A 124,671-nucleotide genomic window follows, 5' to 3' on the forward strand; every position below is an offset into this window, starting at 1 on the left:
GTTCGTTAACGAAAACTTAACGAGCTGCCAAACAGCTCAGGAGGCCGGGGCTGGTCGGGGGACGAGGCGGGGTGGGGGGGGGGGAGGGGGGGCGGGGGGACGGGGGGTGTCGGGGTCCCCCAGTGCAGAGCAGTGCGTGCGTCCCTCGGTACCCCGGCCTCGGCCGGCACCGCTGCGTGCCGCCTGTGCCGGAGGCAGGATGCTCTGTGTTGCAAGGCCCCGATTGATTTACCCGAGGAAGAAAGTGGAGAAAAATAAAAAAAAAAAAAAAAAAAAGCAGTTCCCAAAATAAAAAGGCAGCCAGGTGGCTTTTTATCTCCCTCCGGCCTTAATTTAGAAAAACGAGCTGCAGAGGAGAGAAGGGAGCGTGCCGCGGCCAAAACCCGGCGCCTCTCGGCGGGACCGGGCAGGGCTGGAGGGGGGGGAGCTGGGTCGGGCCGGGGCCGGGGCAGCGCTTCATAATTTTGATTAAGCTAAATGCAGCCCGATGGTGACGGAAAGGCAGTGGAGCTGAAGGAGCAGGAACCGCCGTGGCCTTGCCCGTGGCTCCGGCACGTATCGGTGCCGGCAGCGCGGCGAGGGGGGGCCGGTGTCAGTGTGCACCCCCCCCCCCTCCCCGTTTTAATCCCCTCGGGGATGAAAAGCTCACCCGCGCGACCCGAAGCCGAGGGGAAGCTGCAGGCACCCACCCCGTCCAGCCACAGAGGGGTCCCAGGCAACCCCCCCCCCAAATCAGACAAAAGACCAGCCCCCCCCCCCAAATCCCCCCCCACGCTCGGTGCCGGATCGCCCGCTGCCACGTGCGCTCGGTGCACAAAACGCGCCCGGGGAGGGTTTTTTTAGCAGATGTGCAGTCAAGAAGTTAATACAACACATGTAAGTGCAATCTGCACGCAAAGAAAAAAAAAAAAAAAAAAAAAACCACATTACCCGACGTTAACCACTTAGGTCTAACATATGCAAATCTAAAATGGGAGCCGCTAATGAAGGCTACTAATTAGCGGTAATCACTAAACAGTCACGATTTGATTAGCTCAAAGGCAAAAAAAAAAAAAAAAAAAAAAAGAGCTGCAAGAAGAAGCCCACCATGGGGTGGGCTTCTCCGCTCCGGCCCGAAAGTGGGTGATGAGGGAACCCCCCCCAAACCCCCGGCTGCCCCGAGCCGGGGGGGGGGGGGGATGGAGGCAGCGAGGAAGAGCTCGGCGCCGAAGACCGACCCCACGAAGCCGGCTGCTGTCGCCCGCGAAAGGAGGCGGCGGCGGAGAATGACCCTTAAAAATCCACGGGGATTTGAGCAAAAAAAAAACCAAAGCAGCTCTTCCCCAAGAGGAGCAGGGACGTGCCGGCGCCCGGCGCTACCGGGGGGGTGATAAGAAGCGGAGCGCGGCGATTCGGGCACGGCTGCCCGGCACCGGGGGGGACACGGATCGCTCGGCCCCCGGCGTCCCGGTCGGGGCAGGGAAAAGGGGGGCTTTGGGCTTTGGGGTGCCGGGAGGATGCTCCGGGTTGCTCCGTGCCTTTTCTTGCCGCCTCGGCGGTCGAAGAGGCTCCCGGGGGTGGGGGACGCCAGGCACCGCGGGCGCCGGGCGGGACGCTGGAGGGGGGGTGTGGGGGGGGGGGGGGATGTGGGGTGTTGACCTCTTCCTCCTCGGTTCCCCTCCCCAAAACGGGGCTGCCCAACGGCTTCCCTAGGTGTTGGGCGGCCGGCGAGGGGACGGTGCGGGGAGAGGTCGGGCTCAGACGCCGGCCTGCATCCTTCCCCCCCCCCCCCCCTCCCCACCCCGGTCCCGAGGCGTCTCCCCCTCCCGCCGGTCCCGTCCCCGTCCCCACGCAACCCCCCGCATCTCCTCCCGTCCCGAGCGCGGCCGGTTGGGATGGCACCGCCGACGCCGGGAGCGGTTTCTCAGAATTTGGGGAGAGCTTTGGGGAGGGCTCCGGCTCCCCGGCACAGGTCGGAGCGGCCGCGCCAGCCCGGCACGGGGGTGCGTGGCCACCCCGGCACGGGGGTGCGTGGCCAGCCCGGCACGGGGGTGCGTGGCCACCCCGGGGGGTCGGGCGGCCGTCGGTGCGGGGGGGCTGGCGCCGCGTCCGGGTTTGGCTCCGCGCTCAAGGACACGTGTGGATGCGCCCAACCCGCCCGGCGTGTCCCATCGAGGGGACCTCATCGGATGCGCCGGCGCGGGGACACGGGGACAGAGACTCTTGGATCTGCCAAGACACGAGGGGGGCGTCGCCGGATAAATCCCGACGGGGAAGAGAAGCGGGGGGGGGGGGTCTCCGCCGTGCCGGCGTCTCCCCCCTCCCCGCCCTGGCTGCGCCGAGCCAACGCCGGCAGGATTTGTCCCTTGTCACCTGGAGACGGCATCTCCGGCTCCTGTCACCGTCCCCGGGGAGAAAAAGGGGCTTCCCGGGCACGACCCACCCGCCCTCCTTCGTCCACCGGCCTCGGGGGGTGCAACCCCCCTGGCACCCCCACCCTGCGCCTCTTTGGGGCTCCCCAATTCACGACGGAGCGGGGCCGCCGGCTTCGCCTGCTCCGCTCCCTGCCCGCACCTCCTGCCCAGGTGGTATCACCCCCATTACTATTATTTTAACACTTCCAGCGTTTAATTAGCTGGGAATTGAAGGAAAATTATGCATAAATACAGCGAGGGAAAAAAAAAAAAAAATGTCATCCTAACTCCACTTTTATGTGAAGCTCTGCCAATTATGCAAAATTATTCAAGGACTTTTCACAAGGACAGGAGGCTTTTTGGCGGCCAGGCTAGCTGGGAGAAGCGAGCTAGAGTGGATTTCTACTGCTGCTGCGCTTCCCTCTGCTTTTTCTCGATTTTGAGGGGGGGGATTTGTCTTGCCTGCAGCACCGCGGGTCCGTGAGAAGGGAGGCTGCTCGGCTCTGCAGCAGCGGAATGCCTGCCCGCGGGCAGGGCGAGGATGAGGATGGGTCTGGGGAGGGCTTGGGGGGGGGTGGGGAGGAGCAGGGTGCTCCAGGGACACCGGGACAGGAGCCACCGGTTGGCCCGAAACCACGGGAAAGGGGAATTTCCCAGCTTGAGCCAGGGTGGGAGAACAGGAGGCTGCGCCGGAAAACTGGGTCGAATCCTGCGTTTGAGCTAAATCGTTGACTTTTGCATCCCGGTCGCCACGCCAGCCGGGACGCGCGGGAACGGGGAGGGAGGGTGAGGCAGAGCTGGGGGGCTGGCAGCTGGGCTGGGTGGGGACAGCGATGACGACCCCGGGACAAGGACACAGCGACGGTGCCGTGGCGGTGGACAGCGCGGGTTGAGATCCACGGGTGAGGGATGCGCCGAAGCCACCCCACGGGATGCCCCGACACGGGGCAGGGTTGGGGACCGGGGCGCGGGGTGGCACCGAGGGTCCTGCGACCGCCCTGTCACCACGCCCTGCGAGGCAAAACAGCCCCAAAATCCGTGTTTTCCCAACGCCGCTTCCCCACGGAGCGCCGCGGCAAGGGGTGGTGCTGCGCCGGGGAAGGGCAGCGGGCACGGCCGGGCAAAACCGCAGGAGCTTTGGGTGCAAGAAGAGCCCAGGGACATCCCCAGCGGCCGAGGGACACGGCGGGGGGCGATGCCACACCAGCCACTCCACCGCTGCAGGGGTCCCATGCGATGGCACAGCACCGGGCCCGGCCGCCCCCGGTGCAGCACCCAGGGCTGAGTGCCCCCCGCCAGGCACCCACGTTTCCCCGGGGAGAGGGAAGGGGGTGCCGGGGCTGAGCGCTGCTGCTGCACCCGCTGCACCAAGGGGGTTCGGCGGCGGCACGGGGGCTGCGGGGCCACGGCTGGGAGGGGGACGGACGGACGCCGTGCCACCCACAGCACAGACACCTCCGCCCCTGCGTCGCTGGCAAGTCCTGCTGTTGGGGGCCACCGGCACCCCAATATATCACCTTCCCCCCAGCCTGGCTCCTGCCTCCTGTCGCGGGCATGGCGCCGGGGAGAGGCTCCGCTTCGGTGCCGGGGAGCCGGGAGGGATGGCAGAACCCTCCCGTCACCCCGACCCCCCGCGGGACCTGGGGGTCCCTGATCCCGGGGCGGGGAGGGGGCGTGGGGGGGCCAGCGGGAGGAGCGCGCCGAGGCTGGATTCGCAGGGAATTGTTTGGGCAGGGGATTATTTTGGCAGCGGCGAAGCACCCGCTGTCAGCGCGGCGCGCGCCCGCATCCATCACGCCGCGCAACTGCTGACACGCGGCTAACGAAGGCCTGGCTCGATTCGCAGAGAACTATTAAAGATTAAAAAAGATTAACAAATCTTCATAAAAGCCGTGATGTATGAGCCTAATTTGGTTTGCGGGGGCCCTCCCTCTCTCATCCGGCTCCAAGCTTTTTGCTCGAGGCCCTGATTGAGTTACGGGGGCTCCTAACGATCCCGGCGGCAGCACGGCCCCGGCGCAGGGACCCTGCTGGGAGCGGGGCTGGGGGGGGGGTCGGGGCAGGGAGATCCCACCAGCTCCGATTTGTCTCAGTTCTTGCTGGCAACCTCACCAGCATGTGGGTTTTTAAAAGCCTAAAAGGCAGCCGAGCCCCAGGGAGCCGGCGGCTCTGCCAGGGGGGGTTCCCCCAGGAGCGGGAGCCGGCACGGGCAGCACCCTTCGCCGTGCCCCGTCCGGTGGGGACCCCACAGGGACGATAAATCTCTATTTTCTCCGAGCAGCGGACACCGCTGCAGACCCCAAGGGCCTGTGAAGGCAGGAATTGGGGTGCCCAGGACAGAGCCCCGTCCCCCCGAGGACACGAAGGACCCTCTCGACAGCCAGGGCATCCGCCACGGACACATCCCCTTTCTGCTGCTTTATGAACGAATCCGGCACGGCCGCGGCAAAACCCCGCGGGGTCACCTTCGTCGCCGATGCTCGGGGTGATGCCAGCACGAGGCAGGCGGTGAGACCCTCCCCGCTGCCCCCGCCCCGAGAGGAGAAACCCCCGGGAGAAATCTCAGTTCACCCTTTTGGGGTGCGCCGGGGGTGACAAACTGCTTCTGCAGTGGCACTTGGGGAGCCCCAGAGGAGGAGGAGGAGGAGGATGGGTGCCCTAACTCTGGCTGGGTGTCCCGGCTCCTCTGGCGCCCCGTCCCGGCAAACAACGTCCCCCGCGGCACCGCCGCTGCCCCGCCGCGCGCCGGGGGGGGGGGGGGCCCTTACCCCGGAGATGTCGGCCACCCGGTGAATCGGCACCTCCTTCTTGCTGTGCAGCCCTTTGCCGTTCTTGATAGCCCTGCAAAAAGAGAGGTGGCACGAGACATCAGCGCCCGCCGCGGCTGGAAGGGCCGGCGTTGCCCCCCCCCCCCCCCCCCCCCCCCCGGCTCGTTTAGCCCGCTTGTCCCAATTAGCGGCCTCCGGCGGCTCACCGGAGCTCAGCTCGCACCCGAGCAGAGGGACCACTCGTCCCCGTTACCAAATTAAATTGCTTTGCTCCCCGCACAAAGGGAGGGATCGACAGGAAGGCGAGTTGCCCCGGCACGACGCAAAATTAACACACCCGTTTCTTTCAGCGCTTAATCGCACGAAGCATTTTTTAAGTGCAAAATACGCGGCGAACGCTCCAATTCTAATGGAAATAAGTTCCCTTCCAGGTTAAAACGATAAAGAGACGAGAAGGAGCCTGGATGAAGCAGCGCCGCGCGTGGAAGGCGCTTCGTGGCTGGAAAATGGGGCTGCCCCGGTTGTGCGGCGCGGTGCGGAGCCAGCTCGGCTGTGCCCGGGGAGGAGGGTGCAGCACCAGGATGGGACCCACCTCTGGTCCTCACCCCCCCCCCCCCCCCAGCCCCTCCCCGGCACCCGGGGTGCCCCCGCGGCCACGCGGCGCTGGGAGAATCGGGGTGCGGGCTGCCCCGGCGTCGGGCCTGCCGCCCCCGGCAGCGGATTTATTCGGTTTTCCTGGCGTTCCCAGCCGGGCTGGCTCATGGCCGGGGGCGGGAGGGCCGGCAGCGGCGGGCGAAAGGGCAGCGCACACATTCATCAGAGCTCCTTCCCCTGGCAGGTTTGTCCTTTTCCAGCTTCCAAAGGCCAAGCTGATTTTCCAGGAGTCGCCGGCGCAGAGCGGAGGGTGAGCCCGCTTGGCACAGCCGGGGCGAACCCCCCAGGGATTCTGCAACTCTCAAGCTGGCTCAGTGGGTTTTTGGGGGGGGTTGGGGCTTTTTTTTTTTTTTTTTTTTTTGGAGCTCCTCAGCACCGGGGTGGTGAATCCAGCAGCCCGTGTGGGGCTGGAAACCAGGGCCCTGCCCCACATCTTGCCAGCACCCGCAGCCGGGCCAGGCGTGGAGACTCCAAAGGATGCCCGGAGCTGGGGACCCCCCCCCCCCCCGGCAAAGCCAGCTCTGCTTTATCGGCGCTGGTCCCCTGTCCCCAAGCACCACAGGATGTCCCTTTGCAACTGGGGGGGGGGAGGGGGTGGCGGGGGGGTGGCTGGCAGCAGCTCAAGCTCCCCTCACCACCTCCCGTCCCCCCGCTACGAGATGCTCCCGGCAGTCAAGCGACAAGCCGCTGCGCCCCACGGTCCCCCAAATTCCCCCCCTTCCCCCCCGGCGCAGCCCGGGCTGCCGGGCCCCAGGCTCCTGCAGCAGGCTGGAAACGAGAGCTCCTAATAGCCGCTCCCAGGCAAGAGGCAAGAATTTGTTCGGAGTGGACCGTGATGATAATAAAAATACAAGGGGAAAATTTCAAAGCCCCTGCCGAGGCTTTGTACAGCAATCAATGTGCTGAGCTGGATCATTCGAGGAGCTGTCTGGAAGAAGCCAACCTGTTAAATCAGCAAAAGGATTTCTTCTTTCTCCCTCGCCCTCCTTTGAGATGCCCCTCCCCGCTCAACACTGCACCCCGGGACAAGTGGCTTGGGCCAGAAATAGCTTTTTTTTTTTTTGGGGGGGGGGGGAAAAACAGCTCCTTCCCCAGGTTAAGAAGGACGACAAAGTTAAACAAGGGCCGTAACACCCGCCAGGCTGGAAAGCGCTCCAAGGGCAGCTGGGGATGCTCGTCCTCGGTGCAGGGATGTGGGCGGTGTGACGTTCCCCCCCCCCCCCCCCGGGATGTGTCCCCGCTGTCACACCCCCCCCCCCCCCCGTCGGGCTCCAGAGCTGCTTCTCCTCCTTGCCGCAGGGTTTGCCGCGGGGGAGTAGGAACAGGCAGGGCTGGGGCAGGCAGGGATGCCGGCCGAGCCCGGGGCATCGGCGCGCGGTTCCGAAGCGGCTCCGTGCCGGAAAATGAGGCTGGGGGAGGCGGGGGGGGGGTGGGGGGGATACAGACACGACACACGCACCCGCTCCAGGAAAACCCCGTGGGCTGGGGAAACTCCTCACTCCTCACCCCCTTTCTGAAGCACCCCACGGAGCAGGCACCGGCACCCCAGTGCGAGGAGATCCGACTCCAGCTTTTGCTAATGAGCTGGGGGGGGGGCGGTGTTAAAAGGATTTTGCAACCCCCCAAACTGCTCCAAGCCTCCCCCCCCCCCCCCCCCCACCAAGAACTCCAGGCCCTGCACCCCAATCTCACCCCAAATCCCCCGTTCCCCTTGGGAGCTTGTTTCTTCCCCCCCCAGCAGGAGGGCGGCAGGACGAGCCGCCCCCACCCCCCAGCACGACCCCCTCCGCCACGCTCAGGGACACCCCAGCGCCCCGATATCGGGGGCAGCTGAGCCGCCACATCCGAGCCCGGGTCATCCCGGTGCCCGAGCGCCCCGAGATGCTGATTTAATGCCAGGCACGTTCCCCGTGCACATCTGGATTGTGTGCGGCTCGCCCGTGCGTGGCTGGCCCGTGCACAGCTGGATTGTGCCACAGCTGGACCGTGCACAGCTGGACCGTTCCTTCCTAGGCTGTGCACAGCTGGCTTGTGCACGGCTGGACCGTGCACGCCTGGACTGTGCAGAGCTGGACTGTGCATCCCCAGGCAATGCACAGCTGGACTGTGCACAGCTGGATTGTGTACAGCGGGACCGTGCACAGCTGGACAGTTCATTCCTAGGCTGTGCACACCTGGACTGTGCACGGCTGGACCGTGCGCACCTGGATTGTGCACAGCCGGATTGTGCACATCTGGACTGTGCAGAACTGGACCATGCATGCCTGGACTGTGCACAGCTGGATCACATATTCCTGGGTCATGCACCCTGGACTGTGCACAGCTGGACCATGCACAGCTGGACCATTCATTCCTAGGTTGTGCACAGCTGGATTGTGCACAGCTGGATTGTGCACAGCTGGATAGTGCACAGCTGGACCATGCACACTTGAACTGTGCAGAGCTGGACTGTGCATCCCCTGGCAATGCACAGCTGGACTGTGCACAGCTGGACCGCGCATGCCAGGACGGTGCACAGCTGGATCACATGTTCCTGCATCATGCACCCCAGACTGTGCACAGCTGGACCGTGCACAGCTGGACCGCTCTTGCCTGGACTGTGCACAGCTGGACCGCGCGTGCCTGCACCCTGCACGCCTGGACCGTGCATCTTCAACTGCGCACATCTGGACTGTGCAACTGCAGCCGTGCACACCTGGAGCACCCACCCCTGGAGCACCCGCTCCTGGAGCACCCGCTCCTGGAGCACCCACTCCTGAAGCACCCACACCTGGAGCACCCGCTCCTGGAGCACCCACTCCTGGAGCACCCACACCTGGAGCACCCACTCCTGGAGCACCCACTCCTGGAGCATCCACACCTGGAGCACCCACTCCTGGAGAACCCACACCTGGAGTACCCACCCCTGGAGCACCCACTCTTGGAGCACCCACTCCTGGAGCACCCACTCTTGGAGCACCCACTCCTGGAGCACCCACACCTGGAGCACCCACACCTGGAGCACCCACACCTGGAGTACCCACCCCTGGAGCACCCACTCTTGGAGCACCCACTCCTGGAGCACCCACTCTTGGAGCACCCACTCCTGGAGCACCCACACCTGGAGCACCCACACCTGGAGCACCCGCACCTGGAGCACCCACTCCTGGAGCACCCACTCTTGGAGCATCCACACCTGGAGCACCCACTCCTGGAGAACCCACACCTGGAGTACCCACCCCTGGAGCACCCACTCTTGGAGCACCCACTCCTGGAGCACCCACTCTTGGAGCACCCACACCTGGACCACCCACACCTGGAGCACCCACACTTGGAGCACCCGCTCCTGGAGCACCCGCACCTGGAGCACCCGCACCTGGAGCACCCACTCCTGGAGCACCCACTCCTGGACCACCCACACCTGGAGCACCCACACCTGGAGCACCCGCTCCTGGAGCACCCACACCTGGAGCACCCACTCCTGGAGCACCCACACCTGGAGCACCCACCCCTGAAGCACCCACACCTGGAGCACCCACTCCTGGAGCACCCACACCTGGAGCACCCGCCCCTGAAGCACCCACACCTGGAGCACCCACTCCTGGAGCACCCACTCCTGGACCACCCACACCTGGAGCACCCGCCCCTGAAGCACCCACACCTGGAGCACCCACTCCTGGAGCACCCACTCCTGGACCACCCACACCTGGAGCACCCACACCTGGAGCACCCGCTCCTGGAGCACCCGCACCTGGAGCACCCACTCCTGGAGCACCCACTCTTGGAGCATCCACACCTGGAGCACCCACTCCTGGAGAACCCACACCTGGAGCACCCACCCCTGGAGCACCCACTCTTGGAGCACCCGCACCTGGAGCACCCACTCTTGGAGCACCCACTCCTGGAGCACCCACACCTGGAGCACCCACACCTGGAGCACCCAGTCCTGCAGCACCCACTCCTGCAGCACCCACTCTTGGAGCACCCACCCCTGGAGCACCCACTCTTGGACCGTGCAGCCCAGGGCGCGGGGGAAGCACCCACGGGCGTTTTTCTCACCTCACCCTAATTACGGGGGGGGCCGGGACGCGCCTGGAGCCCTTCGGCACACGATGATTTTGGCGGCAGCTCACGCCGAGCCAGGAGTGCTCGCGGCAGGGAAAGGACGCTCGCCCCGGGACAGACGGACGGACAGGGAGGCGGCGGGGCTGGGACAGGGGGGACGCGGCGCCACCGGCACTCACCGGGCCTCGGCGGCCAAGAGCTCGTCGTAGTGTGAGGATCTTTGGTCGTCGTCTTGCCGGTAGCGGATGACGGTGGCCAGGCCCTTGCTCACCAGCGCTTCGGCGATGTTGCTGCGAGGGAAGAAAGCAGGGGAGGGGGTCAGCACGCATTTTGGGGGGGGGGGGGGGAGCGGAGGGGCCCGTCTGCCTCAGCACCCATCACGGCCAGACCCCGCCACCCAAAGGGGTCAGACTCGCCGGGGGGAGAGGAGACCCCCCCCGTTTCACGCCGCTGGCCAAGGGAAGGTGCTCGGAGCAACATTTCCCAATTAACGGGGATTTCTGCGCCCAGGCGAGGGGTCCCTGCGTCAGCGTGCAGGAGCCGGGCCGCCACGGGGGGGGGACCCCACGGCAGCACCCCAAACCACACACACACCCCCCCCCCACAACAGCGGGGTCAGCGCCCCCCCCCCGGGGGGCCGCGGGAACCTCCTCCTCGATTTTTACCCTTTTTCCCTCCCCGCCACCCGCCTCGTCGGAGCGGGGAGCGCGGGCTCGGGGCCGGCTGCCAGCGGGCGCCGCGTGCCGAGGCGGCGCGGGAAATTGGCTGCCATTACACTCTGCCGCTTTAAACAAATTCATAAATTCTCCTTCGCTGAGCGCATCTGTAATTCTCCGCCAATTACACAGGCAAGACATGGACTGCTAATTCACTACTTGAAAAAAAAAAAAGGCGTGTATATATATATAGAGAGAGAGAGATACAGATATATCTATGTGCAGGGGGGCCTGATCCACTCGCAAGCCCCGGGAGCGTCCCCTCTGCCCTGGAGAGGGGGAAGGGCAGAGCCATCACCGGGAGCTGAAAATAGGTCTCGCCTCGGAGCAGAGGTGAAAAAAAAAAAAAAAAAAAAAAGAAAAATAAAGCTTTGTAAACGAGGAAATAAGCTGCAGCAGGAGGCAGCTGCAGAGGTAGCGCTCGAAATGCCAAGCAACCAGGAATAAGCACCTACAGCTATTTTGGGCACGAACAGGAGGCTGTGCCGGGGGGGGGGAGGTGAGCGCAGGGCTGGTGGCCCCCGCGGTGGCCCAGCGGCCCCCCGACACCACCGTCTGCCCCCACCTCGGGGTCTGGGGAAGAGCCGGGTGCCAGGCTGCGTCCCCGGGAGCAGCGGGGCGCAGCCTGAGGGCAGCGGGCAGGATGCGACCCTGTGAGGGACGCGCTGTGGTTCCCCGGGACGCTGAGGGGGTGACTCGGTGGCGGGAAGCAGCAGCACCCCAAAGATCTGTAAATCTCCAGGAGGTGCCCGGTCGAGCTCCTGCCCGCCCAAGGCTGCTGGAACATCCCGCCCTCCCCAGCAGCTCGGTGCCAGGCTGGCAGAACCCCAGGCCAGAGACTCCGGTGATGGGCACGCCGCCTCCATCCTGCCCCCCCCCCGCCTCCCCGTGTCGGGGTGCTGCAGCTGCACCCCCAGGGCAGCACAGCCCCGGTGTCCCCCACCACGGGGACAAGCCCCCAAGAGCAATCACAGGCAGGATGGCTCCTTCCCGCGTGCTCACGTCCCCCCCCAGACCCCCCCCCCCCCCCCGTGTCCCATGTCCCCACCCGGGGGCTCAGGACCGTGCCGCTCTCCCGTCCTGACGGGATTTCCATGCTCATGCAAAGCCTGGCTGGATCCAGGCTGGGGGGGGGGGGGTTCCTATGATCCCCCCCCCAGTTTGCAACTCCACCAGCCTTGTACCCTGCACCCCATCCCCACCCATCACCCCATCCCCATTTTGGGGACGAAAAGCAAAGGCTGGGGGGGGGGGCAGGATCGGGGAAGGGCGGAGGAGATTAAAACCCAGCACGGAAAGCATCAGGAAACAACTGTGCCAGCACGCGCTCGGGCTGCTCGCTAAACGGACAATTTTCTTCTGCCCCCAGCACTGGCGGAGCGCTGTAATCTTGCTGCCACCTCTGTTTGATGGCTTCATTTATTCCGCAATATCACGGTTATGGCTTTTTTAGCAGACAAGCAAAATTGCCAGCGTTTGCTCCCACCGCGCTGCCGGGTCCTAAAGGGAGCTGGGATGGGCTGGGGATGCCCCCCCCCCCCCCCACTACCCACCCCCCCCCCCTCGGCTTTTTGGTCCCCAACGGGCTCTGCAAGAGGGGACGGGGGGACCCGGCACAACCTCTGCTTTAGACCCAAAAGGTGCCAGTCCCAGCTGCTGCGCCCCCCAACCCCGAGCATCAGCCACGGTGCAGGAGGTGCCCGAGGGGGGGGACCCCTCCTCAGTGCCAGCATAAACCACCCCCCCCCCACCCCAGAGCCTCCCCTCCCGCTCTGCCGCAGCCCAGCTCCCATTAAGGTTTCAGAGACGACATTCCCGTGGCTGCCGGGGACCGGGAGCCGGCGGGAGGTGCCGGGTGGCCGCAGGGCTTGCGGGGATGCTGCAGGACCCGGCTGCCTCAGTTTCCCTTCCCCAAGCAGCCGTGCTGGGATCCTGCTGAGCTCCAGCACCGGGCACCAGCTGCTCCCCCCAGCAAACGCTTCTGCTCCGCCGCAGAGCCCTGCGCCACCTGCCAAGGAGAATTAACCCCTGCATCCCACTCCTCATTCCATCTGCATCCCGCTCCCCATCACAGGCTCATCCTGCTCCCCATCCCATCCCCACCCTGCTCCCCATCCCAGCTGCATCCCACTCCCCATCCCAGCTGTATCCTGCTCCCATCCCAGCCTCAAGCCGCTTGCCATCCCATCTGCATCCCGCTCCCCATCCCAGCTGCATCCCAATCCCATCCCATCCCATCTCTATTCCACTCCCCATCCCAGTCTCATCCCGCTCCCATCCCATCCACATCTCACTCCCCATCCCAGTCTCATCCCACTCCCATCCCAATCCCAGCCTCATCCTGCTCCCATCCCAGTCTCATCCCGCTCCCCATCCCAGCTGCATCCCACTCCCCATCCCAGCCTCATCCTGCTCCCCATCCCATCCCCATCCTGCTCCCCATCCCAGCCTCATCCCACTCCCCATCCCAGCCTCATCCCGCTCCCCATCCCAGCTGTATCCTGCTCCCACCCCATCCCCATCCTGCTCTCCATCCCATCTGCATCCCACTCCCCATCCCAGCCTCATCCTGCTCCCCATCCCATCCCCATCCTGCTCCCCATCCCAGCCTCATCCCACTCCCCATCCCAGCCTCATCCCACTCCCCATCCCAGCTGTATCCTGCTCCCATCCCAGCCTCAAGCCGCTTGCCATCCCATCTGCATCCTGCTCCCCATCCCAGCTGCATCCCGCTCCCATCCCATCTCCATTCCACTCCCCATCCCAGTCTCATCCCGCTCCCATCCCAGCCTCATCCAGTTCCCCATCCCATCCACATCCCACTCCCCATCCCAGTCTCATCCCACTCCCATCCCAATCCCAGCCTCATCCTGCTCCCCATCCCATCCTGCTCCCCATCCCATCCCCATCCTGCTCCCATCCCAGTCTCATCCTGCTCCCCATCCCAGCCTCATGCCGCTTGCCATCCCATCTGCATCCTGCTCCCCATCCCAGTCTCATCCCACTCCCATCCCAATCCCAGCCTCATCCCGCTCCCCATCCCAGCTGCATCCCACTCCCCATCCCCATCCTGCTCTCCATCCCAGCCTCATCCCGCTCCCCATCCCAGCTGCATCCCACTCCCATCCCATCTCCATTCCACTCCCCACCCCAGTCTCATCCTGCTCCCCATCCCAGCCCCATCCTGCTCTCCATCCCAGACATCCATGCCCACCCCTGCCCCATCTCCCCACACTTTAATCCCCTCCGCTCCAAGCGGATCAGCGGCTATCCCCGGCACCAGACTCCAGAAGCATCCAATAGGCGTGAAATCAAAGTTTTCATAATTTCCAGCGGTCATAGGGCAGCAAGCGTTAAAATCCCAGAATATGGGAATTAACGGGGGCTCATTCAAAATCGAATGTCAAACCCCCTCTGCCACCAGAGCGCCGGGTGAGCCCGCCACGTATCGCAGCCTGGTTAGAAGGAAAGAAATCCCGATTTCGGAGCGGGTTATCCAAGCTCCCAAACAGGGAGTTATCCGAGCCTCCGAACACCCGCCGTGGGGAGGGCGGTGAGACCGCCAGGCTCTCCCCCTTCATCCACCCCTCATCCTCCTCGCCAGGGCACGTGGGAGCGTAACGGGGCGACGCCGATGGGCCTTCACTTGGGAAGTTTGGCGAATTTCAGCCAGGACGAGGGGATTAAACCCACTGTCCCACAGTGAAGGGGCTGCCGGGGGCTCGCCTGCTGGAGGGGGGGGGGTGTTTCTCCTGCATCCGCTGCGTCCGCTCCCCGGCAGCACGGCAGCTCTTCCCCGGGGGACCGGAGGCGGGTGGAACCGGTGCCCCCACATCCCTCCGAACCCTCGGCTGGTGCTCACCAAGCCTCTCCTGGCACGGGAGCCGGCTGGCACGGCGCTCGTGTGTGTCCCCCCCCCCTCCGACACGCCGAGCCCTGCTCCTCCAAGGATGCCAGGTCCTCCTCGGAGCTCAGCTCCAGCGCACGCCGGTGAGATAAGAGAGGCAGCTTCTCCTCCGCCCCGGCTTCGCCGGGCCACTGGCGCCTGCAGCCTGCAACGGCCCCTGGTGCTTTGGGGAGAGCCCCGGGAGGACGGGGAGCTCCCCCCAGCAGCGCTTCGGCCCCATCCACGGAGGCCGTGCCGCCCTCAACGACAACCAAACGGCGGGACGGTGCTTGGCCAGCGCTGAGCACGACGCCCTTCACCCTCCCGGTGCAACCGGGAGAGCCGGCTCCGGCGCTGGTTCACCCTGGCAGCACCGCTGCCCGCAGAAGGCACTTCAGGCCCAAGGGACCCCCGATGTGTCCAGGAGAAAACACCCCCCCCCCCCCCATCTCCTGCCCTGGCAGCACCGGCGAGAAACCTCCTCCCCGGGACTCGCACCGAAGCCGGGGCAGGGACGGCAGCGCCCGGTTGCACCATTAAAGGGTGCGAGTGGCTTAATTCCAAGTCCCCGAGCTTGCAGCCGCCCCGCTCCCCACCCTGCCAGCACCCTGCCAGCACCCTGCCAGCACCCTGCCAGCCCCGGGGCGGGCACTGAGCTCTGCCAGCCCTCAGCCGGCTCACCGGCAGCCTCGCAAAGCTCATCCTGGCCGGCCGAGCTCCCCGGGGCCGAGGCTGGCGGCAGACATCTCCTCCCCCGTAGGAGGGAGCAGCTCGCGAAGCGGCGGCGAAATCTGGGCCCTTTCCAGAGGCTCGGGCTGCGAAAACCCACACGGCTCCTGGGCGCGAGCCCAGCTTTACCCTGGCACCGCGGCCCACGCGGGCAGCTCGCTGCGCGCACGGCTCCGCTGCAAACAGCAAAGTGCTGCCAACCCCAGCCCTGCGGGACCCCGGCCGGGTGGGGGGGGGGGGGGAAATACCCTGCGCCGTGCCACCGGCTCCCCCGGCACGTCTGGCGGTGAAGCTGCTCCGGGCTTGCAGCTCCGGGAAGCCAGGATAGGGGTTTTTTTGTTTTTTTTTTTTTTTTTTTTTGGTGGAGGGGAGAGCATTCGTGCTGCGGGTTTCGGCTGCCAGCCCGCCCCGGGGACCCAGCACCGACCGGCGGGTCCCCCCACTTCCCACCGGCCCTTCTGCAAAGGGTGTTCACGTCCCCGCCGCCCGCACACCAGCCTCGGGCTGGGTCCCCCATCGCTCCCCGAGTTCCGTGCGGGTGCACGGGGGCAGTTTGCAGGGGGTCGGGATCATCGCCCAGCTTTTTGGGGCGAGGGGTACAGAGCCACGGGGATCGGTGCCACAGATTGCGCTGGAAAACCCCCAAACCCACCCGCCGGGGCTTTGATCCCAACTCTGAGCGGCTTCCTTGGAGGCTGCTGCTTCATTCCGGGAAAGGGGAGTGACGAAGGGTCCCCTTGTCACCCTCCCCGGGCCACTGGGCGCTCTGGGAGCAGCTGCTGGAGCTTGCAGAGCCGCGCCAGCATCCGAGCATCGCCAACCACCCCAGCCACGAAATCCTGAGCCGCTGACACCCCCAGCCACGAAATCCTGAGCTGTGTCAGCATCCCAGCATCACCAACACCCCCAACCACGAAATCCTGAGCCGTGTCAGCCTCCCAGCATCACCAACCACCCCAGCCACGAAATCCCGATCCAGTAACACCCCCGGCCATGAAATCCTGATCCATGCCAGCATCCCAGCATCGCCCACCACGAAATCCTGATCTGCTAACAAACCCAGCCACGAAACCCCGATCCACTAACGCCCCCAGCCATGAAATCCCGATCCGTATCGGCATCACCAACCACCCCAGCCACGAAATCCTGACCCGTACTAGCATCTGAGCATCACTAACACCCCCAGCCACGAAATCCTGATCCACTAACAACCCCAGAAACAAAATCCTGAGCCACGTCAGCACCCCAGGATCGGCAACACCCCCAGACACAAAATCCTGATCCATTGACACCCCCAGCCATAAAATCCTGATCCACTGACACCCCCAGCCACAAAATCCCGATCCACTGACACCCCCAAACACAAAATTCTGATCCACTGACACCCCCAGCCACAAAATCCCAATCCACTGACAGCCCTGGCCACAAAATCCCAATCCACTGACAATCCCGGCCACAAAATCCTGATCCACTGACACCCCCAAACACAAAATCCTGATCCACCGACACCCCCAAACACAAAATCCTGATCCACTGACACCCCCAGCCACAAAATCCCGATCCACTAACGCCCCCAGCCATGAAATCCTGATCCACTGACACCCCCAGCCACAAAATCCCGATCCACTGACAATCACGGCCACAAAATCCCGATCCACTGACACCCCCGGCCACAAAATCCCGATCTACTGACAATCACGGCCAAAAAATCCTGATCCACTGACACCCCCAGCCACAAAATCCCGATCCACTGACACCCCCGGCCACGAAATCCTGATCCACTGACACCCCCAGCCACAAAATCCCGATCCACTGACACCCCCAAACACAAAATCCCAATCCACTGACACCCCCGGCCACGAAATCCTGCTGCTTGATTGCCCCGCCGTGCCCCCAGCTCCCAGGGCTGCAAATCCTGGGACAATCCCCCATTTTTTTTCCAGGTTTAGAACTTTCCAGGCTGAGAAATCCCAGCGCTGCCCGCGGGGGGGGCCGATCCCGGCACGCGGCTGGGTGCTGAGCACCCAGGGATGGGTGCGCTGCAGCCGAATCAACCCCCCTCCCTGCTGCTGGAGGGGGGAGCGGGGAGAATAACCTCCCCCCCCCACCAAATAAAAGCATCTGGGGAGAGGAGCGGGAGCTGCCGCGTGGGGGGAAAATGTCCCCCCCCCAAGTTAAATCCAGATTAAACAGGAATATGGAAAGGCAGACGAAAAGCTCTTTGCTCTGGGAAAAAAATCTGATTAGGCCGTGAAATAGTTTTTGCCACTTAAAGAACGGTGAAGCAAAAAAGAGCTATTTGTGAGCTCGGTCCCCCCCGCACCCCCCAAACTCATTTCAGTTCCCCCCCTCCTCACAAATCCCCGCCCCCAGGAGGTTTTTGATCGGTGTTTTCAGGCAGCAGCGCCCGGCCGGCTCTCGCCGAAACCAAAACCAAAGCGCCAAAACCAGCCCGGGCGGCGGCACCGCCGAGACTCACCGTTTGTGCCAAATCAGCCCCAAAACGCAGCGTGGGGGCCGGGAGGGAGCGGGACACGCTGATCGGCCCCACAGCTACCGGGAGCCACCGGCCCGGCGGCCACACCACAACCACAACCCCCCCGCCCCGGCCCCGGCCCCCGCAGCCTGAGCTGGGTGATTACGGGGTGCCCCTGCACCCCACTGACCCCCCCGCACCCCGGCGCGTCCCCCGGGAGGGAGCCGGGCTCTCGGCGGTGCCCTGGGGAGCACCCACCCCCCAGCCGGGCACCCCGGGGGTCCCCCCAGTCATACAGCAGCACCCACCCCCCAGCCGGGCACCCCGGGGGTCCCCCCCCATCCCACAGCAGCACCCACCCCCCAGCCGGGCACCCCGGGGGTCCCCCCTGTCCCACAGCAGCACCCACCCCCCAGCCGGGCACCCCGGGGGTCCCCCCCGTCCCACAGCAGCACCCACCCCCAAGCTGGGCACCCTGGGGGTCCCCCCCCCGTCCCACAGCAGCACCCACCCCCCAGCCGGGCACCCCGGGGGTCGCCCCTGTCCCACAGCAGCACCCACCCCCCAGCCGGGCACCCCGGGGGTCCCCCCCGTCCCACAGCATCACCCACCCCCCAGCCGGGCACCCCGGGGGTCCCCCCCCGTCCCACAGCAGCACCCACCCCCCAGCCGGGCACCCCGGGGGTCGCCCCTGTCCCACAGCAGCACCCACCCCCCAGCCGGGCACCCCGGGGGTCCCCCCCGTCCCACAGCATCACCCACCCCCCAGCCGGGCACCCCGGGGGTCCCCCCTGTCCCACAGCAGCACCCACCCCCCAGCCGGGCACCCCGGGGGTCCCCCCTGTCCCACAGCAGCACCCACCCCCCAGCCGGGCACCCCGGGGGTCCCCCCTGTCCCACAGCAGCACCCACCCCCCAGCCGGGCACCCCGGGGGTCCCCCCCGTCCCACAGCAGCACCCACCCCCCAGCTGGGCACCCCGGGGGTCCTCCCCGTCCCACAGCAGCACCCACCCCCCAGCCGGGCACCCCGGGGGTCCCTGTCCCACAGCAGCACCCACCCCCCAGCTGGGCACCCCGGGGGTCCCCCCTGTCCCACAGCAGCACCCAAGCCCAGCCGGGCACCCCGGGGGTCCCCCCCCCCGTCCCACACCATCACCCACCCCCCAGCCGGGCACCCCGGGGGTCCCCCCTGTCCCACAGCAGCACCCACTGTGCCGGCTGCCCGTGAGCTGCCGGGTGCTGCTGGGTGCCCTGGGACACGCGGCGATGGGCTGGGATGGGCTGGGAGGCTGCGGGATGCTGCCGGGTACCCTGGGATGCTGTGGGATGTGCTGGGATACTGTGGGATGTGCTGGGATGCTGCTGGATATGATGGGATGCTGCTGGATATGATGGGATACCGTGGGATGCTGCTGGGTGCCCTGAGGTGCTGTGGGATGCTGTGGGCTACTGTAGGATGGTGTGGGATGTGCTGGGATGCTGCTGGATGTGATGGGATACTGTGGGATGCTGCTGGGATGTTGCTGGACACTGTGGGATGCTGCAGGATGGTGCTGGGATACCGCCAGATGCTGTGGAATAGTGCGGGATGTGATGGGATACCACAGGATACCGTGGGATGCCGCGGGGTGCCAGGGGACACTGTGGGGCACACTGGGATGCTGCGGGATGCTGTGGGACATTGCGGGATGCTGTGGGATGCCACGGGATGCTGTGGGGAGGTGACGGGATGCTGTGGGACATTGCGGGATGCTGTGGGATGCCACGGGATGCTGTGGGATGCCACGGGATGCTGTGGGATGCCACGGGAGGGCCGTGTGATGCCGTGGGATATTGTGGGATGCTCCCGCGGGCTGCCACGGGCTTCCCAAAGAGCAAAAGCTGGTGTGAACCCAGAGCCCTCCCGCCGCATCCCCCGCTCCCGCTGCTCCCAGCGGACCTGCCCCATCGTCCCCGGGGCCCTTTGGCACCACTTTGGTGGGTGCCTCCGCGTTAACGGTGCCCCGGGGTGCTGGGGCAACCCTCCCGACAGCGCCGGCGGCCCGGCCCGGCGCAGGGGGTGCCCGTGGGGCTCCCGACGTCCCGGCAGCCGCCTCCTCCGCCAGCCCATTCGCCGTGCCGGCGCGGCTTTGCTGCGACCGCCGAGCCCAAACCTCCGACCTCGCCCGTGGCTCGGCAGGGAAACACCGGGCGGGAGCGGCAGCGCCGGTCACCGCTGACAGAAGCACAGGGGCGCGCCGCGCTGCTGGGAGCAAACCGGGAAACCCCGGGGAGCTGGGAGAAGCGCCGAGGGACGCAGCGAGGGCACAGCCAGCCCGGAGCCCCCTCAGCGGGTCAGGCAGGAGAAGCTCAGTTTGTGCTCCAGCTCCTCACGCTCCCATGGGGGGGGGGTTTGAGGTGGGAGAGGGGGCTGAGCTGCGCGCCGGGCAGGGTCCCCGAGCAGCATCGCTCTGCTGCCCTCCACGACCCCCCCACCTCGAGGAGAGCGGATGCTGGGGGTGGGTAACTGTCCCCCCCCACCCCCCCCCCCCCCGGCTCCCCATCGCTGAGGGTGGATGTTATCCTCCTGCCACGCTCGGGGAGGGAGAGGTGCCACCCCAGGGGTGCAGCGGATGGCTTAGCCCGGCTCCCCCCGCCGCTGCCAGCACGGGCAGGGGGCTGCCAGCTGCCTGCACCAAGAGCACCCCGAGCTCGGCACGACCTGAAAGCTCCAGAAGCCAGGCGGGGAGGGGGGGGAAGGGAAGGGGGGGGGGGGGGGGGGTAGCACCCAGCGAGCTGGCAGCGTGCTCGGCCTGCCAAGCAGGGCTCAGCCCAGCCCAGATGCCAGGCACACAAGCCAGGCTTTCTTCCCGGCTCCGTCCCTGGCGCGGCACCCACGGCACAGACCCTGCTCTGTTGCTCAGGCCTAAACTCTAAAGGACCGAACCGCAGCGCCGGGAGCAAGGAGGTGTGGGGAGGTGGGGGGCTGCCCCACGCCGCGGCCCGGAGGCTCGCACGCCGCAGAGGCACCGGGGCGAGCTCCAGGCGCTCGCCCGGCCCCCTCCGCTGACGCCCGATTCCGGCGGCGAAGCCGACGCGAATTCCCCTGCAAATTCACGTCAGGTTTTTCTCCCGAAAAGGGGGCTGCGGCCGGGGAGGTGATCTGAAAGCAATTCGCAGGCGGAGACGCTATAAAGCAGGCGGCAGCGCTCGGGCGAGACGCTCCCGAGATGGGAAATCCTGCCCCGCCGCCGCGCGGTTTTTGCACCGCGCGCTCTTCCTCCTTGCGCGTCGCCGGTGACCCAGGACCTCACCTTCCGACAAGGAGCCCCAAAAACTCAACGGCCGGGCTGTCCCTCCCGAAAACCCGGTGAGACGCACTCGGCTGGAGAATCAGCTCCCTGGGGATGCGGTTAAAGCGCCACGGAATAAAACGGGTGGGTTTAAAGGTGGGGCAGGCAGCGCGGGGCTGCTCCGCCGGGCTCCGCCGCGCCTGGAATCTCCTTCCAGAAAAGCCCTTCGGGCTCCTGCTGCTGCCGTTTCACCCCGGGAGCAGCGTCCCGGCAGCAAGCACGGAGCAGCCCCAGCCCGGGCACGGGTAGGGCTGGATCCCTCCTTTGCCGCTGGCGTGGAAATTAAACCCACTCGTGAGCTAAACGTCACCAAAGGTCACTCCACGAGTGCCTTGATTAGACCGGAGCGGGGTGACGGGGAGCTTTCAAGCGGCACGGTGCCACGTCCCCTCGTGCAACGCGATGCTCCGCAGCTTCCCCAGGCCTTGGATTAAGGGAAAGAAAAGCGCAGCGCTGCAGCACTTTGGTCGCTTTCCAAAATAGCTGCTACGGGGGAAAAAAAAAAAAAAAAATCAAGGAAGCAAACGGCCTATGAGAAATCATCCCTACGCAGCTCCCGGAGCCGCTGCCACCCGGACGCGCGCCTCGCAGGCAGGATCTCACCGTAGGACCCGGGGAGGAAGGTCACTGAACCTGCCCCGGGTGTGGAAACTGGGGGGGGGGGGGGGGGGGGCAAGGGGGGGCTGCCCTGGCAGAGCCCACCCCGCGTCCTGGGGAGGCGATGTCCCTTGGGAGAGGACAGCCGTCCTGGGGACGCACCCGAGCAAGACGGTTCCTCCACAGCAACTCCCCGGGCTCGGGGGCCAAACTGCTGGAGGTGGGGCGGCGAGCACAGAGGGGCTGCAGGTCTGTGGGGTCTCGGTGTGTGTGTCCCCCCCCCCCGCCAGGCCCCGTTCCCCGGGGCCACACTTACATTCCTCCGATGGAGACGGTGGCACACGTGCGCTCGGAGAAGGCGGGCACGGTCTCGGTGGCACTGCTGGCCGGGCGGATGTAGTCCACCGTCACGTTCACCTGGGCAAGACAAGATGGGTGTGGGGGTCAGCTCCGTCCAGCCCGGGGGGTCCCCGCACACCCCCATCCTCCCCCTGCCCCCCCCCCCCCCCCCCCCCCCGACGGTGCTGCCAGCGACGCAACACCAGCGGGTGAGCCGGGGCCGGGCACGTTAAACCAGGAGCTTTCCGTGGCGAAGGAGATGCCACGGGGATCCCCGGCTCCTGCCAGGCACGCCGGCGAGCTCCCCGTGTGCCGGGGAGCCGTGGCAGGGATCCGGGGCGCGTGGCCAGCCCCGACGCCACCGGCTTTACGGGTAATTGCATTTTGGTAGGAGCCCGCAGGTGGAGGAGAGCGCGGCTCCCTGCTCAGCCGCGGCTGGCAGCAGCGTGGCCGGCACCGGGACGCCGAGGCCAGTTTGCAAAAAAGGCTTTGGCAAGGCAGGGAGCAGCGCCGGGCGCCCCAGAGAACCGGCCGTGCCCCCCATCCCGGCGTGGAGCGGGGCCCCGGCTGCGCCGTCCCCGTGGGGCCACGGCTGCCGGCTCGCCCCGTGGCACCCGGCTGGTGCTCAGCTTCCTCCTGCCGTGGACGGGCGCAACTTCCGCATCCCCCACCGCACCAGGGCTCGGGACACGCTGGGGGGTGCAGGGATGCTCACGGGTGAGAGCGTGGATCAGGTTCCCAGTTTGCTTTGGGGGGGAGGTCGCACGGGGGGGGGAGGGGGGGGAGCTGCGACACGGAGCAGGCCCCCCCCCGGTGATGCTGGCACCCCGATTTTGGCACCTCGAGGACCCGCCAGCGAGGACGCAGGCGCCCAGGTTGTGCCCCCCGGCGTTCCCGTCTCCGCACCCTCCCCGGGGTGCTCCCACAGCGGCGTCACCCCTGCTCGCAGGTCTGTGTGTGTCCCCCCCCCCAGCCCCCCCCCCCAGCCCCCGGCTCAGGTCCCGGGTGCGTTTTGCAGCACCTGGTGCGTGCAAAGGCGCTCCCGTGCCCCCGGGGCTCGCGCTCGGAGAGGCAACGCTCACCAGTGGAAAATCAACTCCCGAGAGCATCCACAGCCCCGGCTCAGGCACCCCCTGCACCCCCAGACCCAGATCAGGCACCTCCTGCACCCCCAGCCCCAGCTCAGGCACCCCCTGCACCCCCAGCCCCGGCTCAGGCACCCCCTGCACCCCCAGCCCTGGCTCAGGTACCTCCTGCACCCCCAGACCCAGCTCAGGCACCCCCTGCACCCCCAGCCCCAGCTCAGGCACCCCCTGCACCCCCAGCCCCGGCTCAGGTACCTCCTGCACCCCCAGCCCCAGCTCAGCCACCCCCTGCACCTCCAGACCCAGCTCAGGCACCTCCTGCACCCCCAGACCCAGCTCAGGCACCTCCTGCACCCCCAATCCCAGCTCAGGCACCTCCTGCACCTCCAGCTCAGGCACCTTCTGCACCCCCAACCCCAGCTCAGGCACCTCCTGCACCCCCAGACCCAGATCAGGCACCACCTGCACCCCCAGACCCAGCTCAGGCACCCCCTGCACCCCCAGCCCCAGCTCAGGCACCCCCTGCACCCCCAGCCCCGGCTCAGGTACCTCCTGCACCCCCAGCCCCAGCTCAGCCACCCCCTGCACCTCCAGACCCAGCTCAGGCACCTCCTGCACCCCCAGACCCAGCTCAGGCACCTCCTGCACCCCCAATCCCAGCTCAGGCACCTCCTGCACCTCCAGCTCAGGCACCTTCTGCACCCCCAACCCCAGCTCAGGCACCTCCTGCACCCCCAGACCCAGATCAGGCACCACCTGCACCCCCAGACCCAGCTCAGGCACCCCCTGCACCCCCAGCCCCGGCTCAGGCACCCCCTGCACCCCCAGCTCCAGCTCAGGCACCTCCTGCACCCCCAATCCCAGCTCAGGCACCTCCTGCACCTCCAGCCCCAGCTCAGGCACCTCCTGCACCCCCAGATCCAGCTCAGGCACCTCCTGCACCTCCAGCCCCAGCTCAGGCACCTCCTGCACCCCCAGACCCAGCTCAGGCACCTCCTGCACCCCCAACTCCACCTCCTGCACCCCCAGACCCAGCTCAGGCACCTCCTGCACCCCCAACCCCACCTCCTGCACCCCCAGCCCCGCCTGTGGCCCCTCCTGCACTCCCCCCGCAGCCGTACACCCACTCTTGGGGAGCTGCTCAGCCCAGGCCCCGCGCCCCACCCCCCCCCCCCCCCAACCCACTTTTACCCGTGGCAGACCCGGACCCCCCAGCCCAGGAGCACCAGGGGACACTTGCGAGCAGCAGCACCCAGCCCCGGGGCTCCGCTCCGCACCCACGCCGAGCCCAGCTGCACCCACGTGCCACCCGCAGGCACCCAAAGCCGGAGGGGAAGCACCCCGGCTCCGTGGGGCACCGGGCGCAGCTCAGAGGGGCGGGGGGGGGGGGTGGGTTCCAAAACCAAAACGCTTCCCGGGCGCAGAGAGAGCGACGTGCCGAGCTGCCAGCACCCACTGCGGCGCAGCGGGGGGTGGATCTGGTGGTGTCCCCCCCCTCCCTCCTGCACCCATGGGTCCCACAGCAGGCTCTCGCTCCCTCCCAAGGCCGGCCAGCGTGGACGGCGGGCGGCTAGCGGCTCATTTCCAAGGTCAGCTGCAGTCAGTGCGAATTAAATCACTCCGCCAGCCCTGCTCCCCGGAGGAAATCCAGCCCGGAGAAGCGCGGCACTAGCGGAGCCTCTGCGTGGCCGACACGTTCAATGTCACCGGCCCGGCACGGCGAGGTGCTGGCCGAGCCAGCGTCCCCGTCCCCATCGCCACGTGCCCTGTGCCCAGCCACCGGCGCTGGCGTCAGGACAGCGGCCCCCGGGAAATGCAGGGCCATCGCCGCCAAAAACCTTCCTCACACCCACGGCTGGAGGAGGAGGAGGAGGAGGAGGAGGAGGAGGAGGAGGGAACCAAGCACTGCAGCCCCGGCACGTGGTGACTGGTAGATGCTCCCCAGCGTGTGGTCACTGCCACGTGGTCCCCAGGATGTGGCCCCTGGCATATTGTCCCCAGCATCACAGACCATATTGTCCCCAACATCATAGTCCAAACGATGTGGTCCTCAGGATGTGGCCCGTGCCACATTGTCCCCAGCACCATGGTCCCAATGCCGTGGTCCCCAGCACGTGGTCTCCAGGATGTGGCCTGTGCCATACTGTCCCCCCAGCATCACAGTCCCAACGATGTGGTCACCAGGATATGGTCCCTGGCATATTGTCCCCAGCATCATGGTCCATATTGTCCCCAACATCATGGTCCCAACGATGTGGTCACCAGGATGTGGGCCGTGCCACATTGTCCCCAGCACCATGGTCCCATTGCCGTGGTCCCCAGCATGTGGTCCCCGGCCGGCTGGCCAGGCTGGCTCTGGCAGGCAGCTTTTTGGGAGCATCCTCCCGGCCTCGGAGGCAGGAGGGGGGGGCCCCCGGCTCCACTTCACGGCCCCGACACGTGGCACGAGCTTGCAGGGGAGGCGAAAATAATCCCTGCGAGTTTGTGACGAAGAAGAGCCGGGAGATCCGTGGGCGTTTCCGACAGTAATTATAGCAGAGCGAGTCTGGTCTGCCACCCACCCCTGCCATATGCGCCCACCCTGCGCCCACCCGGTGCAGCCCCCCTCCTCCCTGCTGCACCCCGTGTCCCCGTGGCAGGGGACAGTCCCCTCCCACCCCCCCCGGCCAGGCTGGAGCCACGGCACGGAGCCCACCCCGGCCCTCTCCGAGCCGCAGGCACCAAAACGGGGGTGCTGCCCACGCACCCCTCCTTGTCCCCACCTCTGCCCGTCCCTCCCTGCAGGGATGAGCCCCCCCCCCCCGCCCCGGCCTCTGCAGGGACAGGGAGCACCTCCAGGCAGGTCCTACAGACCCTGGGGCGGGGAGCGCGCCCCCCCAGTTTGGGGAGGGCACCCATGGGTGCAGGCAGATGCCGCGCCGGGGGATGCTCTGCTGTGGTTGGTGCCCAGCCACACCGAAACACGCCGCCGCTCCCCGCACCAGTAAGGGAGCTGGGGCAGTCCCACAGCCCTGATTATTCCCTATTTTTATTCCTCTCCCCTCCCTGGGGATGAGACCGGGAACAGCAGGGACGTGGCTGATGCCACCCACGACCCAAACCCACGTGCTCCCATTTGCTCCCTGAGCTCCTCCAGCCTGGCTGCTGGGGGGGACGGGGGAGAGCCCGGGCATGGGGGGGGGGGGCTCGCCACTGTCGGAGCTGCACCGCTGGCCCCAGGGCTGCCAGCCCATCCCAGGCCAGCCGGGCCATGCCGTGCCGTGCCGTGCCGTGCCAGGAGGGCACAACCCCATCGCTCACACGAGCCCAAGCCCTTCCTTGCCGACACCGCTCGGCGATCCCGGAGCAGCCGGCCCAAGGCTCGCCCCAGCCCAAACAGAATTAGGGCTGGGGGGGATTCAGGAGGCACCGCGGGGGCAGCCGGACCCTCGGGGGAAAGATCCAGCGTCACATTTTCCCCCCGGGCAGGCAGTTTCCTTCCTGAGGGCCCGTGCGTGCCGGCTCAGCCCAGCCTCCCCACCCGTGCCGCTGCAGGAAGGGTGCTTTGCTGGGACCGGCAAGCAGGAGCTGGGCCAGTTTGCCAAGCCCTTCGCTAGCCACCCTCCACCTTTCCACCCCATCTGGATCCTCCCGTCCCTCCTCGAAAGGCGAGGGAAGAGCCCGGGACGTGGTACGGGGGACGCTCCATGCCGCCGCGCCACGGAGAGCCCCCGCGGAGCCCGCAGAGCCTCGACCGCTGCCGAAAGCGGAGCCTGCCGCCGCTCTGCGCCCCAATTCCCCACCGGCTCCGGCAGCAGCGGGGCTAGCGAGCCCCCCAGGGTTGTAGCCCCGGGTGGGCGAGCCCAGCCAGCAGCCCCGGGGCTAGGACCGACCTTGCCAGAGCCTCAAATAACTCAGGGCTGCAGCCTGGCAATGGAAGGGCCCGGCAGAGCCGCGTGGGGAAGCGTCGGAAGGAGGAAAATCAACTCACAAAGAGGAAACGGCCCCAAATTTCTGGTTATTACGCCAAGAACAGCCACATTTGCTCTTTTCACCCTCCCCTGCTGCTGGGGAGGCACCGCAGCCCGCTGCAGCGCCCGGAGCCGAGCGTGCCGGCAGCCTCCTCCTCCCCTCCTGCTCGCCTGCGCCTGCATGCGCCGTTCATTCCAAGCAGAACGCCGGCGGGAGCAGATCTCTCCCCAGTTGGGCGCTGGGGAGCAGCCAGCTCTCCAGAAGGCTTTGAACAGCAAAATCCTCCCCGGTTTCACACGCCGGGATGACGCAGCGCATTCCCGGGAAGCTCGGCAGCCAGCGCCCCGCAAAGCTCCCACCTCCCGGCTGCGCCGCTTTGCAGAAAGTGGGACCTTCCCCAAAAACGCCCCAGCTGCACCCCGACTGCCGTGCCGTGCCGTGCCGTGCCGTGCCGCCAGCTCTCCCCAACGCTGCAGGCTGCCCGTAACACACAGCGAAAATTGCCCAGCAGTGCAAAAATCTGCAAAAGTCTGACAAAATCTGCGAAAAGTCTGCAAGAGTCTTCTCTCCTCTGGGGAGAGGGAGGATGCTCCAGGGGGGAAATGTTTCCCCCAGCCAAACCCTGGTTTTCCCGGGTTTAATCTCCGGTCCGCCGGCGGTGCTGGCACCGGGAATGCTGCTTTGGGTATATCCCCGAAAGGAGCGCCCCGGGAAGCATCCCAGTGCCTCTGAGCTACAGGACCTGACCAGACACAGGCAGAGGCACTGGAAAACTGCAGGGAAAACCCCGGCTGCTGCTTTCCAGGTACGCCGGGGCCTCGGATTCGCGCTCACAGGCTCCCGCGGGCAGCTGAGAGGTTTTATCAGTTCGCTGTCAGCCTTCCCTTTGACGAGACTCCAGCCCTGAGCTGCATCGCTAACAAATCCCCAGGCATTAGAAATAAGCCGGAGCTTTGGAGATCAATTGGCGCCGGCGTCGGGATGGAGGGCGAGGGCCACCCACGTGCCCCTCCGCCCGGGAAGGGAGGGAGGTGGGGGGGGAAAGGCGAAGCACGGCTGCGGTTTGGCCACGCTGCTCTTCCTCCCGTCCCTCGGCATTGGCCACGCACAACCCGCCGGCCTCCCCCCTTCTCGCCCCCTCCCCGTCGATCCGGGAACGGCACGTGCGTGATTGCGCCCTGGTGTGCTGGGGGGGGGGGGGTTTGGGCAGCAGGCGAGGGGGCCGCGGTGGTGCCCCCGCTGGGAGAAGCGTCTCGAAAGCTCCCCCGGCTCCAAGGGCGAGGCAATCGGCGACGGCGGCTGCGCCTCTGCGATAACGTGTTGGAGCAGGGGAATCGCAGAGGGGGGCTGGGACTTGCGAGGAGGAGTTGGGAAAAGGACGGGCACCCGGGGGAGTGGAAGGAAGGAGGGTGAAGAGGGGAGGTGCGCCGGAGCAGAGAGCCCCATATCCCGTGGGGAGGCGGCAGGGCCACCCCCCTGCCACCCGTGGAGGTCACTGGTGGAGCAGAGGCCGACCCGCGGCCTTGGAGGAGCCCACGCCAGGGACAGGCGGCTGCGCCCAAAGGAGGCCGGGACTCTGAGGGAAGAAGCAGCCCCCGCTGTTGGGGCTCGGCGCTGGGAGGGCTGCAACACGCGGGGGGGGGGGGACCCACGCTGGAGCATCTGCAGTCCGGGGGGAGGACTCGCGCCGGGGAAGGCTCGTGGAGGACGGTCTGCAGTGAGAAGGGAGCTCTGGGGAGCAGGGGAGGGATGCAAAGTGTTCCCTCCCACCCTCTCGAGAAGGAAGGAGCGACAGGACTGACCACATCCCCCACTCCCTGCCCCCTGCGCTGCTGGGGGAGGAGGGAGAGATGGGGAGCAGAGCTGAGCCCGGGGAGAAGGTGGTGGGGGGGGGAAAGGTGGTTTTGGATGTGGTGGCGCTTCTCACCGTCCCACCCTGCCTGTTAAGCGTTGGCTTTGTTAGTGTTTGAATTAAAGTGGTGGGTTTTTGTCTTCCCCTAACGAGTCTGTCTTTTGCCCGTGACCATAACGGGTGAGCCACCCCTCCCTGTCCAGAGCTGGATTCCTGATCCACTTTGCTTCATTTTCCTCCTTCCCATTCCTGATGGGGGGAAGGGAGGAGTGAGCGGCTGCGTGGTGCTCAGTTGCCCCCTGGGCTCAAACCAGGACACATCCCTCTGCACCGGCCTGGACTCAAGGGACCTTCTGCTGAGGCAGGAGCAGGATGCTCGCCCCCGCGGCGCCGGAGTTCGAGGCTGGGGCACAGGCAGCGCCGCCAGGTACGGACATCTCCCCGGTGACGGGGGAACGGGTGAAATTATCCCCAGGGCCGGAGCCATAAAGCACGAGGAGCACGTCGCGGCTTTGGGGGTTCACCCTGGCCCCACACGAGCCTCCGCTCACAGTTGCGTGGTTGCTGGGGTGCAGGGGGGGTGAGAAATGCTCGCCTTTGCTTGTTGAAGCTGCACCCCCCACCCGGGGCCCGCTGCCGGGCAGGTAAGGGGGCTCACCCCAGCGCCACCACCCCTCGGTGTCCCCAGGGACCTTCCCGGGTCCCCACCAAACTCACGGCCCCCAGCACCGAGGCCGGAGGCACCGAAAACCCTGCGGAGTGGGGTGGGTGAGGGGCATCCTGCGGAGCCCCCAGAGCCCCACGTCCTTAGGGGAGCAGCCCCTTGGGCACCCTGGGGTGCTTGGGCACCCCGGGGAGAGCCGCCCCTCCGCCCGCCGGCCGCAGAGCTGCTCTTAAGGCAAGGACTGAATCGCTTCCATGCACAAGGTCTATTTTTCCATGAATTATTATCTCGTGTCGTCTCCCTCCGTCCGAACGATTAATCCCCGCCCCCCCCCCCAGCTAATTAGAGGAAAGGGCCAAGAGCACCCATTTAGACTCGATTCAATTGCCTGCGCGATGGCGTAATTAAAAAAAACTGCTTAAGGGCCGTGCACGCCCAGCGCCGCAATCGATGGGCAGTGCCTGTGCCGGGGCGGGGGGGGAGCCGTCCCCCACCCCGCCACGCACCAGAGATTTATTCCACCGCGGGAGATAAATCCATAGCAGGGGCGGCGGCAGCCGGTTCATCCCGCACCGCCGGGCAAATTCCAGCGTGCCGGGTCACTCCCGCGGCTGCCGGGAGCAGCTCTTGCGCCGGGGCACGTGCCGTGGCGGTGCAGGGTGCCGGCATCGGCGCAGCGAGAGCTGGCAGGCCAGCCGAGAAAAAAAATTAAAAAAAAAAACCAAAACACAAACCCACCCCCCCCACCCCCCCCCCGATAAAGGGAAAAACAACGCGCCGCGAAGATTCCCGGCTTCGGAAACTTCACGCTGCTTTGAGGGAAGGGGGAGGGAGAGAAAAGAAATTCTGCTCCGTCTGCCCCCCAAGGCCCTGGGAATTCAGACGTGGTTTCCCACAGCCCCACTCGTCTCCCAGCGCGAGGAGCGAAAGCGAAGGGGCGGCCGTGGGGGGATCTCTTCCCCTTCTCCCTTCGGTGCTTTCTCCAGAGGGAGGGGGGGAACAGGGGGAATTCTTGCTGGAAGCAGTCACAGCGGTTTATTTTTGCTGTGGGGGCGGGGGGGGGGCCCAGGGGAAGCTGTCGCGCTGCGTTTCGGCAGGACGGGGAGCAGCGGTGCGCCGGGGCTGGGGGGGGGACGTGGGGGATCTTGTCACCGGGAGGGCGGGGGGGGGGGGGGGTTGTTCAGAAAAGGTGGTGGAAAATGGGTGGTGGGAGGCAAGGCTTCAACCTGCTGCGCCAGGCCGGCGGCATCCGGCAGCCCGGGGGGAGCGCGGCCGCCCCCGGCCAGGCGCTGGGGCTCGTGCTGGAAGCAGCCGGAGCTGGCAGTGTCCCTGCAGGACGGACGGACGGACGGACGGACAGGCAGCAGGGTGCCGGGGAAGCTGGGAGGGCTGGCTGCTCGCCTGCCCTGGCAAGCCCGCCTCGAGGCTGCCGTGGGGCCAGCGCAGGCGGCCACTGGTGGGAGTGGGGCACGGCCCCAGGGTGGGAGAGACGGGCTGCTGCCTCCTGCCTGCCCTCCTGCCTGCATCCATCCCTGCCTGCATCCCTGCCTGCCCTCCTGCCTGCATCCATCCCTGCCTGCATCCCTGCCTGCCCTCCTGCCTGCATCCATGCCTGCCTGCATCCCTGCCTGCCCTCCTGCCTGCATCCATCCCTGCCTGCATCCCTGCCTGCCCTCCTGCCTGCATCCATCCCTACCTGCATCCCTGCCTGCATCCCTGCCTGCCCTCCTGCCTGCATCCATCCCTGCCTGCATCCCTGCCTGCCCTCCTGCCTGCCTGCATCCCTGCCTGCATCCATCCCTACCTGCATCCCTGCCTGCATCCCTGCCTGCCTGCATCCCTGCCTGCCCTCCTGCCTGCATCCCTGCCTGCATTCCTGCCTGCCCTCCTGCCTGCCTGCATCCATCCCTACCTGCATCCCTGCCTGCCTGCATCCCTGCCTGCATTCCTGTCTGCATCCTTGCCTGCATCCCCACCTGCATCCCTGCCTGCCTGCATCCTTACCTGCCTGCATCCCTGCCTGCATCCCTACCTGCATCCCTGCCTGCCTGCATCCCTGCCTGCATTCCTGTCTGCATCCTTGCCTGCATCCCCACCTGCATCCCTGCCTGCCTGCATCCTTACCTGCCTGCATCCCTGCCTGCATCCCTACCTGCATCCCTGCCTGCCTGCATCCTTACCTGCCTGCATCCATCCCTGCTTGCATTCCTGTCTGCATCCTTGCCTGCCTGCATCCCTGCCTGCATCCTTGCATTCATCCCTGCCTGCATTCATCCCTGCCTGCATCCTTGCATTCATCTCTGCCTGCATCCTTGCATTCAACCCTGCCTGCATCCATCCCTGCCTGCATCCCTGCCTGCCCTCCTGCCTGCATCCATCCCTGCCTGCATCCCTACCTGCATCCCTGCCTGCATCCATCCCTGCCCACATCCCTGCCTGCATCCCTGCCTGCCTGCATCCCTGCCTGCATCCCTGCCTGCCCTCCTGCCCGCTGCCTCCCTGCCTGCTCCCCACATCCCTTCCCCTGCCCACCGCCGCGCTCACCGCCCGGCACCGCGGCCAATCCCCCCCGCCAAGCCGCACCCGCCTCCGCATCCCAGAAGCACCGGCAGCGAGGCCAACAACTCACCCTGGCCTAATTATTCCGAATATTCAATTCCTCGATCTCGAAGGGGGCTGATGGCGCTCCGCCGGCGGTGAGCCCTCCCGCGACCCCCTCGAGCCGTGTCAGCCCTTCCCAAGGCAGCAAAAGGCGGCGGGACGGCATCCCCGGGGGCCAGGCTGGGGTAGGTGCCGGGGGTGCACAGGGCAGACCCCGAACCTCGAGTCCCCTGCAGTGGAGGGGGACCCCACACCCACGGCAGCGCGGCCGCGGTCGCTCGGCACCCGTCGCCCACCACAGCCCCCGGGGACCCGCGGCCGGGGATGCCGGGAGCACGGCCGGAGCGGGCCCGGAGATCCCGATCTCCAGAGGATCCTGGACATCAGTCGATCCCGGGGCTCTGCGGGAAGGGAGCCCCTCCGGAGAGGGCAGGGGTCCCCGGGGCAGGCAGGGCTCCCCAGAGCAGGCAGGGCTCCCCAAAATGGGCAGGCAGGGCTCCCCAGAAGGGGCAGGGCTTCCCAAAATCAGCAGGCAGAGCTCTACAGAAAAGGCAGTGCTCCCCAAAATGGGCAGGCAGGGCTCCCCAAAGTGGGCAGGGCTCCCCAAAATGGGCAGGCAGGGCTCCCCAGAACAGGCAGGGCTCCCTAAAATGGGCAGGGCTCCCCAAAATGGGCAGGCAGGGCTCCCCAGAGCAGGCAGGGCTCCCCAAAATGGGCAGGCAGGGCTCCCCGGAATGGGCAAGGCTCCCCAAAATGGGCAGGCAGGGCTCCCTGAAACGGGCAGGGCTCCCCAAAATGGGCAGGCAGGGCTCCCCAGAGCAGGCAGGGCTCCCCAAAATGGGCAGGCAGGGCTCCCCGGAACGGGCAGGGCTCCCCAAAATGGGCAGGCAGGGCTCCCCGGAACGGGCAGGGCTCCCCAGGGCACCCCTGCAAACGCGCACGGTGCTGGAGCCGTGCTGACGCCGCAGGCAGCGCTGCGTATCGGTGCCAGCCCACCCTGTTTGATCTCCCCGCGAGCAGAAAACTGTCAGGAGCTGCCCGCCGGGGTGGGCTTTAAAAGTCTATAAAAAAAGGGGGTGGGAAAAGAGGGATTTTGCCGCAAAGATTGATGCCGACAGCGAGCCGCGAGAAGGCAAGGGCGAGCGACCCCGTGCAGGGCTGTCATTTCAAATCAGAACGCGCCGCCAACCCCGAGGGACTGTTTTGATCATTAAGGGAAAGGATTTTTTTTTCATCGCTTTCCTCAATCAAATTAATCTGAAGTGAAAAACGTGGAGCTGACAAAGGAAATATTTATAAAGCAAACGAGGCAACATCAAAGGCGAGCGGGCGCCTGGCTCCCAGGGCTACCAGCCCAGCGAAGGCAGGAGCCCGGCGCGCGCCGCCGCAGCTCGCTCCAAGGTTATGGGGAGCTTTAAAAATGGAGATTGGAGGCACTCGGAGGCAAATGGCTTTTTGCTTCTATTTCTTGGGGTCACCGGCTCCCCACTTTGGGCACGGGGGACAGCGGAGGCTGGCTGCTGTGCCGCTCCCCGCCTCCTGCTGCCAGGGGGACTGCCAACAGGTTTGGGGAGAAAAAGGGTGGTTTTGAGCAACAGCCAAGCATGGCGGGGTGGGAGACAGCAAAGCGACGGCAGCCGGAGGAAAACCAGCACCGGTGATCCCCGGGGTGGCCGGCAGCGCTCAGCCCGCGACGCTGCCGAGGTTTCCAGTTCAGAGACCGCAGCTCTCCCCACAAGTCCCAGCAACAACCTCGCAGCCACATTTGACTATGACAAGTGGCAGACTTCCCATTAGAAAAGTCTCACAAGCTGCTATTTTTTTCTTTTTTTTTTAAATATAAACAGGGCTCTGAAATGGAAAGATGCAATTAGGCATGGAAATAGTCCTCAATGAGCAGCAGCGAGCAGCCTCGCTATGAAGGAAATTGATTTTATTTGACCATTTTATGAGCATTTGAAAATTGCATCCTGAGCATGTGCTTCAGTAGTTAAGTGCACATTATATTCTTCATTCCCCTGAATTGCTCTAAACCGGCCTAGAAAAATATGCCGGGGAAACAAAGGGAAAATACAAAGCGACGGAGGCCCTCAGCATTCCTGGGCAACGGACGCAGCTGAAAGCGGGACCGCAGCCCCTCGCAGGGGCTGGCACAGAGGGTGCTCCAGCTTTGGGTGCACCCCGCGGCCCCCCCGGGGAGCCCCCGGGTCACTCGTAAGGCCCCCCCGCGGCACCCGCCGCCGGCTCCCGGCCCCTCGTCCGCACCCGCCCGCGCCGGGGACGCGCAGGGACCCCGCCGCCGTCCCCGTCCCCTCCGTACCTTCTTCCCGATGAGCTTCTTGCGCAGGAACTCCCGGGCCTCGAACATGTAGGGAATGTCGTAGAGGGGCCTCAGCTTCCTGTTCTTGTCCTGCAGCGGGGGCAGAGAGAGGGGCACAGGTCAGGGGGAGCCCCCCCCCCCAAAAACCACCCTGCGATGAGCGGCCCTGCGGGCAGGCTCTCCGCTCCGCAGCAGGCACCCCGAAGCTGGTGCAGCTAGCACCCCCCCCCCCCCCGCCCGCTCCCATGGGTGCCCTCTCGCTCCTGCCCCCCCGGGGTGGGCTCCCCAAGCATCGCCGCAGCCCCGGCTCCGCCGAAACCCCGAGGGGAGCCCCTGGATGACACGAGCATCCTCCCAGGAGGACGCGCCAGCGGTCACCTCGCGGTGCCAGGCTGAGAATCTCCGAGTTCACGTGGCGGCTTCTAGAAGGGGAAGGGATAGAGGGGAATTTTGGGGAGGGGGGAGGATGGCCAGGGTCTCTCTGGCCACCTCCACCGAGCACCCTATCCCCTCTCGCCAGCCCCCCCAGGTCCCACACACCCCGTGGCAGGTGCTGCCCGGGGCTCTCCGCTCGCAGGGGGAAGCATCAAAGGTCTCGCCACCCCAAAACGCCGCGGCACAGCACCCACCGCCCGCGGGAGGGGAAAATCAAGCTCAAAAGAGCTCTGTCATGAAGCGAGCTGGGCAAGCCGGGTCCACGGCCCCTGCTCACGCCGGTTCCTGCACTAAAGCTGCTCGTTAGACAAGCTCGTTAGCCGCCAGTGATTAACAGCACTTGCAGGATGAGATGCTCAGTAAAGGGAACCGGAGGACAGCTCCCTGCTCGCTGCCCATCAGCTGCTCGGGGCCTCTCGCAGCGATAAAACCCCTTCAAAGACTGAGCAAAAAGGGGAGTTTTCCAGCAGAAACGGCAGCGGGGGGGTTTGGGAATGAGGTGGAAGCGGGAAGGGGCCGGGAAGGGCTCAAGCTGCACCCGCACGAGCAGGTCTCCTGGAGCAGCAGCAAGCCTGGTGAGCTGTGTAAGTTCACGTACAAAATGGACAGAATATAGGACGTGGGTGCTGCTCGCCCTCCCCCCAGCGCCCCGCAGCATCACGACGGGCCAGAAAAGAGCCAGGGTGGGGACAAAGCTGTCACCCAGGCTGGCAATGCCTCCGCTCCCCACCCCGAGTGCCAGGAACAGTGTCCCCCGACCCCTGGCTTTGCCCGGGGAGGGCTGCAGGCAGGGCTGCAGGCAGGGGTCCCTCCTGCCCAGTCACCGTCCCCAAGAGCAGCCGAAGCACGGGGCAGCGTCCCTGGTCACCGTCCCCGTGGCAAGGCTTTGGAGACGGCAACCCCCAGGCCAGAGATGGTGTCTTCAGAGCCACCGCCCCCCAAGGGGTTTGTCCCCCACAAACCGTGCCACCACCAGCCCCGGGCGCAGCATGCGGTGCGGCGGCACGACGGAGCCGGCTCCGAGAGCGATGCCAAGGGGCTGCTGCTGCTCGGCACCGCTCCCAGAGGGAAGGACGTAGCTTTCCGTGGCAGATCCCGCTCCCTCACCAGCAGTGTGCTGGACTTTGGACATGCTTTTGCAGTTGGCCGCATCGGCACCGTTAAGGTTATGGCACCTTTGGGCCCTGCCAGCATGTGGGGGAAGGAAGGAGGGAGGAGAAGCCAAGCCAACCCCATCCAACCCAATCCAAGTCAACCCAACCCAACCCAACCCAATCCAATCCAACTCAACCCAACCCAACCCAATCTAAGTCAACTCAACCCAACCCAACCCAATCCAACTCAACTCAACCCAACCCAATCCCACTCAATTCAACCCAACCTAGCCCAACCCAATCCCACTCAACCCAACCCAACCCAATCCAACTCAACCCAACTGAATCCAGCTCAACCCAATCCAACCCCACTCAACTCAACCCAACCCAACCCAACCCAACCCAACCCAACCCAACCCAACCTAGTCCAACCCAACCCCAGGAGCTCCCCAGCCCACGCTGGTGGAGGATGGCCCTCGGCACATCACTCTGCTCACTGGCGTGGTGCCGTGGGGAATGGCCCCCTGCACGCCCCACCGAGCTGGGGAGGAATCCACTGAAAAAGGGGAGATAAGGCAAAAGCAGCAGGAAATGAAGGAGAGGAGTCAGATGGGAGAGGGAGCGAGCGGACAAAAACATGCCAGCACTCGCACTCCGTGTTCTTCTATAATGAATGAGGCTTTGATAGAGTTTATTGTCCTCGACGCCGTTCCCAGGCTGCTCCTCAGAGCCGTTCCCTCCTCCACCCATGTCGCTGCTCGCCCCACGCCGCAGCCCCGGGGATGGGAACGGGCCAGATCCCACGAGGGACCTCGCAAGGTGCTGCACCCAGTGCCCAACCCATCCCTGGGGGAGGCTCCTGCTGCCCGCTGCGGCTGAAAACCCCTGCGCAAGGTTCCGAGCCTGGCAGGGTGCAGGACCCGCGGAGACGGGGTTTCTTCTGGAAAGGAGCTGGGGATCCACCCGACATCACTCGTGGCACAGAAAAGCTTCCTGGCACCTAATGAGATGGGTTTGACGAGGCTGGCACGGAGCTGTGGCGGGCAGCACGGGATGCAGTGCCAGCTCGCTGGCCCCGAAGCCAGTTTTCCGGCAGGGAGAGAGCTTTTTACCTCGCCCCACATGAAATAAAGCCCCGGCTGAGCACGTGGGGACGGCACGGCTGGCGGGTGGCCAGAGGGAAGCCCCGGCACAGGCGTGGGAGCGTGCTGCTGCCGGGGGGAAGCCGGAGCTGCTGCTGGCCCTGTCTCAGCCCCATGGTCAGGCCGGCTCCCCGGCTGCGCCTCGGCTCGCCGCAGGACGGTTCACACCATCCCCATCCCCGGCGAGGGCCTCCTCGGTGTCTCCATTATTTAGCCGGTGCCAGAAAAAAATTCCCGGCCCTGTGCCACGGCTGGAGTCGAGCGGCGTGATAAATCCTGCGGGTCCGAGATGCTGGGGAGGAGGGGGCTGCCCGCTCCTCCTGGGGCATCCCCCCATGGATGTGGGGGCATCGTCCCCTGGGGCATCCCCCCCAGGGCCCCTCATTTCACAGCCCGGTGCTGCACCGCGGTGCCAGGGCCGTCGCTGCGCTGAAAAACCACCGCGCGGAGATGGCGAATTGAGCCGAGGGGCTGAGAGGCGGGGCGGGCTCAGCCCTCCCGCTCCAACACTCCCTGCCTCGCCACCTCCCGTCCCTGCACCCCAAAACGGAGCCCAGGCTCCGCTCCAGCCTCCCCGGGGGGGGGGGGGTGGGGGGGCAGAGACAGAGCCCGCAGGAGCTGCCACCGGCCGTGCCACCCCCCTCCACCCCTTCCCAACCCCAGCCGAAGCGATGGGGAGCGCAACGCCAGCCTCCCTTCCCCAGCTGCCAGCCCCTGCTCCCCACGGGGCTGGGAGAGCCCCTAAAATCCCAGGAGAGCCCCCCCCCAAGAAGTGCCTGCACTCAAACACTGCCTTCCCCCCGCAGCCGAACGCCGGATTGCTGCTCCCCAGCCCCGGGCCCAGCAGCTCTGCAACGCGAGGACGCCCGCTCCGGGGTCACGCAGCAGGTCGCTGCCTGCCGAGCTCCCAGAGGACCCCCTGGGCCTGAATTCTGGGAGGGGGGGGGGGTGTGGGGGTGTGGATCCCAACCCCCAGGGACCACGCCGGGCGCAGCCACGGTGGAACCCGATGGGACCCAGGCGACGAGTCTCTCCCGACCTCGACAAGGTCATGGCAAAGCTTCAAGATAAATAACGCCGCTCGGGCTCCTGTCTGCTGCTCGGCACAGGCAAAGCCCTGCGCAAACACTAATTAATCCTCACTAACGAACTCCAAATTTATTGCTTATTTAAGTGTCTATCTGGCACAGGCTGTTAAATCCTTAATCCCGTCCCGCACAGCGCCGGAGCACGGGAAGGGGGGATGGTGGGAGCGAGCCCCGGGTGGCCCCGGCAGCACCCGGGCCGGGGGGGACTCGGGTGCCGACAGCGCTCGCCTCGGTGGAGAAACGACCGGAGAGCAGCTCAGCAGCCTTTGCACGAGGAGGGCACGGGAGCTGCTCACAAAGATGCTCCAGCTTTGCTTCCAAAGCTCCCACGGGATGCACGCTCCATCCCACCCGGCACGGGGCTGGCGTGGTGCGGCCGTGGGTCCCGGCACGTGGGTCCCGGCACGTGGGTCCCTTCTGCTGCCGTTTAAGCAGGGATTTACCCGCCTCGTGTAAAACCCTGCAGCTGCATTAAGGAGAAGAGGGGAAGCGCCTGCCCTGGAAGCAGCACTCGAGTGCTCAAAAGCCTCTTCTCCACGCACGGCAGCGGCAGCAGCGGCGGCGGTTCTCCCCGGCATCGCGCAAAAGCAAACATTTGACTTAAAAAAAAACAAAAAAACCAAAAAAACAAACACCCCAGCCAGCCACCTTGGGGCGGCTCACAGGTCTGCAGCCGAGGGCCACCCCAAAAAAGGGGACCCCCGGCTCAGGCACCGTCCCCACGGCTGGAGCAGCCACCCGTGCCGTGACCACAGCCTCGGAGGAGCCGGAGAGGCGGGGGCCGAGTCCTCACCGAGGCCGCGGCGTCGTGACGCTGATGGAAAATGCAAAGCCTTCTGCAATTCCCAGCACAAGTAAAACGCAATGGGCTGTGCCAGGAGCGGGGTAATAGAAGCGTTTAAGTGTCCAATACATATCGCCCTTAACCACGGCCCTGTCAGCCACCATTAAATACCGTTTTGCCAGCCTGTAAAAATGATATTTCATATCGGAGGGGAAGTGGCCTAGCAGATCAGTCTGGGAAGCTGTTCAAAACCTTGGACACACGTTTGAGGTTTTGCAAATAAACATTAAAAATCAATATAACAGCAAGGATGTTAACTAAATTCTACGACCGTCAAACATCCAGCAATTACAGCCACATAAAAAGATATGGCTTTTTTTCAGCTACTTGTCAAGCCAAGCGCTCGAACCGCGGCAACATCCCTGGGAGCCGCCTCCCTCGCCGCCTTCCCGGCCGCGGCGCTTGACGGGGCCCCGGGAGGCGACGTCCTGGGCCGCATCCTGCCAGGGGAGCGGGGCGGGCGAGAGGGACGGCGCAGCTCTCCCAGCACCAAACGCCGAAACGCCAGCCCCGGCTTTCCCCGGCTGCCAGGGAGAGTCATCAGCCATCCAAGAAATAATTAAAAAAAAAAAAAAAAAGGCAGCATATTAGCGTCATTCAATTAAAGGCGTGCGATGAGGAAGTCATTTTATTAGTGGGAAAGTCAACGCGTGGAGCTTCATTTTTGGAGAGTTGCTGGAGGAGGTGGGGGGGGGGGGGTAAGCCGCTCGCCCTCCCCCCGGCACGCGGAGACAGGGATTTTAATCCCCGGATCGATGGGAACGCGCTGCTTCCTCGCAGGCTGCCCCCAGACAGGCGCCGAGGAGCCCGGGGAAAGAAGCCGGCTTTTTGTTTAAAATGCAAGACGGAGCTTCTCGAGGGCGGGTGCTGCCTCCGGGGCCGGTGAGCACCAGGGGCCAGCAGCCCCCCCGCAACCTCCCTCCTCCTTCTGTAACCCCTGTGAGTCTTTAAATACCTAACGGGCCGAGGGAATTAGAGCTCTCCTGTCAAATTAACATCATTACGCCGTACAGTAGCCAATTAAAGTCTCTTTTCAGGAAAGCAGCAGCCGCGAAGGATTGCACCCTGCCATGGGGGGGGTGAAACACCGAGCGCCCTCGGCTCCCCGCCCCCTCGGGGGGCCCGCTCCCAGCCCCTGGCCCCCTTCCCAAGGGCAGAAGATGGGGACAACGATGGATGCAGGAACATTTGGAGCAGCTTGGAAATGCTCCGAGCCCCCGGCCCGGCACCTCCCGACACCCCAGGGCGCTCCCCGTGCGTAAGATTTTGGGGTTTCTTACAAGAATCCCAGCGCGGGACCCCAGAAGAGCCGAGGGGCCGGGACCCGCAGCCCGGCGGTGCCGCAGGTGGGGAGAGCTCTCCTCTTCCCCCTCCAGCGCAATTAGGGAAGCTTATTACTTGTGAAGCAATTAGCATAGCAAATCAACTCCAAGCGACACGCCGTTGGAAACGACGAGGCGAGGCGGAGATTACCAGCTGCCACCGAAAGCGGCTGGGAGCGGTGCCGGCAGCGTGCCCGGCGTCCCCGGGGGCTGCTCGGGGATGAGGCATCCCCCGAGGGAGCCCGGGGAGGGGGAAACTTGTCCCGTTCAGAGGCTGCTTGGCTTGTGCTGGGGGAAGGATCCGACCTGGAGCAAGCGAGGCAGGGAAATCCTCGGGGCAGCGGTTGGAGGGCAGCGGGCGGGCTGGTGAATGAACCCGGCACGCTCGGCTTGCCCGGGGCTGCGCCGAAGGGGGTGGAAATCCACCCCGGCGAGGTGGTGACAAGCCGAGACGGCGGCAGAACACGAGCGCCCGGCTCGGAGAGGAGCTCGCGGGTGGCGAGCAGAAGCGTGCCGGCTGCCGAGCGCCCTGGGGGGGACGGGTTTCTTGCCCGCGGGCAAGCAGCCTCCGTAGCGCCTCGAGGCTCTGCTCCCGCCAAGGCGGCGCGGTGCGGCGTTCCTGCAAACGGCACCAGCCCCGGCACCGCACGGGCCGGTCCCAGGAACCCCGGGCTGCGCCTCTGCGAGGGAGGGGGATGAGCCCAGGGGCACAACCGGCTACAGGAAAGCGAGAGCCCGCGGGACTGCAGGCGCTGCGAGGAAAACGAGGGTGAGGGGCTTCCAGCGCGGCCGAGAGATGTGCGGCGGCTCCTGGGAGGCCCCAGCTCGCACGAGCGGGTGCCAGTTCCTGGATGCAAAGCCTGGAGCGTGCGTTCAGCTTCTCCAGCGCTCGGCAGAGGTGTCCTGCGGTCCCTGTGATACAGGGCCTAGATAGGAACAGGGGATGTAAGGGTTAATATGGGAATAGCAAGAAGGGGATGACGAGAGAAATAGTCGAGATAAGGGTTTGCCTAGCTTGTACGAGGTGTTTGTGTTGCTCGACCACTATCTCCTGTTTAAGTAAAAAACCTCCTCCACCCCTGAGTAAGTGAAGATGTTTGTGTTGCTGACCACTATCTCCTGTTTAAGTAAAAAGCCTCCTCCACCCCTGAGTAAGTGAAGATTACCCCACAACCGGCACAAACCTGCTCTGCGGGTCCAGGGGGGTGACAGAGACTGCGCAGGAATTCGGGGTGAAAAGTTCAGCACTGAGGAAGAGGAGATACTTCCTCCCACGACCACCGCCCAGCCCTTCACGACCCCTGCCCAGGACCAAAGGAACTCACTGCGCAGACTCAACTGGGAGGAGACCATGGAAATGCTAATTTTAATACGAAGCGGGGATAGGTGATGCATATGTATAGGCGTATTGCGAAATATTATGAATATGTAATCATTTGCTCTATAAATCTAAGGCAATGGTGCCACATGGTAGCACATATTTGGAGGAGTGATCCCCTATGTGCCCAGCGCTGAATAAACATACCTACTTTACAATCTATCAGATTGTGGAGTCTGTTTTCCGCACGTCACCTGGCTGCCTGCAGAGCCCACCCCGGCAGCGGGCGCGCCACACCCAGGCATCGCGCGGCCCTCAGCTCCAGGGAAAAATGCCGGCTGGCCACGGCGGAGCTGGAGAGGGGTTTTAAAACGGCTTAAAAAGGGAGCGAGTGCGTGCCCAGAGCGGCCGAGCGCTGGCGGGGAGCGGGGGGGGGGGGGGTCGCATGGGTTACCAGCCCCTCAAAGCTCAGCCATGACGGCGGTGGCACCACGCAGCGACCGGCACCGGGATGTGCCACAACCCGGCCACAGCCAGGAGCGGGGTCGTTTGTGGCAGCAGATTAACGAGGGGGGTTTGAGGGGCAGCCCCCCCCCCCCCGGCCGGGCTGGGAGAGCGGCTCTTTCCCAACTGAGGGATGATCAGAGCGTCTCGGCGGCGGCTCCTGCAGCCAACGACGCCGGCTGGATTTTCAGCCCTAAAAGGATTAACGCCAGCTCTGGGAGCACCCCGACGCTCACACAAAGGGTCGCCTCTCAATTAAAGGGGCTGGGGAAGCTCTGGGATCCCGTTCTCCCGCGGCTGCTGCTCCGGGATGGCTCCCACCTTCTAAACCAGCTTCCAAAGCCCCAGCCAGTCGCTCCCATCATCCGAGCTCCGCCATACGGGTGCTGCCGCACGCCGTGCTGGGCGCTCGCCCCGTCGCCAGCCCCACGTCTCACCCTGCACCCCTCCGAGGCGTCGGGTGCTGCAACACGGGGCCAGGCAGGGCAGCGGGGGGACTGGGTGGCGATGGGGTGGCACGGCGGGTGCCGAGCCCTGCGGGGAGGGCGCAGCTCCCCCCCCGGCCACGACGGGCACCCACCGGGATTTTAACGCTCCCCACGAGGCGGGAGGGCAGCAACCAACCGCGGCACCAACCGCGCCGGAGCTGGGGGGAGATGCCCCGGGGAGCCAGCACCGTGGCTGAATCCTGCCCCCCATCGCAGCACCCCGTGGTTGGAGGGTTTTCTCCAAACCCCTGCGCAGCCCCCGGGGCGCGTATCAGAGCATCTCAGGCCCTGGAATTACTCAAATATCATTAGCGGGGTCTAATTAAAGAGAGAAAAACAAACTTCTCCTGAGCTGAGCCTCCAGACCCAAATAAGAAAGAAAAGCCTCGATTTGAATCGCTTTCATTATCAAACCAGGCTCCCTGCTGGAGCCTTGCGATTGGAAGTCGACCATTTTAAGGTGATTTGCATTTTATTAAAGCATACCGAGAGGCTCCCAGGAGCCCTCTCCCCTCGGGCCCCCGGCCCCGCAACCCAGGGGTTGCTTCCAAACACAGCGCCGAGGGCTCCCCGCCCTGCAAAAGCTCTTCTGCTCCTTCTGCAGCAGCTTCTCCGGGCGGACGAGGGGCTCAGCGCACCCCAGGCCAGCTCGGGCAGGCGGGGGACAGCCAGCTTTTGGGTGACCCCAAGCACAACCAGCCCAGCCCCAGTCACCGGCACACCGCACGGGCGCACCGAAGGCTTTTCTCCATCATCACCCTCAGCACAGAGCCAGGCCTGTGGCCGGGCACGGGGCCAGATGAACCAGACAGAACAAAGCAAGTTTTCCTCATCCTCCGGTCCCCTTCCCGAAACGAGCAGCCCAGCCTGCAGCGAGGGCCGCAGGGAGGGCGAGAGAGGCTGCTCCAGCACAGCTGCTGCCTTTTCCCATCTTATCCCGTATCCATCCTCTGCCTCCCCTGTAAAACCCATCAGCTCCCAGCCCTGGTATTGATGGTGTTGCCAGCACATGCCGTTCCGGTCTCCTCCCCAGGGCGTTGGGGCTGCGCTCACCGCACGCCTGGGCTCGCTCCTGCAGCCTCTCCAGCAGCCATCAATCTCCATCGAGCCCGAAGGCACCTATTCATCACGACAGAGAGAGGCCCTAATTTAAACCTCCTGCCTGCTGCCACGCGCTGCCTGCTCGTCTCCCTCTGCCAGCCCGTTTCACCGGCGAAGGGCGGGAGGACCCGCAGCCTGGGGTGGGTGGGGAGCGCCCTGCAATGGGTCCGGGGTGTTTGCGCTGCTCCTGGCGATGCAGCCGGTGAGGGACGGCGCGGGGGAGCGACAGCACCGAGCAGAGGTCTCCCCCAAAGCAGGGTCCTGCCGAGCCACGGGCATCCCCGGAGGGACCCTTCCCCCAGGTTAACGGGATCCCAAACGAGGAAAGGTTTTCTTCCTCTCTGGATGCTCCAGGAGCTGTTTGAGCTGGGGGCGCCTTGCACGGAGCGGAGACGGGCGGCAGGCTGGATTTCACCCCAAACCTCCCTCCGGGAACCCATGCCCACTGCCACGGGGGAGACGCCGGCGGGTCCGGCCCCGGAGCGGGGCTTAGGGGGCTGCACGACACAGGAGCCTCTCGGGATGCGGGCGGCTTTTGGCAGCAGAGATGCCCACCCGCCGCGGCACAGCCCGTCCCAGGGGCACACGGGACGAGCATGGTGCCGTGGCCGGTCCCCTCGGGGCTCCCCTCGCCTGAGGGAGCAGCAGATGAAGCAGGAGGCGGCATTTTCCTGCAGGAACCTGCATCGCTGCAGTGACCTCCTTCCACCCGGCACGTGCTGCTCCGGCCCCGCAGCGGGTCCCCGGTGGTCCCCAGCCCCGTCCCCTCGTCTTCCCGCATCCCAGAGGGATGCAGCCGCGGCAGCCCCGGGCCAAACAACGCATGCAGCACCGGCGAATCCCACCTGCGCCGGGAAAACCGCCCCTGCTTAAAACCAAACCCAACTTTTGGGCTCAAAACCAAGCCTGGGCGCAGCCGAGACCGCCGCCGCCGTGCTCCTAAGTGCTGTGGGGGAGCTAAGCCCACCTCTCCGGTCGCCGCCGTGCTCAGCGCCTCTAACTCCTCAAAAGCAGGTACAAAAGCACATTTTCTGCGGCCCGTAATTCTCTGAAGGCTCTGGTCTGGGACTTTGCTCCCCAGCCGCAAGACCACGGTTTTACAAAAACAACCCCAGGGCGGCCACGCTCCTTTGCACGGCTGCCCGCGGCTGCCTTTTAGCAGTGGGCTTAAATTAATAAAGTTGTTTGTCTTGTCAGCGTGTATTACACGTTGAACAAGCACCCTGGGGACTGCCCAGGACGAGCCGGCACTGCCGCATTACGGCATCCCCGCTGCCGTTAGCGGCCCCGGCCTCCTGACGACCTTCCTCATCGCCGGGGAGGGAGCTCGCCATCCTCAGCATCACACACCCGCAGCCCCCAGCTGGGAGAGCCCGAAGTCGGGGGGGGGGGGGAGGGGCACACTCCCCCCACCCCCCCCAAGTCACCCCAGCGCGGTTTGCCCTCGGTTCACCGAGGGGCTGGTGCTCTCACGGCGGGTGCTCGCTCCCCGCCAGCATTCGCGTCCCCATCGGTGTGGCCGGGGGAGGGGGGGGGGGGGGGGTGGGCCGGACAGAATTAAAGTCAGGGACAAGGGCAGCAGGCGAAGCCTCCGCTGCTCCGGTCCTCGGGGAAATAAAGCCACAAGCCGACTGGAAACCGCGCGATCGATAGGATCATCACCCCTCTCCCGGCATGAAAATAAAAGGGCAAAGCCGCAGACGCTGTTTTGGCACGAAAGAGCAGCAGCTGAGCCCCGGCTCGCGGGGCAACGGGGGTGAAGCGGGGAGTTTGGGGAAGAGGCGCTGGTAGAGGTGCTGCCCCAGGGGCTGGGGACACCCGGTGACCCTGGAGCAGCAACCCCCCCCGGCTTTGCAATCCCCCCAAATCGGAGCCCGGAGGGGCACCGCCGGCCGTGCCGGCCCCGCAGACGGACGCCGCGCAGCCCCGCTCCCCTGAACCCCCCCCCAGACCACCAGCACCCCTGGAGGTAGCGCCGAGCGCGGATGCTGAAATCAGCTAATGAAAGTTATTTATGAGGCGATTACCAAGTTGGCTGTGCCGGTGCTGAATTAAGATAATTTGCAATTACGTGCAGCGCTTTCAGAATACAGCACGCTTATGTTTTTAGTCACTTGTTTTATTAAATTAAACGCTTGGGCTAATTACAGGCACCCTTTGGATATCTCCCTCTCGAGTCCCGACCCGCGGGAGCCTGTCACCAGCAGATAGCGATTCGCGGCTCCACCGCTTGCGCACACCGGACGGGTCGGGGCTGTAATCACCAGCTGTAAATTACCTCGTTAAAAACCAGGATTACCCTTTGCAAGGAAAGCCTCCGCATAAACCCATCAAGATTCTTGCAAAGAGCCATTTCTAAGCAACCCAAGTTTTTGTTTCGCCGGGGTTAGAGGAGAATATTGCTGGCTGAGGAATATTTGGGGAATAACTCCTCAATTCAGGCTTCGGCGCTGGAGCGAGAGCGCCCGAAGGGGGGGTTTACCCGTGTGTGCGGCTCCGTCGCAACCTCTGCCCAGCTACAGAAACCAGGAAAGGATCTGCAGGTAGTGGCAGGGAAGGCAGTGCCCTTTCCCAGGAACTAATCGGGGAAATCACCCGAGCACGACGTTACCCGTCCACGGGGAATTCATTAACCGGCGGCGCTTTGGCAACGCGCACCAAGAGCCACCTCTCCGTGGACGAGGAGATCATGTCGCCGCTAACGAGGAAACTGAGAGGTATAAATATACTTGGTGATTTCAGAAGGGTGGCTGTGTTGGTCGTTGGGGTTTATTTTACAACACCGCAGCGTTTGAATTCTATTTTAAATGAGTCTGACTTCCCCCCAACCCCGACGCCCTCGTCGAGCCAAGGGAGCATCAGCGGAACAGCCCAACGCGAGATGCTCTCCGTGCCTCGCGGCGGGGACGCCCTGGAAAGCGGATTTAGCTGCTCACAGGGTTGCACAGTGACGTGCTGGAGATGCCCCGGTGGCATCAGCGACGGCGCCGAGCCCGGACGAGGGCAGGCAGGAGCGTCCCTCCCCGAAAACGCCGGACCGCCACAGCTCCCCCAGCCCAGGTTTTCCCTGGAAGGGCCTGGCAAATGGGAGATGAAAGAGATTTGCTTTCGCAGCATTCTTCCTCCCAACACCAGATTTAGCCCACCCACAGCTCGTGTGTCTTCCCCAGGTACGCTTCTGTCCAAAAAGAATGGAGAAATTACGCTATTTAATTTGGGTTTATGCTGAATACCCACCCGCTTGCTGTAACGCAGACCCTCGTAGGGCTTACGGAATATTTTAAAAAATACTCTCCTCCGCCGTTTCAACCTCTCATCTTTGCCCTAAAGCTCAGCAGCCCCAGGAAGAGGCAGAGAGGACGCGCAGCCCCCCACGGGGGTTTCCTCTGCCCACTCACACTCGTGTCTCCCACACACCGTGGCCGGAGGGGATGGAACCCATCCTCTGCCGAGCTGCCCGAGGGCCGCGCGCCTTTGCCGGGGCAAGGCAAACCCCCACACCCCCCCCCCCAGCCATCCCCTCCCACCAGCACCCTGTGCCGCATTGCCGGCCCCGGCAGCGGGGCTCCGAGCCAGCCACGGGGTCCCCTCGGCAGGACAGAGCACGAGAGAGCAGCTGGCTGCAAAAACCACCCAACGAGAGAGGGACCCACGGCTCAGCACCCAGCGGAGCACCCCACTTCCCGCGGCACCCCCACGCCGCGCCGGGCGCCGGATCCTGGAGCAGCTTCTTGCAAAACCCACCCGTGCCGGGTCCAACCCGGCGACCTTCCTCGCTGCAGCAGCCGTCACGGGTCACGGTGGGCGACCCCGGGGGTCCCTTCTGCCACCCCTCTGTCCCCAAAGCACCCAAGGGAGGTGGCTGCGCAGGCCCAAAGCCCCCGCGCCCGCCCCACCTCATCAAGAAGCCCAGAACCCCCCCGCGGAGCAGCCGCCCGGCTCCACACCACCGCCATCCGCATGAAATGGAGCTTTTCTATTATTTTCGACCAAAAAGCAATTTATCACCCCGAATCCCCCTGCAAAGTGATCCCACGTGCTAATTGCCCCAACCGGCACAAGAGCTGCTCTGCCGAGGAGGGGTTCTCCCCCGCGGGAAGGGGAGGGAGGGTGAACGACGGACACCCCCAGCCTGGATAAGGCACCCCCCGACCGCCGGTGCCGCAGCCCCCACACCGGGACATCCCCACGCCGCGATTCCCCCCGACACCCCGGCCAAAACCCGGGGCTACCCCAGAGCACGGAGCCCACCACAGGCAGGGCTGGGGACCGAGCAGAGTTTGACAGATAACGGGCAAAACCCACGCTGGTTAGGAGGTGGCGGATTTGGGCTGCCCCCGAGCGAAGCCGGGCGGCCCCACGGGGCACGCGGGGTCCCCTGCGCTGCCCACGGCGTCCCCAGGCTCCCCGGTGCTCCCAGCCAGACCCGCCTCGCCTCCAGCTCTGCTGTCGCAGCAGCTCCCCGAGCCTCGGCGCTGGCATTTCACACCTTCCCCTGCATTTTGGGCGCAGCGGGTGCGATGCCGCGCCAGCAGCCGGGGACGGAACAGCCGGCAGCGGGTACGGGAGGCTCAGCAGCTTGAAATGCAGCCGCACACGCGCCGGGACGGGGCCCCGCCGCGGCGTTTAGGTCTCGAGCAGCGTTTTGCCCAATCTGCTCACAAAGAGCGTGAAAAAAGGGGTCACCGGCCTCAGAACGGGGCCGATTCAGGCGCAAAGCCTGGCTGCGGGATGCTGCAAAGCCACGAGGTGCTTCTGCCTCCCCTCAGCCCGGCCCTAAAACCGTCCCCAAGGGGACAGGGACGCTCAGAGCGAAAGAGCCAGCAGCTGCTGGCAGGCTCCCGGTCTCGGGCAGCGGCAGCTATTTCAGGGCTCAAAGGAAAAACTTCCACCGTTTCGACACCGCTAGCCCGAATTTCAGAGGAAAACTGCAAACCCCAAGGGCTGCGTAACGGGGCTGTCACCCGACGGACCTGGCTTCGGGGTCGCACGCCCTTCGGGAGCACAGGCGGGAGGGGACACATACACATCCCCTGCTCCTGGGGGATTTCCTTCCAGCTAAGCCTCCGGCCGACCAAGGGCAACCCCGCGACGCACCGGCGGAAGCACCAGAAGACGAAGCCGCGGCGGAGCGCGCCGTGCCGACCCCGCACGTGGCGGAGGGGATGAATAGCAGCCAGCGAAAACTAGGACAGCAGCGGCCGGCCTGGGAGGGGGGCAAAAAAGCTTTTAAGGATGGAGCCGCCCGTCCCCTGCGCAGGGACCGGGAGAGGGAAGGTCCGGAGCCGTCACTGTCACCAGCAGCGCCAGCAGCCTGTCCGGCTCGCTGGGCGTCCCCAGAGCCCCTCGCCAGGACCCGGGGAAGCTGCTGCGCAGCAGCGGCTGCTGTAAGGCTGGGGGCGGGGTGCAGGCAGGGGGGGTGCAGGCAGGGTGAGGTGCAGGCAGGGGGAGGTGCAGGCAGGGGGAGGTGCAGGCAGGGGGGGTGCAGGCAGGGGGGGTGCAGGCAGGGATGAGGTGCAGGCAGGGAGGGTGCAGGCAGGGATGAGGTGCAGGCAGTATGAGGTGCAGGGAGGGGGGGTGCAGGCAGGGGGGGTGCAGGCAGGGGGGGTGCAGGCAGGGGGAGGTGCAGGCAGGGGGGGTGCAGGCAGTATGAGGTGCAGGCAGGGGGGGTGCAGGCAGGGGGGGTGCAGGCAGGGGGTTGCAGGCAGGGGAGGTGCAGGCAGGGGAGGTGCAGGCAGGATGAGGTGCAGGCAGGGGGGCTGCAGGCAGGGATGAGGTGCAGGCAGGGGGAGGTGCAGGCAGGGGGTTGCAGGCAGGGGGGGTGCAGGCAGGGGGGGTGCAGGCAGTATGAGGTGCAGGCAGGGGAGGTGCAGGCAGGGGGGGTGCAGGCAGGGGAGGTGCAGGCAGGGGGAGGTGCAGGCAGGGGGTTGCAGGCAGGGGGGGTGCAGGCAGTATGAGGTGCAGGCAGGGGAGGTGCAGGCAGGGGGGGTGCAGGCAGTATGAGGTGCAGGCGGGGGGGGTGCAGGCAGGGGGGGTGCAGGCAGGGTGAGGTGCAGGCAGGATGAGGTGCAGGCAGGGGAGGTGCAGGCAGGGATGAGGTGCAGGCAGGGATGAGGTGCAGGCAGGGGAGGTGCAGGCAGGGGAGGTGCAGGCAGTATGAGGTGCAGGGAGGGGGGGGTGCAGGCAGGATGAGGTGCAGGCAGGGGGGGTGCAGGCAGGGATGAGGTGCAGGCAGGGGGGGTGCAGGCGGGGGGGTGCAGGCAGGGGGGTGCAGGCAGGGGGTTGCAGGCAGGGGAGGTGCAGGCAGGGGAGGTGCAGGCAGGATGAGGTGCAGGCAGGGGGGGTGCAGGCAGGGATGAGGTGCAGGCAGGGGAGGTGCAGGCAGGATGAGGTGCAGGCAGGGAGGGTGCAGGCAGGGTGAGGTGCAGGCAGGGTGAGGTGCAGGCAGGGAGGGTGCAGGCAGGCGGGGTGCAGGCAGGGAGGGTGCAGGCAGGGGGGGTGCAGGCAGGGGGGTGCAGGCAGGGGAGGTGCAGGCAGGATGAGATGCAGGCAGGGGGTTGCAGGCAGGGTGAGGTGCAGGCAGGGGGGGTGCAGGCAGGGGGGGTGCAGGCAGGGGAGATGCAGGCAGGGGGGTGCAGGCAGGGGAGGTGCAGGCAGGGGGGGTGTGGTGCAGGGATGAGGTGCAGGCAGGGGGGGTGCAGGCAGGGGAGGTGCAGGCAGGGGGGTGCAGGCAGGGGGGGTGCAGGCAGGATGAGGTGCAGGCAGGGGGGGTGCAGGCAGGGATGAGGTGCAGGCAGGGGGGGTGCAGGCAGGGGAGGTGCAGGCAGGGGGGGTGCAGGCAGGGGGGGTGCAGGCAGGGGAGGTGCAGGCAGGGGAGGTGCAGGCAGGGGTGGTGCAGGCAGGGGAGGTGCAGGCAGGGGGGGTGCAGGCAGGGGGGTGCAGGCAGGGGAGGTGCAGGCAGGGTGAGGTGCAGGCAGGGGAGGTGCAGGCAGGGGGGGTGCAGGCAGGGGGGGTGCAGGCAGGGGAGGTGCAGGCAGGGGGGGTGCAGGCAGGGGGGGTGCAGGCAGGGGAGGTGCAGGCAGGGGAGGTGCAGGCAGGGTGAGGTGCAGGCAGGGGAGGTGCAGGCAGGGGGGGTGCAGGCAGGGATGAGGTGCAGGCACGGGAGGTGCAGACGGGGGGGTGCAGGCAGGGTGAGGTGCAGGCAGGGGGGGTGCAGGCAGGGGGGGTGCAGGCAGGGGAGGTGCAGGCAGGCGGGGTGCAGGCAGGGGAGGTGCAGGCAGGGGGGGTGCAGGCAGGGAGGGTGCAGGCAGGGGGGGTGCAGGCAGGGGGGGTGCAGGCAGGGGAGGTGCAGGCAGGATGAGATGCAGGCAGGGGGTTGCAGGCAGGGTGAGGTGCAGGCAGGGGAGGTGCAGGCAGGGGGGGTGCGGTGCAGGCAGGGGGGGTGCAGGCAGGGGGGGTGCAGGCAGGGGGGGTGCAGGCAGGATGAGGTGCAGGCAGGGGGGGTACAGGCAGGGGGGGTGCAGGCAGGGGAGGTGCAGGCAGGGGGGGTGCGGTGCAGGCAGGGGGGGTGCAGGCAGGGGAGGTGCAGGCAGGGATGAGGTGCAGGCGGGGGGGTGCAGGCAGGGATGAGGTGCAGGCAGGGGGGGTGTAGGCAGGGGAGGTGCAGGCAGGGGGGGTGCAGGCAGGGGGGGTGCAGGCAGGGGAGGTGCAGGCAGGGGAGGTGCAGGCAGGGGTGGTGCAGGCAGGGGAGGTGCAGGCAGGGGGGGTGCGGTGCAGGCAGGGGGGGTGCAGGCAGGGGGGGTGCAGGCAGGGGGGGTGCAGGCAGGATGAGGTGCAGGCAGGGGGGGTACAGGCAGGGGGGGTGCAGGCAGGGGAGGTGCAGGCAGGGGGGGTGCGGTGCAGGCAGGGGGGGTGCAGGCAGGGGAGGTGCAGGCAGGGATGAGGTGCAGGCGGGGGGGTGCAGGCAGGGATGAGGTGCAGGCAGGGGGGGTGTAGGCAGGCGGGTGCAGGCAGGGGAAGTGCAGGCAGGGGAGGTGCAGGCAGGGGTGGTGCAGGCAGGGGGGGTGCAGGCAGGGGAGGTGCAGGCAGGGGGGGTGCAGGCAGGGGAGGTGCAGGCAGGGGGGGTGTAGGCAGGCGGGTGCAGGCAGGGGAGGTGCAGGCAGGGGAGGTGCAGGCAGGGGGGTGCAGGCAGGGGGGGTGCAGGCAGGGGGGGTGCAGGCAGGGGAGGTGCAGGCAGGGGAGGTGCAGGCGGGGGGGTGCAGGCAGGGATGAGGTGCAGGCACGGGAGGTGCAGACAGGGGAGGTGCAGGCAGGGGTGGTGCAGGCAGGGGGGGTGCAGGCAGGGGAGGTGCAGGCAGGGGAGGTGCAGGCAGGGGGGGTGCAGGCAGGGGAGGTGCAGGCAGGGGGGGTGCAGGCAGGGGGGGTGCAGGCAGGGGGGGTGCAGGCAGGGATGAGGTGCAGGCACGGGAGGTGCAGACAGGGGAGGTGCAGGCAGGGGGAGTGCAGGCAGGGTGAGGTGCAGGCAGGGCCCCCATGGTGCAGGCAGAGTCTGCGTGCAGGCAGGGCACACCGTCCACGTCCCACGGCACTGCCAGCGTGCCCACGGGTGACACCCAGGCCACGCCGTGCCAAGGCAGCCCTGCACCCGGAGGGCACAAGCATTCGCCGGCACCAAGCCCTGCGGAGCCGGGGCAGCTCCTCCATGGGCGGTTTGTTTCCCCCGGGGCCCGACGGCTTTGCCCCTTGCACCGGGGATTTCAGGGGGCGCCAGGGCAGGAGCTGCTCACGTAGGAGGTGTCAGGGCAGCGACATCCACCCGAGCGCTCCCGCCGCAGCCTGGCACCAGCAAAGCCCACCCGCACGCCGGTGCCCAGAGGCGAGAGGGGGGCTGGGGGGGGGGGGGGGTGAGCTGCACCCAAAGGCGCCCGGCGCAAGGGCGAAGCTTCGTCCCCTCCGCTCTGGGCTGCGGGAACAGGAGCGCGGCATCCCTCGCCGTCCCCAAGGACGGCCGGTGCCACCAAAGGTCCCCACGAACACGTGGTGGAGCGTCCCCCCTCCCCGCAGCCCGCCGCAGGCGAAGGAGCTGGGCCGGGCTGCGGGAGCCGGCGAGGGACGCGCACCATCCCTTGCAGCACGTCTTCAAATGTCTAGCGACTAAATAGAGATCTCCAGCAGCCGGTGCGAACGGCGGGGGGAATGTTCATGATTACTCTGAGCCGCACGGCGCTGGGAGAGGTGCCTGGAGGGAGGTGTTAACACAGCTGAAATGCCCGAGTGATGCAAGAGGGGCTGGGGGAGGCACGGAGCTCCCCGCTCCAGCAACCCGCCCGCTCTGCGGAGGGGGATGCCTTTGCCGGGCTCCCGGCTGGAGGTATAAAAGCTGAGCCCTGACCCGCAGGCAGAAAGCAGCCAGCAGCCAGCAGCACGCTTCGCCGGAACCGGCTCTAAAACCGAGCCGAGCGCAGGAGGAGGAGCGGGGCAGCGGGGCAAGGACGCGAGCCTGGGCCGGCTCTCGGTCCTAGAGCTTCATCCTCCCGCCTCCAGCCCACCGCCGCCCCGGGGAGCTGGGGGGGGGTACCCCATCGGGTGTCCGGAGCAAGCCAGCAAAGGCGATGGCAGCTCGGTGGCAATGCCCTTGAGCCAGCGTGTGCCCCAGCCGTGCCCTCCAGCATCCCCTCGGTCACCCCAAGGCACGGAGGGGAGACCCCACCGGCCTCAGGGCAGGATCCGGGGCGAGGCCGCTGGGTGCGGAGGCAGAGCCGTGCCGGGCGCCGAACGCAACCTCCAAGCAGGCTCTGGCTGCCTCCCAGATGGAGCAGAGAGGCTCCTGAAGTCGCCGGGAGCAAAAAAAAATAAAGCCTTCGCAGTGGCAGGTTCATCACATACCCAAAATCACCGGCTTAAGTTTCCCGAGGCACAAGGGTGCTATTGCTAGGCAGGATGCTAATTGCACAGTTCAGCAATGTGGCAGGATTGCACAGCTCCTCTCTAATTTAGTGCAATTTAACCATCAATAGAGGATTCGCAGTAGTTTCCTGATGAGATCAAAAGGTCAAAGCTTCATTCCTCCCATCAGCGTTTTTCACGCTCACCCAGCAGACGGAGAAACGTTTGCCACAGCCTCAGCCCCGGCCGTCCCGAGGAGACGTGTGCGCAGCCGGCGCTGCAGCCGACGAAGCCTCTCGAGCAGAGAGCAGCGCCCGGAGAGCACGGTGCAAAGCCCGGCTGGAGCTCCTAAATGCGAGCTGGCAGACGCCCGGGTCCTCCTCAAAGCACCCGTGTCAAACACCAGGCACTTCTGCTGGGTCAGAAGAATTACCACACTTCAACGTGAGTTGTGGGGGAAGCATTTTAGCGCAGCCCAATCTGGAGGGCTTATTATGGCATCAATAAGACCAAGCACTTAAGGGCCGGCGCTACTCACAGAGCATATGGTCTGGAGCTGCATCTTCCTCCCGGCGACACGGGCCCTGGAGCTGCGTGGTGCGAGTTCGCTCTTGCCTGCGGTCACGGAGCTGCTGCCTCGTAGAGAAGCTGCTCCGTAATTGCCGGCAAGCTCCTGCCCATCTCTGCAAACCGGCATCAGCCGCGGCTCCGGGGCTGGCCGCCTGCCCGCAGCCCATCACCAGCAGCCTGGCCGCCGCTCCTCCGTGCTGCTGCCTGCTTTACTGCTTCGGGGTTTGGGGTTTTGGTTTGGTTTGGTTTTTTTTTTTTTTTTTTCCTCCTCTTTTCTTTTTTGCTGCTAAGCTTTTTGCTCTCTAAGCCATGAGCAATTTCCCGGGATGCCAGAGGCTGTAAACCATGCAGGAACCCGGCTGTGCCAGCTCACAAATTATTCCAGCCTGGAACAGGCCTCGTACCTGGCCCTGACAGGTCCCCCAGGAGCTGTACATTTGCTTTCGGCCAGGGGAAAGAAAACCCACCTGCGATAAAGCAGTAGCATTTTACCAGGGATCAGCCTGAAGCCCCCCCAAAAGCCCCCCACCAGGATTTAGCATCCTGCACTGCCGGGAGCTGTATCAGCAATCCAGAGTCCTGGGTCGAACGCCAAACAATTGCTTTCTGACCGTGGAAAGACTGAGGGAGACGGGCGAGAGGAACGGTGGAGAGATGTGCAAGCTAATCATTTTTACACCAGAAAAAGCATGCTGCCCAGAGGGCAGAAAACAGGTTGCGAGAACATGCTGACTTCATATGTCTTCTCCCCAGAAGGTACTGCAGCCCCTATTAAATATTGATCGGGGAACTCCAGTGCCCCCACTTTCTGCTCCCGCCTCTCCTCAGATGCCCCTCTCCTCTGCCAATATTTAGAAGACATTAAGGCCGTATGCCCGAGCACTTAGCACTTTACGCCGCGCCGCTCCGCGCGCCCCATCCACGCCGGCAATCACTCCTGTTACACAATACACGGATGAGCCACAACGAGCCTTGTAACTGTAATTTAGCGGAGACGAGACGCTGATGAGTTCATGGGTTTGCCTCTCATCAATCTTTTTTACGCTCGCCGAGCGCGGCGCGCTCTTTTTGTAGCACAAGCCCCGCTCAACAGATAGGGAAGGGAGATCCTCTCAGCCGGGCAGAGCCCGCTGCCCTCGCCGTACGGCATCCCTCACCGGGCACGGCTCACCGCGCCTGCAGTGGCCTTGAGTTCAATCCGGCACAGAGATCCTGGCCAGGCGGGCACGACCCGTGGGCGCTGAGCTGCTGCAGACGGGGACCATCCTCACTGTGCCGACGGGGGACGCTGAGGACAATGTGGGGGTGCCGGGGGGAGCTCGGCTGAGCTGGGGGATCCCCCAGGTTCCTCCAAGGCTGGGTGCCTTAAGTCACCCATTTCTAGAAGGACGAAGGCACCAAGCAATGGGAGAAGCCGACAGAAGCCAAGAAAATAAGGGATCCACCTTGGAAATCCCTGCGGAGTTTGGGAGCAGCCTGGATCCCTCCTGGGATGGACAACAGGAGAAGAGCTTGGTACCAGAGACTCCAAAAGCAACGGGCCACGCAGAGGAGGGACACCTGAGAGCCTGGACACGCCGCTGCTGCCCTAAAACTGCCCAGAAGGGAAAGTTGTGGGTGCGTGTCCCATGTAGTCAGTGCCCTCGGGGAGTGCCGGCGCGGCTCCCCTTCCCCGTGCCCCCCTCTCAGCCCTTGGACTCGGGCTCCCGGGGCGGATTTCCAGGGAGCTGATCGAGATCTCCTGCCAGGCTGGCAGATCCAGGCGCTTCTTCCCTCCTTCCCAGCCACGGATGCATCTTCAAAGGCCGCGCCGAGAGCCCGGGCAGGCTGCAGCAGAGGAGCCGCTGCACCGGAGACACCGGAGAGAGCTGCCACGGCTGCGCCAAGGGAGGGAGGGAGGCACGAATAAACCTGTGGGAAAGGCACTGGAGAAGCCCAGGGGGACCCCAAGTCGTGTCATAGAATCACGGACCGGTTTGGGTTGGGAGGGACCTTAAAGCCCCCCCAGTGGCACCCCCTGCCCTGGGCAGGGCCCCCTGCCCCCAGCCCAGGGGGCTCCCAGCCCCGTCCAACCTGGCCTTGAACCCTTCCAGGGAGGGGGCAGCCACAGCTGCTCTGGGCACCCTGGGCCAGCGCCTCACCCCACCCACAGGGAACAATTTCTGCCTTAGATCTGACCTAAATCTGCCCTCTGGCAGTTTAAAACCGTCACCTCTCCAATAAAGAGTCCCCCCCCTCTCTCCTGTCCCCCCTTTAAGCCCTGGGAGGCCACTCTCAGGGTCCCCCCGGAGCCTTCTCTTCTCCAGGCTGAACCCCCCCAACTCTCTCAGCCCGGCCCCCCAGGGGAGCTGCTCCAGCCCCCCCAGCATCTCCGTGGCCTCCTCTGGCCCCGCTCGAGCAGCTCCGGGTCCTTCTGCTGTTGGGGGCCCCCGAGCTGGCCCCAGCACTGCAGGGGGGTCTCCCCAGAGCGGAGCAGAGGGGGAGAATCCCCCCCGGCCCTGCTGCCCCCCCTGCTCTGGCTGCAGCCCAGGGCACGGGTGGGTTCTGGGCTGCGAGCGCACGGGGCTGGCTCACGGGCAGTTTTCCCCCCACCAACCCCCCCAGTCCCTCTCCTTGGGGCTGCTCTCCAGCCACCCCTCGAGGGCCCAGCCTGGGTTTGTGCTGGGGATCGCCCCGACCCCCGGGCAGGCCCTTGCCCTTGGCCTTGTTGAACCCCGCGAGGTTTGCCCGGGCCCCCCTCTCCAGCCTGCCCAGGTCCCTCGGGATGCCCCCCCTGCCCTCAGCGTGTCCCCCACCACGCAGCTCGGGGTCACGGGTGAACTTGCTGAGGGGGCATCGATCCCACTGTCCGTGTCCCCAACGAAGATGTGAAACAGCGCCGGGCCCAGCCCCGACCCCCGAGGAACGGCACCCGTCACCGCTCTGCACTTGGCCATCGAGCTGTTGACCACCCAGCCAGTTCCTTATCCCCCCGAGTGCTCCATCCCCCCAAATCCACGTCTCCGATTTAGGGACAGGGATGCCGTGCGGGGCACATCCGAGGGTTTTGGCAGCGATGGGGAGCTCCCGAGCAGGCAGAGCCCTCTGGACCACCAGCTCGGCGCTGCCCGTGGCAGAGGACGTGCAGGCAGGGCAGGGCAGGAGAGGACTGCCTGCAAGAGGTGTGTGCTGGTGGGGAGCCGTGGAGGAAAACCACCCCAGCTCCCCAAAAAAAACAGAGCTTGGTGGCGGAGCTGCTGCCACTACCAGGGCTAGGGGAGAGAAGCCGGGGAAGCAGGCGGCTGCCTTCTTTTCGGCACTGAGGAATCCCAGGCTGCCGCACCATCAGCACCGTGACCACCGATACTTGTGCCCTCACCCAAACAGCTCCGGGGGTTGGGGGGGGGGTGTTCGCAAAGCGAACCGAGCACTTGGCTCCCCGGCCACCGTGCCACCTCCAAGCATCCCCCGCCGAGCTCCCAACCGCGGCGGCAGCGCCGTGCCGCAACGCCGCCTCTCCTGGCAGGGGCCGCGGCGTCGCCCGCGCTCCCCAGAACCCGCCGAGCCGCGGGTGCCAGAAGAGCCTCTGCAGGGCCAGGAGGAGCCGAGCCGCGTTCGCAGCTAACGGTTCGAGCTTCTGCCAAGCCCAGCGCAGCCGCCCTCTCTCCGAAAGCCGGCTCGCCGCAGAAAAGCACCAGGCAGACACCTGCAAACCATCTGTCGAGCAAGCCCTCGCCTCGCCGAGCGCGGCACCCACCGCCGGCGGCTCCCACCGAGAGGGGCCGAGCAGGACGAGGCGCCCACAAGCGCCGAAGGCTCCGCCGGCGAGACCCCGCGCGCCACCGGGTACCCCGAAGCGCCACCAGGCTGGAAGGCCAAGCTCAGTTTTAGGGATAAAGCGGCTGCGGTCGCTAAAAACATGGATCCTTCCCGAACAGTTCATTTCCCGAATCTCAAACAGGGTTCTAAATTCATCTCAGGCGGCGTGAAAAGCAGCAGCCTGGTGGGGGGGTTCAGGCTGCCCTTGACCTCAAAGTCCATCCCCTGCCCTTCCCTGGCTGGGCAGCCCCGGCAGCTCCTGCTCCGGCAGTGCCGGACGGGGCTGGCAGCGAGCTGGGCAGGTCATTTTTACAAGGCGCTTCCATTTTCCCATAAATATCCTGGCAATCAGCAAGTGTCGGGGAAAGGAGCAGAGAGGAAGCACCGCCGTTTGATGGGGTTCGGCTAAAATACGGCTCTTGCTAAAATCTGCCGGAGTGTGGTGGGGAATGAGGAGGAGCGGGAGCAGCTGCACAGAAAATCCCCTCAAACACCGGCACCTCCATTTGTGGTCAAACACCAGGGGAGGAGCGCCAACCTTCCGGCGTCCTCGCCCTCGGCGGCAGGACACACGTCGCGCCCGGCCGGGCGGACAGACGGCCGGGGCACCCGTGTACTTTGCCCAGCATCACCCCGTCGTGAAGACCCGAGGGGAAGCGGCACGGCCAGCACCCTGCCCCAGGCGACCCTGCGTCCCAGCCAGCAGAGATGCTGAGAGCGGCCGGCTGCGAGGGTCCGCACCGGCGCGGGAACGAGGACCCTCGTGGGTGACGGCTCCCCCCGCTCTCCGGGGGCTGGCAAGCGCGGGGGCTGGCTAATCCCTCATCTGCTCGCAGCCCGACGGGAGCCAGCAGTTCCCTTCCTTTGGAAACGTATCAGCCAGCCAAGGAACCCGCGCACAAACTCATTTGAGAGCAGGGGAAAAAGAAAAAAAAACAAAAAAAAAAAAACCAAAAAAAAAGCCCCAACTCTGCCTGCTTTTTTTTTTTTTTTTTTTTTTCTTTATCTGAAGCCATTTCCAGTTTCCAGTTTTTCGCTGCTTTCTGTTTGCGGCAGCGCCTGCTCCTCCGAGTTTGCCCGGTGCACTGACAGCCCTGACACTCGCGTCAGCTTTGCAATTAGCTGCCGCCGTGGCAAACGCGCTCCCAGCAGATGCGAGGCTTGGCGTCGCTCCGGCAGCACACCAGCACTTTCAGACTTCCCCCCCCCCCAAAAAAAAAAAAAAAACAACCCCAACCCACCACCAGCAGGATGTTTTTTTTCCCCGTTTATTTTTTTTTTTTTCCCTTGAAATCAGGTTCCATGTGTTCGACTCTCCCACTCCAAGACTATTACCAATTAAGATATCAATTTAGATAAATCGGGGGATTGGAGACTTGCGCTGCCGTCGCATCGACTGGGCAGACAGGATGCGAGAGCACACGGCCGCTAATGAGGTTCTGTAATTTAGCTGGGTTCTGGCCATCCCAGCGAGGGGTTCCAGTCATCCCGGCGAGGGGTTCCAGTCATCCCAGCGAGGGGTTCCGGCCATCCCAGGGAGGGGTTCCGGTCATCCCGGTGAGGGGTTCCAGTCATCCCGGCGAGGGGTTCCGGACATCCCAGCGAGGGGTTCCTGACATCCCAGCGAGGGGTTCCGGACATCCCGGCGAGGGGTTCCGGCCATCCCGGCGAGGGGTTCCTGACATCCCGGCGAGGGGTTCCGGACATCCCAGCGAGGGGTTCCGGACATCCCGGCGAGGGGTTCCGGCCATCCCGGCGAGGGGTTCCTGACATCCCGGCGAGGGGTTCCGGACATCCCAGCAAGGGGTTCCGGACATCCCGGCGAGGGGTTCCGGACATCCCGGCGAGGGGTTCCGGACATCCCGGCGAGGAGTTCCGGACATCCCAGCGAGGGGTTCCGGACATCCCGGCGAGGGGTTCCGGCCATCCCGGCGAGGAGTTCCGGCCATCCCGGCGAGGGGTTCCGGACATCCCGGCGAGGGGTTCCGGACATCCCAGCGAGGGGTTCCGGACATCCTGGCGAGGGGTTCCGGACATCCCAGCAAGGGGTTCCGGCCATCCCGGCGAGGGGTTCCGGACATCCCGGCGAGGGGTTCCAGTCATCCCGGCGAGGGGTTCCGGACATCCCAGCGAGGGGTTCCGGTCATCCCAGCAAGGGGTTCCGGCCATCCCGGCGAGGGGTTCCGGTCATCCCAGCGAGGGGTTCCTGACATCCCGGCGAGGGGTTCCGGCCATCCCGGCGAGGGGTTCCGGACATCCCAGCGAGGGGTTCCGGTCATCCCGGCGAGGGGTTCCTGACATCCCGGCGAGGGGTTCCAGCCATCCCAGCGAGGGGTTCCGGTCATCCCAGCGAGGGGTTCCAGCCATCCCAGCGAGGGGTTCCGGACATCCCGGCGAGGGGTTCCGGTCATCCCGGCGAGGGGTTCCTGACATCCCGGCGAGGGGTTCCGGTCATCCCGGCGAGGGGTTCCGGCCATCCCGGCGAGGGGTTCCGGACATCCCGGCGAGGGGTTCCGGTCATCCCAGCGAGGGGTTCCGGCCATCCCAGCGAGGGGTTCCGGCCATCCCGGCGAGGGGTTCCGGTCATCCCAGCGAGGGGTTCCGGCCATCCCAGTGAGGGGTTCCAGACATCCCGGCGAGGGGTTCCGGACATCCCAGCGAGGGGTTCCTGACATCCCGGCGAGGGGTTCCGGACATCCCGGCGAGGGGTTCCTGACATCCCGGCGAGGGGTTCCTGACATCCCGGCGAGGGGTTCCGGCCATCCCAGCAAGGGGTTCCGGCCATCCCAGCGAGGGGTTCCGGTCATCCCAGCGAGGGGTTCCGGTCATCCCAGCAAGGGGTTCCGGCCATCCCAGCGAGGGGTTCCGGTCATCCCGGCGAGGGGTTCCGGTCATCCCGGCAAGGGGTTCCATTCATCCCAGCAAGGGGTTCCGGCCATCCCAATAAGGGGTTCTGTCCAGCCCAGTGACAGACTCTGGCCAGCCCAGTGGGGGGCTCCGGCCATCCCGGTGAGGGTCCCCACCACCACAGCACCAAACCCAGCACCTGGGCAGCGGTGGGAGTCGCATCTTCATCTGAACACGTATGTTCCTCGACAGAGCCATTAAACGCTACCAGCTCCCGCCCTCAGGATTCATTCCGCGCCGGGCGATGAAGGCGGGAGATGAAAGGCTGTAGGATTTCATTACGCTGAATTGTCAGTTTGTCATTTCCCATCTCGTTGCTCAGGTGCCTTGGGACCAATTTGCGCTCAGGGGGATGGAGATGGATCTCCCCGGCGGAGCCGCGCTACCTACGTGCTCCCCACTACGGTGGGCAACGGGTCGAAGCCCCCAACGCTGCTGAGCCCCAGCGCTCTGCCCTCGAGCTGCCAGACCCATGCACAGCACCTCATGGGTACAGCCTTCCAGAATGGCCCCAAATCAACCCAAAATAGATATATATATATAGAGAGAGAGAGAGATTGCTCAGGCTTCATCTTTGCAAGCGCAGGTAGGATCGGGGTCTCCCACGCTGAGCCCCCCGGTGCAGAAAGCTCCAGACCACAGGAGCTGGAAATTAAAGGGGAGCAGGAAGAGCAGTGAAGGGTCCCCGGGTGCTGGGGGGGAGCTCGGCGGGGGGGCGAGAGCAGCCCCCTGCAAGCAGCAAAGCACCGAGTCGGGGATGGGGGAGAGGGGCACGCAGCGGAGCAAGGTGGATGGTTTGCCCGGCTCCAGCTTTTTAGGTCAGTTGTTAGGTTTTTTGATTTTTTTTTGTGTGGTTTTTTTTGTTTTTTTTTTTTAAACCAAGGATCTGGAAGGGGCGGGGCGGTAAACGTTCCATTAATTGCATTCACAGGTAATTAAGCAACTGCATAAGCAGGGCCAGGGATGAGAACGCAGAAGGGCCTGACGAAAGATGAAACCCAGGGAAAAAGAACCGAGGTTTCACTGCGGCACCCCCCAACGAGGGTGGCCGAACGCGGCCCTGCACGGTGCAAGGGCACCCACGGGCCACCAAGGGTGGGAGAGCTCGCATGGGCGCCCCGGGGGCCGAAACCCTCCGGGTTTGGGGATGCCCGAGCAAGAGGCCGGCACGGCGGCAGCAGGCCAAGGCCCCAGGTGGGTGTTTTCTGAATCTCATCACTAGAGCCATCGCGGCCGCGCAGGCTCCCGCCCTGAGCCCGGCTGCTCCAGCTCTTGGAGGAGGAGGAAGGAGAGGAGGAAGATGGAAGCAGCTCTTGCCCCTGCAGCGGTGACCGGGCGTCGTGCTGGTGAGGATGGGAAGTTTCAGCAGAGGGTCCGGCAGCAGGGCCCCGGCCCCCCCAAACCCTGGATGCAATCTAACCTTGCAGATGTTCCCAAATCCCGAGGCCGCTCCCTGCAACGGGCTCCCCAAGGGGGAAGCCAGACGCAGACCAGCGACATGGCTGCGATCCGGTGACTTTAGGGTGCGGGGGGACACGTGCAGCGAGAGACCCCAGACTCGGGGAGATTTGGGGGCATCCCCCGGGCAGCACCGAGCTCCCCCGGGCAGCTCCCCATCAGGCAGGGGGAAGGCAACCGCCCGTGCGCCGGGGCCGCAGAGCCAAAGCAAGTGCAGGATTTTACCGGAGCGGGAGTTGGAGGGGGGGGCAGCCACCTTTCTGCAGTCTCCTTGGAGACCACGAAGAAACCGGCGCTCCTCCCCGCAGCGCCGCACGGTGCTGGGGGGGGGGGCACGACAGAGCAGGTCCTGTGTGTGTGTGTGTGTGCGTGTCCATCACCAGCACCGGTGGCCGTTTCGCAGCCACCCCCCCGTGCCCTCTCCCCGCCGGGCAAGCGCGGCTCGCAGCGGCTCCCGTCCACCCGGCACCGCCGCCAGAGAAACAGCGGGAGGAAGAGGCTAATCTGGGAAGTTATTCATAATTCAGTGTGTACAAAACAAGGCGGCATCCTAGGAGGGAGGAATTTCCAAATCACCGTTCCCACAGCAACCCGGGCTCTGCCCCTGCGCGCACCGACAGCTCGGGGAGCCGCGGCATGCGGTGCCGTCGCCTGCCAGCGCAGCGAGGCCAAGCTGAGCTGGTGCTCGGAGCATCTGTGCCATTTCAGGGGGGGGGAAAAAAAAAAAAAAAAAAAAAACCAGCCCTGGAAAAGGCGGCTTTCGTGTAATCCTGGGTGAAGGTTGGCTTTCCGCTCCCAGCTGGGAAGCCCTCTGCTCGCTCGCGGGCGGCAGCGCTCCTCGCCATCGCAAGAGGAGAAGGTTTCTGCTAGGAACAATCCGGGTGCTCGGTGGGGGTCTCAGCAGCTCTCGAGTGCATCAACCATTAGGGGGGAAAGAAAATAAATAAAGCAGCAGCGAGCAGATCAATCCCTGCCCTAGGGAGCTTTTGGCTGGTTTTAGATCGGCTGCTGGAGGCGAAGCCGGGCAGTGCCGGGCCCCCGCCGCCACCCGCTCCGCGCCGAGAAAGGGACACGGGGCTCAAAGCGCCGTCCCGGCTCCGGGCTCAGCGGAAGCTCTTTGAGCAGAGGTGAAGGGGACTCGGCGTGTGACCTGCAGCCGGGCGGCAGAGCTTTGTTTTGGGCGCTTTTATGTCATCGCCGGGCGCGGGGGTCTGGAGGTCCCGGGCGCGCCGACTCGCAAGATGCTCGAAGCAAGCAGAGCGGCGACCGAACCGTGCACGAACAATGCGGCGTTTTGCAAAGACCTGCAGGGCCTGGGATTTCCCCATCAGGTCGTGACGCCGCAGGTCTGGGCGAGTCAGACCCCGGCGGCGCTGAGAGCCGGAGGACAGGGGAGCTCGCTCCTCCTGCAGACAGGGAGAAGGGAGGGAAGCGCACCCCGACCCCAGCCAGCCCCACGGCGGAGGGGAGAGACGTTCGGGGCGGCACGGCGGGGAGGAAAAAAGGAAAACCAAAGGGTTTTTTTTACACTTTGCACCATCTCCAGCTTCCCCCCCGCCCCAGCCCAGCGACGGGCAGACGCCAGGCCGCAGGGGAAGGGAGGGCAGAGCTGCTGCTGCGCTGCGCGAGCCCGAAGCCCGCGGCTGGCAAAGGACCCGAGGAGGCCGAGCGGCAGCTCCCCCGCTGCGCCCGGTCACCAAGGGGGGACACAACGGGGAAGGGTCACCCATCCGCCAGCACATCCCCGAGCAGCATCCCACCGCACATCGTCCGCAGCCCCACGCGCTGGAAACGAGGCTCTCCCCCCTCCCCGGAGCAGAGAGCCGCAACGGCACCCACCGTCCAGGGTGGGGGGAAACTGAGGCAGGGGATGGGGGAGGCATCGGTCACCCTCAGAGCGCACGCTCAAAGCCACCCCAAGGCCTCCTGCATCCCGCGAGATGGGGCTCCCCCAAGAAAAAAAGGGGGTATTTGGCTGGGGGGGGGGGGGGTGTCAGGCCAGATAGAAGAGGAGCCTCACGGGGAGGGGACCCCATCCGGGGTCGGTCACGGCTGCTGGCGATCGCTGCCCAGCGGAGATGCTGCACTGCCGGGGTGCAGAGCATTGCCCCCTCCCCATCTCGCCCCGCGTCCCCACGGTCACCTGCGTGCTGTCCCCCTCCAGCCGGGGGGGTCGGATGCTGGACAGGTGAATGGTTTTGTGGTCCCCAGAGTTCAGCTTCACCACGATGGCGTCCGCGTTCAGCACCTGCATCACCTGGGGAGGGAGAGAGGCCAAGGTGAGCGCCGTGCCCGCAGGCAGCACGAGCCCCGGCTCCAGCACCCACTGACAGCACAAACCGAACAGCCTCAACCCCATCGGGGTGCCCGGGGTGGGGGGGGGGGGTCCCGGCGCATCCGCGGCCCTGCTCTCAGAGCCCCAGGAGCTCAGCGCCGGTCGGAGCTCCGGATGGCGACACCGCAGCACACCAGCACGTCACCAGGCATGTGCCGTCCTTTGCTGGGGCTCAGCCCCGCAGGGCTTCACTCCAGAAACAAAACCAGAGAGGGGATGGGACCCCCAGCATCGGTACCGGACGATGGACGAGTGCACGGAGGGGAGGGAGTGAGCACAGCCCGCGGCGGAGACTCTTCCACCCCACGATCGTGCAACAGCATGTCCTGGCTAGCGGTTCTCCACGCACCCGGGGAGCAAATTAATTAGAAAAATCGGTGGCAGAGTCAGGCAGGGGCGTGCGGGCAGGAGGAGGACAGCGGGGCTCGGAGCACGCTGGATTAATCCGCTCGGTTTCCATGAAACTCTGCTCTCCAACCTGGGCTGAGCGGCAGCAGGCAGAGCGGGACGAGGCACCCGGGTGGGACCCTCCCCTGCCCTCTCCCAGCACAAACCCAGTCCCCCCAGCGCAGAAAGTTCCCGTTGTGGCTCAGCCACGACAAGCCCAGGGAGCAGAGCCCCACACAACCCCCCCAGAGCCGACCCAGAGCTCGGGGGGGGGAAGCGGAGGGGAGGGGGCACAGACTTGCTCCGCTTCGCAGCACTTTTTGCCCCAGCAAGCCCATCGGTCCCTCAAAACACGTTTAGCCAAAGGGATCACAGGATTATAGGAATTAAAATTCAAGCAGACGCCAAGGACTGCCAGCGCTCCTCTCGGCACAGCAACCCCCCCCCCCCAGGGGATGTCCCTCTCCTGGGACCCGCATCCTTCGTTTCTCCGAGGCAGAACGGAGCCCAGAGCGGTTTGCATGCTCAGCAGAGTAATCAAATCTCATGCTTCAGGGCATCCTCGCTGCTGGGGGGGGGCAGGGGGGGCCAGGCTGGGACCCCCCGCAGCGCGTTGGGCATCCATCCATCCCTTCCCTTGAGCAGAAGGCTTAGAAAATGCAAGACGTGAAGGTAAAAAAAACCTGCAGCCGCGGGAGCTGCGGGTCGGATCCGGGGGGCAAATCCTGCGCTACGTGACACATCCGTCAGGCGCACGGCGCGCTCCCGCGTCGGAGCCGCGGCCAGGTCTCATTAGCTCTCTGGCTCCCACCAGCAGACAGCCACCAGCTCCCGGCACAGCCCAGGCTACGTGCGGGGGCCAGCAACTGGCACCGGGGACTTGCCAAGCCCCTCCGGCCCCCAGCATCCCCTTTCCTGGCGGAATTAACTGGCAGGGCCCTTCAGCAGGCGATGGGTCCCTGCCCGGGCGTGGGGTGCTGCAGGACGCGGCACCTGCGAGTCCCGGGCAGGACAGGGCAGGGCAGCAGCAGCCGAGGGTCATCCCCAGGCACCCACTGCTCCTCGCTCCTCCTTGGGCACCCACTCTCTTCCCCAAGCACCCGTTCCCTTCCCCAAGCATCCACTCCCCTTCCTTGGGCACCCATTCCCTTCCTCAAGCACCCACTCCCCTCCTTGGGCACCCATTCCCCTTCTTTGAGCACCCATTCCCTTCCCCAAGCACTCATTCCCTCCTTCCTCAAGCACCCACTCTCCTCCTTGAGCACTCACTCCTCTCCCTGGGAACCCATTCCCTTCCTCAAGCACCCACTCCCTGCCTTGGGCACCCGTTCCCTTCCCCGAGCACTCATTCCCTTCCTTGAGCACCCACTCTTCCTCCTTGAGCACCTATTCCCCTTCTTGAGCACTCACTCCTCTCCTTGGGCACCCATTCCCTTCTCCAAGCATTCATTCCCTTCCTTGAGCACCCACTCCCCTCCTTGGGCACCCATTCCCCTCCTTGGGCACCCACTCCCTTCCTCGAGCACCCACTCCCCTCCTCGGGCAGGAGCAGCAGCCCTGGCTGGGCAGCATCACCCTGTGATTTGCAGCCCCCTCCCCAGGGACAGGGGGGAACACGGTGACAGCGACAGCAAAGCGGGAGCCTCAGCACCACCTCAGAGGCCGTGCCATTTTTCTTGCTAACAATTTCTCAGCTTGCTGTGGCCAGCATCCTTCATCCAATATTTATTGTGGCTTCACCTGCCTCAGAAAGGCACTTTGATAAACAGATTGAAAGGACTTTTTTTTTTTTTTTTTTTTACAAACCTCTGCAGCTACTTCTTGCAGAGCCTGCAGGTTCCAGCCCTGCTTCCCCAAAACCCCTGGGGACCCAGCCTTCACCCCACACCAGCCAGGTGCAGGGAGGGGGAGCTGGGTGCTGCCCCTGTGCGCTCCAGCAACACCCCCCTCCGATCCCTGGCCAGGCTTGTCCCCCCTTGTCCCCATCACTGCCTCCCCTGGGGACAAGAAGGTCGGAGCAGTGCCACGTTGCTATTTTTCACGCAATAAATTTTCCTCGCTGCGAGCGCTGATCCCACCGAGGTTTCCAATTTTCCACCCCGGGGCTTTGCTCGCCCTGGGGGCCTGCCCCCACCCCTGGCATCGCCCCAGCAGCTCCCCTGGGTGCTCACGGGCCGAGGGCCCCTTGGGGACGGTGGGGACGTTCCCCCCAGCTGCCACTGCGCCCCCCCCTCCCCACGGCAGCCTGCTCCGCCGTAACGAGGGCAGCTCGTTAGCTCTCCTGGGCGAGGGCTCAGGGACGGGGAGCAGCCCAAAGCCAGGAGCGACCTGCACCCCAACCTTGCAACACAGGGACGGTGGCACTTTGGGAGCCCAGCACAGAGGGAGAGGCCAGTGCTGGCGCCCCCCCCCCCCCCGACCAGGAAATTGCTTTTTGAGGGGGTTTTGGTGGAGTCTGGGCTCAGCTCGGCAGGAGAGCAGCTCCTGGGCTGGCTCTGGCAGATCCCACCGAGATCTGAGATGATTTGGCCATGATGAAGTGTTTTACAAAAGGGGTGGGAGGGAGGGGGAAAGAAAAGAGAAAAAAAAATAGAAAGGAAAAAACAAAACAGAAAAGAAAACAAAACAGAAGAGAAAAAAAAGAAAAGAGAAAAAGGGGGAAAGAAAAGAGAAAAGAGAGAAAAAGGGGGAAAGAAAAGAGAGAAAAAGGGGGAAAGAAAAGAGAGAAAAAGGGGGAAAGAAAGAGAGAAAAAGGGGGAAAGAAAAGAGAGAAAAAGGGGGAAAGAAAAGAGAGAAAAAGGGGGAAAGAAAAGAGAGAAAAGAGAGGAGAAAAGAGAGAAAAGAGAGAAAAAGAGAGAAAAGAGAGAAAAGAGAGGAAAGAGAGGAAAGAGAGGAAAGAGAGGAAAGAGAGAAAGAGAGGAAAGAGAGGAAAAGAGAGGAAAGAGAGGAAAGAGAGAAGAGAGGAAAGAGAGGAAGAGAGGAAAGAGAGGAAAGAGAGGAAAAGAGAGGAAGAGAGGAAAGAGAGGAAGAGAGGAAAGAGAGGAAAGAGAGGAAAGAGAGGAAAGAGAGGAAAGAAAGAGAGGAAAGAGAGGAAAGAGAGGAAAGAGAGGAAAGAGAGGAAAGAGAGGAAAGAGAGGAAAGAGAGGAAAGAGAGGAAGAGAGGAAAGAGAGGAAAGAGAGGAAAGAGAGGAAAGAGAGGAAAGAGAGGAAAGAGAGGAAAGAGAGGAAAGAGAGGAAAGAGAGAAAGAGAGAAAAGAGAGAAAGAGAGAAAGAGAGAAAGAAGAGAAAAAGAGAGAAAAGAGAGAAAGGAGAGAAAGGAGAGAAAGGAGAGAAAGGAGAGAAAGGAGAGAGAGAAAAGGAAGGAGAGAAAAGGAAAGAGAGAAAGAGAGAAAAGAGAGAAAAGGAAAGAGAGAATGAGAGAAAAGAGAGAAAAGGAAAGGGAGAAATGAAAAGAGAGAGAAAAGAAAGAGAGAAGAGAGAGAAAAGAGAGAGAAAAGAAAAGAGAGAAGAGAGAAGAGAGAGAGAAGAGAGAGAGAAGAGAGAGAAAGAGAGAGAGAAGAGAGAGAGAAGAGAGAGAGAAGAGAGAGAGAAGAGAGAGAGAAGAGAGAGAGAAGAGAGAGAGAGAAGAGAGAGAGAAGAGAGAGAGAAGAGAGAGAGAAGAGAGAAGAGAGAGAGAAGAGAGAGAAAAAGAGAGAGAAAAAACAGAGAAAAGAGAGGAAAAAAAAACAGAGAAGGGGGAAAGAGAAAAAACAGAGAAAAGAGGGGGGAAAAATAAAAAAAAAAAAAAAAAGAAAAAAAAGGAGAGAAAAGAGAAAATAAAGCAAAAAAGAGACAGAGGCCCAGCTCATGCGGAGCCGCTCCTCCAGCCTGCGAAGCCCCAGCCCGTCCCCGCCAGCGCCTGGATGTGGCCAGGGGCTGCCCCCCCAGCCCCAGCCTGTCCCCGGCCCCCCCGGGCCGGAGCCGGCCCGCCGCAGAGCGAGGGGGCAGCACAGCCTGGGCGCCCCCCCCCCCCCCCACCCCCCCCCCCCCCCCCCCCCCCCCCCCCGGACAAAGCCGTATTACAAACAGCTTTTGGCAGAGGATAGCTTTCAGCGCAATGTATTCAACTCTAAGCAGCGCTGTCCCAAATTCCCGGGTGCTCTAAGACAAGCTGACGTAGGGAATTCAGGAGAAAGCCTCCAGCCTCTTCACATTTTTATTCCACCGCTTTTCTTCTTGCCACTCGCGGCAATCAAATCCACAATCGAGGCCAAGCCTTAATTTCTCCCCAAACCAACCCCTGCGCTCAAAGCGCCGGCAGCTGACCGCGCCGGCAGCGCGATCCAAAATTAGCCGGAGCCGATTTGCTGCGGTTGCTCAATGGTGCAAAGACAGGTTGGGATGATCTTCCTCCTCCTCCTCCTCCTCCTCCCGCCCCCTGGCAGTTCCTACGTCAGCTCTGCCGCTGCAAACCAGCACCTCGGCGCTCTGCCGAGCACGGAGGCGGCTCCAGCGCCGGAGCCATCGCTGCCCGCCTGCCTGCGGGTGCTCAGGCCCCTCCGGAGGGTGCTGGGAGGAGGGATGGGGCTCCGGGGCCCCTCGGGGACACCGGGCACGTGCCCGGCTCCGGGTTCAGCTCTGGCACGCCGAGGCGTGCAGGCATTTGGCCTGATTTTCCCCGTCACTTCTAATTCCCGGGAAGGGAAAGCGACCAAAAATTGACACCGCAAAACCGACAGCGCCCGGGGAGGCTTCGGCTGACGGCTCCCTAAATGCTGATTTGCACGGGCCTGCATAAAGAGCAGGTTTGAACCAAAGGCAGGGAAATTCTGCGTCTCCTCCCCAGGGAAGCGGGACGGCACCACCGTGTTCACGGCGTTTGGGGGGCTCTTACGGCAGAACCAGCGCGGCCAAACCGCGCCGGGGCGGACCCCGGGGGGGATTAGTGCTCCCAGATTGCAGGGGGGGGACCCCGGCAGAGAGAGGGGCTGTGCCCAGATTTGGGGGGGGCCTGCACACCCTGGGACCCTAAGCAGGACGCAGCCTGCTCCTAACGGGGAGGGGGGGGGGGCCCCTCTTAATTCCCACCGCTCCCGGGGAGGGGGTGGCTGCCCGGTCTGGAGGTGGTGCTGAGCCCCAAAAGCCGCCTTCGCCGCTCAACCGCCAGCGTCCCCAGCCCGTGAGGTGAGCCGTCCCACAAAAGAACGGGCCCCTTGGAAATGCCAGGAGCGTCCAGCCGCCCCCTCCCCAGGCCTCCGCAAGCTGCTGAGCAAGGCGTGACTAAGGGCCCCGTGCCGGCAGCAGCAGGATGGTGCTTCCCAGCCTGCCAGCTCCTTCGCCCCGTGCCCGCAGGGCGAGATGCTGGGGTGGCATTTCTCAGGGAGCCAGCAGCAACCACACACACCCCCACACACACCCCCCAAACCACCTGGGGAAGCTGGTGGGAGGTTTGGGGGGGACCTCTGTCACCCCTACTCCCACTCGTATCCGAGCTGGCGGACGGGGAGCTGCAGAGAAGGGCGTCATCTCCCAGTTGTAAGGAACTGAAGGAGTTAATGCCTCCCATATTCCTCGACACACAGAGCCTCAAGGACAAGTTGTGGCCTTTGTGATTTGTCTAAGGAGCTGCCCAAAGCAGTCGTGGAGTGTATCTGCTGCTGTAGTGCCAAATTCCTTAGATAAGCTCAAAGGAAACTGTCCTTTTGGGCCAAAAAGACTGATAAGCCAAAGGCTGTTCAATTACCCAAGAAACAAAAACTGAGGAAAAAGTAAAGGGGGGGGGGAACGACCTCGTCTCTCAAGGAAATGAGTTTGTGGAACACCCACCTCTCTTTCTCTAATATGCAAATCAGCTGATAAAATGAACTTAAAAGGTGATGGAACACTTTGCTGTGTGTGCACCCACCACCCAAGATAACAAGACCTGAGACCCGGCTGGAACCTGGGGGGTGAACCAGACTCTTTTTTTGATTTTTTCTTACAGATTTACAACAGACCACATTACTCACTACCCTTTTCCAAGTTTCAGTAGTTTCCACAGCAAGTAAAACATTTTAACCAGTCGGCTGGTGTCATTTCACCTCAATTTAACCCGAGGGGACCACAGAACCTTTAGGACTCGCTGGGCTCCCAGTCAGGGTCGGAACACGGAGCCAGCAGCCCCCAGCCTCATCCCACCGGAGCCCAGTGACCACACGGCACCGGAGAGCTCATTACTGGCTGCAGCTGAGACCAGGCCGACCACAGGAGCTGCTGGTTCTGCCCTGCCCGGCAGCTCCAGAGCCCCCCTCGCCAGCCCGGGCCGGGGTGACCTGCCCCAAGCCCTGCCCCGCTGCCTGCGAGGGTCTGGCTACGACCCCGCCAGGGCTGGAAGAGCTTCCAGGGCTGGAAGAGCTTCCAAGGATGCTCCGGGGCAGCATCCAACCCAGGCGCAGCGGGGGTCGAGCTGACTTCCCAGCTGCTGCACCAGTTTCCACCAGCGCCGGAGCCTCCCCCCCCCCCCCCCAGTGCCGCTCTGGGCGAGCCGGCAGCACCATCTAGTGGGCTGCTCCCCCCCCCCCCCAAGCCGTGCAGGACCCCCATGCCACGCCCGGACCCCCCACCCCATCGCACCCCGAGATGCTCCTCGCAGGGGTGCCCACGCAGCTTCCCACCCACCCTCCCTCCTGCATCGGCTACGCTCTCCGAACCGTGCCGGCGCGGCGGTAAGCGTTGGCACCGCGGCGGTGGGGCAGCCCCGGAGCTGCTCTCACGCGTGGGGCCAACCCCAGAGCTGGGTCACTGCCGAGGGGCTCTGCCCCACGGAGCCCCAGCACCAGCAACCCGCTGGGATCAGGGCAGGGGCTGTGGCTGACACCGCGCTGGAAACACCGGCAGGAGAGGGAAGGGAAACTCTGCCGAGCCCAAGGAGAGCGGCAGGCAGGGCGAGCGCGTCCCTGTGGCACGCTGTCGGCCGGAGCGAGGCCCCACGGCCCCCACCAGCCCTTCCCCACGCGCCGTAGCCCCTTCCCCTCCGCTTCGTTTCACCAATTCCCACGCCAAGCCTCCCCGAGATCCCGGCGCACGCCTGGGCGGCCGTGCACCACGGCCCGTGGCGGGGACATAGCCAAAAAAAAAACCTCCAGGGTTTCTCCAAACACACGTCGAGGCCGGCAACGGCAGCCGGGCCCCCTCTGCCCCCGCTCACCTTGGCTACGAACTGCTTGTCCTTCTGATCCAGGTTTGCCGTGGGGGCCACGTAGTCCCTCCAGATCCTCAACTTGCGCTCTTTGGCGAACCTGGCAGGAGAGGGGGGGACACAGGCGTGACGCCCCGGGCCGGCGTTAAATCACCCAGCAAAGCCCTGGGCAGAGGCAGCGGGGCGGGCGCAGACTTGCAAGGAGAAATCGCATCCACCTCCCACCCGGGAGAGCACTGGGATGAGGAGAGGGGCTGGGGGCACCCCAGGGGTGCAGCCCGGAGCGCCCCAGCACCCAGCCCTGCGGCTCCCGGCGTGGGACTCACCTTTCGGCCGTGCGCAGCTTGTCAGCGCCGCGGGTGTAGACGGCGATGGACCAGTCCACGCAGCGGGCAAAGCCCTCCTTCAGCAAGAGCTCGGTGATGTTCCCGTTCTGCCGGGGAGGGGAGGAGGCGCGCGCTCAGCCCACGGGTGGGGGGACACCCCTGCCCCTTCCAGGAGAGCTGGCCTCCCCTCCTCCCCAGCGGGGAGCTCACTCGCCCCACTCAGCCCATCAAGATGTCACAGGGCCCCAAAGAGCCCTGGCAAGGCCTGGTCACAGCCACCGGAGACCACGCCAGCGCAACCCACGGGGGCTGCTCAGCTGGACCCCGGCCTCCCACACCCCCCAGTAAAGAACCCACAACGCCAGGCCGCCCCGAGCCCCCTGGACCTCGCACCACCTTCAGTATCTCCAACAAGTGATGACAAGCGGTCTGCCAGCCCCCCCTCCCACCCCTCTTCCCCCGCCAGCCCCACTTGCCGGGTGCAGGATGGTGCCCAGGATGTTCTGGTTGTGGCAGCTCTCCAGGACGATCTGCACGTCCCTCTGCAGCAGCCGCGACTCCGTGAAGAACTTGGCTTCGGCTGCAAACGGCTCGGGGACTTCGGGGCGTCCGCCTCCCGCTTGAACGTGGGGCACTGTGGCGGGAGGGGAGGGTCAGGGCACGGGCTGGCCCCTAAAACCTCAGCAAAGGGGTGGGAAACCTCCTGGGGGAGGAAGGCTGCCCGCACCCCCAGGCTGTGGCTTCTGGGAGAGACATCCTGATGCTTTTGTGCCGCGTTGCACCGACACAGCCCTTTACCCGCCTCACTAAACGTTGCTGGGGGCAAACCAGGGTACGGGGAGCGGGGCGGCCGAGCTCACCAGCCCACGCACCAGCAGCCACCTCGATGCCAGCAGAGCGGGGACCCCCACTCGCCCAGCGACCAGGGGGTGCTTGCAGGGTGTCCGGCAGCACGAGCTCAAGCGCCTGCCGGGCCTGGCAGCGCGGAGATGGCACCCACCTCACCCAAACCCGCTCCCGTCCCCGCGGTGACGCCCCGCACCGGCACGCACACCACCACGGGCTGCAACCGGCCTGGTCCCGGAGGGTGCAGTGCAGGATGATGCGGTGGGTGACAAGGCAGCAGAACCCCTGCCTCCATCCCTCCTGGCCCTGGTCCCGCGAGCCCGGCAGCCCGGCCAGCAGGCAAGTCGGGGCACAAGCCCTGCACCGGAGCCGAAAGGGCACCGAGGACGATGCACGATGAATAATGATGCAAATTTAAGAGGGAACTTGCTGCAAAGAGGATTGCTGAGCGTGCCTGCCAGGGGTGGGGCAGGCAGCTGAGCCTCACCTTGATCCCCGAAAGCATGACGGTGACCAGGTAGTAATCGGGAGGAGGAGGGCTCTCACCACGCTGCCGTCCCGGACGTGCTCTATGATGGCTGTGGAGGAAAAGCAGAGAGGTGGTCCTGCTGCGGAGGGGCTCGGTGGGAGCCACGGAGCCAGAGGACAGGGACAACCCCAGCGCCCGGCGGCGAGGGCCTGAGTCGGTGCCAGCTTACCATTGACTGGCTTCTGGTGCATGGAGTCCACGAAGTGCCGGGGGTTTTCGATCGTGTACTTGAGATCCCGGATGGTGTGGGAGCCCGTCCCCTCGCTCCACATCCCCTTCTTGGCACTCTTGGCCTGCTCCTCCAGCTCTGCCAGCCTGCTCTGCTCGGGGCTGCAAGGACAGGGCGAGACGGGGTGAGGCCAGGCTGGACACTGCCGGTTCCTGCATGTTTTATCACCGGGAACATCCATCTTCCAGGCACTTTTCTGGATGCTTTAGTGATTTGATCACTCACGTCTAGAAAAGGTACCGCCTGGGTGAGCTGGTGAGCAATGCTTCAGTGCTGCTGACAGCAACACATGGTAAATCAAAGCAAGTTTCTCCGGCCCCGCACCTGCGCCATCGATGTCCAAACACCTGCCGCTGGAAGCACCAGCTCCAATAAACCGGGGAGGTTTAGCCCATGAAACCCTTCCCCCGGCTGCTTTTGGGCACCACGATGGAAAGGCAGCCCCGACTCCTGGCGTGGCAGAGCCGCTTGGGGAGAGGAGGGATGGCTCACGTACCAAACCACAGACCGTCCCCAGTCCTGCACACGCCAGTGCAGCTGCATCACCCTCCCCGTGCCGACGGCAAGCCCTGCCAGCACCACCATAACTCATTAAACAAAATTTGGTGCTATTTGTGGCTTAGCATTCTTCAGCTCAGGGGAAAGCTGCGACCTGATGAATCCCAAATTCTCCGCAGAAGCGCCCGACTGAAGCAGCTGACAAACGAGTGGCTGAGAGTCACCTCATGTACTCGTTAATTAACGCACCCTTTGAATTAGGAGAGCAAACGCGGAGCAGCGACGTGCTCCAGGAGGTATTTAATTGCAGGAAGCTCAGTCCTGGGCTAACGGTGCGGCGCCAGCCTGGTCGTGCTGGCGATGGGGCTCGTGGCAGCGGCGTGGCCCAGCCTGGGGGGGTTGTATGTGCTCCCACACTCATCGCAGGGCGACCGGCTTCACCGGACGTGCTGCCCACTGGGTGCACCCGCAAGAGGCTGAAGGAGTGGAGCAGAACCCCACGAGTCCGAAACCACCAGGAGGTCCCTGGGGCTGCCCCGGGACAAGCAGCAGACGACAGCTCCCAACCTACACCCCGATTTCCTTCTCTCCTGCACAACAGGCCAGAAGTGCCTGAAAAGTCCCAGGCGGCAAATGCGTGAGGGACCTCAGCCACGTCTCTGGCTGGAGCGAGGGGCTCCCCTGCTCTCCGTAGCTGCCCGGCCACGCAGCCGTCCTCTGAGGGGATCGGCGGCACGGCCGCAGCCGCCGCGCTCCTGCAGCAGAGCCAGGGGAGGGGGCTTTGCCTGGGAATGCTGGCTGGAAAGCAGAGACGAGTGGAGAACCACAGGAGCCAGAGCCGAGGTCCTGCCTGGCCCATCACCCGGCTGCCAGGGGAGCACCAGCCCCGGGGGTCTAAGGGAACGTCACGGCTTCCTCTGGGCATCACCGCTGCACGGCCACGGGCCGGCGACCAGCCCTGCGAGGGCTCAGGGTCCCCCTTCGGCATGAGCCCCAGCAGGGTCCCAGGGGACATTTCCAGTGGAAACCAGTGCAGAAACCCCAGCAGACTGGCAGGCGGAGGCTTTCCTCCGTTGCGCCGCCTCGATGCAGGAGGTGCAGAACCAGGATGGGGCGGGTGAGAGCTGACTCTGGCGGAACCCCCTTCACCCTACAAACACCAGGCTCTGCCACCGGTGCTGTGCCCCCTCTCCCCAGCACCTACTTGCCCCCCAGCCCGCAGACTGTTGGCTTCTGCAGCCCCTCCAGAGCAGGCACGGTGGCTTTCACACCTCTCCCAGGCACCACTGCCCTGCGGCGGTCCCCGACTGTGCCAAAACAGAGCTGCTGAACTCCGCCAAGGGCACCCAGAGCCCGCCAGCACCAGGCAGAGAGCACATTCCCCAAGGGCTGGGGACAGGGACCGCGGCCCTGGGCAGGCAGCAAGCGTGACCTGCTGGCACTTGAAGCTTCAGCACTGGCAAGCCTGGGCACAAAATATCCCATCCACGCCCTGGGCAATGCGCGCTCTGTTTACGCCAACGTACCTGTTTACAGGCTGCACTACAGAAAACACTGGGTGGAAAACATCCAAGTGTGCCAGGAACAGTTTTAGGAAGCGACACGGGCAAAATTCCAGCCCAGCAGGCGCAAGGGATGGAAATAGCATCCGACTGGTATTTATAGCATTTCCACAGCAAAAACTCGCACCCCTGGAACAGGGTGGCCGGTGCCCCAGGCTGTGCGCGGGGATGCCAGCACGCCGCAGCTGAGGCCAGGCTACTCCCTTGCTCCTGGACACGACGGGGCTGTGGCAAAGAATCGGCTCCAACAGCACGACATGGCACTGCCCAGATGTAGAACGAGGGGCAGGAACATCACAACATCACCTCTCTAATGTGAATTAAAGCACCTCAACTCCACGCCGGGCATTATTTCCCAGCGACCAAGAGCTTCAGAAGATTTTTCTGCTCTGTAAGCCAGGGCCACAGCTCTGGTGCTTCAGCAAGGAGACACCCGGCTCCCCCCTCCACAGCCCCCTCGCCACCCCAACCCTAAAGACAAGGGGTCACCGTGCTGGGACGGTGATGCCTGTGAAACCCGGGCGCCGCAGAGCCCTGGGGCAGCGGCGGGTGCCCGGCCAAAGCTGAGGAACCCAAGGGCTCTGGGTAAGTAACCGCAGAGGATCGGCGCGGCGGCACAGCACGGGCTCACCGGGGCCGTGCAGGAACGTGGCTGCATACGTACTTGTTGGCTCGGATCCCTTCCCGGCGGGAAGCCAGCCCTTCGGCCACGAGGGACTCGGCAATGTTCTCGCCGCTCGTGTCTGTGGAGAGAGGAGGAGAGGAGTCAGTGAGAGAAGCTGCCAGCGTGCGGGGCGGCCCGCGGGCACGCAGACCTCAGTCTGGGAAAGCTCTCCCAGGGAGATTCCAGATAACAAGAGCCGGAGCAATCCGGGAGCAAAAGGCTCCCGTCACCAGCCCGGTGTCCCAGCAGCACGTGGCCGTCACGATGCACAGAGCAGAGTCACCCGGGGCTCTAAGCAAGCGGGAAGGTGACACGTTGCTCTGCCACGCTGCGAGGCCTGCTGTCACCCAGGCCATCTCCGTGGGGACATCCTCGGCACCCACGGGAGGCAGGCAGTGCCCTCCCAGCACCAAAAGGGGTCTCTGGATTTCCAACGAAAGGCCACGCCGCCGGCACGACCTGCAACGGGCACCTCCACACAAGGCAGCCTTCCTCTGCAGAAACACGGGGCTACGGGAGCCGGAGCCCCCACGCCACGGTCCGGGGTGGGGGGATGCCAGGACAGGGAAGGCAAATAAACAGGAGGATTTGGGCAGAATCCCCCAACTGCCCAGGCAGAAGGGAAGGCATGGGGTTGCACAGCCCCGAGCAGCAGCGTGGGGTGGCTGGGGAGGGGGTGTAGGGCACTGCCTGGACCCCCACCCTTCTTCCCCAGTACCTCCGCTCTGGCTCAGCCATCTCCAGTGAGCGACAGCAAGCTCCCAGCCCTCCAAAGCCCGGAGCTGCAGACAGCTGCCGCATCCCTGCCAGGGAAGCTGTCGCAGCAATTCGACATTAATAGTATTTAAACCTTGACAAACTTCATCAGGAAACATTTTATGCTTCATTTCTCACCTCCACGGTGTGACAGGCTGGGATTTAACAATAAGGACGACACCTACACGGGAGGCACCGCAGAAGAGTCCTTAACGTGGCAGACAACAAGGCTGCAGATGACTGGAAGGGAGCATTTCACTGATCACGGTGTCACCAAACAACAAAATCCCTTTCAAGGTTTATTTGTTGCAGACTGTGCTGTCAGGACCTGCCAGGCTTCCTGCTGAGGACAGCCCACGGGGTGGGAAAGTGGAGAGCAGCAGCTCTTCAAAACTATGAACCCCACCCCTCTGCATGCAGGGATCCCCATCCCAAAGGGCCTCCCAGTGCCCTGGCCCACGAGCAAACTGGAAGCTCAGGAATGAGCACGGGGGTAATGTGGATATCCAGTTATTCGTGGTCTCGAGGGACGGGCTCATCCTGACAGCTCGTAGGGCCCTGCGTTGCCCTTTCTCGCAGCCTGGAGGCCGTGGGGGTCTCGTGTTTCTGCGCTGGACCCCCACACGGACACGGGAGATGCTGGCTGGACCGTGCTGGGATGCAGCAGCGAGGAAGGCAGCCCTGGGTCACCCTCACAGCAGAGACAAGATGCTGGTGGAAAAGGGCTCCAGGCAGGGCTCCTACCCACCCTGGGCCACGCTGGACCTGGCTACGTCCAGCCGAGCCTGCAAACCTCTGAGAAGAGAGCTCCAGCCTCCTCGGGGAGCTGCGTGGCCGCAAACGCCCCCGCTGAGCCTCTGGTGGGGAACGGGGAGCCGGCAGCAACGCCGGGCTTCCCGGCCGTGCCCCAGAGCCGGTGGCCAGCAATCCTCATCCTGCCCCAGGAAAAGGCGCCGGCAACTCCTGCCGCAGACCCAGAGGGAGCCTCTCCCCTCCCCAACGACCATCACGGGCCACCTCCTTTCCCCCCCCGAGCCTCCTCCGTGCAAACCCCGCTTGCTCCCTTCGTGCAGCGCTGCTGGGGCAAACCCTGTCTGTGGCGGCGAGCGAGTACCGGCCGTTTGCTGCCCGAGCCAACCCACTGCAGGGAAGGCTCCGAGTGCCACAGCGATGCCAGGGAGCATATTTGGAAACCAGGATGCCTCACGGCACCCAATCACCCTTTCCAGTCTGAGCTGCAAGCAGGAGAGTCTGCAGAGACATGGGACCGAGGGCACCCGACTCCCCAGTCTGCACCAGACTTATGCCCAAAACTCAGCAGCCCCTGAGCTCCTTTACAGCCCTTGCACACGCCTGGTCCTTCCCCCAACTTCAGCGAGTTACCCCAGGGGAGGGGAGGCTGACAAGGAGCTCTGGCTGAGCCGACCTACACCCTGGTCGCATCCCAAATATCCCAGTCGTGGGGCTGTCCCAGCTCCCCAGCGAGCTGAGGTGCACGGTTCGCTTGGCGCAGCTCCTGCCCTGTGCCAAGCCAGTGCATCCATCTGTCCCAGTAAGCCCGAGCCGGGTGGCACCGGAGAACAAGCTGGGCTGTGGTGAGCACCCACTTCCCAGGAGCCCACCCGTGTCCAGTGGGTCTCATCCCCCTTCTCGAAACCCGAGGGCATGGGAAGTCCAAACGCAGCAGAGCGGTCCAGAGCCGGCAGCGGGATGCCGTCACCTCGAAGCCGCTTTCCCTCAGTTACTCTCACCAGGCTGTGTGATGCTTGAGGGGTAACCATGGGGAGAGAGACCCCAAAAACTCATCTGCCAGCGTGGCTGGAACCAAAATCAGCCAGGGCTGTTGGCAGAGGGGATGCAGCACCTGGCAGAGTGTGGTCCGGTGTCACGCTCACCACGAGAAGAGGCTTAAAGCCCACCAGCACCAAAAGGTGCTCTGGGCCAGGGAGAGGGCTGCCTGCAGGCATCGCGCAGCCTTCGGGCTGAGCAGCCAGGCCAGGCTTGCTCCCGGCGCTGCCGCATCCTCGGGGGCCGCAGGTAAAGCCGGTTCCTTCGGGGCGATTTCAATCAGCCAGAGATGAGCAAGAGATTTAGAATGACAAAAAAAAAAAAAAAAAAAAAAAAGATGGCCAGGGGAAACGTTGGGAATTCACCCAACGCCATGGCTTGTGTCCATACGCTGCCGTGCATCAACCGGCGGCTGCAGCTCCGAATGAGAGCACGGCAGCCGGCACCACCACCGGGCACTGCTCGCCTTCCGAAAGCTGGAGCTCCGTGCAAAAAAAAAAAAAAAAAAAAAAACCAAAACAAACAAACCACAACCCAAAAAAACAGGCGTGCATCCTTCTGCTGCCAACCCCGAGCCCCAACCCACCCTCTCGGACAGCAGCTCCGCGCTCCCCGCCAGCCCGCGGGGTGCCCGAGGGACCTCTCTGCGCTCACCTTTCCCCAGGTACACCATCCCGTACTCCCGGCCCTGCGGGGTCTTGTACTCCACGGTGAAGCAGACCTCCTTCCCGATCAGCTTCTTCCGCAGGAACTCGCGAGCCGGGAACCCCCAGGGCTGGAGGGAAAGAAGTCGACGTGAGCCGATGGGTCAAACGCAGGCGGGGAAAGCCCAGAGCCTCCCTGCCCTGGGGAACTCGCGCCCTTCCTCCACATGTGCTGCATCAGCCCAGGGCCGCGCTTGGAGGCTGTTTGCAGCCCACGAGCTCCGCAGAGGAATACCCTGTTATTCCGCAGGAGCAACACCTCCGCTCTCACCCCCCCGTTCCCCCCAGAAGGGGTCACGGTTGGTTTTCCAGCCGGCCTCGTGTTCCCCAAGCACAGCCGGACCCATCCGGCAGAGCCCAGGGAAGCTCCTGGGATAGAGGGCTGCGGCGATGCCGGGGGCTGGACCAGCCCCAGCTCCTGGGGATGTGGGGGGGGGCTCCTCCAGCTCCTGCCCGAGGCTGCGTGGGGGCCCACGGCGAAGGAGCAGAGTGGGACTGGCCACGGTGGCCGTGCCCAGCCGGGAGAAACGGGCTCCAGCATCCCCCAGCACCGAGGCAGGAGCGCACCGGAGCCCCGGTGAGCTCAGCCCCACTCCACCGCAGCGGGTGGGTGGGGAACGCGGTCCGGAGGAGAGAACATGACGTGCTCATAAACAATTAGCAGACCTGACAGGCATAATTTTTTAAAAGAGTGACATTTAAAAGGCTGAAGCAGTGTTTCGAAGACAAACTCCCCAGGGAGAGCAATTAGCTGCCAGCGCTCTGCACCACCCCCGGGGCTGGGAGGATGGGTGGCCGGGGCAGAGCTCCCTCCGACACAAACCCACCGCTGCCGGCACGGGGAGCCCTGCCTGCACCCAAGCTGCCAAAGCAACACCCCCGTTTCCTCCCATGCCCTCAGCCCCGGGGCAGGCAAAGCCCTGCAGAGGAAGTTTGGAAGCTTCACCGGCTTCCCCTACTCCTTCAGATCTTGCCCAGCCGTGCCTGGTCCTTGCTAGGGGACGTTGCCTGTCCCATCCAGGCACACGAGTGACCACAGCAGGGTGAGGAAGGAGAATTCCACCCCAAAGCAGTCCGTCCCGCGTGGGATGGCAGCAGCAGGTCTGGGAAGGGGCAATGGCCGAGCTGAGGGTGCTGTGGTCTGCAGAGCTGGCCCAGCAGCCTGGCAGCACCCTGTGACCCTCGGGGCACGGCGGGGTGCTGCGTGGCGCGGCTCGCAGGAGGCACCCACCTCGTCCGGGGTGTCCTTGGCATCCGGCTGGCCCGCGGCAGCGCGGCGGGCGAGGTTCCCGGCACGGATGTTGCTGAGGTTGATCTGGCGCTCGGGGGGTGGCCCGCCTCGGGGCTGCCCACGGACGATGATGGCACAGCCTGACAGCACCTGCGGGGAGACAAAGGGGTTACGGGGGGTGCCCCGGCCTCAGTAGCAGCAGCCAGGAGGCTGGGGAGGCAACAGGTGACGGAGCTGAGCACGCAAGCAGGCGATGAGGCGCGGACAGACAAGACTTCCAAGGGCTGGATCCTGCTCCAGGCAGGGAAACTCGCAGGGCACCGTTTCTCATGGGCCTGGCAGAGGCAGGAGCTGCCCCAGGTTTCCTGCTTGGAGATGAAGGCTCCCCACCCTGTGCCCTCGCAGCAGTCCCTGTCACATCCCATCCCCTCCTTCGGAGCACGGGGTGCTCGCAGTGGGTAACACGGAGTTGTCGGCAGATTGGGATTTTACACCCAGTGCTGACCTGTGATGAGCCCAGCTGGGCCATCCCCCTGCTGCTTTGGCTGCCGAGGGCTCTGAGCCCGGAGCATCCCATCCCAGGGCAACCCCCATCCCATCCTGTCCCATCCCCCCCGCTGCCGCAGGGGGACCCCAGCATTCGGGACAGCACCCCAAGGGGACTCGGCACGAGGGCTTTAACCACCTGGGCTGCTCGGCACAGCCTCGGCGAGGCTTGAGCCAGGACCACACTCAGAATGGGTGCTTTTACCTACCCAGATGCTAAGACTTATACTGGGGGGGGGGGGGGGTTTACCCACTGGGAGCGAAGGGACCGCAGGCACTGGTGGTGGCTGGCCGCACCCTGTGCCCATGGGTGCTAACCTCAGCCAAGCGACTGCATCGATGTCTGACAAACAAACCCCACACAGAGAAAACTGCTGGGAGGACCCCTAAAAACGACCCGAAGCGGACCTCTCCTCCTTGCACCCGACTCGACGACAGCGACCGGCATCACCCTGCCCTGCAAAAACCCCAGCTGTCCCTGTACGAGACCCCCAAAGCCACCCACCCGCCAGCCACGGCGTCGGCAGGGCCAGCGCCGGCCGCCAAGCCGGGCTCGCGGCCAGGCAGAGCGAGCGTGCCGGGGATCACCCTGCTCCCGTTTTAATCGGCGTTGGCTCCCCCCGCAGTGGGATTGACGCTGCCGAGGCGGCTGGCGGAAAACCTCCGGGTCGGATTGCAGCGCGCGGCCCTGGCTTGCTGCCCACCCGAAATCCCCACGGATGCTCACGGCGCGTCCCAAAGCCAGAGGACTCGTCCCCTGCCACGGGCTCACACCGAGCCTTGCCAAAGCCAGCCCCCCTCCCCAGGCCGACCCCGAGGGTCTGGTTGCACCACGGCATCACGCTCGCTGCCCCACACCAGAGGCCGGCACGCTGCGTGAGCTGCTGGGAATCGAGCTTCAAATTAAGCCTGAGCCACACACAGAGCGATTACCTGGCAAAGGCTCAGTGCTCGATACTTAAGGACTTAGAGGTTTCATCACTGTAATTAACCTTAATCTTTAATTTATAGGGCATGGGGAAACAAGTCGGATGCTGTAACTGTTTTATCCAATTACCAATACAAGCCCTGGATCTGGGGAAGGGGACGGGTTGGTTAGTTGCTCTGTGCCCTGCAAGTGCATGCCGTGCTTTGGGGTGGGCACATCGTCGTCCCCTCTGTGTCCCTGCCCATGAAGAAGCCACATCATCGTCCCCCTCCGTGTCCCCGTCCCTGCCCGGGGAGCAGCCACGTCACCTGCCCACCTCTCCCTGGCCGGGGAACCACACGCACCTTCACAAGCAGCAGCTTCTGGCCAGGCTTGGGCAGCAACGGGACCAGGAGACCACCCCAGTAGCCAGATTTCACCCTCCCAAGGACAGCCCCAGCCACGCTCCCCTGCCCTGCACAGCCAAAGCCAGCCCAGACACCCCATCAGCCCTGCCTCGTGCCCCTCGTGCCCTGCGCAGAGAAAGCTGCTTAAACGCTTAAACCGCCCCGCAAAAGCTGTAGTTAAGCACAGGCTGAGCCGAGAGCGCGATGGATGCGCCGAGGCCGGGGTCTGGCACAGGGACACGGGTTGGATGGAGCCAGCTTCTGCCACAGAAGCATCCCCGAGTTTGGGGGGGGGGGACGACACAAAACTGAGGTCCCACCGGCACTGCCAGCATCTGGAGCCGCAGCGTCGGGGTGAACAGGGTGACCAAGAGTCGCAGGAGCAGGAAGGAGGGTGCCGAGAAGCAAAGGCAGGGTCGCAGGGCCACCAGCCACCCAGCTCTCCCCGGTCACCTGGAGACTCACCAACGCGGGCCCCACGCTCAGCCCCAAAGCGGGGCTCCCCCTCCGTGTCACGCTGTGCTGCACCTCTCCACGTGCTCAAGCCCCCCCCCAAAAGAAGCCCCTTGTCACCCCATGGGGCAGAGCTGCAGCCACGCCCGACCCCCATCAGCTCCCTGCTCCTGCTCTTCCCACCCTGCTCCGCTGCACTGGGATGAGCCCCCTCCCGCTCTCAAACTTAGCAATTTCAGGGGAAACACACACCAGGACAGTGGAGGAGGAAAAAAAAAAAAAAAAAAAAAGAAAACCTCAAAGTTCAAAAAGCTGTGATGGGAGCCACAGCGGAGCACGTGGCCAGCACCACTCCGGCTGGCCCCACCACGAAGCAGAGCAGCGACTGCAGAGAGCCAGGGACCCCCACTTCTCCAGGGTGCCCCCCCCCCACGAGCAGGGATTTGGGGCTGGGTGCCCTGGAAAAAGAGAAGGAAGACGCCCCAGGCAGAAGTCCCCCAGCATCCACCCCGCAGGCGTGGGGCAGCGGGTGGCCCCCGGGGGCCCTCTCAGCCATCCCACCCCACAAACCACGCTACGGATCCGCGTCCCCTCGGGCGGAGCCAGGCCGGCACGAGCAGCTTAGGGAGGTTTTTTCCTGAGCGTCCCCAAATCTGCTTGTTGGGGATGAGAGCGGGAAGGGCTCCCCACGCCCCTGGCGAGCTGAAGCGCAGGGAAGGCCGTCCCCAAACCTCCGGTGCCCCCAAACCTCCAGCAGCACCAGTGGGAGGGAACACTGGGACGTGGAGGCGATGTCAGGGCCAGATCCCTGCAGCTGCTGCCGGGCCCTGACCTTCACCCAGTGCCGACACACGCGGGGGGGGGGGGGGGGGCTGGGGGACCCCGTTTCACCGCTGCTTCCCGTAGGGATGCGGCCGGCACGGGACGAAGAGGAGGGAAAGGAGCTGGCGGGGCACCCCGAGGGATGTCGCGGCCGGCCATGTCCCCAGCGGGAAGTGGGGTGCCACGAGGCTGCCGCTCGCACCGCCGGGGAACCCCGAGCTTCCTCCGGGCCGCGGGGCCAGCGGAAGAGCGGGACCACCGGCCCCTGGCCCACCAGCCAGCCCCAGGCACGTGGGGGGGGACACCCCAAAGCTCTTCCTGCCCCTTCCCAGCAGTTGGGGTGTCAGGCCAGCTCTGCCGCCGGGGTGAGGGGGCCCTGGGCACAGCCCCCCCATCCGGGGGGGTCCCCAAGATGCCAGAGAGCTGGGGGGAGGACCAGGAGGTACTGAGAGGGGGGGGGGAAGGCCCTGAGCAACCGGAGGGAGCTGCGGGAAGGGGGTGGGGGGGTCCCGGTTACCGGGAAGGGAGGCGGGGGAGAAAGGGGAGCAACCAGAGCGGTCTGCGGGAGGTGAGAGGGGGGGTGTCCCGGGCACCGGAGGGGGCTGCGGGAGGTGAGGGGGGGTGTCCCGGGCACCGGAGGGGGCTCCGGGAGGTGAGGGGGGGTGTCCCGGGCACCGGAGGGGGCTGCGGGAGGTGAGGGGGGGTGTCCCGGGCACCGGAGGGGGCTGCGGGAGGTGAGGGGGGTGTCCCGGGCACCGGAGGGGGCTGCGGGAGGTGAGGGGGGGTGTCCCGGGCACCGGAGGGGGCTGCGGGAGGTGAGGGGGGGTGTCCCGGGCACCGGAGGGGGCTGCGGGAGGGGAGGGGGGGTGTCCCGGGCACCGGAGGGGGCTGCGGGAGGGGAGGGGGGGTGTCCCGGGCACCGGAGGGGGCTGCGGGAGGTGAGGGGGGGTGTCCCGGGCACCGAGGGGGCCGGGAGGTGAGAGGGGGGTGTCCCGGGCACCGGGGGGGCTGCGGGAGGTGAGAGGGGGTGTCCCGGGCACCGGAGGGGGGGCTGCGGGAGGTGGTAGGGGCCCTGAACAACCGGAGGGGCCTGCGGAAGGGGGGGGGGGTCCCGGGCACCGGAGAGGGGTGCAGCGCCGGGCCGGGCGGGCGGACACACGAGGCGTCGGGCGGAGCGGAGCGCAGGAGGGCCGGCGGGGGCCGGCGGGCGGGCAGCGAGCCCTTACCATTGACGATGCCGCGCTGGACGGCGAGCGGCGGCGCGGAGCCGCCCTGCCCGGGGGAGGCCGCGGAGGCCATGGCGGGACGGAACGGCGGGGCCCGGGGCGAGAGCGGAAGGGAACCGCGGGGCGGGGCGGGAGGAGGGGCGGGGCCGCGCAGCGGAGGGCGGGGCCTCCGCGCCGCCCCGCCCTCCACCCCGGCCAACGGCCAACGGGAGGCCGGCCCCGCCGCTGGCTCCGCCCCGCCCCGCCGCGTCCCGGCCAATGGGAGGCGCGCCGCCGTCGCACCGGCCGGAGAGGCTGAGGCGACGTCACGGGAGGCTCCGCCTCCTGCTTCGCCCGCGCCCGCCCTCCCGCCCCGCGGACCGGGGGGGGGGGCGGGACTTCCGGGGCACGCGGCGCCAGGGACACGTCGGCAAAGGGGCAGCCCGCGCTCCCACGTGGCCTCCCGCCGCGGGGGCGGGGCCTGGCGGGGGCACGCCCCCCTCCCTTTGCGTCACCACTCGCCCGCCCGCGTGCAGCGCCGGCACCCCGAAACCCCCAAACCCCCCAAACCGCCCCCGGCCCCGAGCGGGGGGAAGGGTGCCGGGGGGAGGGGGGCCCGCTGCGCGGCCCCGTGGGGAAACCGGAGTCCCCCAGCACAACCCCATTGATGGACTGGGGGGAAGGGGTCCCCAGCACGGCCCCACGCGGGAACTGGGGGCAGCAGGGACCCAGCCCCCCCCACGCAAAGAACGGGGGGGGGTCCCCCCCCCCGCAGAAGATTAGGGAAGGGGGTCCCGCAGCACAGCCCCACGGGGGAACTTCGGGAAAGCAGGGGCCCCCAGCACAGCCCCCACGCAGGAACTGGGGGAAGCAGGGACCCCCAGCAGAGCCCCACACGGGAACTGGGGGAAGCAAGGACCCCCCAGCACAGCCCCACGGAAGGTCGGGGACAGGGGTCGCCCAGCACAGCCCCACGGGGGGGTTAGGGGAGGGGTGTTCCCCTGCATCTTTTGGGGAGTGGGATCCCCATGCTGCCTCCCCCCGGCCTTCCCCACCAGCAGCTCTGTTCCCCCGGGATCGCCCCCCCGTGCACCCCCAGCACCCCTGACTCCCACAGCACCGCTGGCTGCGCTCAGGGGGGGCGGGGTCACCCCCCCCCCCCGGTGTCTACCCCCCACCCCGTGCCAAGGAAGAACCACGGGGTTGCCGGAGGCTCCTGGCACCCCACATGGCCCCGGTACCTCCTGCCACCTCCCCAGCAGCAGTTTTGGGGGAAAAAGGGGAAGAGGATGGGGTCCCCACCTGCACCCCTCCCCAGGGGTGCTTCTGGCCAGTTTTGGGGTGGGTCAGCTGTGAGCACGGGCCTCCTGGCAGCCTCGTGGCTGGCACCCATCCCGCACCCCCCTCCCCACGGACACCCACGTCCTACCAGGACCCTGGGCCAGCACCATCCACGTCACCGGCACCGCAAGGCTGGGTCCGTGTTCCCCGGGGCATCGCCCACCCGAGGTCACCCATCGTCACCGTGTCCTGGCAGCGGGGACCTGCAGTCCGGCTGGGGCCCCGGGATGTCCTCCCACTGGGGACACTGGCACAGTGCTGCCCCCCTTCCCACGGCCCGGGCTGTGGGTACAGACCTTATATCTTCAGGTGACCCCAAAACCCTCGGGCTGGAGCAGAGGGGGCTGGATTTGGGGTCACGAGAGTGGGGAGTAGGGGTGCACCGGCACGTGATGCCGTATGGCACCCACGCCGCTGCCGGGGGGCCCTGTCTGGGCACGGCTGCTGTTGGGGGGAGAGGCAGAGGGGGCTGCCGGTCCTGGCGTCACCCCCCCACCGCAGCCTGACCCCTCCCGGGGGAGCGGGTGCACCGAAAGCATCGGGGCTCTGCGGGGGAGGCTGGCTCCCCGCCTGCGTTTCGGGGCCATCCCGCAGGGGATCGGGGCTGTGCCGCCCTGCTAGCATCTTCTACCTGTTCGGGGCACATTTTGTAACGTTTGTGTTAATGATGGTCCTTTAACGCAGGGTTTGTTCCCCACGTGGGACGCTCGGCAGTGGCGCAGCCTTCGGCCCCTCTGCTGGGGTGTTCCTGGGGTCCCGCTCCCGGGGTTTCACCCCGACACCGCGCTGCCCTTGCCAAAGTCCCCCACCCTGGGTCAGGGCGGTTTGGGAAGGATCCTCCTCCCGGCTCCCTCCTCGCCTGCCACAGCCCTCCACAACTTTTAATTTTCTCCCTCTGGTTTGTTTGATGAGGAGTTATTTGTTTGTTTTCTCCCCTTTTTCATACTTTGCACCATGACTCACAAGCGCCTGGGCAAGAGCTTGTGCGCAAAGGGCAGGAAATCATCTCTTTTGCCCCAAAAGCTGGCCAAGCTGCCCCATTACCCGGATTTACGGCATTTCTGGGCCCGGTCCTCACTGCCCCGGCTTGCAGCTGCATCCCACCGGGCTGTGCCCGGGGAGGCGACGGGGCACGGTGTGTCCTCCGACTCAGGTCCCAAGAGGGCGTTTTCAAGCCCTGAAATTGCCTCTTTTAGCCAGAATATTTTAATAATCATCTTTTTGATCAAAAAGAAAGTTAAAAGGTAGGTGGAAACACTTAGATGTAGTAGGTTTTCTTGGTTGGCTGACTCATCTGGGCTTTTAACTTTCACGTGTGCTTTCTGGAAGGAAAAAGAAAGGATTTTTTTCCAGCCCCCCCAGTGCTCAGTGAGGAACAGGGTTGCCTGCTGCGGAAAGAAAGCCCAGAAAGATGCAAAACAGCCTTGGACATGTAGAAAGGAGCTATGGAGAGGAGGGGAGAGCTCCTCTCTGTGCCAGGGGGATCACTCGGGGGTGATCGAATCGATCCCAACCTGCCGCAGCGCCCAGCTTCGATACCCTGATGGGGTTTGAGGAGCCATCCGTCGCCGCAGGGTCTCCCAGTATCACCAGCACTCAGCCTGGTGGAAATTGGGGTCCCTAGGGAGGGACCTGCCCTTGGCCCTCCTGCTCGGCCACCCCACCCCAGCCGCAAGCCGTGCGAGACCCCTGCAGTGGCCACGGTGCCGTCCCCATGCCCTTTGCGGGTGCTGGAGCAGGGCCAGCCGGTGCGCGGGGGCACGGGGCTGTGGGAAAGGGCCAGTCGTTGCCCCTGGGCTCCTGTGTGCAAACCCTGGCTGAGCCCCCCGCCCAGGGACCCCCAACAGCGCCCGGGCTGGGCGCATCACCACGACACCGGCTGCCAGAAGGGACCAGGCTGGGGACCATGCGGGGCGGGGGGGGGTGTGTGAGCTCCCTGAGGAGCCCCAGAGGTTTCCAGCCTCCCGGGCAAGCGCGTCGGTGGTCTGAAATGCATCCCCTGTGCTGCAGGAGGAGGCTTGCAGGCACATCCCTGGCTCTGTAGGAACCGTGCAGGCAAAGGCTGCGCTGCCGCCTGTTAAATGGGGTCTCCCCCAAGCCCCAGCAGTGCCAAGGGCTCTGTGTGACCCCCCCCGGGATGACCCTGCGGTGCACCAATTCCCCGGCCAGCCCACCAACGCAGCCAGCCATCGGCAGGGCTGGACACGAGGCTTGTCCTCTCCTCCCTCCTCTCCCATTAGAGCTTTCCAGCCCACCCCCAGCTCCTCCTCAAATGCCCGGAGGGTCCCCCATGGCCCTGCTGTCCCCCTGCAAGGTCCCCCACAGCCCAGCCATCCCTGGGGAGCTGCACTTCCCCCCTCCTGCCCCTCTGCCCCATTTGGGGCATCCCGCCCGGCGCTTTGCACAGGACCCCACTGGTGCCACCACCCTCGTTGGCCGGAGAGCACCCACCGCGGTGGGTGACACTCAGCCCCGTCCAGCCGTGTCCCCCAGGACCAGCACAGAGGTGGCTCTCAGCCAGGCTGAGGAGGGGGAAAACCACTAACCGGGTGCTGGAGGACCCTGACAACCCTGTCTCCTCTGGACAGGGCTGGTAAGTAATTCTCAAGCGCGCTCCGAAGCCTGTTATCCGGGTGTCAGCACCCCGTGTGCAGCCTCGTGACAGCACTAATGACATCCCCACGCCTAGTTTGTTCGAAGAAGTGGCAGACGGTGTGTGCAGGACGGGGGTTCTGGCCCCCAACCCCCCCTACCACCAGTGGTACCGGGGAATGAACCACTTGTTGAACACCTGAACACCCCGGGCACGAGCAACGGCCACGGTAGCGAGTGAACATCTTGCTGCTAAATATCTCCTGTAACAATTGCATTCCCAATTCTGCTCCCTCTGTGTCCCTGGTCCCGTGCAGTGCTGGTGACAGCGAGCTCTGCTGCGGAGAGCTGGTCCCCTCTATCCTCCCAGCTCCGTCCCTTGTCCCTGCGGGGTCCCGTTTACTCCCCTGCCCCTTCCCAGCCACACACCCTGAGATCCCAAAGCCCCGCACATTCCCATCTCCTCGCTGGAAGCCCAGAGACCTGACACCAGCCCAGACCTCCCAGTGTAGGGACCGAGGGGCCATTGCTCCCCTCTCTGGCTCGTTAGTGCTGACGAGCATCACCTGTGCTCCCAGGCTGCTCATCAACCCCTCCCCACACTCAGGCTGTCTCCAGCGCACCGGCCAGCTCCCAAAGGAGGAGAAACTTTCCAGGCATCTCCAGTGGGATCAAGGAATGAGACTTTGGGAAGGGAACTGGTGCTTAAGCCTCTGTTCAGCCCCAGCCCCGCGGAGCAGACCTGCTCTGCCCTGAGCCGCGGCCGTGCTGGGTAGGGTTGTCTGCCCCCGTTCCTCCCACCAGCACAGCACGGGAGATGCAGGGAGAGAGGGATCCTCGAGGCCCCACTGTCACCCGCTTTGCTCTCAGGCTGAAGCTCCCCGGGGAGCTCCCCACATCCCAGGACAGGGCAGGATCCTGGCCCCGGCCCTGTGCTCCAGCTGCTGAGCATCCTCTGGTTAAACTCCCCAAATCTGGCTGGCAGGGGCCCAGAGGAATCTCCTTCCCAGGTAGGGAGAGCTCAGCAACACCCAGTCACCTGCAATTATGTTTGATTGCAATTACGGGTTAATGAAGGCTCGTCAGAGCCCACATCTGCCCGGAGAGCTCAGGCTTTGGGGTGACCCTCGGGGGCTCTGTTTCCCAGCTGTCCCCTGGCCCGTGGCAGTCACCGGTAGCCCTGGCTCTGGGTGCACTTACCCGTCCTCCCCCTTTGCCACACGGGCCACCGCTGTCTCCTGGGAATGCCACTGCTCGGAAAATGCGATGCTGGTGGCTGTGGATGGTCCCTTGGGTCCTGCTGTGCCGCTCCGCTGCGGGCTGGCTCCCCACGAACAGCGTTTCTCATTAGTCGGGAGCCAGTTTCCCCTCTGCCTAACATGCGCTCGCTTAATTTCACCTAACAAGAGGTTTTAATCAAACCACCATGCCCTATGAAGTCAAATGTCTTGCAGGAAGCCAATTACCCTGTATCATCACGGGTGTCTATCAGCCAGCCCTGAAATCTGATTTAACAAGGAGATGAAGATGATGGATCCGCTTGGCTGGACCAGCACAGATCCGGAGCTGCAGGGGCCCCGGGGGATTCTGTTGGCCTGAGCGGCCGCTGCTCATCCTCGCCTGCGGGTCCCAGCACAGACTGGGATGGGGTCAGCAGCAGAGGAAAGCCCAGAAGAGTATTGTGCCACTGCTTACACGGTGTGAAAATACCCAACAATATCCTCCCTCCTGGGTTTCCTGCATCTGATTTCTTCCTGCCTTCTCACCTTTGGCCTCGCCTTCCCTGGATTTGCCCTCCCTTTGTTGCCGGCTCTTTCCCTCGCCCGCACAGCACCTCGGGCACAGCTCACCCCAAATATCTGCAGTATTTGCCTGCAAGGGACAGGGCATTCCCTGAGCACAGCAGGAGCCTCGCCACGCTCGTGCGTGGTGAGAAGCAGCAGTGAGCCCCCCTGGCTCCTTCTTTCCCCCCCAGCCCCTGCACACTCCCTGCTGTGCCCAGTCCCATCCTGCACCCGCCCCACGTCCCTCCTCCCTTCAGCGAGGCCCGAAGCAAAGGTGGGGAAGGGGGTGCTGTGCTCCCGGCTGGGCTGCTGCAGCTCTGCCCTGGGATCCCAGGGCGCAGGGAGAGAGCTCTCCTGGCAGCTGGGGTGCTCAGGAGCCGGTGAGAGGGGAAACTTTGGTGCCCACCAGCCACCACGGCAGATGATGGCACACACAGTCAGGAGGGGATCAGCCAGCAAGGTCCCCAGGCCACTGGGCCAGTACCACCATGTGCCAGCTGCTGAAGAACCGGGCAGCCCAGCATCATCATCTTCTGGGAAGCCCAGCATCCCCATCCTGCCCCTGAGAAGCTCAGCTTCATTCTCCTTCCCCTAGGAAGCTCAGCATCCTTTTTCCTTCCCTTGGGAAGCTCAGCATCCCCATCCTGCCCCTGGGTAGCTCAGCATCCTTCTCCTTCCCCTGGGAAGCTCAGCATCCTTTTTCCTTCCCTTGGGAAGCTCAGCATCCCCATCCTGCCCCTGGGAAGCTCAGCATCCTTCTCCTTCCCCTGGGAAGCTCAGCATCCTTTTCCTTCCCTGGGAAGCTCAGCATCCCCATCCTCCCTGGGAAGCTCAGCATCATTCTCCTTCCCCTGGGAAGCTCAGCATCCTTCTCCTTCCCCTGGGAAGCTCAGCATCCTTTTTCCTTCCCTTAGGAAGCTCAGCATCCCCATCCTGCCCCTGGGAAGCTCAGCATCCTTCTCCTTCCCCTGGGAAGCTCAGCATCCTTCTCCTTCCCCTAGGAAGCTCAGCATCCCCATCCTTCCCCTGAGAAGGTCAGCATCCTTCTCTTTCCCCTGGGATGCTCAGCATCCTTCTCCTTCCCCTGAGAAGCTCAGCACCCCTGTCCTTCCCTTGAGATGCTCAGCATCCTTGTCCTTCCTTGGGAAGCTCAGCATCCCATCCTGTCCCTGGGAAGCTCAGCATCCTTCTTGTTCCCCTGGGATGCTCAGCATCCCTGTCCTTCCCCTGGGATGCTCAGCATCCTTGTCCTTCCCCTGGGAATCTCAGAATTCCCATCCTGCCCCTGACATGCTCAGCATCCCAGTTCTTCCCCTGGGATGCTCAGCATCCTTCTCCTGCCCCTGGGATGCTCAGCATCCCCATCCTGTCCTCCCAGTCCTCAATCCCACTCCTGCCTGAGGGCAGCAGAGCATCCCTATCCTTCCCTGGGACTCCCGGTGTCCCCCCCTCTCCCAGGTAGCACCCCCTCCTCCAGCCCTCCCCAGGCCCTCACATTTACGCTCCCCCAGGGTGTGAATGTGCTGCCCCAAGGCCACGGTGAGGGCACTGCCCGAGTCCGGGCTGCCAGCAGCACAGCCCCGGCTGGAGGCACGGTCACGGCAGTGCACGTCTGGGCGAGTGGGAGCCCGGCTCGGTGGCCCATGGCACATGCCACTGGTGGGGCTACCAGGGCATCTCCCACTTGCTCTTCACTCAGGAGCCACTGCCTGGTCCTTTGGGCAGGGAAGGAGCTGCCCTCCGCGCTGCCATGCCTCCCTCACCCGTGCCGGCAGAGATGTGTCTGCTGAGCACCCACGGGCAGCACCCTTAAACCCGCTCCCCCCCGGGCGCTCCCTGCCCACCACGCAGGGGCGAATCCGTGAAGTCGGATCCAAACCAAAGCCAAGGTCCTGGGATCAGCGCCGGGGTCCTGGAACAGGGGACGTGGAGAGCCTGACCCAGGGCCCCGCGCACTGCCCAGGCCCAGGGGAAGGCAGGAGAGGAGGAGCTGACATCCCCCCTCCCCGGTCCTGCCCGACCCCATCCCGCCGCACCCAGCCCTGTCCCCAAACCGCCCCGCTGCACGGCACACCGGCGCTGGCTGCACCTCCCACCACAAAAGAAACGTCTGCAAAAACTTCCCTGAGCTGTGGGGGAAGGTGGATGGGAGAGACATGACAAGCAAGCATGAAATGCGGACGGCACAGCGGGCCCTGGAGCATCTCTCCATACCTGTCTCCACCTCTCCATCTCTCTGGCTCTCCACTTCTCCATCTCTCCATCTTTTCACCTCTCCATCTCCAGCATTCCACCTATCTACCTCTCCATCTCTTTCTCAACCTCTCCGTTTCTCCACCTCTCCATCTCTCCATTTCTCCACCTCTCCATCTCTCCAACTTTCCACCTCTCCATCTCTCCACCTCTCCATTTCTCCATCTCTCCACTCTCCATTTCTCCACCTCTCCATCTCCATTTCTCTACCTCTCCATCTCTCCAACTTTCCACCTCTCCATCTCTCCACCTCTCCATTTCTCCACCTCTCCACCTCTCCATCTCTCAGTTTCTCCACCTCTCCACCTCTCCATCTCTCAGTTTCTCCACCTCTCCACCTCTCCATCTCAGTTTCCACCTCTCCACCTCTCAGTTTCTCCACCTCTCCATTTCTCCATGTCTCCATTTCTCCACCTCTCCATCTTTCCACCTCCCACCCCCCATCTCTCCACCTCTCCTCCCCTCACACCCCGGTTCCCCCCTTCCCGTGCCCTCCTGCTCGTTCCCCGCTGCCCGCTTCTCCCCGGCCGCTGCGCCCGAGCCGCTCCGCGGACGCACCGCCCGCTCCCCGCCGCTCCGGCTTCCCCCGAGCGCGCAGAGCTCCGCCGGCCCCCGGGGGCTCCGGGCGGCTCCTCGGGCTCGTCCCGCCACCGGGCCGGCCCCGAGCCCGCCCGCCCCCGCCGCCCCGGCCCCGTGCGCTGCGCCGCTCCCCCGCCCGCTCCGGCGCGCCCGGTCCCGGGGCGCACGGTCCCGGGGGACCTCCCCCGCCGCTCCTGGCCCCGCGCCGCCCGCACCCCCACCGCCCGGGTTGGGGGGAGCGGCGGGACCCTCCCCCCGCCGCCGGGCCCCCCCCCAGCAGCGCGGCCGAGCCCCTCGCCCCGGCCTTGCGCCCGGTGCCGCGTTACGCACGGGCTCGCCCGGCCCGGGGGGGTCCGGCGGGGCTCCCCGACAGCCGGGGCGGAGGGGGGGTGGCCCGGGCCCCGCTGCTGCCGCTCCCCCGCACCGGGGGAGCCCGGCCGCGCTCCCCACGGGTGGGCACGGCAGGGGTGGGCGACTGGGGAGTCCCAGGGGGGCGGCGCGGCGGCTCCCCGGGGGCCGGGGCCGGGCCCGGGCCCCGCAGGACCGTGGTTAATGTGTAATTCGGAGCATATGGTATTTTGCAAAGGCGGGCGGGGGTGCGCGGAGCGGGGGCGGGAGCGGGGTGCTAATAACGTTCAATTACTCGCGGGGCCGGGCGCGGAGGGCCGCAGTGCAGGGCTCCTCGCTGGCTAATATTTGCTCTTCAAATATTTTACTTGAAAGGTTTACAACGTGTTTTTTTTTTTGTTGGTTTTTTTTTTATCTCCGAAGAGGGGGCCATCTGTGCCGGGCCCTCGAGTTGCACAGCGGGGCAGTCCCCGTGGTGCCCATCCACCGCGGGCCGCCTTCTATTTGTTCAACACCCAAAAAAAAAAAAAAAAATTAAATAAATGTAATAAAACCGAATCTAGATTTATGATTGAATCCCAAGTGCTTTACCATATGGCAGCTCTGTCTGTCCCTGTTTGTTTTGCGGGAGCGCAGCCCCCCGGGGAGGCTCCGTCGGGGTGACCAGGGATGCTCAGGGTGGTGGGGAGTGCGGTGTCCACTGGGCACCAGTGCTGCAATACCGGCGGGAACACCGGCACCAACCCACTGCTGGCTTCGGGGGCTCGGGGGGGGGCTCAGCCCCGAGCCAGCCCCGAGCCTCGACGGAGCCCCCCGGGGCAGGTGTGTGCTGGGCACGGGCGCTCATTGCCCATCGGGCCGCCCTTCTTCCCCATCCTCATTCCTCCTGCCCCGTGACATCACGGCCTGCTCGCTCATCAGCCGCCCCGCAGGACACTGGCGCGGCAGCACCCGGTTTGGCTCCGAGGACGATCCGGTTCAGCTCCTTCGAGGCTCCGCAGGTACCCCCTTGCACCCCTGCGGGCACCCCTGCCCTCAGTCCTACTCACGCGCGCACACACGTGTGCGCAAATACACGCACATACACACGTGCACGTGTGTGTGCAGCTGGGCGCGCGGAGGAAGGAGCAAGTGTGCGTGCGAGCGCGCATTTGTGCGCACAGGACGCGTGGGGGTGTGCGGGGGTGCGTGTGCACAGACACCCACCTGCGCTCGCACACGCACGGCGGGGAGCACGGGGCAAGCTCAGGCGTGGGAGCGCTGCTGCGGGGCAGGGGGGCTGTGACTTCTTGTCCCGTGCAGCCGTGGGAAGCAATTCCCAGTAGGAACTGGGCGGTGGGGGGGGCTGTAGCATGGAGAAGGCTTTGGGCTTTGGGCTTGGGTACTTCGCTCCAGGCCGATCCATCCCTAACGAGCTCGGGCGCATGGTGCGTTTGCTTCTCACCTGCCTTTTCACACTGTTGGATTTATTTTGCTTTTCTTGAATTTCATAGCCAGGGTCAGGATTTCCGAGCAACATTCTCAAGCCGTGCCAAGGCTGCGGTGGGATTTGGGGGCTGGAGCAGGGAAAGCCCCACGCTGGGGGTGTCCAGGAGTTTTCAGGGCGTTTCAGGTGAAATCCCAGGTGAAGCAGGGGTGCTGCCCGGGCTTTGGCAAGGCAGTGCCAGCAGCAGCCGCCAGCATGGGGGGCACCTCCGCGGCTCGGTGTGCTGCTCATTAATTACCACGAGTGGTTCTGCCTGAGCAGACAGCGAGGGGAGTGGGGTTCTCCTGGAGAGAAGGGCTGGCACCAGCATCCCTGTGGAAATGTCCCCTCTCCCCCATTTCATGGGGCAGGGTGCTGCCCTGAACCCCGCCGCACCCCTTGGCTGATGCCCGGCACTTGGAGCTGCGCTGCCTTTCCTCCCACTTCCACGGGGCTGGAAACCTCCCGTGTCTCTGGTGACACAAGGGTGGTGACCCTGCCCTGCTTCCCGCCAGGGCCATCTCCCCCACGACAAGTGGCTGCTCTCACCCCATCATGGTCCCAGGTGGTCTCAGAGGCCACCGGGACTCAGCAAAGTGTCTCTGCAGGTGTCGGTGGGACCCACTGCCGGTAAATCCCCAGGGTGGGAGGAGGTGGCATTCACCCTGCAGACCCCGGGGGAGCTGTAGGGCAGGACGGGGCAGGAATGTGGGGCAGCACTTGCTCCAGGGGTGCTGGGTGCCATGGGGGTGTCCCACAGCTGGGACATGAGTGCCTAAACCCGCGGGTCAGGCTGTGGAACCAGGGAAGGTGCGGAGGGGACAGGCAGAGGCGCTGGGGACGGGGAAAAGCCCAGGGGCTCTGGGACTGTGGGTGTAAGCGTGGGGGAGACCCAGCCTCGACCTGCTGAGCTGGCAGAGGAGGTGGCAGAGTGGTGGAGCGTCTCCAGCCGAAGGAGGGGAGGCTCCTGTTAGCCCAGTTATCGCTTGCCAGCCTCTCCTTGGCTGCTCGAGGCTCTTGGTGCTGCAAACCCGGCCGTCGGCTGCAGCTGAGCCACTCCGGGTTTTTAGCGGGGCAATGGGAGCGCAGGGCCAGACCCTCCCTCTGAAATAAATAAATACGCTGCAAGAACGCTGCCGGCGAGGACGTGAGGGGAAGCAGTGACCCCACGCACAGGCGCTGATGTCCGGAGCCGCTGGAGAGGCAGCAGGGAAGGGTTAAAGCGGGTGATAAACAGCCACTGAACCAGCACCGGAGCTGTTGCGCATAAACCCAGAGCTCCCCATCCTGCCCCCCATCCCTCCAGCACCCAGCGGGACCCCGGCGCTCAGCTGCAGCGGGGTGGGCACGGGGAAACCCCCCCGTCCCCCGTGGCTCATCCAAGGGAGCGCACGCAGGCGCTGCCAGCTCCGGTGCTTTCCCGGGGTCTCCCCAGCCACTTCGGAGCCCCAGAGCCTCTTACAGCCGTGGGAGCATTTTAAAGCCCAGGTCCCTTTGATCCGCCCTGCCTGGAGTGCAGTGATTTCCCAAGCAACCAGATGCCCTCCAGCGTCTCCATCCTCTGCTCCGTATTTCTGCCCTTGCTCCCCCTTCCTCTCCTCGCAGGAGGAGGGGCAGGGGACGTGGCTGAGCCCTGGGCACCGTCACTGATTTATCCGGCCTCACGACAGCAGCCGTCTCCTTTTGGCAATTCCCAGGCATCGCAAGCCCCGTGAAGCCTCACCATGCAACACCGAGGTGAGCGATGCTGCGGCACCGGGGCGGCTCAGGGACCGCGGTCCCAGCGTCCGTGGTCCAGTGGGGAATCGGGGAGGTGCCACGTCGGCACCTGCTCCGTCACAAATGAGGCTGCTTTTCCCCTCCAAAAGCTCAAATTTAGTGCTGGCAGCTGATGCACATGTGCCTCTGCAGGGTCCTCCCAGCCCCCTGGGGATGTCCAACGCTTCCCTGCCCACCCCAGCCTGTCCCCCGCTTTGTAGCTGCCTCTGCCTGGAGGAACCTCCTTCTCCCCGTGCTCCTCCATGGGGTATTTTTTCTGCCAGCATCACCCAGGCTGGTCCCCCCGTTCCCTGCCTGCGTCTGCCACGCGCTGCCTGCACCCACACCGCAGTGAGGGAGCCCTGCGTTGCTCCAAGCTCCACATCCTCCTGCCCGGTCCCCTCCAAACCCCCCCCTCAATGCACAAGGGTCCCCGATGCCACCCCATCCTTCACCCTGCAAAGCCGCAGGTCCCGTTGGGTGCTCTCCCGGCGAGATGGGGAGGGAAGGACAGGCAGCATCCCCCTTCGCAGCAAGCCCTGTCCCCCGTCACCGCCTGCTCGGCCTCTCCCCAGGGCCCAGCGGCGTGAACCAGGGGGGTCTCTTTGTGAACGGCCGCCCCCTCCCTCCCTGCAAGAGGAAGAGGATCATCGAGCTGGCGGCATGCGGCGTCCGGACCTCGGACATCTCCCGCAGCCTCAAGGTGCGCCCGACTCGGGGGTGTGGGGGTCTCCTTCTCCTCCAAACCCTTTCCCCGCTGAGCCTCTGCCCCAGCCGCCCCGTCCGCAGGTGTCCAACGGCTGCGTCAGCAAAATCCTGGGCCACTATTACCGGACGGGGGCCACGGAGCCCAAGGCCATGGGGGGCAGCAAGCCCCGCATGGCCACCCCCGAGGTGGTGGCCAGGATCGCCCAGCTGAAGCTGGAGCAGCCCTCCCTCTTCGCCTGGGAGATCCGCCGGCAGCTGCATGCCGAGGGCGTCTGCGCCAGCGACAGGACCCCCAGCGTGAGTCCCTGCTGGGGAGAGCCGCGGGGGGCTGCGGGGACACCGGGGCCAGGCGCTGCGGGGAGGGGGGGGCGGTGGGACCCTCCGGCTGGGGTGCTGTGGGGGGGCAAAGGGGGAGGATGCGTAGGGAAGGGCTCGGTGAGACGGCAGAGGGGGAAGCAAGCAGGGAGGGGAAGGCAAATCGGTCCCTCCCAGCTAAAGCAGAGCCCCACCGGCCGTCCCCAGCAAGCCTGGCCGTCACCTCGGGCGCTGGGACGCTGTGCTGGGTCGGTTACAAGTGCCACGGGTCGGCAAGGACAATAAAATGCAATCTGCAGCGTCAGCGCCGAGAGCTGTGCTTCCTAATGACAGACCCACCCCTATAAATCTCGCCGTCTCCAGCCCCGAGGTGCAGATTGCCTCACATTAAATATTGTTAGGCCGCCAAAATTAAAGGGTTGCCTGTATCAACAAAGAGCGGAGCAGATGGGCACGGCCCCGGCGCAGAGAATCTCTGGCACGTGCTCAGGAGAGCATCTCGGGGATGAGCTTTGGGACACCCACCACGATTCCTCCCTGCCTGCACATCCCCCGGCTCCTGGAGTGAGCGGAGGGATGCTCGCCGGGGGTGGGGGGTTTTGCCCAGCAGCCCCGCTCCCGCCCTCGTGGGGTCCTGCACCCCCTGCCCCTGCTGCAGCCCCGTCTCCCCCTGCCCAGGTCTCCTCCATCAACCGGGTGCTGAGGAACCTGCCCAGCGACCTGCGGCTGGCGGCCCGGCGGGGATTTGCGGGGGACGCGCTGCCGGGGGTGAGCCATGCTGGGGGTGGTGGTGTGGGGAGCAGGGGTTTGGGAGGGCAGGGGGGCGTGCACCCCATGGGAGAGACCTGCTCTGAGTGGGCAGGGAGCTCCTGCCGGCCTCCCAGCTGCACGCACACACGCGTGCACACACACACACACACACACGCCCCTACATGCATGTGCGTGCACGCGGCTCCTCCGCACACCCCTGCGCTGACCCTGTGCCCCCAAAGCAAAGGGGCTCATGGACCCTCCCTGACCCTCCCACCCCCAGAGCCAGGTTCCCCCCCGCCGCCGCCACCTTCTGCCTTTCTGTCCCTGCAGCATCCCCTCTCACCTCCCCCTCCTCCCCGCATCCCCCGGGCTGCCGCTCGCCTGCCGAAGCCGGTGCTGCCGTCTCCCCGGGGACCCAGCACCCTCCCCGGGGCTCCGCGTCCGGCCGGCGGGTCCCGCTCAGCACCCAGCACAGGAACAGGACGGTCTTCTCCAGCCGGCAGTCGGAGGCCCTGGAGAAAGGTGCGGCTTTCGTGGGACGCCGGGGTGCTGGCCAAGGCCGGGGCACTCGGCGTGCCTGCCCCGAGCTGCCGTGGAGCTCCGGGATGGAGCAGGGCCATTGCCAGGGGACGGCCTTGCCGCTCTCTGGCTGGGCTCCTGTCCCTTGGCACGGCATGGCCACCGCTGCAGTGCCCCAAACCGCTCCGAATCGCGGGCACCGGTGCCTGGCGATGGACCGCGCATCCCGGCATCGCCTGCCGAGGCACCGGAGGGATGGGGAGGGGGGGGTGCTTGTGCTGGCCAGGCTGATCTTGCCCCAATCCCCCTTGCAGAGTTTCAGAGGGGACAGTACCCGGACACCGTCACCCGGGAGAGACTGGCTGCGGCCACCCAACTCCCCGACACAACCATCAGGGTAAGAGGAGACCCGGCCGGGCCTGATCCTGTTGGCCAAAGCATCTCGGCCGGGGTGCTGGGCTCGGGGCTGCCCAGCCTGCCAGCACGGGGGGGACAGGGCTCCCTCCTGGCAGCTGGGGACATCCCCAAACTGTGTCACTGCTTCTGGCGGTGGCAGAGGTGGGAACGGGCTCGTGCGTGCAGCAGAAAAGGGGGGGAGGGTGACCCCTAAGAGCAGGTTCTGTCCCCAGCTCGGAGGTCTCTACCCTCTGACGGCTGGGCACGGGCAGGAGTGGTGGCTCCGGAGGGATGTGCTGGTCTCACATCTGCCGGGGTGAGGCGGGGGTCAGGGCAGCGGGACCCTCGGGCTTCCCCGTGACGGGCCACACGTGCCCGCGTTGCACAGCGGCAAGCGGCTGCGTGCCCCGGGCCACGGCAGCCCCACACCCGCGCTCTGCTCCCCCCGGCTCTGCCCTGCCGTGGGGCCGGGGAGGCTGCAGGGCACTGCTGGGTGCCGGGAGGAGAGCACAGCGCTGCAGAGCCAGGACACGCTCCGTGGCACGCGGCTTGGCGCAACCCGTGGCGTGCTCCCTGGCACAATCCATGGCACACTCCGTGGCACACGCCATGGCATGCGCTGTGGCATGCTCCCTGGCACACCTGTGGCACCCACCCCTCAAACACGCGTCCAGGACACCCTCGGTAGCTCCGGGCAGACATCCCTGTGCCGCTGGCAAACCTTCGCCAGTCCTTGGCAGCCCCTTCCCCTGCCAGCCACGGCCCATCGCCGGCCACCTCGGTGCCCCGGGCAGTGACAGCAGCGAGTGCCCCACTCTGCGGGGGCAGAGCCACCCGTGCACGCGGTCACGCCACGCCGTGACAACACACACACATGCACACATGTCTCCCGTGTCGGAGAGAAGCACCCTGGAGCCTGGCACGGGCTGGCACCTCGATGAGGCGGAGAAGACGCAGGGTCAATCCCTTCCTCTGCCCATGCCTGTGCCCGGGGGCGTGTGAAGTGCCCCTGTCCCGGGGGTAAGAGCGGAGCCAAGGAGCCGGAGCACGGCCCGGGGCCCCGGGGTGCCGCGGGGTGGGGGCCGGCATCCTCAGCCCCCTCCCTCCTCCCCAGGTCTGGTTCTCAAACCGAAGGGCGAGGTGGAGGCGCGAGGCCAAGCAGAAGCTGGAGGCCGGCGGTGCAGGTGACAGCCCCAGGGGCGGGAGGGGACGGGACGGGACGCGGGACCTGATGCCCAAGGAGGGGGCTGGGGTGCAGGGGCCACCCTGGGAAGGAGCGTGGTTGAAGTTGGGCGCCGAGCACCGGGACTCCTGGGTTTGCTTCCCAGTTCCGGAGCCCTGCTGGGAGCTGGGGAGAGGACACAGCTGCAATTTGTGCCCCCCCCCCCCCGCCCCAACCCTGCCACGGGTAAAAGGCAGCCCTCCCACCCCAAAATCAGGGCTGGGGGGCCACACGGTCCCCAAAGAAGCACGCTGCCCTCCCCACCTCTCCCCACGCAGGCTCCTGGTGTGACTGGATGCTGGCCAGTGGGGCGGCTGTGGCTGCTTTCTGCCCCCTCTCCACAACAGCCACCGGCCCCGCACAGGTAGGATGGCCGGGGGCCCTTCCCGCACTGCAGCCTCCAGCCAGGGTGATGGGGACCCCTCGCCGGCACCCCAAGCTCTGAGCTCTCCGGGCGCTGCCATCCCAGTTTCTGGGAGCTGCCTCGGAGGGTAACACATTGCAGGTCCCCACTGGGGTGGCCTGGTCCCAAAGCATCCCCAGGGATGCCCTGTGACATCCCGCTCTCTGCTCCCCACGCAGCACCTCCCAACCTCCCCGCTGGCTCGCCACAGCCTCTCCACGGCCACGGCCACGGCGTCACCGCCTACCCCGGCCCCCGGCCCCGCTGCACCTCTGCGCCTCCGGCCCCTGCTCCTGGGATGACTCTTGCTGCGGTAAAAGGGCTGGGAGAGGGGCTGGGAGCCCTGGGCACAGCCAGGGTGGGAGCCGGGGAGACCCCACAGGGTGCTGGAGGGGGTGGGGAGCTGGTCCCATCCCCCACAGCAATGGGGGGGTGTTTCCCGCAGGGTGGGTGTCCCCTGCCCCATGGCAGCGCGGGGCTGGGGTGAGGGCGATGCTCCCCAGCCCCGTGCCGCTGCCTGAGCCCCATTTCCATCCCACAGGCCTGGCCCCCGGCAGCAGCCCCCTCCAGGTCCCTGGCAGCCCCTGGAGGGCCCCTCCTTCACCCTGCTGCCCCCTCGAGCTCACCTGCACCCCACTGCCAGCCTGCTGCCCACAGCCCCCCTGAGCCCCCCGGGGCCGCCGCTCCACGGCAGCTCACCGGAGCCCCTGGCCTGTCTCCACACACCGGGGTGCCCCTGGCTCTGAGGGTCCCCAGCAAGATGGGGGGGCTCTGAGACACCCTCCAGCGCATTGAGCCAAGGGTGTCGGTGCACGGGTGCGGGTCGGTGACAGCCAGGCCACCAGCAGCTCACTGCCTGCCCCCTCTAAATCGGGACACCCCCCCAGGAGCTCAGCCCCCCCAGGGCCAGCGGGTGCTCGGGGGAAATTGTCCTGCTGAGCCGCCCGGGCTCAGGTTTTCAGGGGGATGAGCGTGCCCCTTCCCAGCTGGGCGAGGGGTTTATCCCAGTGCTACCGGGCAGAACTTGCCCTGCAAGGCTTTGCGGAGGACGATGCCTTGCGGCTCATGCAGGAGCTGCCGGACAGACGGTGTCCTGCTGTCTGTTCTGCAGGGTCCTCACAGCCCCCTCATGCCTTCATCATCCGGCCGCTTCCCCTGGGCCACCCGCATCTCCCACGGCACCCCCCAGCCTGTCCCGCAGACCCTGCACCCTTCTCCCCCACCCCAGACCTGCTCTGATCCCAGCTGGTGTTTCCAGCTGGGGCACAGCATGGGGGGGACACCCCCACAGCCCCCCGAACCGTGCCCTCCCGCTGCAGGGTGACACCCACCTGCATCCATCCCCGCGGGAGTTTGTCACCCCCGAGGCAGCAAAGCTTGATGCCAGGCTTTGCCTGGCCACTGGCCTCTTCCTCAATGGCCTGGGGTGGCTTGGGGGGGCCAGGTCCACAACCACGTTCCCGGGACTGTGGTTGGGGTCAGGCAGTGCGAGCCGAGCGCCTTGGGGACCCCCTTGTCACACCGGCGTGTTTGTCACCATCCTCAGTGCCATCCCCAGCCTCTGGGACACTGCAGAAAGGTTGGAAGTGTCACTGCCCCGCTTTGCTGCCGCCTCCCCCATTAGCATCCCTCTGTCCAGTTTAAGCTTGCCCCCCCTCTACTTATAACCCTCTTAAATTACTCTGGGAAAAGTTAATTAACTGCACACGGGGAGGGATGGCCAATGCCCACGCTCTGTCCAGCCTGCTGCGGGCACAGCGCGCACCGCCACGGCAGCAGGCACCGTGCTGGGTGCTTCTGCCCACCGTGAGCAGAGCTGGGGCTCAGCCACCCCCTTCCCCCCCCCGCCCCGAGGCAGCCTGCCGGAGCAGCCCCCGAGTCCCTCCTCCCCGTGGAGCCCCCCGGTTTGATGCCCCTGCTGCGGGGGCCGGGTGCTGCTCGGCGGGGGACGCGTGGGAGGATGCGGAGCAGCGCGGAGCCCGGCCGGGGTCCCCTTGTCCTGCCTGCCGGGCTCATGCTGCATCCCTGCTGCGGAGCCATCAAGCACCGGCTCCCGTCGGGGGCTGTTGAAAATGGGAGGGCACCCCACTGTTAAATGGGAGCTTTTCCTGGCACCTTCAGAGAAACCTCTAGCCCAGAGGGAGATCTCCTAGCCGGAATGTTGGGGAGGCTCCGGAGCTGGGGAACAGGGGCTGTGCAGGATGGGCAAGCGGGGAAAAAACTCGCGGTGGCTGTTGTGCCCCCCCCCGCCCCCCCGGCGTAGCTGCTGGCCAGCCCCCGAGCTGCGGCAGTGCTGGAGCTCGTCCCGGCACACGGACGGGACATCGGCGGGCAGGACCGTGCGGCCCAGCCAGGACCAGCTCCAGCCAATCCCATACTGGTCCCTCCGCCCCGACTCAAGACCTGGCAGAGCCGACAGGTCCCAGCTGCGCGGCAGATCCTTGCCCTCAAAAAAGTTTTGCGTTTCTCTTGGTTCAGAAGCTGAATTTAACAGTGGAGCCGTGGTGAAGGCACCCATCGCTGGCACGGAGCATCGCTGCAGGCTGAAGAAATGGTTTTATTTGAAGGATAATGTTTTTTTCCAAGGAAGCCAGCTGGGGCGGGGGGGCTCAGCCCAAGGCTTTCCCAGTTTACAGCTTCAGAGGGACAGTGCCCAGCGGCCACTGTCCCCACGGAGCTGTGGCAGCGTCCTGGGACTGGGGCAGCAACGCTGCTGCCCACAGGGAGGTGGGCTGAGACCTGCCAAGCTCATGGCATGTATTACCGACCAGCTTATGGGGAAAACCTTATGGGAATGGGGACGTCGCCGATGACTGAGCAATCTTGTAGGATGGAGGTGAGCAAGGATGCACGGAGCCCACGGCAGTGGGGTGTCAGTCATGCTCAGCCCCGGGGATGAAGACAGGGACAGGCTGGGTGGCATCGCCGCGCCGGTGGCAGACCAGGGCTGTGCCCAGCCAGCACACCGTGCTCCAGCAGTGCCCGAAGCCGCAGCCCCTCCCTGCCACAGCCCACTCGAGCCCGGACCTCCAACCACCGTGGCAGCTCCGAAGGAGCCTTTTCCTTCCAGAAACATGGAGCGACTCGGAGGGGTTGGGGTGTATTTTCAGCACGGTGTAGGACGGTGTTTGTGGGGGGGTCGGGTCTGTGGTGCCCCTCTGGGGCACTCGAAATGCTGCTGGATGCTGGGAGCCTGCGGGGAGCCAGCCCTCGGGGCTGGCTGCAGGGAGGGGGTGCAGGGCAGCACCCCGCTTTGGCAGCTCGTACGAAGGCGCCGTCCCACCGAGAACCCTCTCCGGCAGCCGCAGTGTGGGGGGGGGGCCTTCCCAGTTTGGGGTGCAGCCGGGGTGCTCGCGCCCCCCTGCCACCCTTCGCTGTGGCTTTGCAATGCTCTGGGCACCGGCAAGCTTTGCAACCCCCCCGCCTCCCTGAGGAGCAAGCGGGCAGCAAGCTCTCCTGCTCCTCCGGGCTCCTGCCGCTGCCACCAGCGCTGAGCAAACTGGGGACCTCGGTGTGGCCAAGGGGACGTGTCCCTGGGGATTTCGGCACAGCTGGGACCGTGGGGAACTGGCAGGGCTGGAAGCGGACAGGGCAAAGCGAGCAGCAAATTGCAAAAGGCATAACGGCACCCGCGCTCCCGGGCTGCTGGCATGGGGGTGGCAGTGGTCGGTGCCACAGGGACGCCCCGTGGCCTTACAGCTGGCATTTTCAGGGCACTTCAGCTCAGCCTGAGGGTGATGCCCAGGCCAGGCTGGAGGAACTGGGGCATTAAATTATTCGCTGTGAGTGGCTGTTCCTTTTGTTCCTGGGCTCTCTGAGAGCAGGGAGAGCGGGGCTCCGGCCACAGCGCACCACGGGGCCAGGTGCAGGGCAGGGTTGTGCGTGTTGGATATAGAGCTGATTTGTGTGTGTGTCCCCCACCCCCAGGCTGCTGCTCTGGGCTGTCCCCAGTGCCAGCAGGACGGTGCATCGGCCAGGGGAGGGAGCCCGGCACTGGGAGCCGACGGGCACAGGTCATCCAATATCACCATGAAACATTTCCCACCTTGCAAGGGATTAACCGTCCCCCCGGGAGCCGTGGGAGCGAGCAGGGACACCGGCATCACCTCGTCCCCTGCTGCAAAGCAGCTTTCGAGGCTCGAGGCTGCTGTGATCCTGGGGAGGCTGTTTCTCAGCTGAGCGGTCCAGCGGCTGATGCACCAGCAGCCGGGCTATGGCATCTCCCAGTCCGTCCCCAGTCCCCAAGGGTTCTCTCGCTGTGCTGGTGCCTGGTGCCCCACATCAGGTGGGATGGGCATGTGCTACCAAGGCCATGGCCGAACCCCTCGCCTTCCATCACGGGGCCACCTCGGGTGCGTCTGCCTCGTGTCCAGCCCGTGGCCCCCCCTCTCAGGGTCTTTGCTCCGTGAGCAATCCCAGCTCCGAGCCAGCACCAGTCTGGATCGTGGTGCTGCATCCCAGAGCCAAGTGCTCTGGGGAAACCTTGCACCAAAGCACAGGAAAACTCCCCCATCTCATCCCGTCCCCCCACTTTTCTCCACTAAAGGCAACAACCTGCAGCAGCTCTGGTGGCAGTTGGGGCTCTGGGGCAGCCGTGCTGCAAGCTCTGCCCCTGGGCCCCAGCGGCCCCCCAGCTGCCCCAAGGGATGGGGCATGCAGAGGGCCAGCCCCACGTCTGCCAGCAAGGAGGTTGGGTCTGGGTCCCCCTTCCCTCAGCTCCCCAAGCTGTGAAAGGAGCCAGGTCCCTGCCCTGACCCTGCTGACCCCTCACTCCCTGGCCAGGAACCCCTGGGCTGGGTGGAAGCCCCCCAGCAGGATGGGTGCTGGTGCACCGAGCACCTGCCTGAGCTGTTACAAGGGGGAGAGCCAGCAGGGACAGGCTGGGGGGGGACAGTCAGTGTAACCCCACAGGGACAGGCTGGGGGGTGACAGCCAGTGTAACCTCGCGGGGACAGGCTGGGGGGGGACAGCCAGTGTAACCCCGCGGGGACAGGCTGGGGGGGGACAGCCAGTGTAACCCCGCGGGGACAGGCTGGGGGGGGGGACAGCCAGTGTAACCCCGCGGGGACAGGCTGGAGGGGGGGACAGCCAGTGTAACCCCACAGGGACAGGCTCGGGGGGGACAGCCAGTGTAACCCCACAGGGACAGGCTGGGGGGGGACAGCCAGTGTAACCTCGCGGGGACAGGCTGGGGGGGGACAGCCAGTGTAACCCCGTGGGGACAGGCTGGGGGGGGGACAGCCAGTGTAACCCCACAGGGACAGGCTGATGGGGGACAGCCAGTGTAACCCCGCAGGGACAGGCTGGGGGGGGGGACAGCCAGTGTAACCCCGCGGGGACAGGCTGGGGGGGGGACAGCCAGTGTAACCCCGCAGGGACAGGCTGGGGGGGGACAGCCAGTGTAACCCCACAGGGACAGGATTGGGGGGGGACAGCCAGTGTAACCCCACGGGGACAGCCTCGTTACCAGAGCATGGCTGCCATCAGGCTGCCAAACATTTGGGTTTTGCCCGGTCCCACTAATTACAACCCAATTAACATGGCTGCAGCACGTGGCCTGAGCTGACCCCACGGGGTTTTCCCCCCCGAGTGGCCCCCCTGGGGCTGGCAGCCCACACGGTGGGGAGGCAGCACCGACCCCCACAGCACCCCGGGGTGCCTCTAAAATGGGTCAGACCCCCCGCTCCTGGCACCAGGGGACAAGGAAACGAGCTTGCAAACATATGTCGGAGCCTCTGCCCACCTCCTCTGCGTCCCAGCGGAGCGCACGCAGGGTTTTATTAAGGCCCAAATCCCCAAGATGCTCGCGGAAGATGCACGTTGGGGAGCGGGGCTCTAATTTGGCACCCGCAGCCAGCCAGAACCGCGCCGGGCGCAGGGTACAAAGTGGTGGTGTTTAATAATTACTCGAGATACAACAGCACGTTACGCAGCCATACGCCCCCTCCCCGAGAGAAAGAGAACTATAAAGTTCATCGAAGGATAAAAAGGAGGATCCTTCCTGTCCCGCAGCGGCACGGCTGCCTCCCAGTCCTGCTCAGCCCCGCCACCGGCTCGCGGCGAGGAGCGGGGACACTTGGGGACATGCCACCCCGGCAGGTCCGGGCGAGCTTTCGCAGACGGCACATGCAGGTGGGGAGGGCAGCCAGCACACAGTGCTGCCGGGACGAAGGCAGGACACCACGAAGTGGAGCTGCCCGAAGAGTCCTTGAGGTTCAAGTCCTACCAGATAAACACACAGAGACAAGGCCACGCTGGGGAGAAAGGAAAAACACGCCCCCGCCCCCCCAATAAAACAAAAAACCAAACAAAACAGCAGTTGGAAGAGACATCCTCGGCTCAGCCGGACCCTGTGCCACCGGCCCAGCTAGCGCTTGGAGAGCTCGTGCGATAGCCAGTCCAGCCCGTCGTAGAGCCCCGTGCCCTGGGTCGCGCACGTTGCCTGCACGTACCACTGCAAAACAAGAGGGACGGAGAAAAGGGCTTTGGGCTTTGCAGATGGCCAGCCCGGCGCACCCCAGGAGCAGCCCCGCGGGTCCCTGCCGCTGCGGCGGGGACAGCACCCACGGCCACTCACGGTCCTGCTGCGCAGCGTCTGCAGCCCCAGCTTGTCGGTCAGTTCGCTCACCGCCATGGCGTTGGGCATGTCCTGCTTGTTGGCAAACACCAGCAAGACGGCGTCCCGCAGCTCGTCCTCCTGCAGCTGCAGCGAGAGCGGGGCCGGCTGAGGCGGGCGCTGAGCCTCCGGCGCCGCGGCACGCGAGACCCGGCGTGGACAGCCCCGAAAGAGCTGGGAGGACTCTCCGCCTCCTCCGCTCGCTTCCAGCACCTCGGCTGCCCTCCTGGCCCCAGCGCCGAAGTCTCGGTGGCACCGGGATGCTCTTCCAGGAGCACCCACGCCCTTCGCAGAGGGGACACCCGCACTGGAGCGAGGGGCTCCAGGGATGGGTGGGGAGGCACAGCGACCAGAGAGCGGGCACGACGCTCTCCGCGCAGCGAGCGGGCAGTGGGCAGCTGCCCGTCCCTTCTCCCCGCTCTCAGGCCGCGACACCCTCGGCTCTGCGCCAGCTCCCCTCCCCAGGGATGCTCTGCCCCCCAGACAGCCGCACCGAGGATTAAATGACCCCCGCCCCGCAGGCTGGCTTTCGGATGTCATTTCTGGATGCTACCCCCCCCTCCTCGTGTACCCTGGGTGCTCGGCTAGCAAAGCCCTGACTAAGTAAAACCTAAACCCACGTTCTCTTGGAAATTTTTGCACTTTGAAATTGCTCCCGATCGCTGCAGGCCCAGCCTCTGCCTGGCAGAGGAGTCGCTGCCCCATCCCCAAGCCCAGACAGATGCCCCTGGCAGGGCAGACCCAGGTCTCATCTCACACTCACCCAGGCATTGCTGCAGAGAGGGGCAGAGCCGGGAGGAGGGCTGGGGACACCCACCTCCCTGCCAGACCAAAAAACACCTCCCCCCCCCCAATCACTCACCATCTTCTGCAGCTCGTCGGCAGACTCCTGCACTCGCTCTCGGTCATTGCTGTCCACCACAAAGATGAGACCCTGAGGGAGAAGCCAGGCTGGAGCGGGCAGCTTGCGCGGAGAAGAGGCGGGGGGGGCACCCTAGGTGGGCTGCAGGCACCCCCCAACCAAGGGGGAGAGCGGCCCCCCCCGCCCCGTGCACCCTCTCCATAGCCAGAGCACCCCGGGGACGGCGCTTCCCCCTCGCCTGCTCCTCCGCCAGACCCCTCTGCCTCGCTCCCCTCTGACGGGACGATGCGGCAAACACCCGTGCACCATCCCAGTGCTCCCCGTGGGGCCACCAGCGGGGACTGGGACGCATTCCCTGCCACCACTCACACGCCCAGTTCAGGCAGGATTGAGCCCCAAGCCCCAGGGACCCCAGGCCAGCCCCGCCGCAGCTGATGAAGTTTATCCCCGCCTGGCCCGCGCTCCGCATACCTGCGTGTTTTGGAAGTAGTGCCTCCAGAGGGGTCGGATTTTGTCCTGGCCGCCCACGTCCCAGACGGTGAAGCAAATGTTCTTGTACTCCACCGTCTCCACGTTGAACCCTGCGGGGGGGAAGGGGGGAATGGGGAGAGGGTGCCCACTGCCTCTGGGTGCAGCTGAGGAGAGCCTGGCTCCGCTTTACTCCCCCACGAGGGATTTACGCCCATGGATGAGACCCCCCCCCCCGAGCCATCTCTTCTCCAGAATGAACATCCCCAGCTCTCCCAGCCTCTCCTCGTACGAGAGGTGCTCCCGTCCCTTTGCCATCGCCGTGGCCCTGCACTGGACTTATTCCAGCATGCCCCAGTCTCTCCTGCACTGGGGAGCCCAGCACCAGGCCCAGCACCCTGAGGTGTCTCAGCAGAGCTGAGCAGAGGGGGGAGCTCCTCTCCAGACCCACTCTCAGTGCTCTGCCCAGCACAGCCTAGGGTCTGGTGGCCCCAAGCCACGAGGCCACGTGCCTGGGGCTGGCTCAGGTTCCTTCCCAGCGGGGCTGCCCGGGTTTGTTCCCCAGAGCTGTTCTCCACCAGGTTCCAGGGCCTGGGGCTGTTCCTCTCCAAGGGATTGGCAATCTGCTGGTTGAACTCCACAAGGTTCCTCTGCCCATTTCTCCAGCCTGCCCAGGTGCCCCTGGACAGCAGCACGACCCTCGGGCGTAGAACCGCTCCTCCCAGCTCGGGACCATCCGCAGGCTTGCCGCGTGCTCTCTCCCCATCACCCAGGTTGCTAATGAAGACATTCAGCAGCCCTGGCCAGACCACAGGTGACCAGCCCCCACCAGCTCATGGGAGACGTTACGGGTGATGGTGCTGAGCACCCCACAGAAGGCTTTGCACCCTGCCCTGCCCGGCTCAGGCAGCCTGGACCCACATGCTCTGAGCGATGTCCAGCCTATGAAAGCGTCTTGGTCTCTCCGGACCGGAGCCAGCCCATGCCGGGGTAACGGCACAGCTGGGCTCATGCCCGCGGCGCTGCGCTGGTTGGGGTGGCCGGGGGTATTTTTGGGGTGCAAGCCAGGCTCCCCGCCAGGCACCGCCTTGCGGCCATGCCCCAGCACCCGGAGAGATAACGGGAGGGTAACGGCTGGGCGGCCACAGCGCTGGGCATCACACAGCGCATCTCACCCCACACAGCCCCTGGGGCTCGGACCGGAGGACCCACGGAAAACTGGTACCCGGGGATGTGGAGGGGGTGGCCGTGCTCGGTGCCGGCTGTCAGAGGCAGGGGGTGACGACCCTGCCCGGTACCCGGTGCTCGCTGAGGGCCCTGCCCGGTGCCGGGATGCTCACCGATGGTGGGGATGGTGGTGACGATCTCACCCAGCTTCAGCTTGTAGAGGATGGTGGTCTTGCCGGCGGCGTCCAGCCCACTGCAGCGAAGAGGCGGTGTCACCGCCGCCGGTCCCGGTGCGTGTCCCGGCCCCATCCCCATCCCCCGCCCGGCCCTGCTCCGCCGCCCCCGCGCTCACCCATCAGGATCCGCATCTGCTTCTTGCCGAAGATGCGGGAGAAGATGGCGGAGACCGTGAGGCCCATGGCGGCGGCGGGAGGGACGGACGGACGGACGGACCGACGGGACGGGACGGGACGGGACGGCAGCGCTGCCACCCCGCTGTCTCCGCGCTGAGCAGGCCCCGCCCCCGCGCACCGGGCCCCGCCCCCCCACGCCCCTGTACGGCTAGACCACGCCCATCACCGACAAAGCCCCGTTCACCGCGGCGCCGCGCCGCGCGGGGCTCCCCGCATCGCCCCGCCCCCTAGGCCACACTCCCTGCCGCTTGTCCCCGCCCCCGCCGGTTGGTAGCCCCGCCCTTTGGTCACACCCACACACCCACCCCGCCGCGGGCGGGAGGCGCATGCGCAGTGTGCGGCGGCGGGAGGCGTCCGGCGGAAGTGAGGCGTTGCGCCTGCGCGGCGGCCGCCGGCCCGGAGGTGAGGCCTGCGGGGACGCCGGGGGGTTGCCCTGGAGACAGCGCCTCCCCCCCCCCCACCCCCCACCTTTCCCCCCCCACCCCCCCCCACCTCCGCGGGACCCCCCACGGTCACCCGTGACAACCCCACAAACCCCCCGGCCCCGCTGCGCTTAGCCCTTCCGCCACGGCACCGCGGCCCGTCAGGCATCAGCCCCCCCCGCGCCGCTCCGCCACGGCCTCTCCGCCACCGCACCGCCCCCCCTTCGCCTCAGCGGCTGCCCCCGAGCCCCCCTGAACCCCCCCGTGCTCCCCTCCCGTGCCCTCCTGCCCTAGGCGTGGGAGCTGGCAGCGCTCGCATTACCTCCACAGCAAGCAGCTGTGCAGCCAAGGGGCTGCTTCCCTTAAAAAGTAAAAATTGAGCCGTTTATAGACACAAACCCCCGTGACAGGCCCGCGGGGGGAGCGCCTGCAGCAGCAGATAACGGCTGTACGGGGCGTTAAGGTGTTTCCCCTGGCCGCAGGGTCCTCAAGCGTGCCGTGTCCCCAGGGGGCTTCGGGGTGACGGCCCTGCTTAGCCGCCTGCTCCCGCCCATCGCCGGGGAGTCTTTGCTGCCTCTGCACTGTTTCTCTCCTTCCAGATTGTGTGAACCATGGAGAAGTTTGGCATGAACTTTGGAGGTGGCCCGAGTAAAAAAGATCTTCTAGACACTATTGAATCGCAGAAGAAGCAGCTTCTTCAGTACCAGGTTCGGTTGAAGGATGTCGTCAGAGCCTACAAGAGCCTACTCAAGGAGAAGGAAGCCTTGGAAGCCAGCTTAAAAGTCTTGTCTGTGTCTCACGAGGCAGATACTGGCTTGAGTGGTGCTCAGCCTGCGTCTATGGCTAGCTCCAGCTCTTCCTTTGCTGATTCTGCTGACGACAGGAGCTCGGTTCACAGCGAAGACAGCGTGGGGACAGCTACCAGTGCAGACACTGCTGCCAGTCTGGCCAGTACCAAGGGTGAGCCAGGGCCTGAGGATGATAAGCCTGTGGCTGGCGCTTCCTCTCTTAAATCAGAAGAGACGAGCGGTTCAGAGAGCGGCATCAGCACGAGCAGCGGGGACGTGCCATCTGCTGCGAGTGAGGCTGATAAAAGAGTGCTCCAGCTGAAGACCCAGCTGGCCACCTTGACCAGTGCTCTGTCAACAGTCACGCAGGAGAAGTCCCGCATGGAAGCCTCGTACCAAGCAGACAAAAGGAAGATGAAACAGGACCTGGATGACGCCGTTAAGAAAGCAGAGGATGAGACCGAGAAGCTGGAGACGGAGCTGAAGTCTGTCCAGGAACAGCTGGCCGAGACCAAAGCCCGTCTGATCACGCAGCAGCACGACCGAGCCCAAGAACAGAGCGACCACGCCGTTATGCTGCGAGAGCTACAGAAGCTGCTGCAGAGCGAGAGGACTTTGCGCCAGGATGCGGAGCTGAGGCTGGAGGAGACCAGGGAGGCCCTGGCCGGGAGGGCGTGCATGGCTGACCGCGCCGAGGGGTACGAGCTGCAGATTAAGCAGCTGGGCCAGGAGGTGGAAGACCTGAAGAAAGAGCTGCAAGCTGTTCAGGAGGAGAACAACAAGCCAGACCCTCGGATACAGCGTCTGCAGGTGGAGATGGCCAGCCTGAAGAACCACTTCCAAGTGCAGCTGCTGCAGGAGATGAAGAAGGTAATTCCTTGTCTGGGCCCCGGAGCAGCTCACCCCGGGGGGGTGTCAGCGACTGGGGCAGGGTTTGAGGCTGGAGGAGCACAAATTCCCCTTCCCAGTCCCGCAGAGCCCAAAAGGTGTGAAATAGATGAGAGCCTTGTGGCTATCATCAATGGACTGATAGTCCCGGAGGAAAATTGAAGCTGTTTGTGAAACAGCATCTAAATCATTAATCGGGGGGGGGGGTGGGGGGGTGGTGAGCGTTGGGTTTGGGAGCACCCTTTGGGGTGATTACACGGTGACTGTCCTCCACAGTGTCGTTTGGTTTTGAACACGTTACTGTCTGGTGTGATGGTGGCTGAGTGTGGGAGAGGGACCTTTCCTCTGCCCCACTGTGACTATGAGTGTGGTGTCTCTGTAAATTATGTAAGTGCAATGCAGGGTACAATTACAGGAGTTCATAAAAACTAACCTTCTTCAGAGAAACTCGGAATGCTCTAGGGAAGGAACAAAGATAAATACAGAAGGGCTTGAGCCTGTGTGCATGTAGGGGGAGAGCAAAGAGCTAGAAAGAGGGATGTGGTGGAGAAGAGGAACCTGTGTAACTGCAGGTTGTGGGGCAACATGCTCAGGGGTTGGCATGGGGGGTTTGGCTCCAGTAACTGCATTTGCATCTAGAAACACTCTGGAATGGGATCTTCCTCATCTCCGTGCACTCTGGAACAAGTTTTATTTCTAATCTGAAGCATCAGGCTGGCTTAATGCAATTTGCTTTTTTTTTTTTTTTTGGAAGTGGTCTCTAACAGCTGCTCTCTGACAGAGATGAGGGGGACCTGACTCCAGCTGTGTTTTAGTTCACGATGGTGATTGTCAAATGCTGCCATTGTCCAGAGTACTTAATAGTCACTTAGATCTCAATAGCTGTGAACACCAGGTGTTTGCTGTAGCTACTCAGAAACCACTGAATTATTTTAATATCAGTGCAACAAAGCATAGGATTTAAGTAAATTGCAGTCATGTGTGAAAGCTATAGAGCACATGCACGTGCTTTAAAAAAACCCTGTAGCAGATTGTGACGTGAGTTTGCTGCTTCCCACCACCCCCCACCCCCCTGCACACCTACAGCAACGCAGATAATGCTGGTAACAGGAACTCTGCCAAGCAGCAGGGAACAAAAGCAAAAATGCTTTCAGTTTATTTTATCCCCGAATAAACCAATATCCAAAAAGGCAGCTCAGTGTGGTGACTTGTGTGGGGTTTCAGGGGAGGATGGCCCTGCACTTGTTTGGAGTTCAGCAGAGCAGAATGAAGCCCCCGTGTAAACCGCAGACCTCCTGCCCGGGGCGTTGAGGTAGCCTAACCCTGCCGTGTCTCTCTGCTCTCAGGCTGCACAGGCCGAGGAGCAGCTCCGCCAGCACGCCCAGATGGAGGAGCGGCGAGTGGCCGACTTGGAGGGCCAAGTCTCCGAAGTGTCGGAACTCCTTGGCACTTACGAAAAAGCCAAGCAGAAAGACCAGGTGATCATTCAGAAGCTCAAGGACCGCATCGTACAGTTGGACCTGGAGAACAAAACCCTGGCCATCGCTGCTTCCAGCCGATCCCCTGTTGATGTTCACATAGAAGAAGCCAACCTTGATGTTAATGTTCTAAAGGATAAAATGGAGAAGCTGAAAAAGCTCTTGCAGGCAGCAGCTAAGAAGAGTCAACCCGCTCTGGACATCGAGAAGCTGTGTGAGCTGGAGCTGCCAAAGGGCACTGAGGCTGGGGATGGCGAGAAGGCCACTGCTTTGTACTATCAGCAGGAGCTGAAGCAGCTGAAGGAAGAGTTTGAAAGGTACAAGATGAGGGCACAAGTGGTTCTCAAGAACAAGTCGGCCAAAGATGGCAATCTGGCTAAAGAACTGGAGGAAGCTCAAGAGCAGCTAGCGGACCTGAAAGAGAAATACATTGTGCTTCAGCTGTCCTCTGATGAAATGGAGAAGCAGCACCAGCAAGACATGGAAGCCAAGAAGCAAGAGTTGTCCCAGGTGCAGCAAATTCATAGGCAGGAGTTGGAGCGGTGCCAGCTGGATTACAGGGAACGGGCGCTGAAGCTGGAGGAGGAGATGCACAAGCAGCGGGACCGAGCACTGGCGGTGCTGGCAGAAAAGGACCAAGAGCTGGAGCAGCTGAGATCTGTCACGTTGCCTTACGGGCTTCAAGGTCCCAAAAACTACCTAGCATCAGGGACTGACGTTACTGGCAGTGACTCACCGGGTAACGATTCCTCAGACTTTCTCCCCCAGGCTCTTCACCTCTCCGCCACAGTGAGCCCACCTTCTTCTTGTATGCAGAGCAGCTGGCTCGCAAAGAAGTGGAAATTGTAGCGCTGAGGAAGCAGAAGCGCAAGCTGGAAATGCAAGTTCACCAGCTCCAGGAGAAAATCTTGGTTGAGGAGGAGAAACGCCGGGAAGAGGTATCTGCACTTCAAAGCGAAATCGAGAAGAACTTCAGAGATAAGAGCAGAGAAGGAGCCAACCTGGAATACCTCAAAAAATTGTTTATAGATTTTTGACATTGCCAGATTCTCTGGGTCGCCAGCAGACTCTAACTGCCATATTGACTATTCTGCACTTCAGCCCAGAAGAAAAGCAAACCATTACAAAGCAGTCAGCTTACAGCAGCTGGTGGCTTTCTGGGAAGATGAGATGGTAGCTTTTATTCCTAACTGCTTTTGCATAGTAACAAGTTTCTGATTATTAACTAAGACCACTGCACTTGTGGTGTAACCTCTTCCCAACTTTGCAATGGTGCAGGGAGCTTTCAGCAAAGAATTGGGCTTAAACTAGTGCTCTTAGCACTAATTTAAAGTAGCATTGTGCCGACTATTCCAGTAGGATCACAGTGCTCTCTGGTGTGAGAATTTGCTCTGAGTTGGAACTAGATTGAAAAAAAAAAAAAAATTGAAGATACTGATGCTTTTTTAAGCACAATTTAAAAAGAATCCCTACCTGTCAGGCGTAGGGTGAGGAGCTTTATTAGAGTGGAACTTGCTTGTATCTTCAAACAGTAGACAGGCTTCTGACTCAAAAGATTTAAAAGTGGGGGGAAGCACTTAACACGGTGCTAAAATAACATAAGACAAAGAGCTGAAATCCTGCAAGAAGGATGAGTCTTAACTACCAGCATCATCCAAATGCAGAAGATCTAGAGCGTTTTCTAATTTTTTTTTTTTTTTTTTAAGGAGAGCCAAATTTATACCGTGGATTCAGCAGCTCCTCGTAGCGCTGGGGGCCATCTGATGGCACAGCACGTTACGGTGTGCTCCGTTACTGACCAGGGGTCCTCTCTGCGGATATCGGTGTTTCCCAGGAAGGAGAACAGATATCCTAAGTATTTAAGGTTGGACCCTGGTAACTGCAGCGTTGCAAGCAGTGTTTCCCCACCAGTGTCAAGCCAGCAGTGCTATGTAGCAGTTCTCTTAGAGCAGATACCTGAGCTTTCTGCCCCTGTTTGAGGTGGGAACTGGGGTGATGCAGAAAGCAGACGGAGGAAAAGCTGAGATAGGCACACTGACCCTTCAGCAGTCAGCTTCGGAGCGTTTGGGGAGTTTCAGTGGAGTTTTGGTGTTCTGCAATGTTGTTTTGGGAAGCAAGGCATTGCTCCTGCTGGGATAGAAGCAGTGAGGGGCAGAAGATAACTGCTCTGAGGGCAACGTGTGCCCTGAGCTTGCACTGAACACCGTGAGGGTGAGGGCCTGGCCGCTTGCTGCATAGACCTTGAAGCTCTTATGTAATTTCCCGCAGGTTGGTGAGCATGGCAGGAAGGAAGCCAAACATTTTGAAACACCGCTGGCTTTGGTGGGCCCCTGGAAGCTCCCTGCTGGCATTCCTGTGTTTTGCAGTTGTGCTCTGGCTCCTGACTGCTTAGACCCAGAATGACTGAGCTGAAAGCCCTGGCTCAGGGGGAAGATGGCTGGAATAGGTGTTTTACAAACGGTTGCAAGGCTGAAAGCAGAGTGTTTTGAGTATTGGTGGGCTGTGTGAGAAGGGTCAGGACCTCGAGGAGCTGCCTGCTCCTGCCCCGGTATCGGGGAGGGCAGCTGCCAGGCTCCGTGTGAGACCGGCGCTGGCACAAGCAAACTCCTCTTGCGCTCTGCTGCGGTGGGAACCTGAATTTCCTTTTGTTGTTTGAGCCCTGTGCTCGGGTTCCTGGAGACCCGACAGGCTGGAGAAGGGGAACGTGCTGTTTCACCCTCAGAGCTCATGTTTTCACTGGTCGAGGGCAGCGTCTGGCTTTACTCTGGTGCGTTCCCTTTGCCTTCTGTCTTCCCCCCTGCCAGGTTGAGACAAGGGAAGCAGCCACTTGTCTGGAGGGACAGACCGAGTCCCTGGGGATCTCCCCAGCCCATCCCCTGGGTGCTGGGGCCACTAGAGGGCACCCACTGGTCGCCCAGTGCCCCAGGGACGGGGACCCTGGGGTGCAGCAGCGCCAGGGCTGGCTCCCCTGGGATGGGACCTGCCTCTGAAAAGCGACACAAGGAAAGCAGCAAGGGACATGAGAGGGCTGAGGTTGGGTCCTGGCTGGGCCGGGAGGTCAATGCTGTGTCTCAGGGCAGCTTGCACAGGGGCTGCAGGGTCAGCAGGGTGGGTTTCTCTGTCCAAAACATTCTCTGCTGTGGTGAACAGCTCCTGAGGTCTGGGGCAAGGTGCTGATGCTTTCTGTAACGAAGGGTATGCAAGGTCAGGGGAAAAAAAAAAAAAAAAAAGTGCCAGCTGTGGTGTGTCCGGTGCTGCCTGCTGGCATTGAGTGATCTGAAATGGGAAGGAGCATCTCGGTGGGGTGGGAAGAGCTGTGCTGGCTGGATCTTCTGGAAAAGTGCCCATCAGGAAGTGTTTGTGCTGATATTTAAATGGTCACTGCTCTCTCAAAACCAGGGAGGGATGTTTTGCTTCCAGAGAGGTTGGGTGGTTGCCTGCAGCCCTGGGAACCGGCTACTCCCAGCTGTGCTTTTACTGAAGCTTCTAGAGCTTTCTCATCTGCGTAGGCAAAATCTCACTTTGTTTGCATGCACCTGCTTTGGTTTTAATTAAAGCTTGGCTACTAAAGCACAACTTCCCAGTCCCAGAGTACAGGGAAAGTGTTGGTAAACACTGGTGTTAAGTCTTGCTGTAACAAGCCTCCTGCGGGTCCTGGAGCGGAGCGAAGGGGCGGGTTGGTGGAGCAGCTCTCTGCTGCACTGCCCGGGGAGGCCTGGGCGCAGGGCACAGCCTGGGCAGCTTTTTGGGGGGGACCCCCCGCGCCCCTGGCAGCTCACGCCGGCTCAGCCGGGATTGACGAGCCGTTGCTGCTCAGCGCAGGGTGCGTCCTGCTCGCCCGTGAGTGCACCCTTCTCGCACGGCTGCAGCTTTGCAGCTGCCGCTGCGCTTTTACCCGAGCGTGCCCCGGGCACACGTGGTTTTTCTCGCAGAGGAAGTGGGCAGTGAGAGGCCGTGGTTGCTGAGCAGGGCTCCCCCGGCCAACGCACCCTTCCCCACCTCGCAGCCTCTCAGCACGGGGAGCCAGAGGCTGTGGGTGCCTCTGCAATTCGAGTGCCTGGGACGAGCGAAGAGCTTTAGCCGTTGGGCGGGATGGAGTCCCTTCCTCTCTCAGTGCTGTGCAGGTGTCCTGTCAGCGGCTGAGTTCCCCGGAATCTGCCTCACAAATCCCACCCTGCTGAAGGCAAGGGCAGCGCTCCGGCTAATTGCAAACCTCGGTGCCAATTTCTGCTCAAGAAATCCTCAGGGAAAACTTGCCCCGGGCGGAGGCTGTGCCTGCTGGAGGTCTTGGGAGGGGATGACAAAGCCAAGCAGTCAACAGTTCCCCGTGCTGGTATGGACAGAGGCTGAGAGCTTCAGCAGTTGGCCCCATGCAGGATCCACTTGCTGCTCTGATGGAGGCAATAGATAGGAATTGGAGAGTTTGTTGCAGGGAGTGCTTGGCCTGGGGTTCCTTGGTTTTGACACACTTCTCAGCAATACGAGTGTTGGCTCAGCCAAGGGATCTGCTGAGACGAACCTGGTCTCTGGTCCCGGTTTGGAAAGGTTGAATCAAGTGGTGTCTCTGAAACCATAGGGATTGCTCAAAATCTTCCCCTGCAGCAGCAGGAGCCATCCCCACAACGCCTGGGGGCAATGCTGCTTCCTTCAGCTTCGAAGCACAGGCTGAGAGGGGATCCCTTTTCTCCCTTTGCCTCATTCTCTTCTGGAAGAGCCTCTGCCCGGAGAACGAAGCAACCTGGAATAGATCCCTGGTGCTGGAGGGTTTTGTGATGCTTGTCAGCTGCAGCAGGACCGACGCCGCTGTCCCAGGAGCACTGGGAGATGGCTCTTCCCCACCCCCAGGTCCGGGTTCCTCCTCTGGTCCTGGGCAGGAAAAATTCCCAGCCAAGCTGGTGAGAGAGAGGCCAGCTGGGAGGTTGCAGCAGTGGCAGTGACGGTGAGGGGGGAACAAAATGGGGCCCAGCTGGGACCATGCGGGGCCGCTGCTCGGTGGGCAGCAGGGTTTAAGGAGCATTTCCTCGCCTGATGGAGGAAAAAAAGGAGCAGCTACAAAAGAGGCAGCAGGGAGCTGGGGAGGGAACATCTCCAGGAGCTGCCAAATCAAGGTCCTCTGTGCTGCTGCCAGCCTTGTGCAGCTCTCCCAGTGCAGTTCCCTCCTCTGCTCCCCCGCAGCCCCTCTCCCTACTCCTCCGCCATCCCTCAGACCTTCCCCTGCATCCCTCCCTCTTTCTTCAGTCAGCCAGTACCTTCTGAAATAAAACTGAGGCAGAACTCTGCAGTCTGGTGAGCCGTGGTTTTAAGTGGCAAGCCGTGCGTGGGCTGGCTGCCGGCGTGTGCTCGGGCAGCGCTTCGCCCCCGGCCTCCCTCGGCACGCTGCCGCAGCCGGCAAGGCCGGGCGCTGCTCGCTGCTGGGCTCGGGGGGCTGTCGCTGGTCTTGCAAGGACACTGCTTGAACAGATGTAAAAAAACCCAAAAAAACAAACAACCAACTCAATTTTCTGGCTTGTGAATTCGACCTGTCCTTGCTGTGAAATCATCAGGACACGTGAGCATCTCTGGAGGTGGACGTGCAACACAACGGGAGGGTACGAAACACCCCAGTGGACCTTGGGGACGGTGTGGGTGGCAGCCTGTGACGGACAGAGATGCTGTGTTCAAGGATAAAGAAAATGTAGTAGAGAGAAGGTTGGGTTTGCTGGGGGTTTGGTGAGCCTTGTCCACACGCTTGAGTGAAAAACATTGTACAGCCGGGTGGTTATTGCTGGGACCTGGCGGATCTCGGCTGGGCCTGGGTGGTACTGGGCATTGCTTGGCCCAGGGGGATGTTTGCTGGCTTATCAGAAACCCCTTGATTTCAAAATTAGCAAAAAAATTACCAACCCCCTTGATTTCCGGAGGTCCCTGTGAGTATGGGACTGCAACTTCTTCGTTCCTGCACCTTTGTGGGGCTGCAGAGGAGTTTGGCACCGAGAGGTGCCCGGCGCTCTGCCCCACACCCCGCGAGGCCACAGGGGGTCCGCAGGTCCGGGGAGAGGTGGTGCCACCGCCGAGGGGGCTGAGCCCCTTCCCTCGGGGGGGTGCTGAGCCCTCCGAGCGCCGTGCCGGCACCGAGGGCTTCTCTTTGCTGCTGGGGTGGAAGGAAAGCCCTTCCCTCGCTCCAAGGAGGGCTGGGGGGGCTGCGTGGGGTGCAGGGCTGCGGCGCTGGGGGCAGCGAGCTCGGCTCGCTCCCCGGGGAGCGGCTCGGCGTCACAAACACCCCCCTCCCCACGCTGGGTACGGCTTTCCCGGCGTTTTGTGCACGTCTGCGCGGTCCCCTGCCGGCTCCTGCCGAATGCGGCCCGCTCCTCTGCACCACGGCTGAGCCCCCTGCGCTCTCGGGGGCCGCCGCCACCGTTGCCCTCCCCGATGGGGAGGGGGTGGCTGTCCCGGCTGTCCCCTTTCTGCCGCTCTCGCAGCGTTCGCCGTGCACGTGTGGGCTTTTCCCCCCCAGAGCTTCCCGCTGCCGGCAAGCGGTGGGGCCGCATCCTGCAGAGGCACCTGCACCGAACCCCCCCCTCCCCGCCCCGTCACCTTGTCCCCGCTCCTGCCCAACCTCCCGGTGTTGGCAGAGCTGCCGTCCCGCGGCGCGCTGGCACGGCCCTGGGCTCTGGGGCTCACCTTGCACGAGGCTTCCTCTGCCCCACTGACCCTTTTCCCGTGCCTCAGTTTCCCCTTTCAGCAAGGAGAAGTCTGCCTGTGCCTGCAGCAGCAGAGGTGGGGCCGCCGCGCGCTGTCTGCAGCAGCCGGGGGGGGTGCAGGGGATGGAGAAGGGCCGCGCTCGCCTCCGCACCCCAGCACCGTCGAGGAGAGGGAGGTGCGAAGGAGGCTGCCGCGGGCTCGCCCGGGCTCCCACGAGCACAATCCCCTCCCTGCTCGCAGGGTTTGCACGTAGCAGCCCGCGTGTCCGTGGGGAAGCTCCCGCTGCCCCGGCCGGGCAGGTTCCTCCGGCTGCGCTGCGCAGGCAGAGCCGTGGCCGTGTCCCGGCTGCGGGAGCTGCTCCGCCACCAGCCTCTCCAGCACGGCCAGCCCGTCCCCGGCGCTGTGCCCGGTGGCACGGAACTACTGGGAAAGCTCTTGGCTCCCCGTTGCCCCGCCATGGCGAGCGAAGAGGAGCACCCCTCTGCCCTCTCGGATAACCAGGTAAAGGCAGCGTGCGTGCGGGAAAACCGCTGCGGAGAGCCGGGAAAGCCAAACGACGCGGACCCCGTTCGGGCCTGGCCGAGGGGCTTCCCACACGGCGGGGATGGGGGGCAACGCCGCGGCGGGGGGGACGGGGCTGAGGTTCCCTGCAGCCGTCTGCCAGCAAAGGGGGGGCTCGGCGGCCGGGGGCTTTGCAGGTTTGTGCTCGCCGGGGCGGCTGCTCCCGCTCCGCTGGCTGCGTGTGACTCACCGGGAGCCCGGTCGGCTCCGGCAGTTTCGCCGGTTCCTCAGCGGCAGCCCCACGCCGCGCTGCCTGGGAGCCGCTCGCAGCAGCGGGGCCGGGAGCGGGATGGGGCTTCTCGGTGCTCCCCACCCCGGGTGAGGGGGGACGCAGCCAGGAAACCCCCTCACGCAGCCGCTGCCGAGGGGCTCGTCCCGCGCCGCGGCACCGGCGAGGAACCGACCGCTGGCCCCTCCGCTTTGCCCACCACCAGCGAAGGGCTCCAGCCTCTTGGGGGGAAAACCACCTTTTTTTTGCCTCTGCTCCACGGTGACCTGCAGATCCCCACGGGAGCAAGTCCGGCCGTGGCTGCAGCCCCACGACCTCCCGCGCCGCGGGGCAGCCGGGGCTCCCGCTGTGGCTCCCGCTCTCCTTTCAATCTTTCCTTCAGGTCTTTGTGCTGACGTGGATCTACCTGCCGGCCTCGCTGCTGAGGTGGGTGCTGCCCACCCCTCCCCGGCCCATCGGCCACGGCTGGGCCCTGTGGGGCCGGGGGGGGAGGCAGCAGCCGGGGCCCTGCCTACGCGTGGCCTCTCGTCTCACCCACACCCCGCTCGCTCCCCAAACCTGGGGTGTGGGGATGTGGCCTCGCACCACGGGTCTCCGTCCCGTTCCCCCCCCCCCGGCCTGTACCCGTGCCAGCCCCTGCCCACCTCGGGGCGGCCAGAGCGCGGGATCCCCGTGGGGATGGGGTTGGGTGGGAAGCCACCGTGCTGGGACATTAACCGCCAGCCCCGTCTCTTCCAGCCTCCTGGGCAGTGGATCGGTCCTCGCTGTCACCTCCCGGCAGAGGCGATGCTGCCACATCCAGGTGAGTCCCGCTGGCTCCCCGGGGATGGGTTTCGGCCCCGGCTCAGCCCGAGGCAGAGCTGGGCCAGCACCGCTGCTGCTGGGCTTGATGCACAGTGGGGCAGGAGCTGCCAGCCAGAGCTAACGCTGTGTCCCCTTCCCCAGCTTCGCCCCCTTTTCCTCCTCGCCCTGGCAGATTTCCTGGCGGCCGCCGCGCTGCTGAGCACAGCCACCATCCAGCTGCTGCCAGCCCCGCTCTTCATCCCAGCCTACGCCTTGCCCCTACGGACGGATGCTAGCCATGGTAGGGGCTCAGCGCGCACCGTGGGCACCACCGGGAGCTGGGCACCTCCTGGGAGCACGTCTGCAGGCTGGGGCATCCCGCGGGGAGCTCGCGGAGTGGGGAATATTCCTCCTGCTGAGAAATGGCTCCTGTTCCCCCCGTCACTGTCCTGAGCCACCGAGGCCGGTTCTCTGGGGGAACACGGGCAGCGTTTCTCCCCAGCCCCGGTGAAGCCAGAGCCATGTCCCCCCCTGCCCCGACCCCCTCGCCCCCGCCGTGCCCTGCTGCCAGCTCTGGGTGGTCGTGCATGCCGGGGCAGAGCAGCAAAGCAGCGCGCGGCTCTCCCCTTCATGCCCAAACTCACCCGGCGCCCACGGCCCGCCGGCTGCTCTCTGCCCTGCCGGGTGCCGCGTCCCTCCTGCCCCCCCCAGCGATGGGGCCTTTGCCTCGGCCGCACACGAGGAGAGGGGCCAGGAGGGGCTCAGCACCGTGGGGCCAGCTCTGCTCCGCTTTGCACGTATCGGCTTGCCCGGCCGCAGGGCGACCATCACCGCGCTTGCAGGCCTGCTGGCAGGACACAGGGGCAGCACCCAGAGCCCAGCAGGGACAGAAGGACCCGGGTGGTCCCTGCCCGCGGCCGCTGCCCTGATAAAGCCACCGGCCAGAGAGGCCACCCAGTCCCCCTCCACACGTGGGGACGAGCACGAGGCCGTGTGCTCTTGGTGCTGCGTGTCCCGAGAGCTGCTGCCTCGCTGCACGGCTGCTCCTGGCCCAGCACTGCCGGGGCACAGCGGGACGCCGGGGTACAGAGCACCAGGAGGGAGGGGGGAAGGTGCCTTTGGGGCGCTGGGCACAGCGGGAGCCTGCTCTCCCTCTCCTCTCCCAG

General features: G+C 64.7%; 4 protein-coding genes across 4 annotated transcripts; 2 read left to right on the top strand and 2 right to left on the bottom strand.

Moving 5' to 3' along the window:
- Positions 1-2,688: 2,688 nt before the first annotated feature.
- LOC122153358 (staphylococcal nuclease domain-containing protein 1-like) lies at positions 2,689-81,902 on the bottom strand. Its single transcript, XM_042791878.1, is given in 17 exon segments — positions 2,689-2,700; positions 5,162-5,234; positions 10,039-10,149; positions 21,913-22,013; positions 34,409-34,498; positions 64,506-64,619; positions 72,250-72,340; positions 72,567-72,673; positions 73,043-73,170; positions 73,173-73,200; positions 73,900-73,943; positions 73,946-73,990; positions 74,111-74,271; positions 76,895-76,973; positions 80,093-80,213; positions 81,374-81,523; positions 81,879-81,902. Coding segments are annotated over 17 exon segments (1,479 nt in total).
- A 16,427-nt stretch (positions 81,903-98,329) lies between these two features.
- On the top strand, positions 98,330-102,451 carry LOC122153359 (paired box protein Pax-4-like). The gene is made up of 8 exons (XM_042791879.1): positions 98,330-98,536; positions 98,623-98,838; positions 99,535-99,624; positions 100,029-100,131; positions 100,443-100,525; positions 101,639-101,708; positions 102,025-102,110; positions 102,329-102,451. Exons 1-8 carry the CDS (start codon positions 98,330-98,332, stop codon positions 102,449-102,451), a joined length of 978 nt encoding a protein of 325 aa, XP_042647813.1.
- Positions 102,452-107,875: 5,424 nt separating this feature from the next.
- Positions 107,876-111,804, bottom strand: LOC122153476 (ADP-ribosylation factor 5-like). The gene is made up of 6 exons (XM_042793367.1): positions 111,611-111,804; positions 111,436-111,515; positions 110,099-110,208; positions 109,628-109,699; positions 108,727-108,852; positions 107,876-108,603 (listed from the first exon to the last, which is right to left on the bottom strand). The coding sequence occupies exons 1-6, from the start codon at positions 111,679-111,681 to the stop codon at positions 108,517-108,519; spliced, it is 546 nt and encodes a 181-aa protein (XP_042649301.1). The 5' UTR covers positions 111,682-111,804; the 3' UTR covers positions 107,876-108,516.
- Positions 111,805-112,204: 400 nt separating this feature from the next.
- LOC122153360 (GRIP and coiled-coil domain-containing protein 1-like) lies at positions 112,205-116,428 on the top strand. The gene is given in 4 exon segments (XM_042791880.1): positions 112,205-113,755; positions 115,120-116,035; positions 116,038-116,265; positions 116,268-116,428. Coding segments are annotated over 4 exon segments (2,352 nt in total). The 5' UTR covers positions 112,205-112,708.
- Positions 116,429-124,671: the final 8,243 nt, after the last annotated feature.

This window comes from Tyto alba, unplaced genomic scaffold (assembly GCF_018691265.1).
Source record: "Tyto alba isolate M040663 unplaced genomic scaffold, T.alba_DEE_v4.0 Super-Scaffold_2, whole genome shotgun sequence".
NCBI classification, from domain to species: Eukaryota; Metazoa; Chordata; class Aves; order Strigiformes; family Tytonidae; genus Tyto; species Tyto alba.

What these genes read in the sequence shown, in the direction of transcription:
- LOC122153359 (XM_042791879.1), top strand. Translation starts at nt 98,330, where the DNA reads ATGGGGAGGGAAGGACAGGCAGCATCCCCCTTCGCAGCAAGCCCTGTC. An exon ending in CGGGGGACGCGCTGCCGGGG is followed by an intron (nt 99,625 to 100,028) that starts GTGAGCCATGCT and finishes CCGGGGACCCAG; the next exon opens with CACCCTCCCCGGGGCTCCGC. An exon ending in GCTGGAGGCCGGCGGTGCAG is followed by an intron (nt 101,709 to 102,024) that starts GTGACAGCCCCA and finishes CTCCCCACGCAG; the next exon opens with GCTCCTGGTGTGACTGGATG.
- LOC122153476 (XM_042793367.1), bottom strand. Translation starts at nt 111,681, where the DNA reads ATGGGCCTCACGGTCTCCGCCATCTTCTCCCGCATCTTCGGCAAGAAG. An exon ending in CACCACCATCCCCACCATCG is followed by an intron (nt 110,209 to 111,435) that starts GTGAGCATCCCG and finishes TCCCCCCCGCAG; the next exon opens with GGTTCAACGTGGAGACGGTG. An exon ending in AGACGCTGCGCAGCAGGACC is followed by an intron (nt 108,604 to 108,726) that starts GTGAGTGGCCGT and finishes CTTGTTTTGCAG; the next exon opens with TGGTACGTGCAGGCAACGTG.